The sequence below is a fragment of the Dipteris shenzhenensis genome, chromosome 1, assembly GCF_047967505.1.
Source record: "Dipteris shenzhenensis isolate YYH24624 ecotype China chromosome 1, Dip_SZ_1.0, whole genome shotgun sequence".
Lineage (NCBI taxonomy): Eukaryota > Viridiplantae > Streptophyta > Polypodiopsida > Gleicheniales > Dipteridaceae > Dipteris > Dipteris shenzhenensis.
In genome coordinates this window covers 6,701,825-6,831,856 of record NC_141596.1, presented here as the reverse complement: position 1 = coordinate 6,831,856, position 130,032 = coordinate 6,701,825, and the positions used below count along the sequence as shown (strand labels likewise).

Below are 130,032 nucleotides of genomic sequence, written 5' to 3'. Positions count from 1 at the left end.
AAAAGGAGTGTGGCATGTAAACATTTTATGGGTGATGTTGTAAGCCCACACGGCTTCAGTGACCTTTTGATCTCACTGGCTCCTATTCCTTGTGGCCATTTTCCCCATGGATTTACATAGGAGGCCGTTGGTCCGCTCCGTTTGTCCCATGGATGCTGGATACTAGATGCTAGAAGTGCGATAATCAATACCCATGCAATCCATGAGCAACTCCACTTGAGACTCAGATATCCGAGACCCTGTCCTGCACCATTTGGAACTGTAATGGCACCTTATAATCAGAACCAGGGAACTTCTCGGAATCCTATACAGGCCATGACATAGTCTTCTATACACACATCAGAGTCTAGAGCGCCCTCTCCCAATAGTCAACGGATATACATGGGAGTCTACCTACAGAGATGAGACGAGGGGTACAGGAGGAGTTTCAGGTTAAATGCAGATCCACACTCCGAGGGATCATTTTAGTAGAGCAGAGAGATACACATTCTAGGTTTCTTTGGATCCGGATATGACACATGGACAGCCAGGATCTGTTTGTCGCAGTTTGCTACTTTCCCACGGAGACCTCCCACTTTGCCAGAGATATTCGAGGTGATGATGAGACATCCCCATTTGCCGCCCTTTATCAGTCCATCATTGACTTTTCTAGCCACGGAGAAGTCCTTCTCGTGGGGGACTTCAATGCGAGGACAAGGGCCCGTCAGGTACCACTTCTTGATTTCAGAGATGATTCCACTGTACTGGCAGATGTTGACCGTGAGAAGGCAGGTATGCTACGGGTTTCGGCTGACAGGCGAGGTCCACTCTCATCCTATGGGCAGGCCTTATTAGACCTAGGCAGAATACATGATCTCATTATCTATAATGGTCTTGACAGATGGCCTGCTTCAGGTGGTTTCACATGCTTTCCACATGGGGGGGGCTCCAGTGTTGTTGATTACATCATGGGATCCCCTGTCTTCACATCTCGCATTACTAACTTCACTGTAGCACCTCTCCCCCCAGGGGCTGATCATACATACCTTTTCTTTCGCATCTCCACCTCCCTTTGCATAGCACCTTCCACCCCACTCAGTGCTTACTCCACCTACCACGATATACGCTTTGATCGGGAGCACTCACCTTCTTACTCTGGCCGTCTGTACATACTCCTCGCTTATATTGACTTCATACCACTTTTAGAGGATCGTGCTGCCCTTGTCACCCGCTCACTACACGAGACTACCATTCACGCTTTTCCCCACACCACCCGCTCCACCCGCCCACCACCCCCTGGAACCGTACCCTGTAATAGTTGGTACGATGATGAGTGTAAGGCCTTACGCCGTCAACTCAGATTCAAAACCAAAAACAGTCTTCCGAGCGCACCAGATGCGCTACATGAATACCGTAGACTGGTACGAAGGAAGAAACTAGACTTTATTCGTCGAAACGAGGAGGGGCTAGTGAACATTTTATTTAGTAACAACTCTAAGGACTTCTGGCGGAGATTTCTAGGACGGTCCCCTTCGCCACTCACTAACACCCAGATCTGGTTTGATTATGCATGCACACTTAATGACATCCCAAATCAGCCAGTCCGTAGTCTCTCACACATGCCTCATCCCACATCCTGCACCCTCTTCACTAGAGGAGGGATAAAGGATGCTGTAATGAAACTTCATAATGGCCGAGCGAAGGATCATGAGGGACTATGCACTGAGTTCATTGCATATGGGATTAACCTCCTAGCCCCGATCTTAGCAAAGCTTTTTAATGAAGCAGTTTGTTTGGGATTTCCACACACTTGGACCATTAACACTATCTCACCCACCCACAAGGCAGGGGATCCCATGAGCCCGGAGAACTACAGGACCATTATGATTGGACATGTCATGTCCAAGATTTATGCATCAGTACTTGACTTCGAGGTTAGCAGACTTGCAGAGTGTCAAGGACTCAGAGCAGCAGGACAGGCCGGATTTCGGCGCGATCATGGAACCATGCACCACATTCTGACGCTCAGATGTATCATCAAGGAGGCGAGGTCACGGAAGCAGAGGGTTTATTGTTGCTTTGTGGATTTTCACAAGGCATTTGCCATGGTCCCGAGAGCCCACCTCATACTGCGCCTACAAGACTTGGGTTATGACCAGGAGATCATTTGGGCTGTCATGGCACTTTACGAGAGAGTTTCTGGCAGAGTTCGGGTAGGATCCGGGTGGACAGACAAGATCATGAGTACCATCGGGGTCAAACAAGGGTGTCCTTTGTCGCCTACCTTGTTTGGCCTCTACATTGACGAGCTTGAGACAGTGATGCAGACATAGGGGGGTGTAGGTTGCTCCTTGCGGACACGCTGATCCAGATTTTGCTCTATGCAGATGATGTGGCTCTCTTGTCTTCCTCAGCAGAGGGGCTTCAGAGACACCTAGACGCACTATAGTCCTTTTGTGAGTCTCATGATTTGAAGGTCAACTTCAGTAAAACCAAGGTCATGATCTTCAATACATCTCCAGCCATCATGCGTCAGGAGCAGTTCACATTTGCGGGGTCATTTGTTGAGATAGTTTCATCATACACTTATCTTGGGGTTATCTTCTCCGGACCGAGCTTCACTATGAGATCCGCGATGTAGGCACGCTTGAGTAGAGGGTATGCCTCATTGGCCAGGCTAGAGAGGTAGTGCTTCCGCTCACACTTTCAGGATCCATGCACCAAGGGGTTGCTTTTTGACTCCTTGGCTCGCCCAACAGGGATGTACGGCAGTCCTTGTTGGGGGCCAAACTTGTCGAATACAGAGTGGGCCCGTGTGGAGCGGCTACAGGTTCTCATGCTATCACGGATGATTCGTGGTAAGTCATCCGTTCCTCACCAGATCATTCAGGCTGAGTTTGGGTCACCCCCTTTACAGCTAGATGCTGCATTTCAAGTCATCACATATCTATACCGAGTTAGGAAATATGGGGATTATACCTCGGGGCGTAGCAGGCTACCATGGATAGCTCTATCCTCTTCTATGGCACTTGCAGCAGAAGGAGATTAGAGGTGCTGATATGCACGTACAGAGAGATGGTTTGAGCGACTGGGGCTCCACATGGATGGACTACCTCCCTTCCAGTATAGCATGGATGCTTCGTTCTCTCCCCTCTTGTCACACGAGGTCAACCAGGTTATCCGTGAGGATCTACTATAGCTACACACTTTTCGGACCTGGTTGGAACCGAGTGAACTCCCAGTGAAGCTTAGCTTCTACAGAGATCACTTCTTACATATCACAGTGGAGGGTTTCATTGACCCACCAGGATACACATAGATTCACCTACCCCACTCGATGAGGGTCTCTCTTGGGCAGTTCTGGGTCTCTTCACACAAACTTTGCATCGAGAGCGGCAGAGCAGAGCGACTACCCAGGGAGCAACACATATGCACACTATGTGACATACAGGAGTTTGAGACAGAGGAGCATTTCATCTTCAGGTGTCCTATGTACTATGAGATCCGAGGACGTTTCCACTGCCTCTTTAGAGATAGTTATGGGATTTTAGCCCATTTCCTCTCCTACCCAGACCAGCGGTGTTTGGCAGGTTTCATTCATGAGGCACTTAGACACCGCAAGAGGATACTCCGAGCATGGAGACAAGAGCAGCCTTCTTCCTCGGTTGATCCCTCTCAGAGCTCTATCACAGAGTTCTTTCAGCTAGATCACATGGCCTCGACATGACCGTGACCCGAAGCCTGCCGTGACCCGACAGCTCAGACAGAGGGTCGACACACAGATCACACTTGGAGACATCCCCTCCTTGTTTAGAGTTGGAGCCTGACCGACTGGGGTCACAGTAGCCCTGGTTAGACGCAGAGCTACGACTAGGAGACGTAGCAAATTTATTGATCATATTCCTTGTCATGGCTAGCCTTCTCCTTTAGTGCTAGCCTTTATCATTGCTGAGGTCTGCCCTTCACCTTTGAGAAAACTCAGTACGAAGATTTTGTATAAATGGATGCTCGAGTATGTGTGGGTGTGTGGATTTGTATGTGTGAGAGCATATGTTTATACTATGGTCTACACCCACTATGGGGCACTGATGACGTCAGTAGGGATGTCATGGTAGCTAGTCCCTGCTATGCATGATAGAGTTTATGGTTTTCAACCTTATGAGTGACTATCATGAGATTGAAATTGCACTATATTGTGTTTTTAGAGGATAAGTTTGAGCATGTTCCTGGATTTAGCTAGATATATATATATATTCCTTGTCATGTGATGAGCTTAACTCACAAAGTGTACTCTCTCTACTTCTATTGGATGCAAGAACCATGGAACCTCAATGAGAAATGTGGCAAGGTGCTGAAATTTAATGTGTTACTATCTGTGGTTCAAAGGTGTATCAAAAACTAGCCAAATGAATCCCTCTTAGCAAGCTTTTGAGTAAATTGATGCTTTGTTATCGATAAGTGGATCTTGCAAGGTCAAAGGACAATGAATGTGTTAAGTGGATCTTGCTAGGTCAAAGGCCAATGAATGTGCTACAATATCAAGAACAAGTTGATGGGTTATGGGAGGATAAAGGTGGCTGCAAAATCAAGAATCTACAAAAAAAGGGGAGAACTTTTTCAATGCATACAGGCCTATCTCTCCTTCCTCTTCTAGGCAGTTTCTTCCCTCTCCATGAGCTCTACCTTGCCAAACTCCCCAAAATTAATAACTTTCGTTCTTTTGCTCCAATACGGTAGATCGGTTGGTCGCTTCCCCAAAGAACACTCTGCACCTTTCTGACTCAGCAAACTCTTTATTCCTATTTAGCTTGAACCACCCTCTAGAAACGAAATGTGTCATTTTTGTAAAGCATTACCACTTGCTCTTCTTCTCTAAGAGAAAAATATTCATGAAAGTAAAATGACATGTGTATTTATATCACACACTAGTTATATTTTGTGAAAAAACTTGCGAATTTATCTAAAAATCTCATTGAAGGTTTTTGAATTTTTGGGGAGGAAGTTTTCACTTGAAACTTGGCTCACCCTCCTCAGGATTGACCTAGGATGACTCTTCTCCTTTTGAAAAAGGAGGAATGCAACAAATCTCCTCTACGTGAACACACTCGAGGCTTAATTTGGGATCACCATTTCCCCTTTGAAAAAGGAGGAATTCTAGAAATCCCCTTGAGCCATTTCCTTCTTGGATTTTTTCCCCTTTAGTTCCCCTTTTAGTAGAACTAGCAAGCTTCTAAAATGTTATTTTGCATGCCCAATAATCCCAATTCCCTCCTTGCCGCCTTGCACCTCCTCTCGCCCTTCTGCCCTCCTACCATTTTTGCCTCCCCCCCACCTTCTTCTTCTCCTCTTGCGAGGGGAAATGCTCACGGAAACTATAAATCCTTGAAAAACACAGCAACACTCTTCGAAAATACGCAGAGACTCTCAAAACTCATGATTAGAAGAGACAGAACAACCTTGCTGAGTACAATCTCCCCCCATAGGTGTGGTGCTCTCCTTCCACCTCCTATGTATTTATGTATATTCCCCAAAAGCTTCCGAGCAAAAATCATACAAAAAACCTCTATGCTTTCCTCCATACCCGATTTTACAAAAAGCCCATCCACCCTTTAGAATAGCTGGCTTTTTCTAAAAAATAAAGCTTTTTCTAACTTTAGTTTATACACTTAGCCAAGCCACTAATAATCCAAAGTTCAAATATGTACATAAGCTTTTGTAATATCAAAAATTAGGCATAAGCCTTATTCATCCCCACATCACTAGAGTTGCACCTACGTGCCCAAAATATGGCGGATCATGCTTGCCAAATGCCATCGCCTGATCAATTACTCTTCCCTTGAATTCACACGATCAATAGTAATGAAATATTTCAAACATAAGATAACCTTGAAATTAATCACCACAATCAATCAACCTTTTAGTATTATAGCAATGCGAAATCAATAAATCACATATGAATGGTGCACACATGCGACACATACCACATCTCATGGTGCACCTGATGCTACACATGAATAAAATCGTACGGATGGTGCACACATGCTACACATACCGTCATCGTGTAAGTTGTGCACACAATGCTACATACTCATACAGCCGTGGCCATATATCCAGCCATGTAGGAGCACACATCCATCACTACGGAATAGCAAGCACACATGCATCAACTGCATGACAAAAATGTTGAATCTCACTAAACTAAATATTGAAGGATTAAATTAATGGGATAATTCCAATTCTCATAACACCTCTTCTCCCGCCTCGCCTGCCCTCCTTCCTCTTCTTCATTCCTTCCTCCTTCTCCTCCCCCTTGCTCCCTCCTTCCTCTCCTCCCCTCTACTTTCCTTGCCGCCCTTTCCTTCTCTCTCCTTTGCTTCTCTGCCTTGCCGTCCTCCTTTCTTTTCCTTTTTCATTTGCCCCCTGTAGTGGAAGCATTTGTGTTTGTTACGATGAAAGAAAATCTTCACGGTGACCTTTGGTCTAGTCAGTGGCGCTCAATGGCAGCACCCTTGACTCCCACAGCCGTTAAGGTTCTTCTTTCCCTAGCTGACAAGCAACAGGTACAACAGGCAGTTCAATCTCTCTAGGACAAGGTGCTTGTGGGCAGAATTGTGGGCCTCACACCTACACGGAGACAGATGCGAGAGTGGATCCAAGCGAGCTTGACATTAGAGGGCGACCACATCCAGGGGGTCACCATCTATTGATGAGGCATTTTCCTCATCCAACTGAGCTCCCCTAACACCGCCTCTACACTTGTGGAGCAGAGCCCCATACTCCTTGGCCCGCACCTTGTCTACCTCTTTCCTTGGTATCATGGGTTCACAATGGAGGACATGGATACGCACTCCGTGTTCCATGTTTTCAGGTTACACTCCACTTCCCAGGGCTCCCCAAGGAGTATTGAGCCATCCTTCCTTTCATCGATCTGGCATTTGGCATAGTGCTTGAGTCCCTGCTAGAGACCCCGACCGCCTTCGTTCTAGTAGATGATGAAGTCCCTAGGATCAGACTGGTGGTGGAGAGCCTAGAGTTTTGATCCTTCTCGAGACCCTAGAAGGGGGCACACTTTGTTAGAGGGTGGACATCTCCGAGTTACCAGGCCAGTGTCTTTGATGCAGACAAATGGATCACCTCGCCAGAGATTGCCCCCATGGCCTCCCTCATGCATCTCCCCCCCTCCTCCACAAAGTAGGCAGAATCAGCAGGCCCGAGTTTAGCGCCCTCTCAGGCAGGAGTAGCAGGAGTCTCAAACCCCATGGGTTACCCCCTTGGAAGGGAACTGGACACAGTTTAAAAAAAAAGAAACCAAGCAAGTAGGCCCGCAAACATCGCAAACAGATGGCCAACCGCAGGGAGAGGGATAGGGTTGACTGAGAGGCCTCGAAAGAGGAACAGCAGGAGCCACCTCCCCCAGTACTAGGGGCCACCAGTCGATCCTCTAGCTTTAGAAGTTCAGCCTCCACACCCACCCTTGCAACAACAGAGAGCCCCAGGAGCTCCGGATGCGGTGATGGTAGAAGCTGCGGATGCTAGCCCGACAAGGGCCGTGGAGGAGCCAATCCAGAGCCTTGGCGAGCCTGATCAGTAGGGGGGGCCTGAGGTCGTCCTTTTCCCTCCTCCCCCCCCCCCCCAAAACCCCTCCCCCTCCTCCTCTTCACTTCCCCCTCCCTCTCCAGGGTTCCCCCCGCCCCCTCCCTCCCCTTAGCCCCCCCTTCTATGGTCACTCTCACCACCCGCCACCTGCCCTCTATCCCCCATGTGCCTACCTCTCCCTCTCCCGCCGCCCCCCTCTCCTCTTCAGTAGCAATTTCTTATGCTTCAACACCCCTACCATCAGGCAAGGGAATGGTGACGCCCCCTTCTGCTTCATCATCGCAGCAACAAGTCCGCTCAGAGAGGGATCCTTAGGGATGAGGCTCGTCCTCCCAGCCAGCAGCTCCCAAGCTGTTTGATGCTATTTTGGGTAATCAGATTATGCTCATGATGGACGAGTGGATGGGATCACAGGGACTAGATCTTTGATATGCCCATGGCGCGGAGGTGAACTTTCAGTTGAGCTTCATGTGCGAGGAGCTGGTGTATGATTTGGTGACAGGAGTTATCAGATTGCCGATGGAGGCAAAGGTGGAGCAGGCACACTTCTAGCCCCTCCAGACGTGCACGGAGTTCTTTGGGGTGGAAGCCTCCTTCATGATGAAGTGGGCACGAAAGATCGGTATTGAGCGAGTATCCACGCTAGTACGATGCCGCACAGACACTAACTACTTGCCCTCCAAACCCCCGACAAAATCACACAAGACAGTCTTTCTAGGACAGGCACCCACTCACAGGAGAGTGTTGTTCTCGACTCCCCTGTCCTCATGAGCTGGACCATAGTGAGTTGGAATGTACACGAGCTCCACAATCGTGTTCGTAGCTAGCCCCAGTACTTGATGCTCCGGTAGGAGTTGCAGAGGGCGAGCAATGGACATCCTTATGATTTAGGAGCACATGTTGTCAGCAGCAAACATTAGGCGATGCCATCATCTTCTCCCATGGAGAGGTCCAGAGGAGTGGTCTCCTGTAGTAGGACGGAGCGGAGGGGTCTGCATCTCAATCTCACAGACTTTGGCTTCAGAGGTCTACAATTAGGGCAAGCTTTGGGCAGTTTGGATGGGAGTTCGGACGGGATAGTCTAGGATTGGAATCCTGAACGTGTATGCCCAGCGTGTAGACAGCACCGCCTAGCCTTTTGGAGGAGGCTGTCAGAGTGTCTTCTTCTGGATGTTGACTCTTGGATTGTTGGAGGGGACTTCAACAACCTTGAGTTTGGGTAAGATAAGTAGGGCGGCACCTCATTTTCTAAGATGCCAACAACAGAGCGTAGGACCTAGGAGCAGTTCATTTTCAATATCAGTGGCAGAGACCCGTGGAGAGAGCCAGAGTTCAGCAGGACTCCTGGTAGCCTTTTCTTCTCCTTTGGACAGAGGAGACACGATGGATTGCTCGAGAGATTAGACCGCTTTTATGTTGGGGACTGGGCATTACACAGAGGTGGATCTACTGAAATTTTGGCACATACCATGATGTTCGACCACTCTCCAGTGGTACTCAATTGGATCAGCCTCGTTGAGGTCTCCCCCAGAAGAGGGTCCACATTCCAAAGGACCTCTTGCAGGATGAGGAGATTCAGAGGTTATGGTAGAGATCTAGGAGCACTCAGAAATGGCACCGAGTGAGGGCTGGCCTACGTGGGTGGCCAATGCGATTTGGAGGAGCAGTGTGGAGTTGCAGGCTCACGCCCTTAGGCAGAGGAGGATGCTTCAAGAGCACGAGCGGGCTTTGAGGAGAGACCTTGCCTCCATCGAGAGGCTCAGGGAATAGGACCCAGTTTCTCAGTGGCTTAGTGACAGATTGGAGAGCGCTTGTCTCGAGCTTCAGGACACGGAGCTATGGCAGACTGAGTTCTCCTACCATTCCTCTAGGGCCCGATGGGTACAGCAAGGCAATAGGATGATGAAGGAGTTCTTTCACACCACTAGGCCCCGATCGATCGGCACACAGCTACAGCGTCTCTGGAACTCGCAGGGCATCATGCACACTGACCCACAAGAGATTCTTGACATGACCATCGGATTTTATAGCTAGCTCTTTCAGACAGAGAGGATGACCCCAGCTGGTCTTGTGGCCCGAGAGCTAGTTTGGGATCACATTCCGACAATAGTCTCATGGGACTTATGCAGCAGACTTGAGGATCCTTTCACATATGAGGAGCTCTGGGAAGCCCTCAAGGCTCTCCCTACCTAAAAGTGCCCAGGGGAGGATGGCTTGACTCTGGCCTTCTTCCGAAATTTCTGGGAGATTATCTCCACCCTTTTCTGTTTAGCTTGCCAGGAGATTTTTGACATAGGCTTTCTCCCTTAGTCCTTATGTAGGGGGTGGATCTGTTTGATCCCAAAAGGGGGAGATAGGTTAGATATCTGATAGTGGAGGCCGATCACTCTGCTTTGATACTGCATACAAGATCCTCGCCAAGGTCTTGAGTTTGTGATTATGGCCTCATCTTATCGACATCATCCATGACACACAGACTAGGTTTGTCTAGGAGCGCAGCATCCTGGACAACATCTTCTCGTTCTAGGAGGCAGTGGATTGGTCCAAGAGGAGTCACAGCCACTGGCCATCCTTCTCTTGGACTTTGAGAAGGCCTACGACAGGGTGGAGTGGTCTTTCTTGGAGGGCACTATGAGGAGATTGGGTTTCTCAGACAGATGGGTCAGAGGAGTTTTAGCGCTATACAGGGAGCTCTAGTCAGATGATTATCAGAGGACACACAGGCGAGGCCTTTCCTTTCTCTTGCTCGGTCCACCAAGGCTACCCACTAGCTCCCTTCCTCTTCTTGTTTGTAGCGGAGGCTCTGGGCTACTATTTGAGATCATAGGTGGCGGGTCTCACAGGGTTGAGGCTTCCAATCAAGCAAGAGGAGAAGCTCCTTGACTCGGAGTTTGCAAATGACACGGCCTTGTATGTTGAGGGCACCACACTGAGTCTAGAGAGAGTCAGAGGCACCTTGGCTATCTATTGTGAGGCCTCAAGGGCACGAATCAACTAGACAGAATCCATCGGCTTCTTCACGGGCTTTGAGGAGACACAGGAGATCCGTAAGTGGGGAAGTGACTTTGGTTTCAGATGGATACCGCGGGGACCGCGGGGCCAGACAGTGAGATACCTCGACTGCCAAGTGGGTATTGACATCACAGCAGAGTAGCAGATTGCCCCGATCCTTGAGAGTATTCGATGCAAGCTTCTATATTAGAGCTCAGCCAAACTCTCCCTTGCAGGTTGCACCTTAGTGGCAAACCAAGTCGTTCTTGCCACTGCCTGATATATTGCCTCATGTTGGTGCTTTCACAGAGGATGCATTGGGCAGCTCCGACGGTTGGTACGGAACTTCCTCTGGGCAGGTTTAGACGGCACGAGGAACACTAGGGCATGAGTAGCTTGGCAGACGGTGATCATGCCACAAGCACTGGGAGGCTTGGGTATCATTGATCTGGAGATGCAGAGCAGGGCCCTTTTGGGCAAGTTGGTGGTTCGTGGCCTCACCCCAGGTGCCGAGCCTTGGAATCTCCTCTTACAGAGAGGGCTTCTGAGGAACACCCCATGCACTGGGGGACAGTGGCAGCCTTCACATAGATGGATCTTCTCAAAGGCCCCCTTTACAAGGAAGGGCTCCCCCCTAATGAGGAGTCTTCACAGGGTGTGGCAGAGACTAGCAAGGGGTCTCATCCATGCTCTACGCAGATGTAGAGAGGAGTTTGAGTGCCAGCCTCTTATGTGGCACCTAGATGTCAGAGATCAGGAGGGATGTATGCTTGGGTAGCGGACTCACATTGGTTGGGCACAGTGGGACAGTTGTCTAGCAGGGTCTTTTGGTCGCTGGAGCAAACTACCTATGGAGGCAGGCGAGGCTTAAAACCCTAGCGCATCTGAGAGAGACAGGGCAGCGGATGGACGAGATCACGACTTAGCCATTCTTGAGTCCTGGTGGGAAGGAATTCACATTTGGAGAGACAACAGATAATTGGGGCAGTTTTCTCATGCTGGTGTTCCCTTGAGGATTTTGATGTAGCACGGCATCATGCAACCCCAGCTTCTTTGTAGGACCTAGAGGCCTATTTGAGCCCCTCACTTGGAGTGACCCTGAGATGGATGGGAGTCTTGATGGGATACACTGGCAAATGATTAGAGTGGTAGGATGCTTGGAGAAGGAGTGGCACATTGATCCTCCCAGTATCTTAGATCAGGAGCCTCTAGATGGCGCCTCTGGCTATGGGAGGGTAGAGAGGTCCAGTGGGACCCGAGGGAGTGGTTTTGGCCCTCCAGGGGCGACCTATTTGAGATGATAGATGAGGTGCCTTTCTTTTCCTACACCACACGGATTGGCACGAGACTTCAGATGGACTCGTCGAGGTGGACTCCCTCAAGCGAGAGACACTGGGTGGCCCAGAGAGCGCCCCGAGATGTTCGCTCTAGGTTTTGGATGCGGTTGTGGTCCAGCTTGTGGTCAAGGAAGATTTCATACTTCTTCTAGTTGGAAGCCCACGGAGGTGTCTTGCCCATCGGCCCATGGTTGGAGCAGATGTGAGTGGAGGGGCAGTGCCATTACTGCTCAGATGTTGTCTTGGAGACTATCCCGCACTGCCTATGTAGTTGTCGTAGCGCAGTGAGGATCTGGATGAGAGCCCTCAGGATCATGACACATATGCAGAGTCTTCATAAAGACTACACCTGGGGGATGGTGGCTTTGTTGACAAAGGGAGGACATGCATTTTAGATTGATGAGATCTCCCCAGCCTACTGGATACAGGGTCAGAGCATTCAGAGGATTGCACTCCACGAGATAGTCCCCCCTGACACCCTAGCTCCTCCTCCTCCTAGGGAGGACAGTGCTTGGGACGTGGTAGCCAACATCACGGCTTGGAACATTTGGGTGGCTCGCTGCAGTCTTGTGATGGGAGAGCATCCGATTCCACCCTTGGCTTCCTTGGTTGCCATCTGGCAGGATATCATTTACACTCTTTGGTCCACTTGGGAACGTGGGACTCCAGGCTCCAGGGTGACTATTGAGAGGCGTGCTCGTTTCTACAAGGCTTGGCCTGCAGGTGTTTTCTATATCTTCACTCTGTGAGGGATTCATTGGCTATATAGTCCCTCTACTTGGCTGTTAGCCCCAGTTCCATAGATCCCCTAGGCAGTGAGTTGGGCTTCTCTGGAATAGGCAATTTTTCTTTCTTTCAGCCTTTTTCGGGTTTTTTCTTTGCAAAAAAAAAAAGAATTTGCATATGATGCTGCCAAACATTCAACAATAAGTTTTATTCCATTCATGATGATGTATGGATTTCATCCAATTGAAGTGGGACTTGAAAAAGAGAAGATTTCGGCAACTAAAGAATTTCTTGAAGATATGATCAAATTTAACTTAGCCTAGAACATCATTAAAAAATAGAGCAAGAACTTATGCAGATCCACGTTGTAGAAAGTTGGAATTTGAAGAAAAAGAGAAATTCTAACTTGCGGTGCTAGATACTTTTAAAATCCTAAAAATAGCTAAATGTCCAGAGTCCTCCTAGATATTATGGACCTTTCCTAATACTTAATAGAATTGGAGAAGTAGCTTACAAAGTAGATCCAGAAGGATGTAAAGTACATCAAGTTTTTCATGTATGTAGACTTAAAAGGAAATGAACAGATGATGACAATATCATAGCAAATGAAGTCCTAGTTGAACTCATTAAACCTACATCTTGCTACATGGACACCATAAAACCAACATAGACAAGAAAACAGAACAAGACATGCAATAATCAAGAATGTTTAGTTGATTGGAAAGATAGACCCGAAGAGAATTCAACATTGAAAACTTAATGGAATCTCCAAAGGAGGTTTTCCAAACTATTTATAGGGCCTCAACGCTATTTGCATAGATGAGGCATTAATATACAATGGCCTTTGTTGATACATTGTTATAGTGTAAAACAGCTAGGATACAAGGACAATCCTAGGCGTAGGCAAGAAGCTTAGGGTGCATTGATAAGGACCAAATAGGGCATGGAATTATTACATCCAAACTTTGGACACATGGTAATCAAGTAGGTCCCATGTGGCAACACTAGGTTCACAGGAGAATTCCACATAGTTCCAATAGGAGGTCACAAGTAAAGGTCCATAGGACCAATGAGGAAACATTCATGAGCAGATTGAAATTCATGGTTGCATGGTTTGTTGTAGCAGACACTATTTGTGGAGTTCTTCAACGATTACTAAGAAGGTTTTTGAAAAGGGATGTAACGGTCAAGTTATTTTCTAAGCTATATCACACTAGGATGGTTGAAAACCACTTTCAAGGCCAATGTGGGTTGCATGAATGGATGGTGATGCTCTATAGGCTAACATTGCATGTACAACTTTGAGTGCACTAAAGAACTATTTTGGGAGGATTCACAAGAAATTTAAAGAGTTTACTTCAAGGACATTAAAAGAAATAGCCAAAAATGGTGGCAACTACACAATAATAGGTTGAATGTAAATTTGAATTTTTTAAAGAGAAAGTGCTATAGATTGAAGTTCTTGTCAAGGATGGAACAAGCATGTAGTATAACGTGGGGTTATTGCATGGTATATTACCTATAGCTATTGAAAAATGAAAAAACTTTATGATATGGGTAATGTATATGCCATGTGTTTGTTTACCTCTTAAAGCTATGCACACATTAATAAGAAAAACCTTTTAGTAATTAATTGGAGGAAAACATGAGCATGTGTTTTAGCAAATAAGAAAAATGATGATGAAGAAAACTATATTGCTATTAGACCATCAAATTGACGTGATGTCTCTTAAATAGCAATTGAGGATTATGCCATAGTGAGAAGTATTGATAGCCTATTGGAGTGTGAGCTTGGATCATACAAAGCAAATGTATTATACTAATAGAGACAAGACAAACTATGGCCACGCATAATTGAACATCCATTTATATAAAGATCTTTGTACTTAGTTTCTATCAACACTCTGGAGGTGAAGGATAGACTCACCTATGACAAAGGCTAGCAATAAAGCAGAAAGGCTAATAAAAAAGTTGTCCACATTCTCTTCAATACTTGAGAAGACTATACCATTTCTTTTTAGTCTCTCCCAAATGAGCATTTCCAGGCAAAAAAGGCTTAGACAATCTAGTTGATAAGGCAACATACCATGTCAGATAGAAAGAATATAGTGCAACATCAACAAAGCCACAAGGTGCACAAAAACTTCCCAAGGTGAAAATCACATGTTTGCTATTACGAGGGAACATATATCTAGATGAATTGAGGAGCATGCCCAAACAAATCCTCTAAAATCACAATACAGTGTGCAACTTCTATCTCATGATAGTCACTCAAACAGTTGAAAACCATAAACTTTATCATGCATAGCAGGGACTACCTACTATGACATCCCCTCCGACATCATCATCACCCAACAATGGGTGTAGAACATAGTATAAACATATGCTTTCACACATACATATCCAATCACCATACATGAGCATCCATTTATACAAAGATCTTCACAATGAATTTTTGTCAACACACCGGAGGCTAAGGGCAAACTCAATAGGATAAAAGCTAGCCCTATCATCTCACAATCTTGACTCATTGCCCGCACAACAATCATTCCTCATATAACCTACCCCGACTATGCCATCTCAATGACAAGCTAGATGGAGGATACTTCAAACTCTTGAAATACTCAAAATATTCAAATATTCCTTCAAAGAAATAAGTATGTCTTCCTTAACTAATCATCAATGAATGTGATATAGTATCATTTCTTGCCAAGTAATTCAGTCTTTGCCCCAAATATATATGGGCATGAACAACTTGTAGGCCTTGGATTCTTTGTTGTAGCCCATGAAGATGCACTTTTGTCTCCTTGAATCTAACTTGGCCCTTGTATCACTATGGAGCATAGCAACAAACATATCATCCATGATAACATTTTTTGCTTATGCCATCCAACTTGCCTTTCCTAAAGCTACTTCATTGTGGACCCCTCTTTTACTTTGACAATTCCTAGAAGAGTTTTCCGTGTTTGCCACAATCAATTCATTTTTTTGACCAACCTACCACCATGATTTGATCTCTAACCTCTTTCACATTTGTGATGTAGTCTTACACCAAACGTCCCTCATCCATCTTCATGGTGTGAAGGTAGATCTTGAGGTCAAGTATTCAGCACCATTATTTAGCTTGAACATCTCCTTGAGCACCTTCCATTCCTCTACTAACATTGAACTAGCTATATGTGTGGAAGGACAACATCCACAATAGTATCAACAATGATCGCTAGGGCCTCTACATCCTACACTAACAAATCTTGTACTGCAACTGGATCTGCTATAGTGGTTACTGCTCTAGATCTATTTTACTGCCAATTATGATCACTATGGCCTCTGCATCCCACACTACCCGATGTTGCACTGCAATTGGATCTGCCGTAGTGATTATCGGAGTTGTTGCAGTAGCTCATTTTGAAAGTAATTTGCCAGACTCCTTTAACAACACAAGTGAATCCAAACCTTCATCTTCCATAGTAGGTATTTGGACTTATCGAACTTGCTAGTCTCCCGAAAGTTGGGGATGGGCATCTAGCTAGCCATTTTGTGGTAAACATTTTTTGAGTCAATAAACTTTAAAACTTAATTAAATACTAGGTTTTATCAACTCAAGGAACTCCTTCGTTCAGCATCAATGTGTAGACTTTGATGATATATTTTAGCAACTTGTCTTTGAGATATGTGTTGCAAGAAAGCTCTTATACCATGTTGATACAAATAAATCTCACCCGAATGATGAATGTAGCATAAAAATCATTATCACTTCAAGGGAGGACTCATAGGAAAAAATCTTATCGAGCCATAGTTCTATTTTGATCAATTATCAAATACAATAAAATCATTACACAATGCACACAAATTCCCAAATGTTGGTCATACCAAAAATGCTTCTTGATAATATATAGCTTTCAATCTTGTTTGATTAATGTGAAACTATTATAGTAGTACTTGGGTTGTGACAATGAAGAGATGGTATGGATCTTGCATACCTCGACTGAGGGCTTCAATGGGATCCTTATTCTCACTTGTCTTGTAGCTCACAATTGTCCAATTTTTCCTTAGAAATGCAGGTATTTTGACTCATTCATAGCATAGGACTCGCTAAGCTTCCTTTGCTACTGACTCCCTAAGTGGCTTCACTTAACAAAATCCTGGAAACAAGAAAGAAAATACCGCAACCTCTATTGTCATGTTGGGGAATGATGCCACCCTCTCTGATAGCATTTTTGTGGCTTGTAGTTGCATTGATCCAAACTCGTGCATGTCCTTGGTTTGAAAAGCTTAACAGTTTGCCAGTTTTGCCATGTTCTACGGTAACGATAGTTCCGGCTGTGATTCCGCTATTGACATCGGCTCAAATGGCATTGGCTCTTTGTGTATTTGTAAGATACTTACAATAGTTTTGGGAGGCAAGATGTGCATGCCTATCACAACATCTGGTTGCTTAGCCATTGTTCTATTTTCTTCTTTGTGTTATGGGTTTTGTAACAAGTAGCCTTTTTAATAGTTGTTGTTACTGGAAGCATTTGCAAACATTATGTGCAGTCTCTTCACGCCGGTTCTAACTTCTCTGATTATTATCAATGGACCTTGTATGATTGGCTTCTTAAACAATAATCATCTCTCAAGAATTTTTTTTCCCATGGTCAACAATAATCGACTCAATCTTATGGCTAAAGAGTTTTTATGGCTTGCCCCAAGGTTTTCCTCAAACACAGAGATGCTTGTCCATTTAGGATTTTCTAAATCCATTTCTAGTAGCTTTTGCCAAGAGCATGTGTGATGAACATACTCTCTTAGGAAACCACACTTTCGTTTATGGCAACTAGACTGGACAAAGCTTGAAGCTAGCTCTAATACCAAATGAAACATCCCCAAACTAGGTCTAGTAAACATCAGACCCTAATAGGGTAAAATTTCAAGCTAGAGTCCTAACAGGCACAGGACGTACCCACTTACAACCCCTAAGGGTTGGAGCAAATAGCTCACCTCCCAGCCATAGGCTCAATATGTCGAGCCACCCTCGAGCCAGAGGTCTCACCATAGAGAGCTAGCTAGCCTCAAAGTCCAAACATGCTCCTAAGCAACAAGTTTACGTCTAGAGGAGCACACTCCTTGGGGACCCCTACTAATGAGCCTTGGCCTACCCTTATAGATAAGCCTCTGATTATCTTTAGCAGTACCTTTACTTTAGCATGCATGCCCTAAAGTAGCTTTACTTTAGTTTGTGGGCCATACCTTTTGTTGAGCTACTATCGTATTAGCAAGTAAGCTCTATTCACAGCATCTAGGACTCATCCTTGCTAGCTTTGGTCACAACCCTAGGTTATTCCCAACCCAGGGTTAGACCACCTCAGCTAGATATCAGCCTAGATCTCAGTTTGTCTGACCTTGGCTTTGGTTAAGCCTAGGACTTAGTTAGTCCAATCATGGACGCAACTCTTTGTGTCATGTGTGTTCTCTGTGTCTCTGGCTTGACAGGGTCACATCATCTCTCCTTGCTGATCCACGCTCCCCTCATGTCAACTAGCTTCTCCTTCACCCCACTGTGTCCTAGAGTTAACTCAAATGCATAGAAATATGTGACATATTGTTGTGCTTGGTCTACCTCAGCAGCTTGCGAGGAGGTCACCTCTTATTGCTATGTAATTTGTCTCAATAGTGTCTCTCTATGATGTCGCATCTCAATCAAATAGAGCCCAATGTAGACCTGGTCATAGAAGTGGATCAACCATGAGAGTGGACCAAAGTTGTATCCCTTTGGATCCAGGCAGTGGCCTCATCCCCAGATCTCATAGTAGGCTAGGCAGGCACGCAAGAAGTGCTCCTGCTTTGTGTCAACCTCCCCAAGCGTGCATAACCTATAGATCCATTGTTCTCTGAGTGTGCCTGTAGCTCTCCCTGCCTCAATCCTCAACTAATGGGATGAGATCTGCATCTGCCCAATGGCAATCCTCAAAGCATGTGAGACCCCTTTGTTCCTCTAGGTAACGGGGTCTGATGATGAGTCCACACATACTGCCTGTCTCGTAGACTTCCATTTTTTCCATATGGCATTCCAATAAAGGACAACCATGTGGCAATCACATGTGGACTCTACACTGAAGCATGTGGATTGCATGCAATGTCTATGTGACACCTCAGTGCTCTAATCAATCTCAAGAAGAATGTCAAGTCAAGCTTATTGCACTCCTCATTTGGGGATCCTGGATGAGGCATTGAGCTTTATTCTGGCAAGGCCTTATTTACGCAGGAGTTCAAAATGTGTTGTCTTAATTCCTCACCAAACCAACCATTCTAGAGGGTGTAGCCTACATGTACTCAGAGTTATCCAATGTATCAGTACTATAGCATGCATGAAGATCTCCTAGTCAAGCATCGCTTTCTTTATTCATGTCCCAATACTTTCATGGGATGAGATAAAGTAGGTTGAAGACAGGTGGGATCTGTAACCTCCTTGTGGTTATGCTTATGTTTCTGAGCCATATATCTATGGTACTTAGCTTAACTCATGTATGCTAGCAGGTGGTCTACATATGTCCTTCAAGAGATGCATTCGTCTCTCCCTTAGATAATAGTTTGTAGCCTTAAATGTTTTGTGCCAGCATTGAGCCCTTGAAGTCCTAGGGTTCTGACTTGCCATGCATCGTGACTCCATGACCTTAGTCCTAGGCAAGGTTCTCCATGCTTAATTGTGTGCAAGACTCTTACTACACTTCAACTCACTTTTTTTTGTGTGCAAGTGTGCACGTGTGTGTGCACGCATGCATGTGAACGTGTGTCTATGTACGCACGCAACTCACTTTTGTTTGTGTGTGCATGCGTGCACGTGTGTGTGTGTGCATGCGTGCACGTGTGTGTGTGTTCACACATGCATGTGAATGTGTGTCTGTGTATGCACGTGCGTGCATGCGTGCATGTGCGTATGTGTGTGTAGACCTCGAAGCGATGCGGTAATTTCATTGATCCCTCGCTAGTGTCAAAATTTTATGTGGTGAAGGAGGTTTGCCTCTAGCTCACCTAAGAAATTATGACCCTTCAGTGGCTCGTGACTCATCACCATGAATACGTACATGGCTCCTTACTACCATGAATGCATGCAAGTTAACCTATTTTTTAAATCCAATTCAAAAGTCATGCCTTCTAGAACAAAATTAAGGATCCTATGCATCCATTCAACCTCTCAATGGATGCACCATTTGTTTGATAAGCCTATTTGGTGAATATGTAAAAATGATGACATGGAAATTGTTTCTATTTGATGTCGATTCATATCCTGTTCACATCCGATGCATTGAATCAATGATGTCGCAAATATTGTTGATTGAATCAAGTTTGATGTCCATAAATCCTCTTTGCTCTAAAGGCCAAATTACCCATTCCTTAGATTTGTTAGAAAGTCCACGTATGAATCATCACTTGCCTCTTCTTTCTTCTCATTTGGGGACTCACATATGGGACAATTATCTCTAACAACAAGATAGCAAGATTTGGAACAATAACGAACGCAATGCACAAAAGCATAGAAAATGTTTTCTTTGGTCTGACCATGGCATAAAATCTCTAGTCAATTAGATGACTAAAAGAGACATGGAGTAGTCTTAAACAAAACCTCTAGCCAGTCAGATGACAAAAAGAGACATGGAGTTAGTCTTCAACAAGTTTGGTCACATAGTTTGAGGATTATAGAATACAAACAAGACCATCTGCAATGGTGTCGAAATACAGAGAAGGTTTAAACTTTCTTTATTAATACTATTCAGAGAACTTTGATAGCTTCTAATCAGAATCAAGATGCTTAGCTAAGCACAAAAGATTTGCACACCTTGATTTTAAAATCGTGGTTTCACTCAAGCAGACAAACATGGTTCAGCGCCTTCCACTTGCCTATTTTCGTAAGTATGTTTTTGAATCATGTTGCATGGGAAAGCAACATCGTCTACCTTTTTCCACCATGATTTAGGAGCACTACCATACTCCTAATCATACATTCAAAATTTCAGGACTATGCACCTCTAATTTATCATTAAACAAAGCTTGTATGGCATCATCTTCATTGATGGCTTACTCCAAAAGATTGGATGTACTTTCTAAAGAAAAATCAAATGCTATTGATGTACTAGAATATTGACTTTAGATCAAAGTACTCAATTGTGCGATACTAGAGGAAAGACCTTGTGATCTTTGATACTTATTCTTGTAAAGATATGTACCAAGTATTTGATGACGACTTCTACTTTTTAAGAATGGACTAGATGTCTCAACCTTGTTGAGGTTGCATTGACATTTGTATTCTTCACAATAAAACTTTCAAGCCACTACTAGAAAACCTACAACCAATGTGCTTTCATTGGGTAATGATTAAACCCCTACTTATAACTGAGTCCTAGATTCCTTCCTCTTTATAAAAACTTGACGTTTCATAGTTTTGTGAATTAGAAAAACGGCTATGTATGTCTACATCTGAGAACTTATTAGATTACAAAACTCTTTTGGTGACCCACTTCACAGATTACATATTTTAGGCGTATTCCCTACAATTTCATCAATTTTCATATCAACTGGTTTATCCTAATGACTATGTCACCCCACATTCCTTTCAAAACTCCATTATACATAATCAAGTCTTTTATTATCAAGTTGTCTTTAATAAATATTGGCCTTGGAATTTTGTATGCCTTCCCATGCTAGTAGTATCACCAAGCCAAGTCTCACTTAATGATGCACTTCCTTTTGTCGTTATTTCTGTTATAATATGGCTTTTGTTGAAATTCCAATAAATAAATTCGTGTAAGAAATTCTTCCATTTTTTATTAATAATGAATCCCAAACGTTTCATCAATAAGTGCAACTAATACTGTTGAAAGAGCATCCTTGGGTTGATCCTATTGTACCTAAATAGACTATGGTACATGCATTCCAAACGTTAACCTATGACTATTGTGTGTGCATTTTAACTTGATCCTAAAATTGTTACAAAAGCTATTTTTCTAGCCAAAAAAAAACCTTGTGTCACGATTGAGATAGGATATTGGGATTTATCCTTAAACATCAAAATCAAACAACACCTAGGCAAGCAGGTATTCCATTTGCAAAGTGTACCAATAGAAGCTACTCATAAATCCAAAGATTGATAATCATGAAATAACCCCTTGTATGTATGTATGCATGTGTATGTACGTGTGTGTGTGCACACGCGCTCGTGCATGAGTGACGCATATTGTGTCCAAATTATAAGTATTCCCCTACAAGTCATTCAACTTGCCAATCTCCAACTTACTTCCATCTTATTTTCATCTCATCCTTGGATTCATGTTCACCCTTGAATTCATTTCATTGTCTCCAACTTTGTTTCTACATTCAAATGCACTCCGATCCCACTCTTGCAACCCCTTTAGTTCACCCTCTCCAACTCAAGTCCTTTCCTTCATGCTTATTGTTATTGGTCCTTTTTTGTAACCCTCTCAAGACTCGTTCATTTCTCCAAAGCACTTGTGTCCAATATTACCTCCACTTTCTTCACGATCTCCATTGCCTAGTTTACTAAGCTCTACATGTTCACAATCTCCATTGCCTAGTTTACTAAGCTCTACATGTTGTGAGTTAAGCCTCGATACATCAACTCTTAGAAGAAGTGAGATCAATTATGTGGTAAGGCCACAAGGCTACCAAGCTAGTGGTTTCAAAAATCAATGGAGAAAGCATGACCCAAAGCTTACAAAAGGACACAAAACAACTAGTGAGGCAAGGCAAAACAATGTCCACCGCTTGAAATTTTAAAGAACCATACAAATGTGAGGGGGAGCTAAACATGAGAAGAATATGAAACAACCTAAAAGATGCAAACGAGTCAAGGACAAAGCTACCGAGATTAGAGTGCACTCCTTGGATATTAACTTCAAATCAATGATAGAGCACACATGACAAGAGATGAGGATTCTACAAAACACGATAAATGAAGTAACAAGAATTGCAGCAGACTCAGAACACAGAGGTTCATGCAAAGGCTACTACAGGAAGGAGATGAGAGAGAGAAAGAGAGAGAGAGAGACACACACACAACACCCCCCCATGGCATTCTTCCTCCCCCATTCACCTTCCCTACATTGTTATCAGAGCTCTGACCTGAGCAAGCACTCAACAGCCCAGAGCCAGGCTCCCCTGCACAAGATCTGCAGGCCAACGCTCAATGATGGTGTAGCCAAATGTTGTACTAGGACTCGAAGGTGCAGAGCGTCTGAGTGTATGCAACCTGCAAACCACATCTCGACTGCAAACATGCAAAACGAGCTACCAGCCAGCCGCGCCAGATTGTAGTTGAAAAGGTCCTATCTGCTCGACGCTGGTCGCTGCAACATAAACAACTCTCCGTCGTCCACTTGCACTGCGAATCCGCCATTTCCCTTCTCTGTCGCAAGACAGATCCGAGATTGCACAGATAGAGCTAAACGAAGGCCAGAAATATGTCATAACCTGCTCGCCATCGACGCCAAACTGTAGCAATTCAACGCCTCATCCTGGCCATGGTTTTGCGTGGCCATTACCTTCCAGCCGCAGAGGCAGAGCCGACGAACCGCCATATCCGCCCAGCGCCTGTTGCAAAACCTTAGGCTTAGTTATCCCGGGGTTAGGTTGGCTGGTTAGTTATAGTCTAGGTTAGGTTAGTCAAACTCGGGGTTAGCAATTAGTTAGGCTGTCGGTTAGGTTTGGTTAATCTAACTAGGGTTAGGTTAAGACATGGTCTAACCGTCCTAATAAGTCACTGTCCTCCCCCCCAAAAAAAAAAGAGTTGTGGTCTAACCGTCCTAATAAGTCACTGTCCTCCCCCCCAAAAAAAAAAGAATTGTTCCAGTTTTTTTTTGCCAGGCTATTCCTCCACCCCGCCATTTTCCAGCCATAATTGGCTCTATTTCTGCTCCTCTTCACCTCTAGTTTCCAGATTCTTGCACGTAGTGCAGCCTTTCAGAAGTGTGACTGTTAGGATGGCTCCGAGACATGCAGCTTATGCTAACAAGATGATTCATGAGGGTGACAAGGCTGCTCAGCAAGAGCAAGTGCCAGTTACTGAGGGTACTAGAGGGCTACTCGTCCTACTTCCCCTACCGCCATGGATGCATAGTTTTTGGATGCCCTTGCTTCTGCTCTAGGGTGCTTCCCGCCAAATGGGACAACAGCTCGACCAGCAGCTTACCACAGCCATGGCTATGCAAGATACCGCTCTTGCCCAGATGGGACAGCAAATTGGTCAGCAGATCACATCTACCATTGCTATGTAGGATAAGGGTAAGCAGCCCACCATGGGGATCAATTAGACAACCATGAGTTTTAGGCCTATAGCACCCCTTTTTGGGACCCTTGCACGCACCCCAACATGGGGATTATATTGATTTGGATGATGCCTTTTCTGTAGCGCTGATCACTTTCTTGACGGATGACAAGCCACCTTTCAGAGCTCTGGTCGGGATGAGGGACATGTCTGTGTAGTTTTCTACTTGAGTTGCCTTTTTCTTAGTATGTGAGTCTTAAGCGTGAGAATGCCCGATATTCTGGTGGATAAAACAAGAACTATGCAGCCAAGGACGTGAAGGATAAGCTCTCAGTGCACAAGTTTAAGTGGGACACTCACTCTCCTAATGAGTTGTAAGAGTGGCTCACGAAGCTGGAAGACTATTTCCGCTTCTACCCCAAGACTGATGAGGAGTGCATCATTTTTGTAAGTATGCATATGAGGGATTATGTGCATGAGGGACTCACCTCACAAACCCACCACTGGGCAAGAATTCAAGGAGCTCATGGTCGCTACTTTTTGTATCTCCACTGAATTTTGTATCTCTGTCACTGACAATTTCCTAAGGGAGCCATTATGCTTAAAACCATGCTTGATAAATTGCCAAGCAACCTGTGATGCTGAATACGGAGTCTTAGTGGGTATGAAATGAGCATGTTTTGTCATTCTATCCACCACCACATAAATGCTATCCCATCCCCTCTCTGTAGAAGGCAACCCTGTGATGAAATCCATAGCTATGTGAGTCCATTTGCCTTCTAGAATAGAAAATGGTTATAAGAGACTTGCGGGTAGCTGGCTGTCCACCTTATTCTATTGGCAAGGCAAGCATTCAGTGACATTTAACCACATCCTGCCACATGCCATCCCAAATAAAGCTCTGTTTGATCTTTTCACATGTCTTAGTGATACCCGCATGTCCTATCGTAGGAGATGAGCACATTTCCTGCAAAACCAGCAGTCTATACTTTGAATCTAGCACAAGATAAGTTATGTCCTTGCAGTACAACAGTCCATCATTATGCAGGTTTGTTCAGCATGTCCTTGGCTTGAAGGCTTCTATAACTCCAAAAATATGGGAGCTACCTTTGAATTATGCATATATTCTTCCTGAATCCCATGAATCCACTCATGATAGATGGCGGAAACGGCAGAAAATTGCAAGCCCACATTCTCGACAGCATCGGCAACCACATTTCTTTCCTCTTCCTGTACTGCAACCAACCACCACCTCTGCTTCATGGACAAATTGCGCAGCGTAAGAAAGTAGTGTCCTATGATACCGAGACCATGTGCTGCGACATAAGAATATCATATCAAGTGGCAGGGACTCCCTGAGGATGAAAATTCATGGCAGCCAGAAAGCATTGTCCAAGACTACCCCTATCTCCTACCGGGCTGATTAGTAGTTGCTGTTTCCTGCACCTCTTTGGACAGCCAAGATGTAAAATTTTGAGGGCAAAGTTCTATGGGAAGGGATGATGTAATGAAGGTGGAAAAATAGCGGAAATTAGGTGGAAAATTGGAGGGAAAAAGAGGGGAAATTAATGGGAAGATAAAGGGAAAGAGGGGGACTATATACGTCAACCCCTAATCATTTGTATGGTACGTTATCTGATCCTCTTGCGTTCTTGCTAATTCCTGCTCCTTGTCTCCTTCACTACCTCCCCTCTACCCTTTCAGCCCTCTCTCTTTCCACTTCCGCCTATTCTCTTTCTCCCTCACCCCTCCGTGGCATTCTTCCCCCCCACCCATTCACCTTCCCTATAGACAACGCATTGGAAATGTTGAAGCAAAGCGCAAACTTGTGTACCAATTCGGACACTCAATATGTAGAACAGTCGTTTTTTTTAACATACAAAAAACGACTGTTCAACAAAGACAATTTAAGTCAAAATTACAATGAGCAAACCAGAAGAGGAGAGAGAACTTTCAGTTCTACTTTGTTTGTATATAACTCATGTTAGAAGTGCAACTCGAAGTTGAGACCCACCTCACTCCAGCAAACCGTATATAGATATGAAATTTTCAAAATGAGAGAAGGTAATACTACAGCCCAAAGTTGATGCTTCACTTATTTTTCAAAACCACAAAACAAATATCCCTGTCAAGAAAAGAAATGTACCCATGGGAACGTGGATACACCTTTTGATAAATCTATGTAGGTGGGGATGTGGCGATATGAGAGTCATACTTATTACATGTTTGTATTTGCTAGCAAAACCACCCTGTTTGTAAGCTTCATTGCTGACAAGGCAGCAACGATGCAGCTGCTTGACGCTTCCAAAACCGTCATATTTATGATGCACCTGGCAAATGGGCTAACTAACGGAACAAAAAACTCCTAAATTGTACCAATCATCACGAAATCGCAATGACTTTAAATGATGTTTTATAGATGTACAAGTTCTGCAGCAAACACCACAATGGTATACTGTATGAAAAAATTACATTCTTTGGGATTGGGCTAGGCCACCCAATGTCCAGATGAAAAGAAAAGAGCAGACTTTGTGGAATTCGTGCAATTTCATGGATAAGACATTTCAATAAATGGATTAATTTTAGAAAAACCAAAGACATGTAATAGAAAATCCCTCGTGCATCCCAGAGCCAAGTATGGCATCTGAATGTCAAAAGGTGGGCCATAAAGCTATTGTCACCCAAACGAAAGATATCATTGCTTGGTGATGTCTTTTACCCCTGGCTTTCCAAGACAACTATGGTACAAATTCCAGAATGGCCTATATAGTTTATAAGAAAGGTAAGCATAACTCATAGAGCGATACCACAGATACCTTACACTCTTCCAAGAAATTCCCCGAAGCCAGCATTTCATTACAAATGAAATCTTCATCACTTACTGTAAGTTTGGATTGTTTGTTCTGAATCTCCACACTGAAGGCCAAGACTTCGGATGCAAGTTTGCCAAAGTAGAATACATAACATGCACTCTGTTCAGGTGCTCCATTTAAAATCTGCCACTATCCTCAGGAAAGCTGATGACTTGTCATGTCTTGCAAGTTCCATGCCATATTGAAAACATGATGACTTGAAAATGAAGTTAACAATTCAGCAAATCCGCCATTTCGATTTTATGAAAAGAGTCATGTTTTTGTTAACCTAGTCCTGTTCCTCTTCCCCATCAACACTGAAGTCTGGCTCCTCAGGCTTTGGGACTTTCACGAACTGGTCCTCTGAAGCAATATTGTTTACCTCCCTGAGTTTGTGAACTCCTCGCACGGCACTTTTTGCAAAACGAGAGGCAAGAATAGTAGTTCCTAGACTCGTATTTGTATCCTGATTTGTGCTAGCCATAACGTCTAGATCACCAGTTTCCATGTTGTAAAGTTTTGCAAGAGCCACTCTCTTTTTGTAACGATGCCATGCAGTCTGTATAAAACAAGCTGCCCATGTTCGCCATTGGTGAGAATAGAACCTAAAGGTGTGCTGTAGCTTCTTGCTATGAAGGCGCCGAAACTGCAGTGCCACAAATTTTAAGTCTTCTGCTGTCAATGCAAACACCTCGACTTCCCCTAATGCTTGTACAGTACGGGTAGAGGACGGCAAGTTGACACTGGGCTTTGGATTTAATACCCATGTGAGCAGCTCTTCCCCACAAAAGTGACCTGGTCCAAGACTGCTTTGATTGAAAAACCCTGTAAGGCCCCCATTGGTGGTTACACTGTCAAGAACACCTCTGATTATGAAAAGCATCTCATTAACAGGGTCCCCTTCCCTCATTATTACAGTATCCTTTGTGCAAAGAACAGGCTTTAGCCTTTCACAGATGGCATCAAGTAGCCTATCATCCATTTCATTGAATAGTGGAACCTGCATATATAAATCACAAAGCATCCAAGTAAGAACAATGTTCTGCAAATTGCTCCGTAGAATGGCATATTGCTTCTATTTATATAAAAGACACTGGTCATTGTGTCTGCCGTTGTAGTGCAGGAAACCACAGACAATAGACACCATTGATGTATACACACCAATCTAAATTGAGTAGAAGAGAAATGTATATACAGCACACTCTCAAAAAAGTTGTTTTCTATTTTTAAAGAGAACCTGTAAAACAAGATCCAAGCATAAATGCCGCTTTATGTCTCGACGCAGGTCAGGGGGCAAGCTCTGGAATAGAGCCTCTTCATCAACTCCTCGTGTGGCAACCCACTTGTACTGGTTGTATCGACGAACTCGTTCACGTAATTCTTGTGGCAACTGCCGGTGCCGCATCCATTCCTCTGTGTCACCCTGCGCTACCCTCCATTCCTCTAATCGAACCCCTAAAGATTGAAGGTATGTCTGCACATAAGATTTTCAAGGGCAAAAAATCAATCAAGATTCCCTTGCCAACCCAAGTCCAACAACATTAGTTTCCCCCCACTCCCATGCAATCAGTAGCAAGTAAACAAGCACATGATCAAGAACATTATGAAATTTAGAACCTTGTAGATCCAGGATCTAGCATACCTGCATGTTACCGATGAGGAGAGCAAAAAGTACCAGACCAATAATGGCAATTAAAATAGCAAATATTATCTCTCCAACAAATGTGCTTGTAGACAGGTTTTGCCCTAAAGAGCTGCAGAAACACCCAGCTAAAGAAACTAGTCATTTAGATCCTTCAAAACCCACAGGCAGACCGAGAGTTATTCCCAAATGAGCATTATAAACATCAATATGAACAACATTGTGTACAGTCAGTTGCCAAAGACCAGCAATAGGGCTTCAAACTATAAACTTTGGCATGCATAACATGACTATATGCCATACTCTAACCGTTTATGTTTGTATCCCAAAAGAACAGGGCAGCTCAAATGCATGTAGATACATCCACCGTAGCATAACCATTCATACCCAAATCAACAAGCTGTCTGGCAGAACTTAGCCATGACAAAGCAGAAATATCGAATTCAAATTGTCCATGTATCATCTATAAGTGAAAATTGCAGCATGCATATCCTAACCAGATGCATCCAGCAACATCTCCAAATTCATCATGTAAGAGTACAAAGTAAAAGTACAGTTGTATATGTAAAAAAAGGGGGGGAAAGTACAGTTGTAAATGTCATACACAGCAATCCTCATCATGCTAGTAAGTGCAGAGTATCATAAAACATGCTGTCACACAAGTACTTGGTATACACGAGCATACATTCCACTAAGTTTCTGTGGAGGCTCAAGGTGAAAGGGAGACTCAAACTATGATAAAGGTCAGCATTTGGAAAGACTAAACAAGGCAAAGGGCCTCCCAATTATTAAGGGACTAGCCCATCTGAATTCTGATGTATTTTGTAATCCAAGAACAAGGGAAGAAATGGATACTATTCTTGATCCTTGTTCATTTCAAGCAAGCTTCCAGAAAACAGGTGTTGCTTACCTTAACTGTTGCAGCCCCCACCACAAACAATAGAAGTACTTGTTTGTAAAGTTGGCAGAGACTATGTCATAGCTAAATGCATTGAGATAAATCCCAAGGTTGAAAGATGGGCTGCTTCCCGAGCTTCCCGGCATGCACTGATTAAAGACCCCAGTATTATTCTGCCATTCCTGCCATTCTGCCGTCCCCTGTAGTACACTGCCGCAATAAAGATAAGCATGTTTACATCCGTGTTCCTTTTTACAATTCTCCCGCAAACAGGTGTCCATGCGTTCAATTGCTAATAGATACCAACAGGCTCCAATAAACTGCCCATGGTAAAAAGATAAAGCATATTTAGAGTGAAGTTCAAATGAACATCTTCAAACTACATGTGCATTGTGCATGTATATGTGCATCCAATTCAGGCTTTGAGCTACAATATAGTGTACTCTCTCTTGCCCTTGTTAGCAATAGTAAATCTACATATCATTTCAGAAACCATATAGTAAAAAGCTGACCTAAACATCGCCTACCTTCAATATACCTACAAATTTCAAAAGTACTTAAATATCCATGGTAGTAGTATGACTGCAAAAGATGCACAATGCTACAAACTTCAAAGCATGCCCAATTATAGCTAAATTTACGGAATTGACAAATTTTGGAGTTTACGCTAGACAATTTAATTTTTTAACACAAAAATAGAGTTACTCACAGTCATGACCAAGCCATCCCAACTTTCTAGCAATGAGCACAAAATCAGTAAAGCTCGAGCCTCATCATCAAAGTTTACTCTTACATACCTTAGTTGGCTTGTATTCATATTGAACTAATTCAAATGATCACCTACAGACCCACCTTCTGACATCTTCACATTGAATCATTGTATCCAACGTGCTCATCAAGTCCTTTTTTGTCTTCTGATCAAAGAGGTTGAAAGCCACTGACGCTGCCAAGCACAGTCGTATCGTTCCTAGTGTCTTTCTGTTAAAAACCTCCCAATTTTAAGTAGACATAGTCACAAACTTCTTTGCTATCCGGCCTAGTGGCAAGAAGAAGAGCTTCTAGTATAGATAATCCTAAATCTGTATCTTCCAATGATGTTGGTAGTTCTTGTAGGCCATCCTCTGGTGGTTCTAGTGATGCCCTATAGGCCATGGTATGTGCCTTGTAGGCATAAATAAAGACACTTGTAGTGTTAGTGTCTTTTAGGCCACATAGGACACTTAGTCCTACGTGACACCTAGGACACTTAGTCTTAGGTCTAGGTACTTGTACCTTGTACTCCTTTGTTTTTTATTATCTAATCCAAGTTTAACGTGACGGCTAAGGCTTGTGCTACATTTTGCTATCTGTACTCTCTCTCTCTCAAGCGATCCTACGATGGTATCAGAGCTGGTTTTGACTGGTCTTCCTACCCCCGAACTCCCTGCATCACCTTATGTACGGACTTTCACACAAGCCCGTACTGCGCCGTACATCTTCCGTACAAGCGTACGGAAGGTCTCGTACAGTCCGTACGTACTTGCGTCATACATCCTGTTTGAGTTTCGTACAACGTACCTGAGCAACTGAACAGAGATGAACCTGCATCGCCGTACTCGTCAATACGTTTTCGTATAGGTATCGCACCTGCATTCGTACAGATTTGTACCCACCATCGTACTTGTGCAGTACAGCTCCGTACCTGAGTAGGTGTACAACTCCGTACTTGCCCTGCATACTTGTTCGTACTGCAAGCCATACATCGTGGGAACGTACTGTTCCGTACAATTTTCGTACCAACGTACCATTGTACATGTACCAGCTCCGTACTTCAACCGTACATCGTATAGTACACTTGATTTGTACTTGATCCGTACAGTTACTGTACACTGTACTTGAGATGTCCGTACAGCTAGTACATCTTTCAAGGTCCCCGTACAGGTGGTTGCACGTGCAAGGTTACATTCTGGACATTGGTATTTTTTGGGGCTTTCAGTTCATTTCAGCTTCTTTGGTTGCAAATTCCTACAAGAACATTGGGGCTTTGGGATTTGGTCTGCAATCTCTTGTTGTTTGCAGTACATTGGGTCAGATTGCAGGACATTGAATCAGATTTGCATACATTGGGTCACATTTGCAAAAATTTCAGCAAAATTTGGGGCTTTTCTGCATTTGCCCTTTTTTTGGCCTGTTTGCCCTCAATAAACTTGGGGCTTTTGCCAGATTTGCTGTTTTTGCAGTGAACATTACCTACTACAGTCACATTTGGGTCAGATCTGCATTTTCCCTTTGATTTGGGTCGAAAATTTGCAGATATTTGCTGTCATTTTTGGACAGCCAGCTTTTTGCAGTGATAGCCTTGAGGCTTTTGGGTTTTCAGGTCTTTTTCAGGGTATCACATTTGCTATGGCTGGGAGCAATCAAGATTTATTTGGAGTTCTTCGTGAAGATGATAAGTTGGATGGCACCAACTATCCGATGTGGTCTTATCTCATGAAACATATTCTTGTTGCAAAGCATTTGTGGAATATTGTTTCTGGGGCTGATCTGAGGCCAGCCAATGCTACAGTGGTTGCCTCTACTGCTGGTCCTTCTGCAGGGGGTACTACTCCTGATGCCTCTTCCTCTAGCACTCCTGCTGCTGCTCTTCCAACTCAAGAACAGTCAAGATGGGATGCAAGAGATGCAAATGCACATTCATGCATTGCTTTATCATGCAAGAGAATCATTATTCTACACATCCGGTCTTGCAGGACAAGAAAATAAAGATCTAGTGTCTGCACTTCAGCAGCACGATATGCCCAGTTATATGGGCTGGGTAGGGCTGCATGAAGGGCCAAGCCATGTGGGCTGGGTGGGCCAGAAGAGGGCAGGCCTGAGGCTAAAAAAGGCCCACAAAGGGACTCCAATGGAGGGGTCAAGGGGCTACATATAGGCCAAGCAAGTCGGCCAATTAGGACTGGTTGGCAGCAGCAGGTCAGCCCTTAACCAAGGACTAGTCAACCATCTAGAAGGAGAGGGGGACAGACCAGCCCATCCCTTATATAACGTAGCATGGGGCTGAGCTGGAAAAGGCAGAATATAGCAGCAGCACGCAGGTGCCAGACATAGCAGCAGTGTACTGTAGGTGTAAGGTACACAGGAAGCTGCCTTTTGTTTCACATTTGTCCAATATGCAGCAATATATTTAAATGGTATTTTGGCCGTCTACATTGCTAAACATACTCCTGCAGATGGTCCATTTGACCAAGGCCTGCCCTTCCTTCACCGGATGTTCCCATACAAGAAAGGGAGAGAGTCGACCTCTTCAACTAACCTCTGACACTCCCCAACCTCCTACATGACCAAGACAAGGCATTTCCAAACCCATTAACTGCCCCACCATGCAGCGTTTGAATCCAAGCTCGAGAAAGAAGAAAAGCAGGTACATGGCAAAACGAATGGAAGGAGCAGAGCCTCAAGCCGTCCGAATGTGAAGGAAGCAATGGATATGGACCCCCCAATGGATCCAAATTAGTGGTAAGGTGCAGCAGAGTTGTTGAAGAGTTGTGCTTCACAGTCAGCCCCACCCATGAAGGAGCACTCTTGAGCCAATGCAGACACTTGGACTAATAGAATGTTGGGATTAGATTGGTCACTGTCCCACTTGTGAGCCCCCAAATGAGGAGGAGAAAGAGGCAACAGACCTACAATAGGCTTTGGCTTGCTGCCCACTTGGCAGCCCATGTGGCAGCCCCATGCTTTTCTTCTCTCTCTGGTCCACCCCCTCGATGCACACCTCATTTGGGGGCCCACAAGTGGGGGGTAACCATGCATTTTCCAACACCCCATCTCAACCGGCCCACATTGGCCCAACAACAACATGTCAATGACGATACTCCAATAGCTCCCGTGTCGTAGCCCTTTGGAAAGGCCCGATATCAGAATAGTCCTTCTCTGGCTTTTCAACCAGTGGCTCCTGCTTCGCCAGGTTCAGTTCCGCTTTCGCAGACTAGTCCGGTACATAAGTCCAATCTTTGGCAACACCTGATGGCACTACCACCTTCAATCACAAACCTGCCTTTGAGCTCTAACTCTGCTGGGTACCATCCTTCACATGCCCCTCTCATGATGGGTGAACAGCCTAAAGTCCTCCAAGCACCAAGCTCTCACGGTCTGTTTCAAACCGTCTTCCATTTGGCTAGGTCTACAATCAAATACAATACCCAAGACATCATATCCCAAGCACAAATCCAGTTTACCTGGACCATCAAGCTCCAACTATGGTTCTTTATTGTCCCCCTCTAAGTCACAGTCATCGTCTGACTCTGAGTCTTCAGGTCCTATCGAAGAATCCCCCTCTGCTTTAGTAACACCAGCCAAGTACTCAAATGATTCCAAGCACTCATCACTGTCCATCACCTTCACAAAGAATCCTGACTTCTCTTCTGATCATTCCTCAATGTCTGACATCTTGATAGTAACACCAGGGTCCATTTACCTAATCTCAGCAGCACACGGAGTGGCCAAGAAAAGTTATATCACCACGTAAGCTGACTCCTCTGACTCTGAGCTAGCACCCTTCTTCTTCAGATCAGCCTTCTCCTTTTTGCAATATTTCACAAAATGTCATCGCTCATTGCAATAGAAGCACTTTCTTGTTGTCTTCATCTAAATAGTCCGCTCCATCGTCAGTTTTGGGCTTCCCTTTGCCAGACTTACTCTTGCCCTTGCCTTTGCTCTTGCCCTTGCCTTTGCTCTTGAGCTATCAAGGCCTTGTCATCCTTGTTCGTACCATCGTACTTCTTTTCTCGAGCTTCTTGCTACAGCAATAGTGGAATCAGCTCCTCGACAGTCACCAGCACCGCCCTATGCCCTGCAGCCATCGTAGTCACAAAACTACGGTAGCCCCGGGGAAGCATTCCCAACAATAGCCTTGCCATCCTGGATGAACTCGTCCTTTGACCAACTGCCGCCAGTTGATCCCGCACCACCTTCATCTTGGTGATGTTTCCTGTATCGATTCCCGTTCATCCAATACTCATGCTGAATAGCGCTCCATCTTGAGGTCCAAGATTCTCGCATCATGGTCGAGCTCATATATATTTCTCAAAGTCGTTCAGGCCTCGTAAGAAATGTTTGCCATCTAAATATGCGGTAGCACCGCATCCACCGCTGTACCCATGGTGATAGCCAAGGCTTTCGCATCTCGGATATGCCATGCTCTCACTGAGACAGGATCTGTAAGCATTGTCACCACCACCGAGGTTGATGTGGCTAGAGTAGTTACGGTGGCCCAAGGTATCAACTCCATCCCCATTGCAATCCCCCACGACTCCCTCAACACCAAGTGGCTCCGGACCTTCATCTTCCACAAGGGGTAGTTGGTCCCGTCGAGCTTGCCTCTCTCACCAAAGTTTGGGATCTGGTATCTATTGGCCATGATAATGAACAGAAATAGAAAAGGGTTTTAGAGTGTCATACACCTATCTGAACCTAAGCCTCCCTCCTGGGTACAATCCTTCAGACTCCCAAAGCTAATTCCTCTAAGCATGAATCAAGGTTGTCCTTCAGCAAGGTCCTTGCCTTCAAGCTCCACTTCCTGAGAACTTCTGCCAGGGCTCTGATACCATCTTAGAAAAGTGAACTGAAACCGGACCAAAAACCCTAAAATGAAAATCTGTATTCAGCTTTGAAACCCTAAAAAGAATCACTGCTTGTAGAAACCCAGCCTGGATCTTCAATTCACAGCAGATGCTCACCAAGACAGATTTCGAATTTCAAAGATAACAAGGAAAAACAGCATCTAATAGCTTCATCTAACAAGGAGCAGCAGCAAATTTCTTCTAGGGAACAAAATAAACTGAGAGAGGGAGAGAAAGAACAGAGATTGCTACTTCCACGCAATATTTTTGCAATATTTCACAAGAACTTCGATGATAGAGACTGAAAACACAAACTGAAATCTGAAAATCAGAATTACAGCACTTATCTCAAAGATTCTTCGCGATAGAACAGAGGGAGAGGAGGAGACGCAGCACGCACAACACTAGGACCTAGAAGCAAGGGCTGGAACCCCCCCCCCGAAGGACTTTATTGCAATAGAAATTACTTTGTACAACTGGCTCTGAAAACAGCATGAAGCTGAGTACAACTCTTGAATGAATCTGAAAGGCATGGGACCTTTCTTTTATAGACTAGGCCTAGCAAAAAGCTAGGGCCTGCTTTCTAAAAGTTTTTTTTACAAAAAAAAACCAAGCTTTTTAGGCTTTCTTTTTAAATATGGTGCTTTTAGTGCCTTTTTTAATCTTGTGGTCCCTCCTTTTAAAGAGGCGCCCCCTGGTTCATGCTTTTAGGCCTAGTGGGAAAGTACCGAAGGGAAAGGGAAGGAAGGGAGAGGATTCGTAATCGAAGGGGGGAAGTGGGAGAAGAGGGGAGGGGTGCCATTCTCAATCATTTCAATATTCTTGGTCCAAATTCCTTGGAATGACAAAGCTCGACATCTCTATTTCTACGAAAATCCAAGAGACGTAGAGTGACAAGGGTAGACTCATGGCAGGCCCAATCGGTGGTCTCACAAATAGTAAAGATATTGTCTACGATGCTTAGTTCTTGGATAAATCGGCCGTGTTCATAAATAATATTAGGGAAATCTTGGCTGAGATCTTATAGGCTATACTTGAGGGTGATTGCTTGCCACTGTTTCATGTTGGCTCTTTGCCCTCTGGAAATGAGTGTCACACACCTACACATTTTTCCATGGACATTATTACTACATTTTCTACCTTTCAATTGATGTTTACTTATTTCTTGTTATTGACTACACGTGTGAAGGTTTTGTGTGAGTTATTTCTTACACTTCCACCAGACATAGTCTACAAGCCAAAATCACTCCCCTGGGTCCCACTGAAGGTCACACAAGGGTCTACCCTCACAAATCCAAAGGCGCCAAACCACTCCCTCTAGAGTCGATAAGATGATGGAGGGATCGATGTACCAAGTCCTGCCCAAGTGACCCACAATCCAAACCCTCTGCCACTCCAGGTCCTCCAAAACCACCTCTGTCTCATCCTCCAACTTTGACTCGTCTTGCAATGAGCCTCCTGGTCCCACCCGATAGAAACGAGACTGGGGGGAACCAAGAGACTCCTGAAAAAAGCGGATCCGGGGCGGTACCCCTGTCCTAACCAGCAATGGGGGGTCCAAGGGCTTCGTAGTCCCTCCCACCAACAGTCTGGGATCACCTCCTCAATCTCTTGCATCTTGATAGCTACTCTTCGGAGGTCAGAGAGGGCCTGTCTGCGGGCCTCTATCTCTCTAGGAAGTAATCTCCATGTCCCAAAGGATCTGGCCAATCCCTTGTCCCACTGTGCCCATCCAATACGAGTCTGTTGTCCCAGCATGCGCCCCTCTAGGTCGTTGACATCTGGGTGCCAGATGAGAGATTGTCTCTCAAACTCCTCTCTGCAAGACCAGCCTAGCCCATATGAGTCATCCTGCCAATCTCTACCACACTCTGTAGAGGCTCCGCATCAACGGAGAGCCCCTCACTGTCAGCGGAGCCTCGGAGAAGATTCACCTGTAGGATTGCTACCACTGCCCCCAGTGCGAGGTGTGTTCCTAAGAAGCCCCTGCTGGAGTAGGAGCTTCCAGGGTTCCGCATCCAAAGTAAGGCCTCTCACAACCTGCTTGCCCAAGAGGGTTCTGCTCTGCATCTCTAGGTTAATAATGCCAAGTCCCTGCGTCTATGGCAAGATCACTGTCTGCCAGGCCATCTTGGCTCTAGTGTTGCATGTGCCATCCGATACCAACCAGAGGAAGTTTCGTACTAGGCGCTGTAGCTGCCCCATGCAAACCTGATGAAAACACCAACACGATGCGATGTATCAGGCTATGGCTAAGAGTACCTAGTTCACCACTAGTGCACGGCCCGCAAGTGAGTTTTTGGTAGAGCTCCAGTATAAGAGCTTCTGCTGACACTCTCTAGGACCGGGCTGAACTGCTGCTCTGCCAAAATGTCAATGCCTACCTGGAAGCCCAAGTAATGCACCATCTCTCCTCTCGGGATCCAACGAAAGCCAAAATCAGATCCCCAATCTTGAACCTCCTGGGTGTCCTCCGAGCCTATGAAGAAACCAACGGATTTGGTCCAATTTATGCGAGCGTGTCAATCAGATCTTAGAGAAGATTAGAGAAAAGTGTATGGTCTTCCTAGCATTTCTGCACCAATAAGGTCTCTCAAGGCCTTCAACTTCTCATGTATGTCAATGAAGCCTCTTATTTGCTCATCACAAACTCTTAGATTATCGAGGGGATGTGGGCCTCTCATGTTGGAACGCTATGTCAATCAAATCTTAGAAGTGCCTAGAGAAGACTGCAGAAAGTGTATGGTCTTCCTAGCATTTCTACACCAATAAGGTCTCTCAAGGCCTTCCGCATCTCATTGTATGTCAATGGAACCTCTTATTTTCTCAAAGATTCTCGAAGGGGTGTGGGCCTCTCATGTGCAACTATTACCTTGGGAGTGGATTCTTTTGCTTGGAACAATAGGCTATAGAAGGAGGTGATCACCTGCATGATCTCTTGGGGATCCGAATGTATATGATTCTCCTTTTATTGCAAAGGCATTTGAGTTGCATCTTTGCTGACCTATGACCAGTGGTCTAGTAAAAGTGATGAGTCATCCTATCTCCTTGAGATACTGCCCTAGATCCAGACAAACGGTAAGAATACTTTACCTGCCTAGTTTTGACTGTCACAACTTAACACCTTGGTGCACTTGTAGTGGTTTACCAGCAAAGGGGATCCATATTGTTGCTCTTAGGTGAGATCATATTGCAATGATGGCTCTTCTCTCCCAAAGAGGATGCCACGCCAACTAGGTGCGTGTTCTTGAATTGTTGTGTTTTCCTCAAGATAGTCTTCAATCATTTAACTAGCAGAGAGAGAGGGGGGGGGGGACGAACCACAGCGGGGGGAGGGGGGGATTTCCTCTAAATGCAAAATTTGTGCGGTGACATGCCAAACCTCCTCCTTTTGTTGACGTTAGGAATCCTCAAGCCACATTGTGTTAGGCTCTGGGGTGCTTGCTTCAAACATAGGACTATGGGGGACTGGTTTGACATTGTCCCAATGTGCCAAGTTGCATATGGGCCCCCCTCTCTGCATAGCCCAATTCCCAATGTAGAATTGGTCCAGTCTCTACAAAAGGCCGTCATGTCTATGTTGCCAAAGGAAAGCTTAGGCTTCTATGCAAAGGTGAGAACTCTCGTTCCCGGTAAGGATCTATGCCTTTGATAGAGAAGATAGGTTAGGATGTGGGTACACAGGAAAAGAAGAGTCCAAACAGGGCCAAGAACGAAGTAGATGTTAGAAATTACCCAACATAGGGTATGCACAGAGGAAGACTGATAGTAAATGCCCACGAGCTCACACAGTGTGGTGTGGGGTGAGGAATCACAAACTTCTTAAACTTATGTGCATAGATGTGGAAGCCAGTAAATACACAATTCTCAGAGACAAATATAGAGGCAACACTTTATATTTCCGTCCCTCCACAAAGTAGGACAGGATACAATACCAAAAGGTTCTCCTACTAGATGTCAAGCACTTCTAGATCTCTGAGCCCGCGTGCTCCACCTCGAGCATATGTAGACTCTCTGTCTAGATCCCTTCCACCTTGCTGTACGGAAGCCAGCCTAGGTGGGCTGCCACTCTAGCTCAATCTGCAGCTTCTCCTAGGTCACCTTGTCTGAGAGGGAAGGAAACAGAGATAAGAGCAAAGGGGAAGAGAGTGAGAGAGAGTGAGAGACTCAAATGTGCGGGTGTGAAGTGATGAGCCACACCACAAACTCATTAGTTTTATTAGGATTAGGTTTTACCCTATGATTGAGTCATAGATGTCCTATCTTTAATAAAGGGGTGGCAATGTGCCTTTACCCCAACAACCTCCCACCTAAAGGCCAATGTGCCTAAAGGGAAGAAAAGAATAAAAATTACAGCAATATACAGTTACTGTATACAAGACCATAAAATAAGAATGGTCTTATCCTAATCCCATGATGTGGCGGCAATGTGCAAACCGCTCTGTAGGCAAGCTCTTAGTGAGCAAATCTGCAGGATTATCATCAGTGTGCACTTTCACAAGCTCGAGTCGCTTGTCTTCCAGTACCTCCCTGATGAAATGATATTTCACATCAATGTGCTTGGTCTTTTGATGAAAAACCGGATTCTTTGCCAACATGATAGCACTCTGACTATCACAATGCAAAACTGGCATATCTCCTGTAATGCCCAAATCTCCCACCAGCCGAGTAAGCCATATTGCTTCCTTGCAAGCCTCAGTGGCTGCAACATATTCAGCTTCAGTGGTTGACAGTGCAATGCATTTCTGCAACCGAGACACCCATGATATAGCACCTCCTGCAAATGTGAAAATATAACCGGTAGTAGACTTCCGGTTATCTGCATTCCCTGCATAGTCTGAATCTGTAAAACCATGCACCAATGCATCTTGCCTACCATAGCATATGCACAAGTCTTTGGTACCCTTGAGATACCTCAAGACACCTTTCACTACTTCCCAGTGTCTCTTGCCTGGATTTGCCATATACCTGCTGATGACTCCCACCGCAAAAGCAATATCCGGACGAGTGGCAACCATGGCATACATCAAAGAACCAACTGCAGATGCATACGGAATCTTGGCCATTTCAGCCTTATCATCATCTGATCTGGGGCTGTCCTTACTGCCGAGTTTTAAATGTGGGGGCAACGGGGTACTAATAGACTTCCCCCCCTCCATTTTAAACCTCTGCAGTACTTTGTCAATGTACTCCTTTTGTGACAGAAACAAAGGTCCCTTGGACCTGTCACGAGTAATCCGCATGCCAAGAATATGATTTGCATCACCCAAGTCTTTCATGTCAAAAGACTTATGCAGTTGTTTCTTCAAAGCACTAATCTCATGCTGAGATTTACTGGCAATAAGCATGTCATCCACATATAGAATGAGTAGCATCAAACTGCCATCCTTTGCCCGTTTGGTGTACAAGCAATGATCGGTCTCACACCTATGATACCCTTGGGACTGCATGAAGGCATCAAACTTCTTGTACCATTCTCTTGGCGCCTGCTTGAGTCCATACAAGCTCCTCTTGAGCTTACACACAAGCTGCTCTTTCCCTTTAACAGCATATCCCTCTGGCTGACTCATATAGAACTCATCATGGAGATCTCCGTGAAGAAAAGCTGTCTTCACATCCATCTGACATAAATCCATGTCGTCATGAGCAACAAGAGCTAACACTGCTCTCAAAGTAGTCATCTTGACTACAGGGGAAAAGATCTCATCAAAGTCAATGCCCTTCTCCTGCTTAAATCCCTTGGCAACCAATCTGGCCTTATACCTCGGTAAAGCATTTGAATCCACTTTGACTTTGTAAACCCACTTGCATGGCAAAACCTTTCTGCCTGCAGGTAGCTGCACCAAGTCCCATGTATCATTTTCAAGTAGGGAGTCCATTTCTGACTGCATGGCTTTCTCCCACTTCTTTTTCTCTGTTCTTCCCATAGCTTCCTTGAAGCTGGAAGGCTCACCACAATCTGTCAGCATGATAAAATCAGCCACATTATTGGCTCCTGGAACAAACCTGGCAGGAGGCCGTTGTACACGGGTGCTCCTCCTAACAAAATGTTCCGGATTAGGCTGCTGTCCAGCCTGTTCGTCATGCATGACGGGTGGCTGTCCCACCATATCTGGCTGTTCTACAGCCCCATCTGCTGGCATATCCAGTGGTGCATCATTGGCAAAATTATCTGGCTGATTTTCAGCCTGTATACCCTCTTGAACAGGGTTATCTGCAGCAGCCTGCTGCTGCATATAAATGGGCATTCTTTGCTGTCCAACATCATCATAAATAACCCTCCTGTATTCCACAGGTTGCACGGGTTCCTTGTGTACACTATCCTCTTTAAAGATGACATCATTGCTGCGTATAATCTTCCGTTTAGCGGGATCCCATAACCTGTACCCCATTTCACCTTCGTCACCATAACCCATAAAGATGCATCTGATAGACTTTGGATCCAGTCTGGTGCGCAGTTCTTTGCGTACATGAGCAAAGCACTCGCAGCCAAATACACGTAAGTGCTTATATGAAGGTGGCTTGCCAGACCACACCTCCTCTGGCACTTTCAACTCCAAAGCCTTGTTTGGCGACCTGTTAATAATGTGAACTGCTGTTTGCACGGCTTCTGCCCAAAAGCCATGGGGTAATGCAGCATAAGACAACATACATCGAACCTTCTCCTGAATAGTTCGATTCATCCGCTCACTTGCACCATTTTGAGATGCATTATGAGGGGCTGTGAGTTCCTGTTTGATGCCCTTAGCTTCGCAAAACTGCACAAAAGCATGTGACACATACTCACCCCCATTATCGGATCTGAGGCATTTCAGCCTACGACCTGTCCGATTCTCAACCTGAGCGACAAACTTCTTGAAAGCATCTAAGGCATCGCCCTTATGCTTCAAGAAATAGACCCACACTTTGCGTGTGGCATCATCAATGAAAGTAATAAAATATTTTGCACCCCCTAGTGATAACTGTGGCATCTCACACAAATCAGTGTGCACTAGATCAAGCGGTGCTCTATTCTGGGGAGTTCTCCTCTTATGAGGAGTCACAGAATGCTTGCCAAATATGCAATGATCACAAGTAGGCAAATCTGAAAAAGAAAGAGACGGCAGATAACCCAAACGTGACAGTTCTTGCATTCCTTTAACAGACATGTGTCCCAACCGGCTATGCCACAATGAAACCTTTGGCAGCTCGGTTATGGCAACAACATGATTACCCACACTGGAAACATAAAGAGGATACAAGGTATCACTCTTAAAACCCTCAGCCACTACAGCCTGGCCATCAGTAATCACCCATTTGGAATCCCCAAATGTGGTGTGGTAACCACTGTCATCCAATAAGCCAGTGCTAGTCAGATTTTTCTTGATTTGCGGCACATGGCGGACACCATCAAGCATAAATATGCGTCCATCTTGCCAATCCCTGCAATCTGACATGCATAGTTGTTCCCAAGATGAACAACTCCATAAGTACCTGTGTAGGAAGTAAACCACTCCCTATGAGGAGTAACATGAAAAGAAGCACCTGAGTCCAAGAGCCAGGTGTGCATGTCATGGCCATCAATAACCAAAGCATGTGCTATTACAGCAGAAGAGCATAAAACATCATGTATGTCACTGTCACTGTCCTCTGCTGCAACATTCACTGCATCCAAGTCATCTGCCTTGGCCTTGCCTTTGCCTTTGCTTCCATTGCCTGCATCCTTTGTTTCAGCCTTCTTGGCTTTCTGATCCCGTATGAACTTGAAGCACTTAGACTTCACATGTCCCTTCTTGCCACAATAAAAGCATTCAATATCCTTTTTACCACGGGACTGACTGCGGGATTTGGACTTACCAGCAGATCTGCCCTTCTGCTGAGTCCTGCCTCTATCCTGTACCTACAAGGCATTTGAAGACTTGCTGCTCGCATTATTCTTCCTGCTCATCTCCTCCATAAGGAGAGAGCTCTCTACATCAGCATACATAAGAGTGACATTCGAATTTGACAGGGTGGTCTTGAAAGTGTCCCAACTCTCAGGGAGGGTACACAACAAGAAAGTAGCCTTGAACTCCTCATCAAGGTTCAATCCCTGTGCAATAAGCTGTGTAAAGATGGCATTGAACTCACTCAAGTGTGAGGTCATAGCTGTACCTTCCTTCATGCGAAGATCCAGCTTCTTCAACCAATAAACCTTACTGGCTGAGCTCTTTTGGGCATACAACTCTTCTAGCCTCTGCCATAGGCCATAAGAGGTCTTTTCAGCCTGAACACATTGAACACAAGAGTATCAGAAATAGTGAGCATGATAGCTGCTCTTGTGGACAAATCAAGCTCTTCCCAGTCATCATTTGTCATGTCAGATGGCTTGACACCCTTCACCCTTATGGGCTTAGAAATCTTCTTTAACAGAAGTACATTCAAACATTGTTCTGCCCATAATGCATAATTGTGTGCCCCTTCCAATTTCTTTATGTTCAGAATTGATGATTCACTTCCCCCTGATGCCATATCAGATAAGGAAAGTACCTGACTCCCTGTAAGTCAAGAAAGACTGAATAAAATTCTGATTTCTCAGAAAAAACCTGCTCTATCAAGAGCCAGGAGCACTCACAATAGTGCTGTTTTTTACTATCAGAAAATCTGCAGCAAAACAGAAAATTCCCCCCAGTTACTGTACCTTCTGACACACTGTACCGTGCTCAAATAGGCATAAAAACAGTAATTTCAGAATGCTGCAGCTGCTCCACAAGTGCTTTAACAGTGCATAATCAGCTGACAAAGCACAAACACTGCTGTCCTGATCACTTCTCCCACCTCAGATGAGGTATTGCACTGATTTAATATGCATAAACCACTTGGCATACACCAAAAAAAATCTGACACTTCAGCCTGTCACAAAACCTGCAACAGAAAATGGGATAAATCCCAAGCAATCACCCTTCTGCCAAGGGGATAAAATGCATCTGAAGATCTCTGTCGGTAACCCAAGTGCTCTCAAACAAAATCTGGGCAAAAGCCCCTTGATCTGACACCTGAACCAAGTGAAGAACACCTCAACACTGAGGTAGCATGCAATGTGAAAATCTCTCTGACAAAATCAACCAACAGTGTAATGCATATACTGCCCTGTGTAGAAATGACATACACAGATCCCAACGTACAAACACTCAATGAGGAACCTTTTGAGCACTGTCAACGATGGACAGTTAGGGACCGAGTAAACTCGATGCGCCCTGGCCAAGCGTGGCTCAATTGAAGTTCTCTGAGTGTTGCACAAGAAATGTGACCTGCATGAAAATGTCACCTCCACACTGCGGAAATCGAGGCAAATGTGTGCTCTCTGGCACTACACTACCTCAAGGCATACAAAGCATCAACTGCCAGGCAAAAGCCCTATGATTTGCTCACCCGAAAACTGAGATTCAAGCCCAGTAAAAGCATAAAAGTCCTCTGCAAAATCAAGGCATTTCCTTCACGAAAACAGATAACTGTGCAATCAACCACACACTGTGGTTCTCTTCACCTCAAGCACGAGGTAAATGAAGGTACTTGCTGTACTTTCAAGAAAACACAGTTTTGAGAACTGAAAGATGATCCTGAATGAAGAGCAGAGAGCTCTTTCTCCTTCTTTTTCTTCCAAAAAAAATTCTGTGCCTGCTATACTTCCTGTACCTGCGCAGTCCTGCTGTACTTCCTGTACCTGCGTACGTGTGCAGGGTACGGAATCCCAGAAGAGAGAAAAGAAAAAAAAATTTTCGAAAGTTCTTCCCTGATGCAGCTCCTTGTAGGTACGGCAGTACGGACGACCATACGTCCGTACTGTTTTGTACGGCGCGCGAAAAGGCCTGCACCCACGCGTGCGCCTGCACGATGCGCTGCCGCTGCAGCCCGCACTGCCTCTGAGCTCACGCTGCCGGTGTCCACACGTGCGCGCCGCCTTGCTGCTCGCAGATCTGCTGCAGCCCGCGGGGCTGTACGGGCGACTCCTGTCCGTACGGATGTACGGACGACGTACGTCCGTACACCTGCGCGCCGCCTCTGCTGTCCCGCTGGCCCGCGATGCGCCCTCACTGCCCCGCTGCAGCCCGTGCTGCCTGCGCAATGCCAAGCTCCGCCACGCTGCCTGAAGGCACGAGTCCCGAGGGGGTAGAGGAAGAGGCAGGCCGGGGTAGAGAGGAAGTAAGGCTCTGATACCAGTTGAGAGGGAAGGAAACAGAGATAAGAGCAAAGGGGAAGAGAGTGAGAGAGAGTGAGAGACTCAAATGTACGGGTGTGAAGTGATGAGCCACACCACAAACTCATTAGTTTTATTAGGATTAGGTTTTACCCTATGACTGTCTTAAGACAGTCATAGATGTCCTATCTTTAATAAAGGGGTGGCAATGTGCCTTTACCCCAACACTTGTCCTCCTGAATGTAGGCCTAAGGCTCCCCCTTTGCTGCTCCTGTCTGCTGTCCTGAGGGCTGCTCCAAGTGATGATCACAACACCTTGCTGCCCTAGAAGACAGCCAAGGTCCAGCCTCTAGGGAACTCAGTCTGCAGCACACCTTCCACTCTCCTTCACCCCCAATGTGAGGCCCAAGGGAGTGGCTTCTGGCTGCTCCTGTCTGCTCCTGATCTTGCTGGATAGTTGGATATGAAATGAGGCCCAGGGCCTCTAGGCCCCCTTGAACCAACCGACCAGCCAGCCCTAAATGGGCCAACTGGCTGGTCTGTTTGGGCCGACCAGTCTGCCCCCCCCCCCCCCCAAGTCTGTAAAACCGACCTGGTTGGGGCTTTTCTTCAGACCCTATATAAGGGCCCTAGCCAGGCCCTTTTAGGCTGCTGCTAGGCTGCCCTTTTGTTGCTGCTGGAGACCCTCTTGCAGGGTTCATACCTGCCCACAGACCCCCGCCATGCAGCCGTACATGCAGCCGTACTGCAGCCGTACAGGTCCGCGCACCCTGCTGATGTCATTGTGCCTCCAACGATCTGCACAATCTTGTACAGCCACGCGTCATCACCCGGACTTAGAGATGCTGCCATCCCGTACTGTTCCTTCAGGGATCCTCCTCTATTGGCAGTGAGGTGCTGCCCATGTGGCAGCCCCCTCCCTCTCTCTTCTGCCCTAGGTCTCCCTCCCCCATGCTCTCCTCATATGGGGGCTTACAGATGGGGAGGTGACCATTCCAACAGTAGAGGTACACCACGTGGATGCCGCGGCCAAACTACATGGTTAAACTAACCAGCTTGTCTTCTCGAAGAGACAAATCCTCCCACACCTCTGAGGTTACGTCGAGCAACAAGTGTTGCTGACATCTTTAATGGATTTTTCTATCCAAGAAAGGTTGTCTTGTCACCATATGCAAGCAGGCAGCAATAATTGGCATATAAAACAGAATTATTTCATCAAGCAATCAAGCTGTAACATCCCCTAGCTAACCAACTTGGCCTTGACAACATCTAAGTGACCCCGAAAGTACCGAAAAACAATTGTAATGCAGGTATTGACCTAATAGAACAGCGAATGTACAAAATAATCAAATTTCCATTTTTTAATTCATGCGAGTGAAGGGATAAAAAATCACAGATGGTGTATGTCCAAGCATACTCACATGGCTGGCAAGCATGTACAAAACCAAATTGTATGCAGCTCCAGCCCATGCTGTTTCTGTAACTACACCAGCTGTCTTCACAATCTGTGATGTTAACGGAAAGATCAAAAATAACCTTGGAAGGTATTGAAGAAAAACTACGAATCGCAGGGCATTTTTGGTCTGATACACACGTATTCCTTTTGAAGCTGGCACAATTATCCAAATAACCACCTACGAAAGGCAACAACCCATAAGTAGCATCTTTTACACTCACAATAAAAACTTGCAATCAGAACTTGCACATTTACATGAGAAAATCAACTGGGAAATCGTATTTTATACAAGCCTGAAGGTAAGAAATGTCAAGGAAAATCAGTCTGCAAATCAACCTTAACAAAGTTCTATGTGGCAACCGGAACAAGATTGAGACCATCTGTCATTTCCCTCCTAGCCTTGTTATGCATTTGTAATTTGGGAATGTAACTCAAGGTCGTAAGACATTTAATACACGACACATTAGACACACTTCAAACACGGGTGTCTAAAGTGCCTTTAAGATAACATACTTAATACACAATTGATTGGTGTGCCAGGTCACTATATGGACCGCAATCAAGAGTTAGAAAGTCAACACCACTACAGTGGGGGGCAGCTCGAGGATGTTTGCATCAAGATTGCTCAGGATCACTGGTGGGTACGTGACAAAAGGTAGTGGTGCCATGTGGTGCTACCAAAGATGGGTTTGTGTACCAGGATGGTTCTTTTATGCAGGACTGGACGTGGACGAGCAGGAACCACTGGTTGAAAGACCAAGTGACGACAATGACCTTGTATTGTTCCATAAGGCTTCTTCATGGGAGCTAATGGAGTATCTGCAGCGGAGAGTTGGAATCAACTCACGATGCGTCAGTGAGAGGGGTGTTGGGAGTATAGATGGTCACCTCCTCAGTTGTGAGCCTCCACATGAGGAGGGCATGGGGAAGGTGGACCAGGGTAGGTTAGGGGCCAAAATGGACTGCCATGTGGGCAGCAAGCAATCAAAGAGCAAAACAGGAAATGGGGCTGCCACAGGGGCAGCACATAGGCTGCCATGTGGGCAGTGCAACAAGACGATTACCCGACAGGTTGGAGCCTCCTTGGTGTACAAGAATTGTACGGAACAGCCCGTGGCATGTACGGCACTTTGGAGCAGAATTGAAATCCTGGAGCAAGTCGTCTAGATCCCGAGACCCTGCAGCAACAATACTGACAGTTGTGCATGTTGTACGGACAGGTCCAAGTGGCTGTGGGGATCTTCACAGGGCAAAGCAGCCTAGGCTAGTGGCTGGCTAATCAACAGACCCAAGTCGGGCCTGACCAGGCGGCTATTTTGGTTCTCTTTGGGCCTATAAAAGGGAACCCTCCAAGGCTCATTGTTCACCCATTTGTGAGCAGCAAGGGAAGAGGCTGAGTATGTTATACAAAAGAGTCCACAATGTCTTCACGATTGACTGTCCTCAAGAATAGCAATGAAGACGGGATCAAGGGGCCTTATGAAGGGCTGTCCAGGAGGATCAGCCAGAAGGTGTGATTGGGCGGCATGTTTACGAGGCCAACTCAAGCTCTAGGAGAGCACGCAGGCCAAGTGTTTTGGAAGTGCCACGAATACATGACCTCACAGTACCCCCTCCCCCACTCAAAGCTGACCACTCATTTCTAGCCTTTAGCATCTCTGCTACTATGCCAGCCACAGATAGAGCTCCTACCATGATTAATGAGGGGCTAATGGCCCTTGATACACGCATAAGACACGTGGCTTTGAATGGGTGAATCCCATAAGTACTACGGTGAATTGAAGATCCTAGAATATAAGGAGGAATTAGGAGACCCTCCCCATATCCCAGCCGGCTCTTTTTGGGAGTGGGGAGGCATAGCATGGCTAGGAGGCGAGGGTGTGGGACCCCTCGTACTCGGCGCTCCCTGTGACACATGGCAGCTATGCGACGGCTACCTACAATCGAGCTAGAGCCACTGCTTCCGACGGCATTGAATTTGGACATGAGACACTTATTCTATTAATAAAAATGTACATGCACCTGTCTAAGTCCTAGGGGCAATAGGAAGGGAAGGGTGCATTAAGATGCATTGAATGGTAGATGCATGGGTCATAGGTTAAGGGTAGGTGTAAATGGGAAGATGGAACTTGAGTGATCTCAAGGGACATTAATGAAAGGGTATCACCCTTCGTTGTGAATCTCACGTAGCATTCTCTATTCACCTTGCATTCATCCGCCATCTCTCATACATTTTGCATGTAGGTCGAAATAGAAACAAGTACTCTCACAAGGGCGCTCTTCCCCATTGGAGGACCGATTGGCATTCAAATTTTGCATGCATTGCACCCATTTGCATTCACGAGAAGTTTGGTTCTTCACATTTGGTATCAGAGCAGCGACAATCCACGAAAGGGCCAGCAGGAGAAGAGGAAGAGTGCAGCGAGACAGTGTTGAAAAATAGAAGGGAATGAATCACTCAAACCTCCAGCCAAGATCTCTCCTGCTCTTCTTGACACTCAACTCAGATAACTGATCACAGATGCAATAAACACGCACTCAGAGATAACTTAGACAGAGAGAGAGAATATATTCATCCACTGGATGGTGGGCAGAAAACTGGCTCCAGGGGAGCAATACAAAACTCAGCCAAGTGCTGAGGAGAACTGAAGGAACTCTCTCTGTCACAAGAGACCAGCTCTAAGTGCACAGCACAGCCTATGACTGAGGCTTTCTGTCCTGCACTAGATGCTGGATTGGAGGCAAGTGTGGACCTTTTATAGGCACTGCCCAGGCCTTCTGGACTGGCCGACCAGCAGGGTCGGTCCCCTGACTGGTGGCTGACCAGAATGTTCTGGAAATCCAACCAGGGTCGGCCCTGGTCGGTGGCCCTGGTTGGGCCCACTGGCCCTGCCACAGGCCCCTATAAAAGGGTGCCCTGTGCAGCCAGTCCATGAGACTGTTGATGCTTCCAGGGAGGCACAGGGCCCCCCCTTAATTTTCTGCTGTTTGCAGACAGCAACCAGCCCGTGTGCTGGTTGCCTATGATGTCTGTCTGGGTCTCTCTTTCCCATCCCTCCTATCTCTCACTGCCCCTTGTCCCCTCAAAACGAGGGCTCACAGGTGGGCACAGTGAGTCTCTAACAGACAGAGGGCGAAAGCATGCAAAACAAAGACACGGACCGCAAGCGCAGCATGGAAGAAGGGTCCGTACTAGCAAGCCACGTGTAAGAATGCTTGCGCAAGAGAAGGCGTGCGCACGCAAAAGACAGGCTACCGGACGGAAGAGGTGCAACGCTCTGAAGATGCCGCACGATGATACGCTAAGAGACGCAACGCTTTGAAGATGCCGAACGATGAGGGCACGCTTTGACCACGGCCGGCACAACAATCATGAGACCCTGAAGGCTGAAGGCTGACAACAAATTCCGACGGAAGGGTGGCAACAAACTCCGGCAGAAGCAAAATGTGATGCAAGGCTACCTGCAGATTGTCCTCTTGTATGCAACCTTTGAATTCTGGAGTCTCTGAGGTAAGGGCTTTCTCTGATTTTTTGAATCTTTGGACGGGGAACGGGGCGTTCTAACGGGATGACCCGCCCCTTCCTAACGGGGTGACCCCCCCCCCCCCCGGGCATGCGAATAGACCCTTAAAACCCTTAAACCGTGGGGAAAAGAGACCCACCCCCCCCCCCCGTTCTCCCCCACGGAAAGTCGGATCGAAACAAGATTTTAAGGGGGTGATCCACCCATCAAGTTCCCCCTATAACATTATCTAGAGCGCCAATCCGCTCAAAACAAGTAGCCCAAACGGAGTAAAGTACTTGACTTTTGCTGTAAAATAAACCCCTCTTCTGAAATTACAGCAAGTCATTTTTTCTCTTGTATTACTAAAAGGAAAGAATGGAAGGAGAAGGGATACTTGAAATGAACTTGTCCTTTTTCCTCCACTACCAGAAGGAGATAGGGAGAGAACACTGATAGAATCTCTATTCTCTAACACACACTCAGATCACGGGCGATGGCATCTGTTATTTCCTCCCAGCCTTCTCTCGTAGATCGCACGTTTTTCAATTCATACGTCCTTTTTCTTCCTCATGCATATCCACGAGACCCTCATTTCCCTAGATGGTTCCCCTTGCCAAATGTCATCACTTTAGCCTTTCCACTTGGTGCACCATTTACCCCTCTCTTGGGGCACATTTAAAACCACTTGCCCCTTGGCATTATTGCACATTTAGGTGCACCTAGGCCTTAGCACTCAGAACCACCTAGTCAATGCCATTTCACCCTCACCTAGGACCTTGGCAGTTACTTCTCTTGACCGTTTCATTTACGCACATTAACTATTACAAAAGTTGGTCATCTAAGAGAAAATGCCCACCGATCTTTCCAAGGTCATGCTATCTCGGCTAGAGCATAACATTCCTTCCCTCTTCAAGCATCAGCGTCCTCGATGATGAAATCTGGGAACATTCTCCGTAACTGGTATACGGATTCCCAGGTAGCTTCTGATAGAGGCTGACCATGCCCTCCGCCTCTTCAGTAAAACTCATTCTATAGGGAGGCCTATTTACAGGTTCTACCCCCGGGATCAGTTCAATCTTATGCTGAACTTTCCGCTCTGGAGGTAACCCATAAGGTAGTTCATCCCTAAAACAGTCAGAGAACTCCTCTGTTATAAGATTAGCCAGCTTGGCCATCTCACCACTTTGCGTAACATCAGTGCTAGCCGAAGAATCATCAACCGGTTCTACCGATGCTGTGCAAAGGAATAAAAACTCTACTTGAGCTTTTCGGATTTCCATCACGGAAACCAACGGTCCCTGAGGTATATCTTTTTCACCTCGCAAGACATAAAGCACATCATTCATCTTGAATTGATATACGTGCTTTTTCCAATCAATGGCTGGATTCTTCTTAGAATGCCATGCCATACCCAGGGCTATATCTGCATGAGCAAGCTTGGTCATTTCAAAATCAAGCTTCTCAGCATAGTCCTGAATACGAAGTTCCAACTGGGTAACCCTTTGGTCCCATACTTCAGTTGAACTTCCATCTGCCATCCTGACTGTATACGCATAGTCAGATGGACTTGTCTTTAATTTCAGCCTCTTCACGAGCTTGGAGTTAATCACATTGTGAGTTGACGCCGAGTCAAACAACACAATGCCATCATGATTGGCCACTTGCCCTTTCATTTTAATTCTCCGTATCATTAAAGGCTGTATACCCCGTTGCTGCAGGCTTAGATAGGATGTTATCAGGTGCACTCGTCACTAGCTTAGCAACAGACACACATAACAAACAAGGTACTAACCTCTGAGAAGGTCCCGCCAATTGCATCTGCATATGTTCCGCATTGGGACTCTCCTGCATTTCCACGTCGCATTCAGATATCATCATATTAGCCGTGCGACGGTCTTTATTCAGTGGACAATCCTTCCACTGATGTCGCTGAAGGCAGCCGAAGCACAATCCTTCCTTTCTAGCTTTCTCTTTTTGTTCAGGGGTCAACAAGGACTTTGACCAAGCCCGCGCTGCCATTGGAGTTAATTTCCTTTTCACCCCAACGGTGGTACTTGTTTTTACTGGTCCCTCAACCGGCTTCACCTGCTTGGTTTGGCCACTTGGCTGCGAGATACTTGTCTTTGAAGTCCATTTCCTCTGAAATCCCCCTTTTTTCTTGTACTCATACTGAGTCCCTACCTGCACAAATCCACCAGATCTGCCTCTGGCATCCTCATAGTTCAGGGCTACTGCAATAGATTCATCTAATGTAGTCACATAGTTAGCCTGAACTTCCATTTTAATCTTGTCGTTCAGTCCATAGATATAGTCTTTTAACTGAACCGACATAGGGAGAGGGTCTGTTATTTTCATGACACATTCCCTGAATTTGTCAGTGTACTCTGCCACCGACAGGCTCCTCTGACGAAGATTTCTATAAGCATCCCAAGCTCGGGATTCTTCATCAGGTGGGAGAAAGTGCTTCTTAAATTCAGCTTTAAACCCTTCCCAGGTGGTAGGAGCAACTTGATCCTTCTGTTGCTTTATCCACCATCTATCCGCTGCCTCAATAAACAGGTGAGTGGCCTCACGGATTTTCTTTAGATCAGATCTGATTTCACAAATGGCGAAGGCTTCTTCCCACTTGTGTAACCAAACCTCGATCACATCAAACTGCGCTCGGTCATCCGACCAGCGTACTTCTCCGGTCTATAATTAGCGATATTAGGCACTTTGACCCTCGCGCGCTCTGATGAATGTATACTGGGCTCTGGCTCTGCTGGAGCTTTGCCCTTATCAATTCTAGACGGTCTAGCCGACAAGGCTTGCACCATCTCCCTGATCTCATTCTGACCAGCGTTCACTTGAAGCTGCTGGTTCATAATCTGCTGTAAAGCATCTTCTAATATCGAAATCCTACCGATCAAAGTAGGTGCTGTGTGATGTGACATTTGTTGTGTAGACCGTGCTCTAGACTCACTAGGATTCACCCTCGAAATATGTCCTTCTGCCTCCATAGCTTAAAAAGGGAAAATGGGTTTTTTTTTTTTTTTCAGTCTTTTCTAGAACCCAAATAAAATATATATACACCTCTTTTCTATTTTGCTTTCCTGTTTTTCTTTCTCCTGCACACTAAACTCCCAAATATATAATACTCTGAACATTCCTTTTACGGTGCAAGAATAACAGGACCATATATAAAACTGTAAAAGCTGTATCAAAAGAAGGTGCTCCCTGATTTTCTCCTCGAAATGTCGATTGATCCCCCTTGTCGTATTTATCTCTGGTTCGCTTTTTTTTATATATCCCGAGTTCAACGATCGGGTTTTAAGCATCATGGGCTAACCACGATCTTTTCCCTCCACCTGAAAGTAGTACCCAGACCTAGGCACGTGCGTGGAATTTACAGGCACAATGTTCGTAGCAGCGTCCACAGCCAACTGCGCTCAGAGTTATCTGGTAGATCACACGGCCAGCATCGACGTCTACGTCCTGACCCTTCGCATTCGTCACGTCAACTGTGACCCCCACGCCTTCGCCCCGTTCCGCCTCCTATAATCTCCACGCAGTCGCCCGTCGATATTCCACCAAGGAGCTCATTGCTGACTAACCGAGTTCCCGTAACTCGTTGACGGGCCACGTTCTGATGGAGGAAGGCCTGCAGCAAAGGTGCGTCAATCCTACGCCACGCCGTCACAGCCGAACGTCCACATAAGACGACCGTCGATGCTTGCTCGAAATCTTGCACCACCAAAGGTCCCCCGTCACGGACAGCCCGCGTTACCTCTGCTCCCAGCCTACAATCGTCTTCTGCATGGTCTTCGTGGAGCACGTCGACGAGCAGCCGCTGAACTTTCCCCGCCTGCTGTCCGTCACAGCGTAACGAGCCTCCTTCCCTTACCTTCACCTCTGATACCAATTGATAGAATCTCTATTCTCTAACACACACTCAAATCACGGGAGATGGCATCTGTTATTTCCTCCCAGCCTTCTCTCGTAGATCGCACGTTTTTCAATTCATACATCCTTTTTCTTCCTCATGCATATCCACGAGACCCTCATTTCCCTAGATGGTTCCCCTTGCCAAATGTCATCACTTTAGCCTTTCCACTTGGTGCACCATTTACCCCTCTCTTGGGGCACATTTAAAACCACTTGCCCTTGGCATTATTGCACATTTAGGTGCACCTAGGCCTTAGCACTCAGAACCACCTAGTCAATGCCATTTCACCCTCACCTAGGACCTTGGCAGTTACTTCTCTTGACCGTTTCATTTACACACATTAACTATTACAAAAGTTGGTCATCTAAGAGAAAATGCCCACCGATCTTTCCGAGGTCATGCTATCTCGGCTAGAGCATAACAAACACCATCACCTCCTCTTGAAGAGGATAATGCAAATGAGAGTTACACACATATTGAGTATGATAACCCACGTATAGAATTACCTTCATGTTAAAAATGACCCAACAGAGGGTACGCACAGTGGAAGACTTATAGTAATGCCCAGGAGCTCACACAGTGTGGTGTGGGGTGTGTGGAATCACAAACTTCTTAACTTAATGTGCATAATATAGATGTGCAGACTCATCAATAGACAATGAACCAGCCAGATAGAGAAACCACCAAAATATATATTTCCGTCCAAAACTATGGACACAATACAAAAGAGATAGATCTAGAGTCCCACCAATGGTGTGGTCCTCTGATCTTACCACAAGGTCCTCCTCCTATCTGTTGGATATCTCTAGACTCGAGCCCGCGTGCTCCACCTCGAGCTTCTGTAGACTTTCCGTCCAGTTTGTTCTTCTCCACCTTACTGCCTGTGAATCAGCCTAGGTGGGCAGCCCCTGCCAAGCTTTGTCTGCAGCACACAGGTCCCTGTTCCACTGCTCCAACCGGCTTGTGAATGGCTGCTCCAGAAGGTATGATGATCACAACACCTTGCTGCCCTAGAAGACAGCCAAGGTCCCAGCCCTTAGGGAACTCAGTCTGCAGCACTCCTTCAACTCTCCTTTACCTCCAAGATGAGGCCAAAGGGAATGCCTTCAGGCTGCTCCACTTTCTGCTGGATGTTGGATAAATAATGGGGCATGAAGCCCCTCCTTTTATAGGCCTAGGGGCCTGTCAAAAACCCGACCAGTCTGTCCCAATCTGGGCCAACTGGACAGACCAGGTTGGCTGGCCCAACCGACCTGGTTGGCTCAGCCCAACCAGCCCTTGTAAGGGCTCACAAAACTAGGGTCCTTTGGCCCACACTTCTAGGGCTTTTGGCCCTCCAATCAAGGCAGGGACCCAGCCTATATAAGGCATGCCACTGCCCACTGGTAGCCCCATTTGCTGCTCTACCAGGCCCCATGCAGTCCCGTACACCTGCGCTCCTGACCTGCCATGTCAGTGCCTGTTTACCCTGTTCTCCTGATCTGCCACGTGTGCGCCTCAGCTCTGTACTATTCCGTACTGTTGCTGATGTCATCCGTGGTCTCTTCTCTTGGGTCCCTACTGCTGTCCTCTGCTCCGCCTTATGCTCCTGCAGATCAGCCAGGTACCCGCCTCTCTTCTTTTGGGGCACATCCTGGCCTAGGTCTCCCTCCCCCACGCTCTCCTCATTTGGGGGCTTACAGATGGGGAGGTGACCTTTCCAACATCCCCTCTCACCGACACATCTCGGCCCAATGCCAACACGTCGATGAAGATGCTCCAGTAACTCCCTAGTCGTAGTCCTCTGGAACCTTTCAGTGTCGAAATCTTTTCCTGGCTTTTCATCCAGTGGCTCCTGCTCCACCAGGTTCGGTTCTGCTTCCGCACACCATCCTAGTACACAGGTCCATCTTTGGTAGCACCTCTTGGTACCACCTCCTTCAGTCACGTTCCCGCCTCTGAACTCGAGCAATCCAGCCGTCACGATCTTCCAGTCATCCCCCTCATAATGAGTGAACAACCTGGAGTCTTCCAGGCACCATGCTTTGAGGGTTTGTTTCACCCCATCCTTCCTTTGGCAAGGTCTGCGACAAAAGTACATCTCCAGATAACCTGGACTGCGAACTTTAAACGCACCTGACTGAACTTGAGTCACCCTCCTTCTCGCAAGGGCACAATCCTCCAGTCATGGAAGTCCATTCCCAAGAGCTTCTGAATCAGGGTCGTCCTTCAGCAAGGTCCCTGCCTTCATGCTCCCACACCTGTGAGCCTCCTACTTGGGCTCTGATACCAAGTTAAAAATGACCCAACAGAGGGTACGCACAACGGAAGACTTATAGTAATGCTCAGGAGCTCAAACCGTGTGGTGTGGGGTGTGTGGAATCACAAACTTCTTAACTTAATGTGCATAATATAGATGTGCAGACAGCCAAGGTCCCAACCCTTAGGGAACTCAGTCTGCAGCACTCCTTCAACTCTCCTTTACCTCCAAGATGAGGCCAAAGGGAATGCCTTCAGGCTGCTCCACTTTCTGCTGGATGTTGGATAAATAATGGGGCATGAAGCCCCTCCTTTTATAGGCCTAGGGGCCTGTCAAAAACCCGACCAGTCTGTCCCAATCTGGGCCGATTGGACAGACCAGGTTGGCTGGCCCAACCGACCTGGTTGGCTCAGCCCAACCAGCCCTTTAAGGGCTCACAAAACTAGGGCCCTTTGGCCCACACTTCTAGCGCTTTTGGCCCTCCAATCAAGGCAGGGGCCCAGCCTATATAAGGCATGCCACTGCCCACTGGCAGCCCCATTTGCTGCTCTACCAGGCCCCATGCAGTCCCGTACACCTGCGCTCCTGACTTGCCATGTCAACGCCTGTTTACCCTATTCTCCTGATCTGCCACGTGTGCGTCTCAGCTCTATACTATTCCGTACTGTTGCTGACGTCATCCGTGGTCTCTTCTCTTGGGTCCCTACTGCTATCCTCTGCTCCGCCTTATGCTCCTGCAGATCAGCCAAGTACCCGCCTCTCTTCTTTTGGGGCACATCATGCCCTAGGTCTCCCTCCCCCACGCTCTCCTCATTTGGGGGCTTACACCTTTCCAACACTTCATCTCTCCTTCAAGAATCTCTTGATATAGGGAGTTTCCCTTCAGAAATGAAGGGAGAAACGAGTCCATCCAAGAGCAAGGCGCTGAGTTTACGCCTTTAACCCAAAATCCCGTACACATGGATTATAATCCAAGTGCAAGAGGGAGAGAGGAGTCCCCCATTGATAAGCTAGTTACTTAGCTTAGCCATATGATTGAACAGTCCATTATGAAAAAATTTGGGACTAAGAGAGTGCTGAATTTTAGGGATGACGATTTAAGTAGCCCCTCGAAGAGAGCCAAATTCAACCTCGAGAGAGAATAGAGTTCCCAAAGTATGATGGAGCAAGAGAGGCGGATAAAATCCTCAATTGGATTCACCATTTTGAGGTATATTTTGCCCATCAAGTTAAGACCGACCACGAGAAGCTTGCTCTGGCCACACTGCATCTACAGAAGGATGCTTTGATGTGGTGGTTCTTATTACAAACCGGAGAAGAGCCTATTTTTCAATGGTCCAAATTTGTAGAGCAGCTTAAGGCCACTTTCATGCCTCCGAGGCATGAAGAAGAATTGACCTTCCGCTCGGAAAGGTTTAGGCAATTGAATAATGAGAGTAACGCTGAATTTACAGCTAGGTCCTGGAAACTCTCTTTAGAGTTACCTGAGAAGAGCAAGGATGATAGAAGGAAGAAGTATTTAGCAGCCCTAACCCTGAACGTGAGATATGAGGTTGAAATGTTCAACCCAACTACCTTGAAAGACCTCACTAAATTGGCTGAGATTGCTGAGAGGAAATTGAATCCTCGTAAACCCTTCAACAAAGGAGAGGAAAAAGCTATTGTACAAAATGTTAACAGCCAATCATGTCGTGGATGGATACCATTTCCTTCCATGATGACTAACGATTAGAAGAAAAAGCTAATTAAGGAGAGTAAATGTTTCGGATGTAAGAAACATAAGCCAGGGCATCCATGGCATAAATGTCCTACTCTATTAGCCAAAATTGCCAAAACGAATACTGTAAAGGGAAAGGCAAAGCATCCAAGCAAGAGGGTGAGGCTTCTACCTCCTCATCCCAAGGCTCTACTGTGAACATAGAACCAAGAGTAAATGCTATCCATTCAGCCAACACTGGTCTATGGATGTGTGAACTGAATAGAGAGTAGGCATATTCATTGTAGAGTATGGACAGAGAATAAATATTTTTCTCCTCCGTGTAGAGCGTCTGATAGGATGAATAGGGCTGAAATAGACGAGTTGGAAAAAGAGATTGAAGGTCTATAGTTTCTATAGACTAAGTAGTTCTCCATCGCAAAATCAACTATGGCCAAGGTCTACCTAGTTCAATAAGACATTTGGGTGAGAGAACATCTTTTAATACTGACCAGCTTGTTGAGAATATGTTTCAGCTTATTGAGCAGGTTACTATAAAGAGATTTCAGCAGCTTCGTATTCAGAAGAGGATTCTGAGCATGAAGAGATATTGAAGAGGCATTGCAGTGGTACTTCTGCATATTGAATATTCAGCATCAAGAGGAACCCGAACTTGAAGATGAGATTTAAGTTCTGATTCAGTTGAGATCGTGTACTACCAAGAGAAGACTATTTGCAGATTATGAAGAGGAGATGCAAATGCAGAAGTAAAAGAGAAGTGTACGCAAGAGAAAGAGACAAGAGAGGATCCAGAAGAGGACTTTTGTCCATTCAAGCAGGAGAGAGTCATGACAAGAGAAATCACTAATCCGTGATCAGTAGACATTAAAACATTATTATTTATTATATGCCAATGGTGTAACATATATATGTATTTATGATGGACACCCACCAATTTGTTATGGTGGTGGATCATCTCAGTAGATAGGACTAGTCAAGTTGGAGCCACTGCTTCAGACGGCATCAAATTTGGACATGAGACTTTTATTTATTAAATAAAAAGTGCACACACATGTGTAGGTCCTAGGGACAATAGGAAGGGAAGGGTGCATTAAGGTGCATTGAATGGTAGATGCATGGGTCATAGGTTAAGGGTAGGTGTAAATGGGAAGATGGAACTTGAGTGATCTCAAGGGACATTAATGAAAGGGTATCACCCTTCATTGTGAATCTCACGTAGCATTCTCTATTCACCTTGCATTCATCCGCCATCTCTCACACACTTTGCATGTAGGTCGAAATAGAAACAAGTACTCTCACGAGGGCGCTCTTCCCCATTGGAGGGCTAATTGGCATTCAAATTCTGCATGCATTGCACCCATTTGCATTCACGAGAAGTTTGGTTGTTTACAGCCCTAGCCCTAGTTCTAGCACAAATGTTCAACCATGCTATATGCCATGGCTTCACATGATTGGCCACACACTGGCTAAGATTTATGGATCAGTACTAGAGAGGGAGATCAGTAGTCATACAGAGGCACGGGGACAGCGGGCACTAGGACAGGCAAAATTCAGGAGACAGCACTCTACTCTAGATCAAATCTTCACTCCGAGGTCTATCATTGAGGAGGGGAGGTCCATACACCAGAAAGTCTACACATACTTCGTAGACTTTCGGAAGGCCTTTGACACGGTCCCACAATCCCGCATGATCAAAGGGACAGCACTCTACTCTAGATCAAATCTTCACTCTGAGGTCTATCATTGAGGAGGGGAGGTCCATACGCCAAAAAGTCTATCCATACTTCGTAGACTTTCGGAAGGCCTTTGACACGGTCCCACGATCCCGCATGATCAAAGAGACTACAAGAGATGCAGATTCTTGAGACATTGATTTGGGGTGTGATGAGCCTATATGAGTTAGTCAGTGGCAAGGTTCGTGCCCCGGGTGGTCTCTCAGTTTGGGTCGATAGCACGATTGGGGTGAAACAGGGCTGCCCCCTCTCACCAACTCTCTTTAGACTTTACATCGATGAGATCACGTCCTTCATAGATCACCTAGGAGGCGAGGATCTCTACTGGCTAACGTCATGATACAGATATTACTATACACTGATGAAATAGTCCTTATATCATCTTCGGCAGAAGGACTACAGCGACATCTGGAGGCCCTAGAGGTGTTCTGCAAAGAGAGAGACCTGACAGTCAACCTTGGGAAGACCAAGATTATGATCTTCAACACCTCACGTGCAATGACCCGCTGACTCAAATTCACCTATCGTGACGAGCCAGTGGAGATAGTGTAGTCTTACACATATTTGGCAGCAGTCTTCATAGGATCCCTTTTCACTATGACCCACGCAGCCTAAGCATGACTCACACATGGGCGGAGTGCCTTAGCTTGGCTAGAGCGACAATGTTTCCAGGCACACTTCAAGATCCACCGATGAAGGGTTGCCTCTGTGATACGCTAGTGTGGCCGACTGTCATGTATGCAGCAGCCTTTTGGAGATGCGATATCCCGAAGACACACTAGATAAAATTTGAGCGGCTACAAGTGGTTATGGGGTCCAAGATGATTCGGTGTAAGCCCTCAATTCTACACGAGATAGTACAGACAGAGTTCACCATGACACCTCTCTAGATTGATGCCATCTTTCAAACAGTGACATTCATATACAGAGTCTGGGACTTACCTCATTGGAGACTTCCTAGGCTGGCCATGGAGTCATCTAGACGACTAGCGGAGGGCGGGGCAGATACATGGTATGCACGTATATCCACATGGCTTGCCAGGCACGGTATCCAAATGGCTAGACTCCCCCCCTTTCAGTACAACATGGATGTGCCTCCTGAGTTGATCCCACGAGATGAGATCAACCGTATCATACGGTTAGATCTCCTCTAGCTCCATACATCTTGGACTTGGGAAGTGGACCCCCCAAGATCTAGTTTTACCATGACCATTTCTTGAGAGTGTCGAGGAGGGATTCATCATCAGACCCCAATAACTCGAGGACAGAGGTGTCTCACATGCGCTTAGAGCTAGGCAGGCTTGATTCTCGGGCTGAGTGGCAAGGGTACGAACCAGTTAGAGATCTTCGCTATTTTTGGCGCTTGGGGCCCGAGTCTATAAAAGGGGCCCAGAGGTTCAGTTCTCAGAGAGCCGATGGGAGCAAGTTTCGTTCCCAAGTGCTAGGTCTGATCCTGGATTGAGTCACGGACGCGCGCCTGCATCATAGCGTAGCCCAAGGCCCAACAGCAGATCCTAGGCTTCACAACGCCACCTGGTGGTATGGGACACCAGGCTGGTTAGATCTGGTTGGGAGTTCGTGCCAGTAGCTCAACTCGTGGCTCGGAGGGGACATCTCCTGATTCGGGATCACATCCCGTAGATGTCATGGTTGGGTGGTGAGCAGCCTGCTCAGTTTCCTCACGTTGTGTATGTTCTTGTGTTTTGCTTGCAGATCAGAGGTTTCAGGAGTGCTGGGACATGTCAGTTGGTATCAGAGCGAACTCCTGAGGTAGGAACTTCTGTTGCGAAAATTTGGACGATTCTTACTCCAGGTATGCCCTAATTTCGAAATTCGTGCTACAAGTGTTTGTTTGGTTCATCGGGTTTTGGGAAGTGGTTAAGATCTAGGGAACGAAGAAAGGAGAGAGAGAGAGTGCAAGGTGATTTCGTTGCAAGAAGTGACAGGTTGAGAGAGAGGGAGAGAGGTGTAGTTAGAAGGAAGTAGTGGGGTCCAGGTAGAGGCGTCAGAAGGGAGTCAGGAGAGAGCGTAGAGTTGAGGCGAACCAAAGGGGGATCCCACATGTCGGCTGGCTGCTCAGGCGTTGTGATGGCAGGTAGAAGGGGAGCGCAGGAAGGTGCGAAACAGGATAGGGACAGATCGCAATTTGGATCAGCTGCTTTTCGGGGGTGGCCTGGGGGCTTAAAAAAGCGCTACCCCTCCGTTTTTTGGAGGGTGAGCTTTTGGAAAAGCAGGGCTTTACTAAAAGCCTGCTCTCCCGCTATAAGTTCGGCCAAATTGCCTTCTCCCATAGCCTGCAGATTGCGCAGAATTCCAGCCCCTCTACACCTTCACGCCTGGGAGCCAGAACATTGGTACGGCCTGCTACAGCACGTACGGACAGCCAGGAGCGAGTTCCAGGTTCCAAAATCTGAACTGAATCGTTCAGCTCAGCTCAGCCCGCTTACCTTCTCCATCGACCAGCTTTCCCTTCTTCCATCGCCTCCTTCTTGGCCAACTTCCACTTCATTTCTACCTCCTAGCTCCAAGGCCACCTGCTCGTTTCTCTTCTCTAGCCTATTTTCTTTCCAGATCAGATTTCAGTCATGGCTGATTCTGTAAACCCTGAGCTTGCGATGGGTGACGAGGATTTGAACTACCATGCGGAGGATGACCAGGGTCTCTACGATGATCTGATTACGAAGAAAGCCTTCAGTGAATTCACCACTGCTCTTGATGGAAAGTTTGAGTAAGTTAACACGAATCAAACAGGGTTGATGCAGCAACTCCAAGGGATTCAGACTACACCCACACTTTTGACTAGCACTGTTCAGGCGCTCACGCATGTGGATGCCATGGCTTCAGTGTTAGGTCTGAACATCACTCCAGATCCTTTTCCCGAAGACCAAAAGTCTCGTACCAAGGAGGTTGTGGACATTTGGTTGCACAAATGGCAAGTACACTTCCAGTTTCACCCTTATCCAGATGACAAGAAAATACAGCTTGCAGCCGGGTTTATGTCTGGAAAGGCTTTATTGTGGTGGAAGGAACTCCAACCCAAGCCTGCAACATGGAACGAATTCGAAGGGGTCTTCAGGAAAGAGTTCCTAAAGGAGCAAGATTACGATATCGTAGGCAAGCTCAAAGCCCTCGATATGTCCAAGCTGAATTTGACTTTTGAGGTTTATCTTAAGAGGTTTCGGGATTTGCATACCAGAGCTACAAAGATGGATCCAGTCATCTTGTTAGGTTTCTTTGTGGATGGTTTGCCTGACTCCTATAAGTTACAGATCAAGAACAACAAGTGTACCACGTTGCAAGAGACCATGAATTACGCACGTATTTATGATGATACCATGGCCAGTGCAAAGGGAACCACAGTTGCTGACACGGGTGGGAAGAACAAGCGGAAGTTCTTCCAGTCTACCATTGGTACCAGGGAGACGAAGTCTATAGACAACGCCTCCAAGAAACATTTGACTCAGGCAAAGAATGGTCGTGCCCATTTCCTTCGTACCTTGAAGCTAAAGAAGGAAGGACGTTGCTTCTTCTGCGAGGAGCGGGGCCACACTAAGAATGATTGTCCTAAGCGCAAGAACCAGAAGCAAGCGCCGGGACCGAAGCTCCAGGCGGGTCCGGGTACCAAAGCCAAGGGAGCTAATCAAGTTTCGATGACAGGTATTTCTATAAATGTCATTACCTGCCCACTTTCTTGTAATTGCACTTTTAATACTTCGTTATTTGGTTCCCATGATCTTTTCCGAGTTTATGAAGAAGTTAGGGACCAAAGAGTTCACATTCTCTTTGACCCGGGCAGCTCTCACAACTTTGTTAATTACAAACTTGTGCAGAAGATGGGGCTGTCCACGATACCTAGCGATCACACCTATGAGGTGCAACTTCCAGCTGGGAAGCAGTTTTGGGATCGCAAGATTGAAGCCCTTTCTATCCGGATTCAAGAATACACAGCGGCTCTTACGTGCTATGTCATGCACTTGGAGCATGTGGACTTGTTAATCGGAATAGAGTGGTTTAAAACCCATGATATTCGGATTGGATGAAAGGAACATACTCTTTCTTTTTTCGAAAAGGACATCCAATTTTGTATTCAATGTGATAACATTCCCTCTTCTCAGGGACCTATTGTATCTGCGATGCAACTTCGGAATATATTAAACACTTCTCATTATGATGTCTATCAGTGTGTTTTGATTCCGCTTTCTTCATTTGTTGTCTCTGTAAATAACAAGAATGATTTAAGTGTGTTTGAACACCGTGAATTGAGAACGTTGTTAGATGATTTCCTCGATGTATTCCCTGCTCAACTGCCGGAAGGTTTACCTCCAGAACGGGCTGTAGATCATCGCATAGACTTAGTACCTGGGGCTCAACCTATTAGTGTTCCACCTTATAGGATGAGCCAGCTTGAGGAGGATGAGTTAGCTTCACAGCTACAGGATTACTTGAATATGAGCTATATTCCCCCAAGTAAATCACCTTGGGGAGCACCTGTCCTCTTAAGAAAGAAGAAAGATTATACATGGAGAATGTGTATAGATTATAAACGATTGAATAAAGTGACAATTAAGAATCGATACCCTCTACCTCGTTCCGATGATCTAATAGACCGTTTGGCCGGAGCGAAGTATTTCACTAAGATTGATTTGCGTACGGGTTATCACCAAATCCGTATCTATGCTAAACACATAGATAGAACCGCATTCCGAACTAGGTATGGCCACTATGAGTTTCTTGTATTACCTTTTGGTTTGACCAATGCTCCTGCCACCTTCCAGCAAATGATGAACGATTTGTTCCGAGATTTTCTGGGCAAATTCGTTGTAGTGTTCTTAGATGACATCTTGGTATATAGCCGAACGCTAGAGGATCACATAGGACACCTCCGGATTGTCTTAGTTATTCTAAGACAGCATAAGCTCTATGCCAAGATGAGTAAATGTGACTTCTTTATGAAGGAGATCATTTATTTAGGACACAAGATTTCTTCTGAAGCTATTAGCATTGATCTGGATCGTATCCAGGAGGTTTTAGAATGGCCTATCCCTCAGACTGTGAAACAACTTCGTTCTTTCCTAGGATTTACGGTATTTCTACGGAAGTCTGTGCGTGATTATTCACACATCACGGCACCCCTGACAAACATATTGAAAGCTCGTGGACGCAGGTCTACCCAACCGATCTCTTGGAATGATGCATTGAACAAGGCTTTTGAAACCTTGAAGTTTTCTATCAAGGAAGCACCCGTTCTTGCATTACCCGATCCTACCCAGCCTTATGTTCTAGAGGCCGATGCGAGTGATTTTGCGATTGGGGCAGCTTTATTCCAAGAGGGCAGACCTGTAGCTTTTGAGAGTAAGAAGCTAGACGACACACAATATCGTTGGCCCACACTGGAAAAAGAGCTCTATGCAGTAGTGTATGCCCTGAAGGTTTGGAGACACTACTTGTATGGTTCGAAGTTTCTTGTATTGACCGATCATCAGTCAATCAAGTATGTGTGATGGGTCTGACTTGAGGGGACGGAAAGCTAGATGGGCAGAATTAATGCAAGATTTTGATTTTGAAATACGTTATCGCAAGGGTTCGTTGAATAGTGTGACGGATGCCTTAAGTCGAGTCAAATTTGTAAATGCTATGTCATTTATGGAAATATCCTCAAACCTATTTCAATCCTTGAGAGGGCTTTGCGCAACTGATACTCATTTCAGTTCTTATTGGCAGAGAGTCTAGGACGTGCCAGATGTTCTGGAACTTCAATCCAAGATTCTCTGGGAGTGTCATGATGCTCCTAGTGCTGGAAATCCGGGTATACATCGGACTCTGTCTCTTGTGAAGCATACCTTTTATTGGCCTAAAATGCGTGCATTTATTGAAAACTATGTGGTAGGTTGCCGGGTTTGTCAGGTTACTAAGGCAGAACGCCTTAGAAGCACGGGTTTATTACAGCCATTGCAGATTCCAAGTAAAGTATTTCCATGGATTTTATTACTGGTTTGCCTCGAACGCGCAAGGGTCATGACTCCATTTGGGTCATAGTCGACCGTCTAGCAAAAATGGCTAGATTCTTACCTACTAGAACAACTATTTCAGCTGTTCAGTTGGCTCACAAGTTTGTGGACCACTTGTTTAAACTGTATGGTTTGCCCTCTGACATAGTCAGTGACAGGGACTCAAAGTTTACAAGTAACTTTTGGACACTTGTTTTTGAGAAGTTAGAAACTACTCTCAGTATGAGTTCCTCAGATCATGCACAATCCGATGGCAGTACAGAGAAGGTTAACCAATTGGTTGAAGATATGCTTCAGGCATATGTTTCTAAGAGACAGTATTCATGGGAAGATTATCTACCTATGATAGAATTTGCTTATAACAGTGCAAAGCATTCGAGTACTGGGTACAGTCCTTTTATGCTTATGTACGGGTTTCAACCTAAGTCACTAGTTATGGTTGGGTTAAAAGGAATCCAAAATGATGCTGCAAAGACCTTCTTGCTAGACATGCAGGAAATGTTGCAGTTTGCCAAGGAGTCTATTAGAAGTGCCCAAGATCGGCACAGATTTTATGCTAATAGACATCATTCACCTAGAGAGTTCTCTGAAGGAACGATGGTATATTTGAGAATTCCCAAGGAATCCAAGAGCCTAAGTACTGGTTTGGTTCCGAAGTTAACCCCCAGATACTGTGGTCCGTTCAAGGTCATTAAAAGAATTGGACCAGTTGCATATTGACTAGAATTGCCTCCTGATGTTAAAGTACATCCAGTCTTTCATGTCAGTAGACTGAAAGAAGTTTTGGGTGGGGATGATCAACTTGTTTCTCCTCAAGAAATAATAGAAGTTACAGATTTGACTTTTATTCCACACGAACCTGAGTGTATTCTTGCATTTCGTGAAAGACAAATTCGTAATAGAACTATCACGGAATACAAGATCAAGTGGAAGGATCGTGTTGAGGAGGATGCAACATGGGAGACATTACAAAACCTCCAGAGGACATTCTCGGGTTTTTTACCGAACTCGGGAGTGAGTTCTTACAGGAGGGAAAGTATGTCATGTGCACAGATTGGTATCCGACGTCTACTGGGTACACAAGACTAGCTCAAGTAGCCTAGGGAGGCTTAGAGCTAGGCAGGCTTGATTCTCAGGTTGAGTAGCAAGGGTACGAAAAAGTTAGAGGTCTTCGCTATTTTTGGCGCTTGGGGCCCGAGTCTATAAAAGGGGCCCACAGGTTCAGTTCTCAGAGAGCCGATGGGAGCAAGTTTCGTTCCCAAGTGCTAGGTCTGATCCTGGATTGAGTCGCGGACGCGCGCCTGCATCATAGCGTAGCCCAAGGCCCATCAGCAAATCCCAAGCTTCACAGCGCCACCTGGTGGTATGGGACACCAGGCTGGTTAGAATCTGGTTGGGAGTTCGTGCCAGTAGCTCAACTCGTGGCTCATAAGGGACATCTCCTGATTCGGGATCACATCCCGTAGATGTCATGGTTGGGTGGTGAGCAGGCTGCTCAGTTTCCTCACGTTGTGTGTGTTCTTGTGTTGTGCTTGCAGATCAGAGGTTTCAGGAGTGCTGGGACGTGTCACAACGGGGTAGAGGAGGAGGAGCTAGCTGATATGAGGGCAGCTTGGATCAGCCGAGAGAGCCGACACGCTGCCACCAATAGAGGGACGTAGAGACCATGCGCAAGACAGAGAGTGCCCACAGCACACTCTATTGAGGTCTACGACCTATCACAGCTTTCCTTAGGGGGGATCCACAAAGACGAGGGATCACTCTAGACATAGCCCAGAGAGTTCAGAGATCGAGGAGACCGCGTCCCCCGCCACAACGCGATACATCTCGACAGACGCAAATACGAGATATTTTCACAGCTTACCAGAGAGCCATCACTGTACCGGGCTTCGGTTTTTGAGTCCCAATTCTATGACTGACTTGATTCAGTTTGTAATTGATTGACTATGATCACTTTGTTTTTGCTAGGATAGATTAATACTCAGCAAGGGCCCTTGGCACGCCCTTTGCTTCAGCCCCACTTAGGCTTGTATGGGTCTATTTTTGTACGCACTTTGTCCCATAGGCCCGCGAGGCCTTCCACGGACGTTAATACATCTTTCTTTCTTTTCTTTCTATTGTGCAATGTCCATTTACTTGCTGCGCATCTATGAATAGTACACATTAAGGAAAGAAGTTTGAGATTGAAATACACCACTATGTGAATTATGGGGCTCCATAACCATAGCTTTGGGGTTCCATATAACCTTTGTTTGGTTGTCTAACACGAATGTCATTAAAAAATTTGCACACTTCAGAATGTCATTGGAAGTAAGAAGCCCATAAGCCATAGCTCCCTAACAATGGAGAATATCTGGAAACCAGACACACCACATCTATAATATGAAAGACCAAGAGAGACATTGTTTAGAAAGCTTCGCTAGTTTACAAACCAGAGGAATATACCTGTGGAATAGGCAGCACTGCAATAAGGTCCAGCCAAAAGTCTCTCATCAAGTAACGTTTTGCAATCAATTTAGGATTAACAACCAGCACTCCTCTGCCAAACACTCGGGACGATGGAGCCACATAGGCAGTTCGAAACTGAAGGGCCATATGAAATAGATAAAATGTATCTGTTATAGTGCGAAGAATAGTTACAACCACCTCCAAAGGCCTCTGTATTTTAATGCATTCAGCACCACTTAATTCAGCACCGCTCATTGCAGGTAAGAAAAAGAATAGAGGGTCCACAAATAAGGCCACCAAACATGACAGAAGAAATATTTTGTTCCATTGCTGCACAAAATTACTGTTGGGATCCAATATCTTCATCTTTGAGGCCTTGTAGTCCTCAGGAAAAACCTTGGATACTCCACTGCGTAGAGATTTCCCAATACTTCGGAGACCCCCGGAACCCCTTTTGATGGAATCTGACAACAAGTATGTCTTTTCAAAAGCACGTGAAATGTAACGCTCCTTGTGTGCAATGGTTGCATCATGATCTGCAGTTTTCAGCTCCTCTTTATACCTGGGAAGAAAACAGACGAGGCATTATAATTCAGTGGTCTGTAGATTCAACACGTTACACATAACACAAGAAAGGCAAAAGGTCAATGCATAAACTAGCCCTTGCAGATTAATCACGCCATCAGGATGACACAATCTAAGTTGAGTGTCACCACAATGTAAATATCCTAAGTCAAAGTACAGTTGACCATTTAAATATCTTATCATAATTAAAGAGTTTTCATATGTGTTAATTAATGGTCAAAGAATTGACTACGGTCAAAGATACTTGACTCTGGTCAAGTAAGCCTGACTTCGGTTGGGGAGACTTGGTTTATTACCAAGAGGGTTAACTACAGTTAACCAGAGAACCACAGTGCTAACTACGGTCAAAGAGTGTTGACTTCGGTCAATGAGACTTGGCATGCGCCAAGAGGATTAACTACGGTTAACCAAGATGTGCCAACTTCGGTTGAAAAGTTGTGCCAACTTCGGTTGGAGAGACTTGATTATAATTAAGGCGCCTCGACCCTTGGTCAAAGCCCCTTAATTATAATCAAGAGTGTTGACTCCCGTCAACCAGAGAATAAATATATTTACATATTTTTTTGTTATATGTGCATGTGTTCAGTGGGGATGCCCACCGTGACTAGAATTAGTCCACAGTGTATTATTTACATGCAAAGCGCTAACAATTAATGGGTGCCATGGTGGTGCGCCTTAATTAATTGTTGCAGGCACTAAGAAGGGTTATTTTCCCAAGCGCTATGGAGCCTAACAAGCATCTAGGAGGCGGTTCGCGTGACCAAGTGTTTCGAAGACTCCAGAGTTGCCCTTAGTGGCATGTAATGGGATTTAGTCTAGATTTTAGACAAGTGGCATGTTGCCAATTTGAGATGAGCTTGAAGCTCTTATAATATGTTTTTTTCACGTTGGATTTTGTATCAGACAACTCCATGCTGCTCTCTTTGTAACAGATTCTCTTAGCCTTCAGGGGGGTCCAGCCCGACGATTTGTCCTGAGCCCTAGTATGTTTGCATAGAGAGAGAGAGAGAGAGAGAGAGAGAGAGAGAGAGAGAGAGAGAGCAAATGAGATAGCGTTTGCAGAAATTTTATCTATGGGATTTTAGCAGAGCAGACGATTCCATTGAGACCATTACATGCGCACGTGCATGCGTGCGTGTGTGCATGTGCATGTGTATGTGTATGCATGTGTATACAAAATATAAAAGAGCACATGCCTATGCATTCCTTTTCCCCCAATCCATCCCTTGACACCTTTGAAGGACCAAACTCCACCCAACCCAAGAGAGGGCATATGGATAACTCCAATCCCTTCTGGTATGCAGATGGATTAGACCCATGAAGGGCCCTCCAGGTCAGCACAGAGGTGGATCCCGGTGCCACCGATCCATTACAGCCGACCATATATGTGGTTCGTATGCCGCCCATATCACCGATGGTAAAAAACAGCCATAATATCTAGCACAAGCAGCCTCATCTTCCGATGTAAACAGCTCCGATCAAGATATAACCCTTTAACACACACACACATGCACATGCACTCAAACCTTTTGAGGAACCGGTGATTGCATCTATAGCCTTCTAGAGGCTATGCAAACATTTATGCAGTATCGGTAGTAGTAGAACCAGACCTTTTCCAATCGACATGCATCTTGACAATTCTTTTTATTTGGGGGAAAAAGAGGCGGGGGGGATTTGAGCTTAGAATGCTAGCAAGCAGAAGTTGTAGCCTGAAAGACCAAAAACAAGCAAAAAGCAAAGAAACTAAATGGCACATAGCCCAAAAAGCCCCAAGATATCCCAAGAAAGTGTTGCCACTTAGCCCTAGTATGGCCTTCTAGGGTAGTCAGGCCTAGTTAGGACATTTACTCCACTTGAGACACTGGTCCTAGTTCAATTAGGACACTTAGTCCTAAGTTGAGTTTGGGCCATAGATGGGCTACCATTCGTACTTTCATTTGCAAGTACACTTCAGTTCCTTTGGCTTGTTGTGTCCTCCCTCCATTCCAGCTTGCTTCCATTGCTCCCCGCATCCAACAGTGGTATCAGTGTAGGATCTCTTGCTCCTACTTGCCTCCTCCCATGCTCATTGCTCAGCCCAGGTTCCTCTCAAGGAAACAAACAATATAGGTGAAGACGGAAGCCAACCCGATGTGCGATGAAGGGTGGGAGTGGCAATATACTAGCGCCTGGGTTTTGGATGGCATGTACATGTCACACATGCATGCATGCTTTGTTGGTCTTGCATGCAATTGCATGGCAGTGAAACGAGACATGTGGAGTGCATGCATTAGTGCTTTTGAGCTGCATACGTGTTTTAAAGCTTACTTTAGTAACTCAGAGTTTGTGTGCTTAGTGTGTACACTCATGCATGGGCTAGAAAGCCATCATGTGAAAAGGCTGGTGTGCATGTAGCTTTGTTGTTCATGTAGCACCTTTCTTAAAAAGTGCACGAGGCATGCATGGTGCATGGTGCATGTTTTGTTTACTTTGCTAAGGTATTAAGAGTGGGAAAGTACTAAAAGCATGCTTTACGTTTTACACGGGCTTTAATTTCTAGCCCAACGTTTTAACTTCCACTTTGGGCTCTTATAAACATGCAAAGATGGTCATTGCATGAGTAGAGTCATTGCTTACATGATGCATTTCAGTGCATGCCAAGTGTGCCATCAAGAATTGGAAAAGGTCTACGTGTAGGTGGAGTCCTTGTGCAACCAATTTATGCTGGTTGTTTGGCCAATTTAGACCGAAATTCGCCCATTTCCAGCAGTTTCTCACAGCCACTTGTGCACTTCTAATATCAGCAACTCGTGACCTTTCGTCCACACTCCAAAGTATCCTCGCCTTCAGCCTAGCTTGCAATGCTGTGAGCCTTGATAGCTTCAGTGCTCCACTTTGCTTCATCTCTTAATCCAAATCTCCCTGTCTCTCCTTTGTTTCTTTTCTATCTCATGCTTCAACCTTGTGCTAGTCTTTTGTTGCGATCTCTATAGCCTTGTCTTCCGATGCCTCGCAAGTTGCCTATGGAGGGCAGCATGTTGAAGCAGCCCCTCCACAACCACCATTGCTTGAGCCTTCCATGACTTAGATCATGCCCTAGATTACATACATGAATCAAATTGTGGTGTATTTGTGGCAGCAGCAACAACAGCTTCAGCATTTAACTGTAGTCTAGGTCTAGGGCAAGCAAAGAAAGTTAAAGAATGCAAGGAATGGAGGCAAAAACGAGCTGCTGTACTGAATTGCCGGAAAACTGAGTGAAAGTACAAGAGAAACTCAATATAACAAAACCCTACAGTAGGATGCCGTAACTGGCCTAAGTGTTCTAACTTGTACATCTCCTAAATGTACCAACTGACCTAACTGCCTATAACTAGGCCTACAAGACACATACCAAGGAATGAGTGGCACTTATGGATAGCCCATAGAATGGCCTACAAACCCCCCTCTATGGAATGGACTGAAGTATCCTCCGCACCTCAGAATACCTAAATATCTAATGTCATGGTTGCACCATGTTCATACTGTAGGGATATCGCAACCTATGACTATACAGAGCGTAACAGATCAAGTCACAAATGGTACTAAGTTTAAAGCTTGCCGGAAAGCTTCATACTTAGGTCGAGGAAGAGCCTTCGTAAAAAGATATGCCAAGTTGTCTTCAGTGGGAACATAAGACAACTGAATATCACCTGCTGATAATCTCTCTCTGACATAGTGATAGTGAACCTCAATATGCTTTGTGCGGGCATGGAAAACTGGATTCCATGCAACAGCCAAAGCAATCTGACTATCAGTGAAGAGGACGGTGGGAGCAGTTTGACATGCATGAAGATCTACACGTAACTTCCGGAGCCAAACACACTCCACTGTAGCTGTAAAAGCTGCTATGTACTCACCCTCATAGCTAGACGTAGCAAGTGTGGTCTGCTTCTTGCTGAACCAAGAGATGCATGAAGTACCAAGCATGAAACAGTTGCCACTATGTGACACACAGGTGTCCGAACAACCAGCCCAATCACTATCAGTGAATCCATGCATAAAAAGTGAAGAATCGGCCTCATTAAAGAAGGCCCACATGCTGAGTGCCTTTGAGGTACCTAAAGACACGCTTCACGGCTTGCCAATGGTGCGTAGAGGGGCTGTGCATATATCCGTTCAACTGTGAGACATAATATTGAAGATTGGGTCTGGTATGGCATAAATAAATCAAACAACCAACTGCCTGGTGATAGATGGTGACATCACATGTACCACTGCCATCCTCAAATGAGAAGTGAAAACCAGGCTCTAATGTGTGGATACTGGCTTGCAATCCTCAAACTGAAAACACTGTCCAATATACTTGGATTGTGACATAAAAATGCCCCCATCACTACCACTGAAACCAGCCTCAACAACGTAAAGGGTGGTAGGATCCACGTAAATACAGCATATACAGTAAATAGACAAACAAATTTGCAACACACCACAAATCACAAGGGAGCTAGAGCGCTCCTACTCAGAAACAAAGACACCCATTGGCCCCAAATGCTGGCGCCCCTTGCGCTATTTATTTAACATTCATTTGAAGCCAAGAGGCTGATTACAAAGGTCTCTCGGAAGCTGCTCCACAGGCAAACCAACGCCCTCAGACTTCCCGTCCAGCCCACCTTGTAATTCCCTGCTCAACTTCAAACGGTGAACGGCATCCAATCCCTAGGCAATCTTGTATCCTTAGCCAACCAAAGCATGCAATAGAGACCCCAATAGCATCCACTGTTTGAACGACTCCTGCAATCGCACATCCAAGTGCCCAACCAGCCAACACGACTGAACAACTGCAAGACAAAGCCCTCAATAGCTGAACTCTGGTGCAATCAAACAACCAAACTCTTCCCAGCAGGTTGCCTCGATCTATAGTCTCCCTGGCCATAGTTTTTTCCATACGTTACCATACGCATACGTCATACGAGTACGGAAGTATGATTGGAGTATGGTTCAGCCCTTGGGGCTGAAACATACGTGACCCTAGTTTTATCCAAAAAATTTCAGAAAAATATAGATTGATCATTGATCATTGTACACATTAAATTGACACACAGGTATTAAACTGAAACTTGAAACTTGTATAATTGTATTAATTTTAAAGTCGTCAATCATGAGTCATGAGTCATGAGTCGTGAATCGTGATTCTTCATTCATGAAAGACTCCAGCCTCCAGAGACCGTAGTCATCTGGATTCTAGATTTTGATACATCATAGATGGAATCATAGATCATAGATCAATAATCAATACTACACCAAATTTCAAAAGGTCCAAAACATCATGATCAAACTTCAAAGGAAGTAGGTACACCGTATTAGTAACTACACCAAAACATGAAAGGAAAAACATCATAAAGAAAAGGCTGCCAGTGTGCCACAGCCTCAAGCTGCATCTTCATTCTCATCCTCTTGCTCATCCTCATCCTCATCATCATCTGCATCAATGCCTGCACCCTCCTCATCCTCCTCCTCCTCCTCATCACTATCATCCTCATCTGCCTCGCCATGGAACTCCAAAAGACTAGAGCTGCTTGAAGCTGCAGCAGCATCCATCGTTCCTGTAAGTGTAACAATAGGGGCTGCAATGTCTTCTCCCTCTGTATCTGCTTGCCTCGCTAGCAGCCTATCATCATCCTTCTCCTTGTTGATCATTTCTAAGGTCACTTCTATCTTCTCAAATCCCCTTTCCTTGATTTTGGAAATGAGACGCAAATTAGTATGGATGTATACTAATTTCTCGGTATTCTTTGGAAGCAGCCTATTCCTTCTTTTAGTATGGATAAGAGAGAATGTGCTCCAATTCCTCTCACAAGGAGAAGCACATGTGCCTTGCGAGAGCACTCGAAGAGCTAACCGCTGTAAATTTGGTGTGTGAGCCCCAAATGTCTCCCACCATTTCACCCCTTGGTGCATTCTCTTTTCATCCTTTGCAATCGCACGAGCAAATGTGCCTGACATGGATTTGTAAATATCCAACTCATCACATAAGGTGCCTTGGCTGTCAACATCATACTTGGTGTACCGCTCTATGGCATCCATCCACCCATCGTGCATCTCCTTGTCACTATCTGGATTTTTCTCTCTCCAAATAGGATGGAGAACAAACGCTGCCGCATGCAATGGAGAATGCATCATATTCCACCTGTCAACACATAAGGCTCTAACATCAGCCAGCTTTGAGGATTCAATCCCATCAATAGTTGCCATCTTCTCGACCATCCGATCAGTGAGTTCATATACAAGTCCCATGGTAGCGCCTTCCCTATCAGCCAGGCGAAGGATCTTCAAAATAGGTGCACAAAGCTTCACAATGAGTCTTGCATCTTGCCAAAATGAAGCACCCAATATAATAGAAGACACCTGTTGTGCTTTCACAGTGCGTGACACCTTCTTCTTGCAATACTCATCACTGACAACCATGCGACGCAATCCATTGTATACCCTCTCATCCAACAAGTTTGCTAACATGATAAACATGTAAGCAAACCGTGTTTGTGCTGGCTTCACCAATTCCTTCTTGCTGAATTTTCTATACATTGCTAACACGGTGTGTTTCCGGGTAACAAATGTCACAATCATGTTAGCATGTACCAACACTGGCTTTACCCATGGAAGCTTTCCAATGTCCTCAAACAAGAGGTCAAGGCAATGGCATGTGCATCTAGTATAGAAAATGTGAGGCCACTCTTCCTCCACCAATTCTCCTGCCCGCACACAGTTAGATGCATTGTCCATACACACCTGCACCACATTTTCAGCCCCAACATCAAGAATGGCATCTTTCAGTATCCCAAAGATGTACTCCCCTGACTTATACTGCCCACTTGTGTCCACGGACTTCAAGAAGGCTGAACCATATATGCATGAGACCATAATATTGATTATAGGCCGGCGTCGAGTGTCAGACCAACCATCACAAGTTATGGTGCAGCCATATTTTTTCCACTTATCCCGAAACTGTAGCATCTCTTGATCTATGCATACTACTTCATTAGTTAGCTCCGTTGTGCGCAAAACATTGTAGGATGGAGGCTTGAAGGTAGGCCCAACTTGGCCAATGGCACGAACCATCTCCAAAAAATAAGAGCTCCTCACCTTCCAATGAGGAATATCCTCTGCAAAGAAAAAACGACGGAGAGCAATGTATGCATCCTTCCGTGCTTGTGACTCCCATGCCTTTTCCAAGGTTCCCTTTGACGTCTTCAACTTCTTTTGCTTTGGCTCATATGCACTGCCAGATGCATTTCCACTTGCAGTACCACTCACTGAGGCATCTCCCAAATCAGCCACATCTTCAACAAGCTGTTTTGCAGCAGTTTTTAGGGGCACCTTTGCCTGCAATCTTCGACAAGTATCTTTCACATTTTCAGGAGGAGCAGTACACTTGTCAACCCCCAAGCCTGTGAGCCCAAGAAAATGTGCCCTTATACGGGTCGGTCCTCCATCCCATGAATGAGGGCAATATTTACATTTACAAGTGAATTGGCCCTTCCCCAAAGGCTTCAAGGCCTCTACAAATTCCCATTCTGGTCCTTTTTGTCTTCCCATTTGTAGATTTGCAAGCTGCAAATTTGCAAAAGAGGGCAAATAAGGCAATGGGCATTGGGCAAAGGAACAATTTCCAAAGAGGGCTTGAAGTCCTTGCAGGCTGCCCTGTTAGATGGCATCAACTAAAGAGAGAGCACTTGCTGCAAAACAGGAAAAAAAAGCAGCCATTGCATTTACCTTGACACTTGGAGCAGGTAGAGTGTAGAGGCAAGCTGCGGGCTGCAACTGTACGGTGACCACTCACCTCCAAAGCAAGTATAAGAGGGCAAAGGGCTGTCTAAATAGAGGGCAGCAAGGTGCTGAAGAAGAGGGCAAACTGAAGAACTTAGAACTTAGAAGAGTGAAGGGCTGAGGGGACTCTGGAGTCGGGACTGAAGAAGAGGGCAGCACTGAGCAAGGTGCAGAAGAAGCTTAGAAGAGGGCAAAGGGCTGCAGCCTGCCTAAATAGAAGCAAACGTCAGCCTAAATAGGCTCTTGAGGCAGCAATGGTCGGTGTGCAGCGGCCAGCCTGCAAGCAGAGCGTCGGTCGACGGTGAACAGTACGGAAGCCTTCGCAAGGATGTCGTACGGAATCCGGATTCGAATTTCGAACATCGCAGCCCAGCAACAATATAAGGTACGCATCCCGATTTTTTAACCCCCAAAAAAAGTCACGTACGGACGTCCGTACGTACGGCCGTACGGAATCCGTACGAAAAAACTGACCGTACGCGTACAGTTGCAATCATGTCCCTGGCCACTGTCCAACAGCATAAATCAACCCTTCTTCGCAAGGAAAGAAACCCAAACGCAATAACTAGCCAGCAACCAACCTGGGAACGGCAAAAGCAGGCAAAGACAAGCCTTCTTCTACCTGGAATCCTCAGAAGAAAGGTCACCCTGGCTAGAAAACCAAGATCATGCGGAGATAAGCTGATTCTGCTCCAGCACAGCCCCAAGAGCAGCTGAGAAGCGAACACCCACGCCTGGAAAGTTACCAAAACCAGTCACAAGCTCCAAAAAATCAGGTCGAAATCTCCTGCAAAGCCTGAAAGCTTGAAAAAGCAAGTCGCAGTTCACCCGGAGCAGCCTGGTCAAGTCCAGAACTCTTGAAACAGCCCTAGAACCAATCGCGCACCTGGAACAGCCCAAAAGCAAATCGCAAACTGGAACAGCCACCCTGCCAGAAATCGCCACCTGCAACAGGCTCCTGGATCAATTGTGATTTGCTCTGGCAGGCCCTGGATCACTTGGAACTGGCCCGTGGGTAAAAACGAATTTCCCTAGCAAGCCTTGGATCACCTGAAACTGGCTCCTAGGTAAAAACGAATTCCCCTAGCAAGCTCTGGATCACCTGAAACTGGCTCCTAGGTAAAAACGAATTTCCCTGGCGAGCTCTGGAACACCTAAAACTGATAATCTGAAGCAGTGTTTTTTAATTGCACCACTCTTTTGGCCCCCCTGTTACACACTTTGGCCCTAGGAATTAATTGCATGGCCAGACCCTCGCGCCCAAGAGGCTCAAGGCAGTCATGCGCAAATTACGGGAGTCGCAAATCAAAAGTCCCAAAATTTCACATCCTCCTGACATCACTGCTAGCAAATTGAATGCCCAGATAGTAATGTAAAAGACCAAGATCAAACATAGCAAATGTCTTCTATAAGTCAAGCTTAAAAGCTGCAATTTGCTCAGAATGTGTCCCAATCACAAGCATGTCATCCACATAGAGTACTAAAATCAGTAAATCTGTCCCACTCTTGCGGATGTAAAGGGTAGCTTCAGTAGGGCTGTTCTGAAAGCCAAGACTAAGCAAATGAACATGTATCCTGGTATACCAAGCCCGGGGTGCTTGCTTCAATCCATATAGGGCTTTCTTTAAGCGGCATACCTTCCTTTCAGAACCTTCAACCTCAAAGCCAGGAGGTTGGAAAACATAGACTCCTTCCTGCAAATGCCCATGAAGAAAAGCTGTCTTAATATCAAGCTGATGTACCTCCCAATGAAAAGGAGCAGCAAAGGCAATAAAAATCCCTGATAGTAGTGATTCTGGAAGTGGGGGCAAAAGTCTTCTCAAAGTCAATGCCCTGCTGCTAGGCATAGCCCTTAGCAACAAGATAGGCTTTGTAATGGTCCATTGAACCCTCAGCTTTCCGTTTAATCTTATAAACCCACTTAGTTCCAATGGCATTGTTGCCTGGAGGCATGTCACATAGCTCCCAAGTGTTATTCTGATAGATAAACTCCAATTCAGCTTTCCATTTAATCTTATAAACCCACTTAGTTCCAATGGCATTGTTGCCTGGAGGCATGTCACATAGCTCCCAAGTGTTATTCTGATAGATAAACTCCAATTCAGCTTACATAGCCTTCAACCAACATTCATTCTAAAAGGCATTCTTATGGCATAGTGGTTCTTCATTGCATGTTGTAGCAACCAAATTAGCATGCTCTTTCCAGACATCTACTCTAGTATGGGCTAGCAAAGGAGTAGCTGTCTTTTAAAGTGTCAAGGAGCCAACGGGGGACCTTTTTGGGCTCCTGTATTTCAGCTCGCTCCTGGTCAAGAGCCCTATGCACAATATCCTGATCATATCAGGCTGTAAATCATGCTGAATTTCAGGCTGCGCATGTCGCTGCAAATGACCAATAGAAGAAGGAGCAACCTCAGATGTGACATCATCATGAGAGTCTGACGGAAACAAAGGCATCAAGCTGTCGAAGAGATTTGGGGCATCAACAATGGGCTGTTTTTGACAGTCCAGCAAAGGCAGAGTGGAAGATTCATCAAACACAACATCCCTACTGACAAAAACCTTGCCAGTGCGGGGCTGATAGAGCTTGTAGCCCTTGCTCTCGGAGCTATACCCAATAAAAATGCATTTGACAGCTTTATCATCCAACTTTGTGCGTGTCTGCGAAGGCACATGTGCATATGCCAAGCATCCAATCCTGAGCTTATGACCTGTCCATGCCTCATAAGGTGTAATGGTCTTCAATGCCTTGGTGGAACATCTGGTCAAAATGTAATTTGCACACATAACGGCATCCAACCACAACTTGTTAGGCAAATGCTTGCCTTTCAACATACACCTGGCCATCTCCATGATTGATCTATTCTTTCTCTCAGCCACAGGATTCTGTTGAGGAGTGTAAGGCACAGTGCATTGATGATGTATGCCAAAAAAATCAGCAAATTCCTTTGACATATACTCTCCCCCCCTATTTGTATTAATGTGGGCTATTTTCAGCCTGCTTTCATTTTCTACCGAGGCAATAAAATGTTTAAAGCATGCAAAAACCATAGATTTAGATTTCAAGGCAAAATTTGAGCTGCAACCCGCATGGGACCACAAACATCACTATGAACCAAATAGAGCTTATGAGATACGCCAACTCTACCATCCTTGGGAAATACAGAATGGTACATTTTACCAAGCAAGCAAGCTTGCATTTTAGCAAGATCAACAACCATACCTGTTAGAAACTCGCTGTGCCCACCTGTGAACCCCCGATTTGAGGGGACAAGGGGCAATGAGAGGTAGGAGGGCTGGGAAAGAGAGAGACTCAGGCTGACATCATAGGCAACCAGCACACGGGCTGGTTGCTGCCTGCAACAGCAGAGAAACACGGGGCCTTGGGCCTCACTTGGAGGCGCCTGCAGGTGCATAGACTGGCTGCACAGGGCACCCTTAAATAGGGGCCTGTGGTAGGCCAAGTCGGCCCAACCAGGGCCACCGACCAGGGCCAACCCTGGTCGGATTTCCAGGGCCATCTGGTCGGCCACCAGACAAGGTACCGACCCTGCTGGTCGGTCAACCCAAAGGGCCTGGGCAGTGCCTATAAAAGGCCCACTTCTTCAGTCATTCCAGCATCCAATGCAAGACTGAAAGCCTCCTTCCAAGGCTGTGCTGTGCACTCAGAGCTGGTTCAGTTTGTGAGAGAGAGTTCCATCAGTTTTCCCCAGCACTTCGCTGAGTTTTGTATTGCTCCCTTGGAGCCAATTTATGCATCTGAGTTGAGTGTGTGGAAGAGTTGGAGAGATCTTGGGTGAAGGTTTGAGTGATTCATTCCCTCCTATTCTCTAACATGGTATCAGAGCCATAGGCTCTCAACTTTTCTTCATCAAAGCACTCTCTAAAGGAAGGAGTCCCTTGGCAGAAAGGCGATTCTGTTTTCAGCTCAGGCTAGCACGGGAGATCAGTACATCTTTGTTGCTTCAGTTTTTCAGTTTGCTATTCACCGACATGGATCAGCGTTCAGAAGCCTCTACATCCATTGCTCATCCTTCCTCCTTCTCCAGTCATCTTCCTTCTTCATTTATTCCCAATTTTGGTGAAGCTGGAAAGCTCGATGGGACGAACTATCCAATCTGGAAAGTCAAGATCCTATGCCATCTGTTGGCACGGAAGCTGTGGAAGATAGTGATTGGGACCGAGGAGAAGCCAGAGGACATTGTGGACAAAAGAGGTGAAGTTCTAGTTGAAGCAGATGCGGATGAACTCAGTGCATGGGAGGAGAGGGATGCTCAAGCCTTAGCAATGCTTATTGGCACGACAGCAGATGCTGTGATTCCTCATATCTAGTTGACAGAGACGTCTTCAGAGGCGTGGGCCATACTGAAGGAGCTGTATGAAACCGATAATACAGCCCGTATCATTACTCTTCAGCATCAGCTTTATAATCTTGATATGAATGAGGGTGATAGTGTGCATGATCATCTGACAAAGGTGAAAGTCGTGCGGGACCAGCTCGCAGTGGTTGGTCAAAAGGTGGACACGAGTCAATTGGCGTTGCTCACACTCCACAAGTTGCCACGGAGTTTCAAAAGTTTTGTGACTACGATCACTGCGGGTCAACGGACTAAGCCAATCACCTTTGAGGAGCTTGGCCCACTCCTGCTTCAGGAGGAGGCTCGAGAGAAACTCTTTACGCAAACCGACGAGAAGGCATTAGTGGCCAAAGACAAGCCTGGAAAAGGCAAGCCAAAGGAGTCCAAGAAGTCACAAGACGCTGACCGCAAGAAGAAAATGAAGTGCTATTACTGTGAAAAGCTTGGCCACTCCACCAAAGAATGCCGAAAGAAGAAGGCAGATCAGAAGCGGAAGAGAGAAGCCAAGAACAAAGAAGAGCCTAAGAATGATTCTGCCAATGTGACGACTGGACAGTTGTTTTTAATCAGTGAACATTGTTCAGCATATTCAGTCAGTGAAGGTAAAGAGGGTTGGTATGTTGACAGCGGTGCTTCCAAGCACATGTCCAACAGAAGGACTTGGTTCAAAACCATGGAAAGTATACACCCGGATTCCAAAGTTTCTGTCGGGGATAGCCGGACGTGTCCAGTGAAGGGCATCGGTAGCATTCCTTTCATTACAACCACGGGTGAGGAGAAGAATATCTCTGAAGTACTTTATGTACCCAACCTTTGCAAGAATTTACTGTCTGTAAGTCAGATGGACAAAAACAACATGGCAGTTCTCTTTCAAGATGGCAAGGTCACCGTGACATCCAAAGCAAATGGACAGATGGTGGCTCAAGGAGTTGAAGAGAACGGACTGTACCGTCTCAGTGCAATGTTGGTTCATGAAGACAACAGAAAGTCCAAACTTGGCATGAGCGCTTCGGTCATGTCAGCTATGGAATCTTGGCTGAAATGTCAAAGTCAAAGATGGTGGATGGACTTCCACCAATTACAGGCAAGGATGATGTCTGTAGGGCTTGTCTAGAAGGCAAGCAGCACAGGGATAAGTTCCCACAAGAGGCCTCGTTTCGGGCCAGCAAACCACTTGAGTTAGTTCATGCCGACATTTGTGGCCCAAAGTCTACAGCATCGTGGGCAGGATCCAGGTACTCACTTCTCTTTGTGGATGATTTCAGTAGAATGACCTAGGTATATTGTTTGGCTAAAAAGTCTCAGGCTTTCGAGAAGTTCAAGGACTGGAAGACCAGAGTTGAAAAGGAGACAGGGGAGGATTCAAGACATTCCGCACAGACAGGGGGGGAGAATTCACCTCAAATGAGTTCAACACATTTTGTCGCATGCATGGGGTCAAGCGACAACTCACCACAGCACATACTTCTCAGCAAAACGAGGTAGCAGAGAGGAAGCATAGAACCACCACAGAGACAGGGCTTGCTATGCTCCGAGGGAGAAACCTTTCTAAAGCCTATTGGAGTGAAGCTATCAATACAACCGTACACATTCTCAACAGAACCAAGACGAAGGCCGTCAAGGACAAGACTCCATATGAGGCATTTTATGGTAAGAAGCCCTCTATCACTCATCTTCCCATTTTTGGTTCTAACGCATGGGTGCATGTGCACAAGGAAGACAGGACCAAGCTCGATTCCTGAAGCAGAAAATGTATCTTTGTTGGGTATAGCGAAGAATCCAAGGCCTATCGACTCTTCGACCCAGTAAAGAAGCGGATCCTTATCAGTCGAGATGTTATCTTCGAGAAAAAGGAACCTGAACCCCAGGAGGAGCCTCAGATTGAGAGGAGGAGATTATTCAATCCCCGAACCCATCCCGCCCCAGGTTGACCATCCAAGAGGTGGCAAAATCAGAAGCTGATGTTCCACAAGATACTCAGGAAGAACAGGATGTTCCAGAAGAAGTTGCAGTTCCTCCTCCCACTGAGAAGCAGAAGAGGTTGCCCCAATGGTACCTAAGGACATTGGAAGCGTCTCGGGTCACCGAATTACCTGAGAGTAGCAGTTCCGGATTGCGTCGGTCCCAACATCTTCAAAAGACCCCATCTGTGAATTTTGCGTTGGTGGCTCAGATTGACGAGCCAAGGACCTTCGAGGAGGCAAAGGACAATCCAAAATGGCAGGCTGCCATGCAGGCAGAGACTTAGTGGCCAGGCCCCCGCGATGGAAAGTCATCGGCACTAAGTGGGTACACAAACTTAAATACAAATCAGACGGCAGCTGGGATAAGTATACCAAGGCTACTAAGGCTTCTAAGGAATAATGACCCGTTTCACTAAAAGAGCAATCAAGGCATGTGCTTTAGCATCAAGTCAATCCCACTAAATCTGCTCCTGAGTAGGAGGCAAGGTACCTGCAGTGGAAGATGCAGCTGCACCAGAAGTAGCATTAGACCCATCACCAGATGAGTCTGAGGCGGTTGCAATTGTACCAGAGGCATTGCCAGAAGCAGCATTACGAGTCTGCCTGACCTCAGTGCCTGAAAAAATATTCCACGAATTCTTGGCAACCAAAACATGCCCCATCGCATAGGCCCACATGGGGTAATTTGTGCCATCAAGCTTGTCCTCAGTCCCAAGCATCCCAAACAAATCATCCTTGCTACCAGCCATAATGCTGAAATTCAAGGCTCCCATTCCTGAGCCTCCAGGCATTCGTTCTACCAATGGCCTTCGCCCAAACAAAGCAGACAGGTTTTTGGGTGATTCTGGCAAAAGCACCAACTGGCAATGCAAATGAGAGGAGGGCAACCTCTCAAAACCCAAAGGCAAATTTCTGCTCAAGCTTCAAAGCTTTTTCACTGCAAATGCTTGGCTGTCTCAAGGTGTACCTGCTGTAAAAAATTCCCAAAAGGCAACACAAGGCCTTTCCACAATGCGAATGAAGTAAAGAAAGGAATGTCTTGCAGGAATTGGAAAGAACCAATACAACAGGGGCTTACCCAATGATGTAGCAGAAAAATACAGCAGGGAAAATGCTCCTGAAAGGAGGGTTGGAAGGGGCTGCAGGGCTGCTGCAGACACGCCTGCCCTGACCCTGATCCATGGAGTTACTGCTGCTAAGGGCTAGAGGACTAGAAGACTAGGATGAAGAATGAGGCCAAGGGACTGGCCTTATATAGGCTTTTAGGGCAGATTGACTGACCTGGTCGGCTGGTCAACTGTCACGGGCATCCTCAGCCCGTGGCATGCTGGACTACCACGTGGGATTGCTCAGTCAACACGCAGCAGCCACATCAACCGGCTGCCACGTGGACAGCCACCCAAGCAACAGCCAGATCAGCAAACCGTACAGCAGGCACATCAGCAGGGTGCCACGTCAATGATGACATCAACAAAGGTCGGCTACCACGTCAACAGCAGCAGGTCGGTGAACAAGAGCAGTCTGGTGGGTGGGCAGACATATGCCTGGTCGGTCAGTTTGAGGCCCAATGGGGGCCATAAAAGCAGCCCCCTTGGCCTTCATTTCTCATCCACTCCTTAGGCTTCAAGCCTTCAGAGCAGTAGAGCCAGGCTTCCCCGCAGCAGACTAGCAGGGTGCCTCAACCTCTCGAGGGATCTATTGAGGATTCACCTCTCTAGTTTGCTTAGTCTTTCCAGTTTGCAGTTGAGGGTTTCAGCCCCTCCATACACTTGTATTCAGCCCTCTGTTTTTGTTTTTTTTTTTGGGGCGGGGGGGGGCAGATATTAGCCCTTTGGGCATTCATACATTTCAGTTATATATTCCTCTTCGGAGGTCCAGTACATTTCTCTCCCTCTAATTCTCTCAATCACATCCACAGCATCACTTTGTGTATTGAGTGCATCATCTTGCAGTTGAAGTTAGTATTGAGCAGGAGAGAGAGTGAGGATAGTCTATCTCCCACTACATCAACGCTGACCGTTGACTAGGTCGGTCAAAAGTCAACGCGTTGAATTTTTAACCAAAAACTGAAACCCATGTTGTCTAACATGCGCTATCTTCTGAGGCTTCCTAGCAGTATTTGATGGTGTAGGAAGCATGCCACAGGCTGTGGATGCCCGTGACCAATAAATGATGAGCAATATATTTTGTCCATATCTGAAAAAGCTTATCATCGTGTTTTGTTTTGTTTTCAAGAAAAGTACTTCATTAAGTATGAATAAAAACCGCAGAGCAAGCTCAAGTGCGGGTGTACATGTTGAGATATCGAGCTCCACTCATGATATGCCAGGGTGACCGTTGTGCATTTATGTCACCGACTTGTTAGCTACAGATGCGGTTGGTACACCGCCCATGAATAATAGCTGAATGACAGCTATCTTTATGTACTCTAGTTAGTGGCTCAGTTAGTATGCCACCTAGGTTAGTTGAGTTTGGTTTGAGACCCACATATAGGGTTCATCTATTCCTTTTTGTAAAAGAGAGAGTTTTTTGGCTTTCACAACTAAGAAGAGGAAAACTGTTTTCAGCCCCCACCTTTGTGTGTATTCCCCCATTGTGTATGTGAGAAAGCTGAAAGTGAGACTCCTTACCTCTCTCCCACTCTCTTCACATGGTATCAGAGCTCGGTTCATGGTAAGGAGCTCAAGGAAGCAAACCAAGTCCGCAGTGTCTTGGTAAGAGGATCAGAGTTGCTTTCCTTTCTCGAGTTTGGGAGCAAATCTCTGCAGGTAGCATAGCCGAAAAGTGCAAGAGTGCACTGTCTCATATTGAGACGCCCTTTGCGGTGCAACGAGAGGGTAGTATATGCTACGGGTAAGGACGAAGCCCTAGATGACATTATTTTTCTGATTTGAGGCCCTTTTGGTGGCGGAAGTTTTTTCGTAAGCACTCAAAAAAGTGACCTGTTTTGGTTGTGCAACCATTGTTCTGCAGGTCGGTGAAAAGCTGCCGCAGAAATTGCATCGTGTGCCTATGCGCAGAGATATTAGGAGTGACAATATCATTCTTATAGCCTGATGATGCAAAATCGTCACTAGGAAGTGACTGTGTGGTCAAATATCACTTTCGTCAATTTTGCAGATTTGCCTCGTGAGGCAGAAGTTGTGTTTTTTTGCAGTGATAGAATATTTTGCAATGTCCTGTAATGGCGTCTGACTCTCTTTCACAGATTGTCACTGAAAAGCTTAACAAGAACAACTTCCAAGCATGGAGGTTTAGAATGACAAATTTCCTTATGGGAAAAGGCTATTGGGAGTTCATTACAAGAAATGAAGAAGAACCAGTTCTTCCTAATGTTCCCAATCAACAGGAAATGCAGGCATTTAAAGGCTGACATGAGAGAGTCAGAAAAGTTATGTACTAGCTGTCTATCAATATCTCAGATTCTATGATTGTGCATATTCAGGATGCAAGCATGCCAAAGGAGACGTGGGATACTTTGGCAAAAATGTACAGCACAAATACGCAAGCCAGGAAAATGCAGCTCAAGCAGGAGTTGCACAATGTGCAGAGAGAAAATATGAGCATCAATGACTACCACATGAAGGTGAAGAAGATTGCAGATGCACTTGCTTCCATTGGGTCGCCAATGGAAGATGATGATTTAGTTTCTGTGACCTTAAATGGTCTAGGAAAGGATTATGCACAGTTCCGGACATCCATTGCCGTCCATGAAAAATTTTCTGATTTTGAGGAGTTGATTGCTCTCCTAATTTCTGAAGAGCAGAGAAATGGTGATGCATCTTCTTCAGGAGGAACTTCAAAAGAAACTGCCTTCTACTCAAATGCTGGAAGAGGTAGAGGCAGAGGTAGAGCAGGCCGATCTAGAGGCTGTGACAGAAATCACAATATGCAGCAAATTCAAGAAAACCAGTATACACTTGGCAAATAACCCAATCTATCATGCTAGAACAAAGCACATTGAGGTGCATTACCACTATGTGCGGGAGAAGGTTCTAGTAGGTTTTATTGATCGAGTTTATGTCAGCACAGAGGATCAGGTAGCTGACATATTCACGAAGGCATTGGGCACAAAGAAGCTGCGCAAGTCTAGGAGTGTTGAGATATCGAGCTCCACTCGTGATATGCCAGAGTGACCATTGTGCATTTATGTCACCGACTTGTTAGCTACAAATGCGGTTGGTACACCGCCCCTGAATAATAGCTGGATGACAGCTATCTTTATGTACTCTAGTTAGTAGCTCAGTTAGTATGCCACTTAGGTTAGTTGAGTTTGGCTTGAGACCCACATATAAGGTTCATCTATTCCTTTTTGTAAGGGAGAGTTTTTTTCCTTTCACAACTAAGAAGAGGAAAACTGTTTTCAGCCTCCACCTTTGTGTGTATGTGAGAAAGCTAAAAGTGAGACTCCTTACCTCTCTCTCACTCTCTTCACAGTACATCATGTCAAGCATGAGGAAAAAAAAAAACAGCTCAGAATGAGCAAACAAAAATCCCAGATGGCGGCTGAAAATGCCACCTCATCCCTGAAGGAGTGTCAAAGAAGAAAGGATGACTTGATTGTATACAACCGTAGCTTTATCAGGAGTTCAACCTATAACTTTAAGCTGACACCAACACAAGTCAAATATCCTATGCATTGAAAGAAGCTATTTGCATCACTGTATGGCTCCAAGTTTGTGGTGTGTGTGTAGACAACACATCACTCAAGTATGTCTGTAATACTTTAGATTGGTGTGGCTGTAAGGCTAATCGCTTTGAGTTTATACATGAAGAGGAACCATTAATGTGGTGACTGAGACATTAAGTTGCATGGCTTGATGCTCTACATGAGTTCACTAAGATCTGGATCTTTCGATGCCTTAAAGGCCAATATGATTACTTCAGCAATATTTGCCAGGAGGTCTAGGTAAGCAATAAGGTGGTTTAACTTTAAGGAGAGAAATCCAAGATCATTATTCCATTTGAAACGGCCTCTTGTTCCGAAAGGATACATTTTGCATACCAAACACCCACGAAGCAATTTAAAATTCCTATTTCGAGTTTTTTTTTTGGCAAGAATCCTATTTCAAGTGTGTTGACACCCCTTCGTGCTAGACATCTTGGTATGAAACGTACATTGTCTTTGGCCTAAGATGCAGATTGATATCGAACGTTACTAGTAATGTCAAGTCCATAGGCGGAACTCTTCAGACAAGGTGGCTTGCTGCATCCATTGGAAATCCCATATAAGAAATGAGAAAGCATTTCCATGGATTATTTGGTTGGATTGCCACAAGCCAACCGTGGATGTGATGCCATATGGGTGGTTATGGATAGAACGATCAAGATGGCCAGGTTTAATCCAACAAAGACTACAATATCTGCTCCACAACTGACACACACGTTTGTGGAAAGGTTAATTAGTGTCTATGGGTTCCAGCTGATGGGCTCCAAACTACATTGATGGAGTCAAGATCTAGTAACATAATGCACCTCCTATGGCTGCTCCAAGTGCTTCTCCAGGCTGCTGACCAGATGAAGGAACTACTAGGAGACATGTGGAGGGAGCCCCCTTACATACGCAGCACCCCAATGAGCTCACATTGGTGCACTATGCTGACCTTCTGAAGGGGCTCTCCCCTCATGGATGATGGACCAACCTGTTTGATATGACTGCCCCACGATATGAGGAGGCAAAGGAGGGTAAAGGTGCTGCAGGCGTCATGCTGAGACTGCCTGCACACGCTACAGGTTGCACAGAGCACTGAGCAGCATTATTGTGCGGGGCGACGGGCTGCTCGAGGCACCCTGACAAGTGAAGGTACGGAAGTCGGCAGATCTCAGTTATTTGCCAGTCCAGTCGGCCACCTGGCTTGTACAGACTCTGTAGAATTTTCCAGCCGGCCCTATGCTGGGTCATTTGACTGGCGGCCATCTCTGGCTGTGCCCGCGGTGGAGGAATACACTGAGGTTATTTGGCATTTTGCTACAGCGAGCATTCTCTGATGACACAACCGGCCGACCTCCCTGCTAGAATCTCCAACAGGGATTGATTTTTCAAGATACATCCGAGCAAGCGAGTTTGTTGTTTTAAAAACAACTGATCTTAGCACCGAAGGGAAAGCAGTTCAGACATTTCCAATCTCCTAAAACGGTCACATGTGGTGATGAGGGCTGACTCTGCAATGGTCTCAACTCGTAAAGGTGAGAATTCGACATTGGAAGATTGGTGCCATCATTCTAAACTCCGAAGACTCGTTGACATTGCCCCAAACCACCACTGTGCAGCAAGCCTTCGATGCGTACGATTCAACAAATTGAGAGGCGCAGAGCTAGTGAGTCCTCGGAGCAGAGATGCGCTTCTTGAGGCAAAACGTTGACGTGGGACGGGGTTGGATTGTGTGAGGAAAGGGCGGGGGGGGGGGGGCGAATACCTGACGTATTTTCTGTTGAAGCGGTCCATGGGGGAAGTCTCGAAGGAGGTAATCGAGAGAGGACGCATGGGGGAGCTAGGAAGGAAAGAAGGAGATGGGTAAGGGAGGTGCAATTGCCATAGCTGCTGCCGCTGCTCGTGCTTGGGCTTCTGTTTGCGCAGAGGATACTACTAGCATGCCTTGAAGATGAAGACGATGGACCTGGTTGGGTGTGAAGGAGCCCTCCATTCCGTCAACCGGGTCGTCCTCACACGCACTGCACATCCAGTCTTACTAAGGGCGCGTTCACCCCGGTCGCGTCATGTTCAGACCACCTGGAGGACTAAGGGTCCACTTTCAGTCAGATGGCGTGCATCGAGTCCCTCTAGTGGATTGGATTCACGGGTTGAAAAGTGTAGCTTTCCCTCAAATGGGCGACCTCTGATGTTCGGGTGCAATCCCTTTAGTGGATTGGATTCGCGGGTTGAAAAGTGTAGCTGTCCGTCAAATGGGCGAACTCTTGATGTCGGACAATCGTTTTGCAAAACCCAGTCTGAGTCCTCTATTTTCGTTCCTCCAGCTGCGAGGACGCACGTTCCCACCGGACTCTTAGCATGTTCAGGTGGGTGGTTTGAACCTCTGTTACCTCGTCCACCTTGAAATCTCTCTCTCTCTCTCTCTCTCTCTCTCTCTCTCTCTCTCTCTCTCTCTCTCTCCCCCTCCAAGGATCAATTGACCACTTGGGCCTAAGCCTGTTCACGCATGAGGAATGGTTTGCAGACCACCCTGTCCCTGACAAGGCTAACCCTACTCCAGAGTAGAGACCGGAGTCCTCCAAAACCGCTAAAATATGGCATCCAACTTGGTTTGCAGCCTATCCCCTTCGTGTGAACAGGCTCTAAGTCTAACTTTTAGTTTTTGATTTGTATCTCATGGACTCGTTTCAACCTCCTTAGATTCTCTCTCTCTCTCTCTCTCTCTCTCTCTCTCTCTCTCTCTCTCTCTCTCTCACACACACACACACACACAATGTTCACCACACAAGAACCATTATACCAGCAAGAGACGAAATTATGGCGAAATCCAACATAAGGGAAATGATTACCTAAGGAGCTTTATGGAATAAAGGTTCATGGACAACATCTCTCCAATACAAAATAATGAACCCCCCATCAAGTCATATATGAGAAAGGATTAAATAGAGGATTACATTTCCAACAACAAGAGGATTGAAGTCACATGTAAGCAATCTTCAATCTACTATTTGGTGGCCTATATCGTTTTGACCTCGTTTGATTTTAGCCTAGCTTTCATACACATCCAAATCACAGTTAAGGCTATATGAAAATAACCCTTCAATGTGTTTTGCTACTTTTGTGCATCTCCTAATCTATGAATTTAATAGTGCAAATTGAACACATGTTCAAATAGGCCTCTGAAATCTAAGACACACCATAACATTTCAGCAAGTCCAAATTAAGCACATGTCAAGGTAACTAAGGTCTTATAAGCCAATACCATCATACCACTACAACGAGGACCTCAATAATTGCTGCATCAAGAGGAGCTTTGTAGAAGCTACATAATCACAAATATGAACCCAGAAGTACCCAATGGAAAGCACTTTCTTTTTACATATATTTCCTTACTATACAACCTAAAGGCGATGTTGAGAATCCAATAGCAACAAAGGCACAAGTTGATTAGAACAAGAACAACAAATATACAATGCATCTAACCAAGCAAAATGTGCATGAAATTATGTTGGGAAAATTGAAAGGAGGAAACTTGAAAAGAAACCTAGGACATGTTGACATCAATATATGATGCCAATAATACTTTAAGACCACTAACACTAACAAACGTAATAAAAAATTACAAATGAATGCGACTAGCCATCCCTTTATGCGAAGGGGTAAAAGGCATTCATAACACTCAACTGACCACAATCTAGCATGAAGAGCTTACATAGTTGATTGTTAAGTAGTGATTATGTCCAAAGTATTGACACTTGATGGTCAACATTGTTGATTGAGAACACCACCAATAAGAAATTGAAGCTAGAAAAAGTTTTCGAAATGGATAGAGGCTAGTAGAGGAGAGTGTGATCCAAATGGCAAGCAATATGGCACAAAAGTGACAATTCAAATCTATGTGATACTTGAATAACAATTCAAAATGCCCACCTCAAGGTAATCACTCTTTGAAAACCCATACAATATGTACGAGCAAGCATGCATTTAAGATACTCCTATGTTAAGATCTGTATTTTTATGTAATCATATACTCCTTTCCATGTCTCCATGTTTATCCCTTTCCATGTCCCATGTTTGGATGCTACACTTTTTTCTTCTTCTTTTTTTTAACAGTTAAATGCCGATTGCCATACATTTTGACAATAAGAATGTATGGCAATCGGCATTTAGTTGGATGCTACACTTACGGGTGACGGGATGCTACACTTACGAGAGAATTGATTATTAGGGGTGACTGGATGCCACACTTAAAGTTCCCTCTACATGTTTACGTTAAATTTTTATATCATTTCATGTATGTAAACCAAGGTTGCTATGTTATATGTTTATAAAGGTGACTGCCCTAAGATGCTAGCATTGAAAGATATATGATCAAAGTCAAAGGTCAATAATTCAATGCCATCACAAGAAGATAGATGACCATTAAAAAAAAGAATGCCATCAAAAGAAAAGACTAGACAATTTGAATGGCTATAGCAACAACAACAATCTAAATATTGTTGACTAGGACTATATAATCAATACCTATGATGTTGATCATGCTAATGACATGACAATCAAGAAAAAGCAAATCATCCAACAAAATGTTCATTTCAATTGAGATCTTTTCCAAGAAGAAGATACAACAAGTACATTGTTTAGAAAATCCATACGAGAGTAATATATTTGATTATCGCAACTACATGGTACCTTCCCACCATAAAGAATGGCATTGGATTTCATCCCCTCTTCCTTTAGACACTACATATGCTTATTGCTTTTGCAAACATCCTCTATTTTTAACTAAACATGCAAATCCAAAATAAGGAAAAACAAGTGCATGCAAGCGCCCACATATACACACATACAGAGAGAAATCTCTCTCTCTCTCTCTCTCTCTCTCTCTCTCTCTCTCTCTCTCACTCGCCCTACTTTGGCTTTGCTGGAAACTGCCTTTTGGTTCGAGTTTTCTAAGAGCAGCCCGTGGGCTTTTGGTGACATTCAATAGCCACTTGTGCCTTACATTGTGACTTGATACATGTCCTTCAAATGTGGAGCTCTTTTTAGGTGGTATGAAAGGTGCCTCAGCTTGGTGGTGTAGCTCTATCTGGTGGCGTAGTAGAACTCTTTAGCCTTTACAAACCCCTAAGTCCAAGAGCCCTTTCTCTTGCCTTAGCTTGAGCCTGGTCTCTTTTCTCCCTTCCTTTTTCCCTTTTCCTCTTCTTCCTTTCCCCTCTTCCTTTAGACACTACATATGCTTATTGCTTTCAAACATTCCCTATTTTTAGCTAAACATGCAAATCCAAAATAAGGAAGAACAAGTGCACACAAGCGCTCAGATATACACACACACAGAGCAAAATCTCTCTCTCTCTCTCTCTCTCTCTCTCTCTCTCTCTCTCTCTCTCTCTCTTTCCCTACTTTGGCTTTGCTAGAAACTGCCTTTTGTTTTGAGTTTTCTAAGAGCATCCCGTGGGCTTTTGGTGGCATTCAATAGCCACTTGTGCATTACATTGTGACTTGGTACCTGTCCTTCAAATGTGGAGCTCTGTTTAGGTGGTATGAAGGGTTCCTCAGCTTGGTGGTGTAGCTCTGTTTGGTGGCATAGCATAACTCTTTAGCCTTTAGCAACTGCCCCTCATTCCCTTCCCCCAAATCAAAGTAGGCTCATCACTTCTCCCTCCCCTATGCTCCCTTTGGACCCAGCCTTGATTCCTTACCCTCGGGTAAGGTCAAGGCCGAGGGCCCTCTCCCCCAACCCCTTCTTTGCTCCAATAGCCTTCTTCCTCTCCCCTTGCAAGACACGACCTCTTCTCAGGTACCAGGGGAAGGCGTTTCATCCTTCAAGCTATCCGCTCTGTAGTTACATGCTGAGGCTAGGGCCGTGGAGCTACCTTGAGATTCTAGACTTGTAGCTCATGCCTCTAGAGATGACAGTTTTGACTTTGCAACCCCAAAAAGGGTGATTGACTAGTGTGGTGGGATCCTGCATGCATCCTTTTCAGGTTCATCAGTTTGCCTCCACAGGTGTAGAGAAGTGGACTCCAACAATGTTCAATGCCATGATGGAGGACCAATTAATTGGATGATGGATGAGTGGATGGGCCTGCAAGAGCTGGATCTATAGCTTGCTTATGGGGCTTTTGCTCATTTCCAGCTTAGTTTTCCCCTAGAGGGGTAGGGCTCAGGTCCTACCACCTTAGGTGGTGCTTACACACCTGCATTATTGGACGCTTTAGTGGTGTACTTAGCTACTTGGGGTAGACATCTCCTCCATGCTGCACCAGGCATAGAAGGTTGGCATTGAGTCTTGCAACCTTGGTAAATTGGCACACAAACACAAATTACTCTCCTTCCAAACCCCATTTGAAGTCACAGAGGCTACCATCCATAGGCACCACATTATTTGAAATTTGGTAGGAGTTGCAGAGAGCATTGGTAGGATGGGATGGTAGATTTTCTCTTGATTTAGGATCACTACTTTTCAGTATAGCAGACTTTGGACTTCCCCACCACCTCCTTCCTCGGAGGTGTCCAAAGGTTTGGTCCCCAACAATATGTCATAGTGGAGAAGTTCGCATCTCACTCTCCTAGATAATATCCCTTGAGGTCTTTCAGTAGGGCAAGCTCATCATAGGTTGTGTAGTTTGGATGGGTCTTTGCATTGGTGAATCAAGGATCAAGATTCTGAACGTATATACACCTGTTGGTAGACAACACCGCCTTGCTTTTTGGAGGTGGTTGACAGAGAACCTACCAGATGTTGAATCCTGGATTGTTGGATGTGACTTCAACAACCTAGAGGTTCCAGATGACAAGCAGGGAGGAGCCTCTTTTGCAGAGATGGCAACAGCACCTGGGAGCAGTTCATTTTTTGTGGTTAGTGGTAGAGATCCCTGGAGGGAGGTGAGGAGGCAGAGTTTGCTAGGCTCCCCAACAACCTTCACTTTTCCTTTGGTCAGTAGAGATATGATGGCCTATTGGAATGCCTCTATAAATTTTATGTTGGGGAGTGGGTGCTTGCACATGGGCATTTTGGTAGGTACCACGACGTCAAATCATTCCCCGCCTCAAAAAGGGGATCTGTATCCTAGATGATCTCTTGCAACAAGAGGCAGAGATGCATTAGGTGAAGCCAGGATATGGAGGTAGCTAGTGGGGGGGCCAATGAGGGTTGGGTGACGGGTTGCAAATGCAATCCAGCAGAGAGCAGTCAGAAGTTGCAGTCTAGGTTCTTTGTTGGAGACATACTCTTGAGCAGCAGTGGGAGAGAGCACCTCTTGGATAAGAGTCCCCCCACTTTTTAGAGGGACCTCTTGGGTCTCTACATAAAGTGGGGGAACCTCATGCGTGCCCCTAGAAAGTGGGGGAACCTCATGAGTTCCTCCACAAAGTGGGGGGATCGCAAAAAGTCTAGGCTTTTACTATTTCTCTCTCTAGATCCTGATTTTGCAAGTATAATTTTCCCAGAGAGGATTTTGGCTATCCTGATCCTTTCAGATTCATCATACCATCTTTCAAGCTCAAGATATTACAGGAAGATTTTTGGCACTACTCTACACATACAATGATCTCATCTTCATTGCTCTAGACTGCACTTCTGACCCTATAGTTGTCACAGATTGAACATCGTTTCTTGATTTTGGGTGAAAGGGAGCTTTACAACATGTTGCGTGGTGATTTATTTCATGGAGTTGATGGTATCGAGGATTTTGTGGAGTAAGTTTGTTTTTGGAGTTTCGTGTTTTGGTTTTCTTTATGTTTTTCTAGTATTTTGCTCATGTTTTTGTGTTTGTGTACATGTTTAATCAAGCGATTGTCCAAGAACTACCATGTAGATATGTAGCATTTCTTGAAGGAGGATATGCATCCTCCTATGCGGGTTCATGAACCTCATGTGGTATTAACGTATGATCAACTCAAAAAGCATCTTCTTGATGATTCCGGTGGGTGGAATAGTTAGATGCGCATGTTTATGTAGGTTATTGACAATCCCAAGAGCATGGTAAGATTTGAGGTTTTTTGTTTATTTGAGATTATGTTTGCTTGTTTGCTTTGTTGTACTAATGTTTGTGGCTTTATTTTGCAATTTTGGTACAATCAGGATCGTGTGAGTTTGAAGGGTCTCACTAAGTTTGTTTGAACTATGATGGAGTCTATTGGCTTTTTTGCAAACATCAGTGACTGAAGTCTACTAGCTATACTTGCTACTACAAGGTTAGGTTTGTGTGGGGTGCCTAATGATGTTGATATGAAGGTTACTGGTCATAAGAGGGTTGATAGTTTAGTGAACTATGATAGGAGTGAGAGTGTGAGGGTGGATACTGCTTTGGAGTTAGTTGCTAACCTTTATGATGAGGATGGATGCTTGCAAAATTGTGAGTAGGTTTTGAAAAACAATTTGGGAGTTTATTATAGGAAAGTTGATGGTGTCGGTAAGAGGATGTTCGTTCTTGTATCTAGTGGTGGAGATTCTGCAGGTGTTGCTGTTTCTGGTGCATTTGGGTCTTCCTATTCCTATTTATGGTGGTGGTGTTGATGATCCTATTGGTGTTTCATCTCATTTTGGTGGTGTTGGAAAGTCTTATCTGGCTGCTATTGATCATGGTAGTGCTGTTGTTTGTGCCGATGTTTCAATTACTGTAACTATTGTTACTACTTCTGGTTTTTTTCGTGATGGTGGTTCTAGGATTGGTGGTCATTTACCGGTTGATACTAATGGTGGTCGTCATACTAGTAGCATTGTTGCTAGAGGTTGGAATTTGTATGACCCTATGGAGGATCATGTGTTTGTCAAGATGAGTGATGTTTCATAGATGGAAGAATTGTACCGGGTTGTTAATGGCAAGGCTAGTGGTTTGTCAATGGTTTTAGGTAGAAGTTTCAAGACTTGTGTTTTTACCTTTAATTTTGGTGGTGGTGGTTATGCGAAGGAGTAATATAGATAAGCTTATGGAGAATTGTTTTCAATTTTGAATGTATGGAGAAGAAGCTATAGTGGTAGTCAAAACTTGATGTATGCGCTTATGTCGCAAAGTTTTGGATATTATGTTTTTGATTAATAAAATGTAGTCATGTTTGTTGTCTATTGACTGAAATGGTTAATTTGAAATTTTAATTTACTTGTTTAATTTTATTACACTTAATGTGATTGTTTTAAAATATTGATTACAGTTAGGTGTCGTGATTTTGTAAGTTGCATTGTTTTTTCTATGTACGTGTAGGCTGGTGGTTAAATGAGTTTTCCAGTGGGGTCTCACTGGATATATAGGTAGTCATTTTTTGGGTTTTAGATGGTCTACATTGGATGATTGAGGTTGAATCTCAACCAACTGGCGACCTTGACGGTCAAGTGGTCTATGCACGTGAGGCCAACAAGGGGGTAGTGCAAAAAGTGAGGTAGAGTTTCCAATGAGACAGAAATGCTAATGATAGTCTTATAGCTTTAGACAAGGGCAACAATAGTTCCTATATGCAAAAAGCATGCTCAACAATTGTGGTCTACATTGGACAATTGAGATTGAATCTCGACCGACTGGTGACCTTGATGATCAAAGTGGTCTATGCACATGAGGCCAACATAGGAGTAGTGCAAAAAGCTAGGTAGGGTTTCCAATCAGACAAATTGGCTAATGGCAGTCTGTTAGCTTGAACTGGGTGTTGCAAAGTGCAAATGTAACAAGAGCTAGACAAGGGCAGAAATAATTCTTATATGCAAAAAGCATGCTCAACGATTGCAATGGAGATTGAGGCAGCTACTAACAATGCTAAGCATAGATATTTGGTAGGTCCTTTGGGGCTCGTGTAGCTAGAAGTTGAGGAGGCCAATGATTGGACTATTGGATCTTGAGACAATTAAAATTGAGGTACATCAGGGTCTAAGAAATCTCTCAAGGCTTCAAATATCAAGTCACTATACTCAGAGTGCACAAGGGGATCCTCCACATAAGGTCTCTATGTGGGGGTTAAAGGTCACTGTGCCTTTACCCCAGTTATGTACAATACTCAAACACATATATAAATGAATGAAAAAGAAGATTAGGGTGGTTCTGCACCCACCAAAACTTGTGGCTCTCTGTCTCTGTCTCTGTCTCTGTCTCTCTCCCTCTTCCACTCTTGCATTCGTTGAGAGCACTCTCAACTGGTATCAGAGCTTGAGTGATCTAGCTGAGCATGTGTGAATGCTTGGAAGCTCAGCAACTCTGTGGGAGGAAGGAGAAGCTTTGTGGGAAGCTTTGTGGGTGACTTTACTTGCATTTGAGTGTGCAGAGACCTTGGAGGAACCTTTGGAAAAGTCACTTTGGCTTTGCGAAGTGGTTTTGAGAGCATGTTAAGTGTTTTCAAAGAAAAAGTCGTTTTTTGAGCTTTTCCCTGTTCCGTTCGATGACAGAGACTCTGTATTGACTTGTAGAGGCAACTATTGTTTGCTTTTGGTGTCCACTTCACTTCAGGAGCTTGGAAACACCTTTCTTCTTGAATCTGGGATCATTTCATTGGATTTCTGACTCACTGTGTCAGTTTCTGCGTTTTTTGCTCGGGTGTTGGAACTCAAGTTTGGAGCAACCATTTGCAGATCTATCAGTTCCGATGGACTCAGGAGGTCCTAAAACTTCTATGTTGCTCATCATTCGCACTCCGGTGGAGTTTACAAACAACTCTGTTTCCAAAAACGTTTTTCAGTTCGTGTGTTGGACCCAGTGATTGAGACCACGGTTTCCAAAACCGTCTGTCCCATTGCGTTCCGGACGCCCAAAAACCCCTACCTGTCAGTTCTTGCGCGATTCGGTGGAGAATTTTCAGAGTTATAGATCTCTGTGTATTCGATTTCGTCTCTCTATTTTGCATTTTTCATTCTAAGGTTTTGAAACCTTAGATTTATACCACATGGCAGTGGATAAGTGTTGACTCCCATTTCTCACTCATCGGTTGGGATTTTGGAGTTCTGGCAGAAGAGAGATATTTGCAGATTTTCTTGCTGAGTTTGATTATGCAATGGCGCCCATGTTTTTAGGCATCTCAGGTTCTATTTTCAGTAGCGCTCCTTACCGTGGGACTATGAGTTCGTGAGCATACCTTATGCAGATCACTCTGGTTGCAGGTGCGCTCATTCGTGGTATGCAATGGGTTGCAGTGGATGATTTATAGGCCATTTGGATGCATTACGGTCCTTATTGGATGCACTGATAGGCCCAAATTGCCTTGTGGGATGCTATTTTTATGGACGCTTTGCACATGGATGCTATTTTATGCTGAGGGACAGCTTTGACACATTGCAAGTGATGCACTGATAGTGCTATGCTCTCTTGGATGAGATATTATTGATGCATATGCTAGTGGACGGTGTTTATGCTTGAGTCATTTGGCACTTATTGGCATTTTCTTTTGGGCCAGATTTGCTCATATGGATGCATAGTATATGCACATGAGTCAGATGCATCTTTTGATGCTTTGAGCTTTGAGTTTTGGTAATATTTCACTCTATTGTGGCATACACATTTGGGTGCACCTGGTATTTGGTGTGATTCTCTCTTGCAGGCACTAGCATTTGGGATTTTGTTTCATTTGCATCATGGCGTCCTCTTCCACGTCTGAAAAGGAGTTTTTCAACATTAAAAAGTTTGATGGGACAAACTTTTCTTTGTATTTCTCTTATGTTCATTGCCATCCTCATGGGATACCTTCCGTACAGCTATCAATAACTCTGCACCTAGTGGAGTACTGAAATTTGATGATGTTGTGGGTAGCTTGTTGGCTGAGGAGATTAGACGGAAGTCTATGGAAGGCAACAAGCAGGATGCAGCCTTAAATGTGCAAAGGGGTAGATCACAGTTCAGGGGGAAGTCCCAAGAAAGAGGGAAGTCTCGTAGCAAATCTAGGGTACGGAACATTGAGTGTTACCATTGTGGCAAGAAGGGCCATATGAAAAAGGATTGCTACAAGCTGAAAAGAGAGAAAAAGGATAAGAAAAAGAATGCAAATTGGGGTGCAAATCAAAAGGAAGAGAGTCCAAGGGAGGACAAAGGAAAAGTGAAGATCAAAGAGATCAATGCAGTCACACATGATAGTGACAATGACGTTCTCTTCATGTCCAGTTTATCTGCAGAGTTGCTTACCACTTCAGATGATGCATATTCCCAGGATTGGATTTTGGATTCTGGTGCTTCATTCCATGTTACTCCCCATAGGGAATGGTTCTCCACTTATGACAGTGGAAAGATAGGTTGTGTGCATCTTGGAAATGACTATGCATGTGACATAGTGGGAGCAGGTGACATAAAGTTTTCTTTTGCAAATGGGTCTGCATTTATTTTAAAACATGTGAGACATGTGCCTAAGCTGACCAAGAGTCTTATTTCAGTGGGTCAGCTAGATGATGCTGGTTTTCACACCACTTTTGGCTTTCAGAGTTGGAAAATTCAGAAGGGCTCTATGCTTTTGGCCAGGGGTGCCAAGTGTGGGACTTTGTATCCCTTACATGTATCAGGGGTATTTGATCATGTTGTTGCAATAACCGAGCAGCCAAGCACTTCTTTGTGGCATTGCAGGTTGGGGCACATGAGCCAGAATGGAATGAAACTCTTATGCCGTTTGGGTTATGTACCGCATTTGAGTTTCTCTGATTTTGAATTTTGTGAGCATTGTCTCTATGGGAAGCAGACTAAATCAGCCCATAAAAGAAGGGGAAAGAAAGAGTTTGAAATGCTTGATTTGGTGCATTCAGACGTATGTGGTCCCATGCCTACACGGCCATTAGGCGGGGCTGAATACTATGTGACATTCATTGATGATGCAACTAGGAAAGTGTGGGCTTATGCTATAGCTCAGAAGAGTGATGTGTTCCAGGTATTTCAGAAATGGCTGGCCTTGGTTGAGAATCAGTCAGGTAGAACGCTTAAATGCCTACGGACTGACAATGGTGGAGAGTGTCTCTCTCATGACTTTCAGCATTTCTGTGATACACGTGGGATTAAGAGGGAGCTCACATCCCCTCGTACTCCAGAGCAAAATCCAGTTGCAGAAAAGATGAACCATACCATTCAAGAAAGGTTGCAATGCATGCTTTCCAATGCAAGTCTTTCTGGTGGTTTTTGGGCTGAGGCAATGAAGACTGCAGTGCATGTGATCAATAGATCACCTAGTAAGAGTTTGGATGGTGGTATTCCTGAAGAGGCATGTAGTGGCAAGAAGCCCTCTTACTCTCAGTTGCGCATATTTGGGTGTGAGGCATATGCACATGTGCCAAAAGAGCTTCGAAAGAAGCTTCTAGGAAATGCATCTTTCTAGGTTATGGTGAAAGTGGAGAGATGGGCTATCGTCTCTGGGATCCAGAAGCAAAGAAGATCATACGCAGCCATGATGTGGTCTTCAATGAGAAGAAGATGCATAAGGCACCCATGAGGGATGTGGAAATGAGGAGAATCACTTTCCAGGATGTGAATCCACCTACATATGTTGATAGACAGCAAGCTGTCCATGCACCAAATGTGCAAGAAATGGTACCACCAAGTACTCCCATAGGTATACAATCAAGGGTAGATGATGGATCATCTATTGGTGGAAATGATGAGCCAAATGTGGCTGATATGCAGGTGGGACAGCAAGCTGAAATGCCCTTGAGAAGATCATCTAGAGTGTCTAGACTGCCTGATAGGTTTGTTCCAGGGGTAGACTATGTGATGCTTACTGATTGCAGGGAGCTTTCTTGCTACAGAGAGGCTATGATGCATGAGGATCAACGCAAGTGGAAGTATGCTATGCAATCAGAGATGAGTTCACTTATGAAAAATAAGACTTGGGACTTGGTTTCTTTGCCACATGGAAAGAAAGCATTGCCATGTAAATGGGTCTACAAAATGAAGGTCACAGGTGATGATGTGCCTAGGTACAAAGGCCCGTTTGGTTGCTAAAGGGTTCAAGCAAGAGAAGGGTGTGGACTTTGATGAGATATTCTCTCCAGTTGTGAAGATGACCACACTTAGATGCATGCTTAGACTAGTGGCAGTAGAGGATATGGAGCTTATGCAGATGGATGTCAAGACAGCTTTCTTGCATGGGGATTTACATGAGGAAATTTACATGGTGCAGCCGGAAGGCTTTGAAGAAAAGAGCAAAGAGCATTTAGTTTGCAAGCTGAAGAAGAGTCTCTATGGTCTTAAGCAAGTGCCTAGAGAATGGTATCAGAAGTTTGATGCTTTCATTCGGTCCCAGGGTTTTAGAAGGAGTGAAATTGATCACTGCCTCTACACTAAAAGGGCTAAGGATAATAGCCTGATAATCCTGGCACTATATGTGGATGATATGCTATTGGCTAGCAAGAATACTTATGAACTAGATGCATTAAAGGCCAAGTTGCATGAGGCCTTTGATATGAAGGATTTGGGACTTGCAGGTCATATTCTTGGTATGTGCATCACGCGTGATCGGAGTAGGAAACTCCTTTGGCTTTCACAAAAAGAGTATGTTACAAAAGTATTGCAGCGTTTCAATATGGAGGGGGGGAAGGCAGTGAGTACTCCATTGCCTCCATATGTGAAACTGAGTCATACAGATAGTCCCAAATTAGATGAGGAAAGGGCCATGATGGCCAAGGTTCCTTATGCATCAGCAGTTGGGAGTCTTATGTATGCTATGATAGCTACCAGACATTGCATTTGCAGTGGGAGTTGTTAGCCGATATATGGCTAATCCAGGAAAGAGGCATTGGGAGGCAGTTAAGTGCATCATGAGGTACATGAAGGGTACCAAGGAGATGTGCATCTGCTTTGGTAGAGGAGACATGCGTGTACTTGGGTACACAGATTCAAACTATGCAGGGCATGTGGATAGTAGGAGATTCACTTCTGGTTATGTGTTCGCCTTTGCAGGTGGTGCAGTGTCGTGGATGTCTCGCGCACAGAAGTGCGTTGCTTTGTCTATTACAGAGGCTGAGTATGTTGCAGCCATAGAGGGTTGCAAGGAGGCTATATGGCTTGATCAACTAGTGGGATATTTGGGGATTCATATAGGTGTACCGACATTGCATAGTGATTCCATGAGTGCTATTCAGCTAGCACGGAATCCGGTCTTTCATGCAAAGACCAAACACATTGAGGTCAGGTACCATTTCATCAGGGAGGTACTTGACGACAAGCGCATAGAGCTTGTCAAGGTTCATATAGATGATAACCCTGCAGATATGCTGACGAAGAGTCTACCTAGTCAGCGGTTTGAGTATTGTCGTGTATTGATGGGCATTGGATAGTATGCTCACTGGTTGTTCTCCCTTAAAGGCACATTGTCCTTTAAGTGGGAGGTTGTGGGGGTTAAAGGTCACTGTGCCTTTACCCCAGTTATGTACAATACTTAAACACATATATAAATGAATGAAAAAGAAGATTAGGGTGGTTCTGCACCCACCAAAACTTGTGGCTCTCTGTCTCTGTCTCTCTCTCTCTCCCTCTTCCACTCTTGCTTCCGTTGAGAGCACTCTCACTCTATAAAATAATGAAAAAGAAAGTCTCTCCTCATCTATTTAGCTAGAATGTCTAAAAGAAGTATAGGAACACAAGAAGTTGGATGCTTCAAAATGTGATATCTTTACCTAGGAAGCTCAGATCAAAAGCATGAGTATAGATCCCACCCTAGACTACAAGATGCACACACAAAATACTACAAGAGATCCAAGTACAAAAAACCATGGGCTTTTTTTAGTAGGGGAGTGAGGAGGAAACATGATCTATAGCTATACACTAAATGTATGAAAAACATATATACATCTTTACCCCTAAATGTTAGGATTAAGGTTAGGGTTAGGGATAGTCCCTTTCCTTTATAGTCCTTTTTACAATAGTGCAATTTGCACTATTCTTAACAAGATTCACACAAATTCATTACTTGTATTCGAGGGTTCAGAACTAATGGTTCGAATTTGGTTCTATGGTCTAGATTTGCATTAGTCCAGATCCACTGTCTAGCATCCAAATCACCCAAGAAGAGTACACAATAGGAAAGAATACATAGCTAAAAACTAATATATATATTGGTTATAGGAGAGAGTACTCGTCAAATTAAAAAGTAGAGTTTTCTATATGTATACCTTTCATGCAATCTGGTTAAAATAGCCTAAGTAATATCTATATCTATATTGTTTGTAGGAGATAGTACTCTCCAAATTTTAAAAATAGAGTTTTCTATATGTATACCTTTCATGCAATCTGGTTAGAATAGCCTAAGTAAATAATTTCTAAGATAACTTATTTTATTTTAACTATTTTTTGTAACTAACAGTAAATAAAAGTGTAGTTATTTATTTCATACACTTATTAATGGTCATCAGTACAAATGGCTAACTTAGTGAGGCTTACCATTACTGAAACGTCCAATAAGCCATAGGGGAACCATTCTAACCATGTAACAAACATGGTGAGAGATGCAAGAACACCATAATAGGAAAGATCCCAAAAACTACAACGTGTAGAATTTGAATTGAAAGAATGGAGTTGGGGGGGAGGGTAATAAGAAGGAAAGATAAGGGAATGGAACATGGGAAATGAAAGGAAAGGGATAATCCTAGAGAAAAGGTATAATCCCAAGGAAATTTTCACAAAGATAGTTAAAATTATATAAGGATTCTTACCTATTGTGAGACCCAAGGGAGTCATCACAATAAAGATCATACATTGAACCCTTCTTGGGAAGAACCTTTAAATCCTAGATTTAAAAAGATGAAGGTAAAGGTGGAACATCTCAGTATCTCACTAAAGCAACATTGAATGGGTTACGAGTGGGTTGTCTCCATAGTAATATCACCAAAAGGGAACACACAGGCTGGGGCAAGAGTAGGCCATCTTCATAACTATTCTCCCAAATGCATCACTAAATGAAAGCATAAATCGTATCTTTTGAAAGAAGAAGCAATGTAAAGATATAGGCCTTGGTACTAAGTGATGACAAATTATCAAAAGGAGTGTACATTATAATCATTGCCATTAATTATTCTCAATCAAGGGAGTACCCAAGATGGATGCAAGCAATAAAAGATAACACAAGGCAAGAAAGAGGGAGAATATGAACCTGAAGCTTGTATTCCAAACTTGTGCATACAACAATGAAGATGAAAGAGTATTAGTAGTAGTAGTTTTATGGAGCTAGGATTGGATGGAGGACGGTGATAGTGACGGTGATGGCAACTTGCATCCCTCGCATTTAGGCTCCCTCCACTCCCTCTCAAGCCTGTGTATGGTTCCTTCCCTGCGTCATTCTTGTCTCGCTCAACTCACACTTCGCCAAATATGACACTCATTGAGAATCCCTCATTCTGCATGCAAGATTGCCTCCTTTGGAGTCACCTCCTCCTCATGCATGTGAGGGTTGCATCCTTCGCAAGATGCATAGATTTTCTTTTAAGAAGGATGGTACAATAAGAGCTACTCCTAAATTAGAGCTCATATGCAGTGATGTCTACGGTCCCTTGAGGACACCTGCTTTTGGTGGTTATCTCTATTATGTTACATTCATAGATGATTTCACCAAGTATCCTTGGGTCTATGGTCTTAAGGCAAAATTAGAAGTGTTTATGCATTACATACACTTTTTGGCTATGGTTGAAAATGAGACAAGACTCAAGGTGGACACTTCGCACAGATAGAGGAGGGGAGTATATGTCTCATGAGTTTGAGGCATTTTTGAAGGAGAAAGGCATCATGCATCAGCTTACAGTGAGGCTTACACCTTAGTAAAATGGCAAAGCCGAGCACAAGAATCACACTCTTATGGAGATGGATAGATGCATGCTTACTAGTAAGAAGTTGCCTCATAGGTTTTGGCTCGAAGGCCTCATGTGTGCAAATTATGTTTTGAATCGAGCTCCCACAAAGGCTTTGAAGACAATCACTCCCTATGAGGCATGGCATGGGTGAAAGCCTTCAGTGGATCACTTTAGAGTTTTCGGTTGTGTTGCATATGCCCATGTGCCTGTGGAGTTTTGACATGTGATAGTGGCTATGCCCCTCACCCTCTTTTGGAAGAGACTACTTTGACCCTGACTTCACAAACCTTGCGGCATTTTCGCCGCTAGTAGACAACTTGACTGTGCTCTCCCAGATGAATGTCGAAGATGGATACAGAGATACTTGGACCTCTCCTGTTGGCTCCTGAGAAGGAACCCAAAGAGAAACTAGTGAATGAGGAAACTCCTATGCCATTGCCGATTATGGAGGTACATTTATGGAGGTAGCAGACTTGGAAGGGCCACAGATCGTGGTTTTTCCAACATCGGAGCAACATCTCCTAGCTGCATTGGACAAGCTTCAACACCCGATGCCTCATATGTGGGCTTCTTCTCTTTCCCCTTCAGAGAAAGAAAAAACCTTTTGGCAGCTCTTGGACAAGAGGGCATACAAGAAAAGAGGAACACGACCAAACTGCAACTGAGAAGCTGACCCAAGAGGAAGGCCAGTTGACCAATAAGATCTCGACAAAGGTGACACCTCCACCTCCAATGGAATAGAAGCAGGAAATAGATAAGCAGTGGATGCCAGAAAATTGATTCTAAAGGTTGCACCCTATCAAGTCATTGTAGGACAACTGTACAAGATGGGCAAGGAACAGGTTTTAAGAAGATGTGTAATGCCTCATGAGATCATGCCAATCCTGAGTGAAGTCCATGAAGGCATTGCAGGAAGACACTTCGAAGGGGAAGCCAGAGTAAGAAAAGTCCTCCTCGCAAGCTACTGGTAGCCATTACTTTGGGCAGATGCCTATGAATATGTCAAAGGTTGTAATGTATGCCAATGGACCACTAAACCCCAACATAAAGTCTTCAATCCACTAACAACAGTTGTTGCACAAAAACCATTTGAAAAATGGGGGATTGACTTGGGTCGCATCCATCCAATAGTAAAGGGAACATAGGCACGCTACATCATTGTCGCCATTGATTACTTTACCAAATGGCCTGAAGCTAAAGTAGTCAAAATGGTAGATGCTAGAAGCAGCACAAGTTTCTTATATGAGAATGTGATCATCTGTTCCAGATGCCCCATTGTTCTAGATGCCCCATTGAAATTGTGTCGGATAGAGGCACACATTTTGTCAATGTGTTTGGCTTTATGGTAATCCATAGAAAAAGCACACCCTACTACCCCCAAGGGAATGGACAGGTCAAATCCACCAACAAAATATTATGCATTATCATCAGGTAGGAGAACCACAATGTTCTGATTGGACAGAGAAACTAAATGCAGCCTTATGGTGGGCATACCGAACCACACTCAAGGTTAGTACAGGGAATACACCTTTTCAATTGGTGTATGGCCTTGAAGCTGTGGTCCCACTAGAATTTGTAATACCAAGCCTATGCATAGTAGTACAGGAACACATGGGAGATCATGACCCCTTGAAAGAAAGACTCTATCGATTTGAGAAGCATACAGAGACCAAATTAGTTACCTACCATGCCATGACAACAAAAAAACGCAGAAGAAAGGCATGGTTTGACAGAAATCTTAAAGCCAAAGGCATCAAGGAAGGTGACCTAGTCTTGTTATACAATGCCAAAGTACACAAGGGAAAACTCAAGTATCTACGTCAAGGACCCTATCGAGTAAGAAAGATGAATCCCATCGGAGCTGTGCTGCTAGAAACATTGGATGGAGTCCAATTCAACACAACCATAAATGGGAGTCAATTGAAGCGTGACTCCTTCAACACGCAAGCCATCCCTGATGATTTGGGAAACCCAAGTCTTCCTTAGTTAGGATTAGATTGTATCATGAGCACTCACTTGCATATGTACATCTTTGCACATATAAGTAGCATCAATTGATTTCAACCTAAGGCTCAGAAGTGATGCTTGAGTCCTAGCTGCCCTATGAAATCTCAACAACAACAAAAAATCATATAGTTAGTCCCTACCTAGTTACTAGGTCACGTGCATTCGCTTAGACACATAGTCGATTGCATGAATAATTATGCCACACAAGGCATTTGTAAAAATAAGATCCCTCACAAACACACACAAATGTCATACCTACATGCCAACTAATCTAATGATCAATGGTACACCATATGTACATGGATGCACATTCAGAAACATGCCACCACTAAAGAGGATGTGAAGAAAGAGTCCACCACCTCAATCACAGGACCCCCTCCACAGGTCGCAGCCATCTACCTCCTCTCAACCATGGTCACCATAGGCACTTGTGGTTCAAAGTGATAGCTTTAAGGAGGATTCTATGCATGACATGGAAACCCAAGAAGAACAAATGCCACCCAAGTCACCAACAACCTACACAGCCATTGACGGGGCCCAGTCATTGGAACTTGTGTGGCCACCTACATCAACTTATGCTCTTTCCAATGTAACAACATCTCTCTTAGAGCAAAGGGGTATGGGAAGTTTGTATGAGAGCCTCAAATACTTGGAGGGCAGTCCTACAATGACCACATACATCAGGAACTTTCTCCATTCTTACCACTCCAACAATGCACAGGTTGGCAAGTACGGCACCATCACTATACATCAGAGCCCACTCAACATTATCCTCAATAGTATAGTCATTCAAAGGGCCTTCTCACTCCCAACACAAGGTGCCAAATACCCTACAAGGCCTACCGATGCTAAATTTCTCAAAGTACAGCCTCTCCTCGCCAAGGGTACAATGTTCCATAGGGATGGGATATTACTTCGCACCATCATTAACCCTCGCCTCAAGGAAGCATCACAATTCCTATCCACAACCCTGGGGGTTAAGTGCGGCAAGAATCGATCCCTTCCATGCCACACATTTGTTTTGCTGAGTAGGAAACTAAAGCAAGATTGGATCCAATACTTAGTCATCTTCTTCACAAAAAAACTGAATGGTTCATTAGGCCAAAAATGTAAAATTCCCCACTTATTGGCTTTAATCATAAAAAAAGAGCTATATGAATGAGACATGACTCTGCCCCAGTCACCAAAACCTAGTGAGGAGTTGGACATTCCCTTCTCACCAGCATGGGAGCCCTCGCCAACTTCTCCTACTATCACATTAGCAGATGCGGATACCTTAGAAGAAATGCCTATTCTGGAGGTTGAAATTGAGGAATTGCCCCATGAGATGCTATAGCTCGGTGCACAACTGCAACCAATATATCTCCAACAATAGTAGTAGTAGCCAAAGCCTGAGGCAAGATTGGCATTAGATCTTGAGGCAAGATTAGCACTAGAGCCTGAGGCTACATTGGCACCAGCATTGCTCATCGATGCCATGCCGGTCCATGAGCCACAAGGGGAGCTAGTGCTAGATCAACAGTATGACTACTATACCCAAGTGATTGTAATACCATTGGAACAACCCCCAACAAGTACTATAGAATCATCAGGATGGCTACATGGGCACCAATTGTATCAGCAGTATCGCCAATCCTCATCACCGTCTGTCATTCTCCATCATCAAGCTAGCTAAATGATCCAAAAGTCCAAACTATTCACTAGCTTGGCCAAGGAGGGACATGCACAAGAATTGGACAGATAGATTACCATAGCAATCGAAGACCAATTCTAGGAAATTGCCAGAGAGGTCAAGGCACTTCGAGCACAAATAGATGAGATGGAGGTTGAAGAAGTGTGCATGAACCAAGCTCTCCAAGCTCAAGAGAAGGTAGTGAGGGATGTGATCTCCAACCTCCACCAAAGCCAAATATAGCTGACAGCAGTAGTACAAGCAACAAAAATCCTTAAGACCTATTATAACTCCTTAACCTCTGCACATGCTCAGCAGACGGAGGCACTGACACAAGCTCGACTCACTCTAATGCACAAAGAAGAAGATGATTTATAGGCCATTTGGATCCACTGATAGGCCCAAATTGCCTTGTGGGATGCTATTTTTATGGATGCTTTGCACATGGATGCTATTTTATGCTGAGGGATAGCTTTGACACATTGCAGGTGATGCACTGATAGTGCTATGCTCTCTTGGATGAGATATTATTAATGCATATGCCAGTGGACGGTGTTTATGCCTGAGTCATTTGGCACTTATTGGCATTTTGGATTGCCATTGCAACTGGCATTTTCTTTTGGGCCAGATTTGCTCATATGGATGCATAGTACATGCACATGAGTCAGATGCTTTGAGACATGAGTTTTGGTGATATTTCACTCTATTGTAGCATACACATTTGGGTGCACCTGGTAATTTGGTGTGGTTCTCTCTTGTAAGCACTAGCATTTGGGATTTTTGCTTCATTTGCATCATGGCATCCTCTTCCATGTCTAAAAAGGAGTTTTTTAGCATTAATGGGACAAACTTTTCTTTGTGGAAAGAACAAATAAGGGATGCGCTTATTCAAAAGAAGCAGATTAAACCCTTGGCAAGGATTGAAGCTAAGCCTACAAATATGTCTGAGGATGATTGGAATGAGTTCGATGCATTAGCAAAATCTACTATTAGACTTCATCTTGCAGAGTCAGTTTATTTCACAGTAGTAAATGAGTAGACTATGGAAGATTTGTGGAAGAAACTGTGTGCCACTTATGAAAAGGAAACTGCCTCTAATAAAGTTTACCTCATGAGAGGTTGTTTGAGTTGCAGATGAAGGAAGGGGTCTCCATTGCTTCTCACTTGAATGAATTCAATATTATTTTCAACCAGCTTCAGGCTCAGAAGATGAATTTTGATGCAGAGACTAAGGCCATATTTCTCTTATGTTCATTGCCATCCTCATGGGATACCTTACGTACAGCTATCAATAACTCTGCACCTAGTGGAGTACTGAAATTTGATGGTGTTGTGGGTAGCTTGTTGGCCGAGAGATTAGACGGAAGTCTATGGACGGCAACAAGCAGGATGCAACCTTAAATGTGCAAAGGGGCAGATCACAGTTCAGAGGGAAGTCCCAAGAAAGACCTCTGTGCTTAGAGGATGGCAAGGAGACCTCTTTGTAGGCCCAATATATATTTGGTACGGGCATTTTTAGTGCATGAATGTCCTATGTCACCAACAAGATGAGCATGTATGATCTAGTTGTTAGATATCCCAAACATGACAGAATTTGACCGCACCCAAAATTATTTAGCTGGTTCACATTAGCCCGGTCTTGGGGCTTTACACCCCACTTTGGGGTCAGTGTTGGCCTAGGTCTGGTCAGCTAGTATAACCTTCATTGCAATGGATTCATGGAAACAGTCCTTTAAGCTCAAGAAGGTGTAGTATATTCACACCTGAAGTTACGAACAGGTTGATTCACTAAGAAGGTTGGGACACCAAAGGTCAAATGCAAATGCGTTGGCCTAGCAATTCAAAAGCAAAAATACCCCATCAATGTGGTTACATTAATTCGATTCTTGGTCCCTTTGTTTACAGAAAAGGAATACCAGTTGAATTGAGTGGTTAGGAAAAACAAAAATGCTTGCTTGCCTCTAAAAAAACAATTAGACGTGTTACATAGCATGGAAAGGCTCGAGTAAAATTAAGCTCAGGGATTGCTCTTGCGGTCTCCTAGTAACTAGCACCCTCCCCGTACAACTGATCTCTCAAAGATGAGTATGCGCTGAAATCAATTTCTTTTGCCCTATCCAAAGCTGGGACTTGAACTTCACCATCTTGCTTTTGCTGTTTTCTAAGTACATGGAATAAGATATCTATCCAGCCATGTGGGGTTGGCAGGAAATTTAGACCTTTGCTGTTCCCGCTGTAAAACCCGGATCCTCACATCTGTATTTTCCATCTGGACCAATACCAAAACCCTTTGGGTCTGCAAAAACATTCTCCAAAAGTTGACTCCTAGGAGGAAGGGGACTTGCATCAGCAAATTCTACCGCCTCTTCCACAATCTCATCAATTTTCTTATGAATGGCCTTCAAATCATCCTCACTGGCAAGCGTGTTCTCTAAAAGATACTTCTTCAGTGCTACGATGGGATCCCTTGCCGCATAGTGGGCTTTCTCAGCTGCACAAAAAATCAAAACATAGACCAATATGACAGATGTGAGTTATATAGCCACTGCTACGTTCAGTTGCCAGCAAGGCTCTGGAAACCAGCAACTCATCAGGACGGCAGTCACAGAATTTAACCAGAAGAAAGAAAAAGAAAAGTTCGGGGAATCACTAAAGAAGACCATCAACCAAATAAAAGATAGATAAAATAATTTTCAAAGCAGAATGGCATCGCACTTACCAGGCCTACGAAGCTCATCTGGATCAGCAAGAGAATGCCCCCTAAAACGGTAGGTCTCACATTCCACAAGCGTGGGTCCATCCCCTCGCCTTGCTCGAAGAATAGCTTCTTGGGCTACCTCTCTCACCTTCAACACGTCCATTCCGTCCACATGAATTCCGGGCATTCCAAAAGCAGGTCCTTTCTTCCATATCTCTGGCACAGAAGTGGCTCTAATATGCGACATACCAATGGCCCAAAGATTATTTTCCACAACAAAAATAATTGGTAACTTCCACAGAGCAGCCATATTCAAGCACTCGAAGAATTGGCCATTATTGCAGGTTCCATCTCCAAAGAAAGCCACAGTAACACCATCAGCCTTTTCGATTTTTAGCACCTCTCTTTCATATTTAGAACTGAAAGCAGCTCCTGTGGCAACAGGGATTCCCTCTCCAATAAAGGCAAAGCCACCAAGAACCCTATGTTCTTTCGAGAACATGTGCATAGATCCACCCTGACCACGGCAACATCCAGTAGCTTTCCCAAAGAGTTCACTCATCACTGCTCGAGCAGAAACCCCTTTGCTTAGAGCATGAACATGGTCTCTATATGTACTACAGATATAATCCGTGTCTTTAAGAGCTTTGATAAAGCCAGTGGACACAGCTTCTTGCCCATTGTACAGATGTACGAATCCAAACATTTTCCCTCGGTAGTACATCTGTGCACACATGTCCTCAAAAGTTCTTCCTAGCACCATGTCCTCATATAAAACAAGTCCTTCCTCCCTCGTGATCAGCTAAACAGAAACAATACAGAATCATTACATTGAGCACAGCACGGCGAGCAATAACAGGTAGCTGCTATGAAGAAAATCCCGAGATCCAAAGTAAATAAAACTTGAGAACGTGAATAATGGACTGATTAATGCTGAAATTCGACTCGCTGTTACGGAAAATCCAACACCTCGTCTAAGTAAAGGAAATAGACACATAAGAGAGGTTGGAGCACATTTAAAACACATGAACATGAAGGATCGAAGGCCCAAAACACAGGAAATTCTATAATTCGATGGACCCAAAGCAGCCAGTAAGGCGTTGCCAACTACGTAGTCTCAAACCTTGGCTGAGGACACACAGACGAGCTCTCATATAATTGAATGTTAGAAAGCAAAGTTTGAAGCACGATAACTGAAGAGCAAATTTCGAACTTGCATCTTTAGCCAGAAGACAAGATTGCCTTCCAGGGGAAGAAAGAAGAAAGCAAAGATCTTACCAGATCTTGTTTGGTTTTGGGTTTCTCGGTTACGAGCTTGGAGGCGGCAGCAAACGCAAAGCCAGCAGGATTGGTGGCAGCAGGAGGAGGAACACAGAGAGATGGAGAGGTGCCACGCAAGGAGACGCCCGAGAAGGAGGATCTTTTAAGGGAAGGGACGAGAGGGGAGGAGGAGGAGGAATGGGGGGATGGCGAGAGGAGGGAGAAAGAAACGGAGGGGCAATGGGCGATTGAAGCCATGAGGGGAGGAGGGCAAAAGGGGAAAGAGGGGAAGAGCTAAGGGGGGAGATGAATGTGCAAAGGAGGAGGCATGCAGAATGGAGAGGAAGACGAATAATATATGAAGCAGATGGAAATGGCAAGGGGAGGGGCTCCGCTGGGCAATGGCGGAGTTCCCATGCATGCGTGGCTTGTCCGATTCATCTCTCGAGGGTTTTTTGACTTTGCCGATTCATACGATGCTCCTTGTGTTGTTGCTGCTGCCGCCGCTTCCTTCCCCACACACACACACCCCTCCCAATTCCAATTCACGTCGCCCTTCTCCCCCTCGGCACACCACACACATATTTGGTGTCTTCATATGCTCCCACATCGTGATTTCCTCCCAACTCCGGCCTCTTTCACCACAACCCGTCAACGGAATTCCAAGTTGGTGAACCACCTCTTATAACGTACTTGCTTTTTGCTTCGCCATCGTCACATGTTAGGTATATATTTGTTGCACGATTGATTCTTTCTTTAAGAACACATTTATTATATATTACCCATGGGAAAAAAAAACTAGACTCTTTTTTTACAAAGTGAAGAGCTTAGAGCCCCACCACATGCATCGCCGTTTCGGAGGTTCGAGGAGGTAAAGTGGGCAAAATTCAAGCCATATGCTAAGGCAGGGCAATCAGATGAATCCGATAGTGTCAAAGCAGCTGAATCCGCTATGAATGGCAACCTCTCTTACTGAATGGAGATTGAATGCCTTGAACTCCACCCCATTGCAAAATGGAGGCATGGAGGTGGAACAAAAAGCCCCCACTGTCGCACCTCCTAAGCCTCCATTGCCTTGCCTAGCATGCTGCAACTTGTAGATTGCATGGACTAGTGTGCCCTATAGTTGGAGCCTATACTTTGCCCACATCCGTCTGCTTAGCATGTGGCCACATTGCTGAACTTTTGGTTGAAATCTGCACATGGAGGACATCAGAGGTCCAGATCTTTTTTGGGCAGTTCAAGAGGTTTCACGGCTCCATGTGGCCACGCTCTTAAGAAATGCTGCCTCATCCCACTCTTGGACTCTTGGAGACAAGTGGCAAGTTGGAGAAGAGCTTAGGAAATGCTGCCTCATGCCACAACTATCACTACCTCTTGGATTACCACCCTTGGACACTTGACTTTTACGACCACCCTTCAACTCTTAAACTACTGTGGGCTCTTGAACTACCACCCTTGAACTACCACAAGTTGTTGGACTACCACCCTTGGACTCTTAGGCTACCAAAGGATCTTCAACTACCACCCTTGAACTCTTAGACAACCACATGCTCTTGGACTATGCCACGTGTAACCCTTGGACGCTTGGACTATCCATAGCTCTTGGATTATCACTACCTCTTGAACTCTTAGATTGCCTCTCTTAGACTCTTAGCACACAAAAAAAGCGCACATGCTGTGGTAAGAGTTTGTAGGACCTATCAAAGGTGGGTCATGCAAACTTGTTTGTAACTGAGAGCAACTCTACATTTCATTTACTATTTGTCACAATCCTTAACTAGATCCGGGAAGGTAGCTATATTGACGGAGAATACATTTATTTGAACTTCATAATTTCAGCATATAACTACACATTTTGATTCTAGAAAATTTGAATTTTGCACATAGCACTTTGCATTCTGCATATAGCAAATTTACATTATGCACATAGTATTTTGCATTTAGCACGTAACCACATATTTGTGGGGGGAAGAGTTGGCACACTTTCTCTCCAAAATTCACAAGACCAAGGAGTGCACCATTTCTTATGGTTCATTTCATTTGCATTTAGCACAAAGCAATTTGAATTTGGAACATAGGACTTTGCATTTGGCTTATAGTACTTTGCACTTTAGCACACAACCACACATTTTGTGTGGGGTGAGAGTTGGGCATATTTCCTCTCCAAAAATTATAAGACCAAGGAACGTGCCCTTCCTTGGGTTCAACCTAATTTGTAATTAGCACAAAACAATTTGAAATTTGCACATAGTAATTTAAATTTGGCACATAGCACTTTGCATTTAGCTTGTAGTACTTTGCATTTAGCACATAACCACACAATTGTGTGGGGGGAGGGTTGGCACAATTCCTCTCCTAAAATTATAAGACCAAGGAACGTGCCCTTCCTTGGGTTTCATATAGATTTGCACTTAGCACATAGCAATTATATCATATAGCAATTTGAATTTGGCACATAGCACTTTGTAGTTGGTAATTAGCATAGAGAATTTGCATTTGCATTCAATAAATAGCACTTTGCATTCATAGTATGTGCGATTGGCTAATCTCCTCAATTAAAAGAAAAACCAATAAGAAGAAAACTTTACCTTTGAGAAATTGAGAATGATGGGAAGATGAGGATCACAATTTATACTGTAGCAATGAGCAATTAGTAAGAACTAATGGTTCCTCAGCCTTGTGGTCCCTTCATGTAATGTTGTTGCAAGTTGCGCTACATTTTACAAGTCCTTCATCTTGATCCCTTGCTCATAAAAGGATTGCAATGCATCCTAGATGCATTTTAGTTGAGAACCACTCTTCATGAAACCGATTAAAGAGGAGATGGGGAGAAATCGAGGGGGCAAAGTATGCAATGCACTAAAGTAGCCATTTCAATAGTAAACTATATAATAAGGAGCCATTGTATGATTCTATGTGTGCGCACACTCGTGCATGCATTCGTGTGTGTGCATGTGCATGCAAGTGTGTGTGTGTGCATGTGTGTGTGTGTGTGTGTGTAAAGTATACTTACCATAAGCTAACAAGGTGGTCTATGTGTGCGCACGCACATGCGTGTGCGTGCGTGTGTGCATGCATGTGTGTGTGTGTGTGTGTGTTTAAGATTTAGGCTCCCACTGTATGCCGCAGAAAGGACTAAGTAATGTAATCGAGCCCCTTTAAGTAAATGGCGACTCTATAAAGTTAGTTGTAACTACATATATGCATAGAATTTATGCATGATACTAATGCTTGCATGGCATAAGTGATAGAGATAGTGCAACAAATACATGCTTCCTAATCACCTCAAAGGAGCTCGACTATATGTATGAGGTAATAAAAAACGTTTTCCTCCCATAGAGTATCTTGTAGAGGTTGCGCCAGATCCCAACTAGCAAAGACAATCATATAGATACATTAATTGGCCGTTTTTCACGTAGATGCGTCATATTTTTATATTCTTGGCGAATCTATGCTTCATGCTAGGCTTATGACAGTCAGTCTATATGCAATATGAGCCTGTATGGGCAGTCTTACTTAAGATGGGACTCACGATCAGCTCATGTGTGTATATGTTGAGGTCCTCAAGTAGTTGCATAATTAGTGCAAACAATAGGCATTGCATTTCATGCTATCAAAGCTAATGCAAGCAAATTCTTACATCTAATGGATGTGTTGCCGTGGGTTTTTCTCAGCCAATCGATGATGCTACCACCAATTCACCAAAGCTGCCTACCTTGAATGTTCTTCAAGGCTAATGGAGTTTGCAACCAATATGCATAGCCTGAGTGGAGTCTTACGGCCAACCAAAAGAGATCCCACGATAGTCCAGAGAACTCTTGAAGGTGTAGCATCAATACGTGAGGCCACAAGTGAATGGCGATGCAAATATAGATAGTGAGCACTGCATCACGTATGTGAGCCTCAAAATCACTCCTACATAGCTTACAACCAGGAAGAGAAGGAGCCATTGACTCAACCCATATGGATTTGCTTCCTCCGCTTCTAGATACTCTAAACTTCGAGTAGAATCCATAGAGGATCCTTCCCTGCTCGGAACATCCTCATTGCTTTCACCATCTTGTTGTTGTTGTTGGGTGTCAGTTTGACTCAAGGCTTCAAACCAGGCTCTTGCCCTAGTAAAATAAGTGTGACCTCTTTGGGTAGGAGTCTCCTATTCTCATGTGTCCGACATTTGCCACTCGATCCTCCATGAAGGTAATGATCACAAACTTCAATCAGAACTTTGGTCTTCTTTACGTGCTATCTTTCACATTGCTTGCTTGTCGATTGTTTCGTACTTTATGACCATCGGCTTCTTGCTTTCGATCATCTTCTTCTAGAATAGGAATAACTTCTTCCTTCTTCAATCACACCCAGCCGTCTTTCTTACATCATCATTCTCCTTTGACAATTGAATCAAGATCTTCACCAACACTTGATTCGCACTTTCCGCTTAACCATTCCCTTGTGGGATGCAAGCCTTCATTTGCTTCATCTTGGTCTCTTGCTTCATCAAATTGCTATCACTTTCCTCCATGTCTCTTGTGCCTTCTAACATGGCATTAAGCTTCCTTAATTCCTTCCATCTGATAAGCTCTTTTGAATTCATTATAGCAAAAGATTACAGTAGAACTGATAGACACAATGTCATTGCAATATGATTCATTTCAGAGTTCTGTTCTATTCACAAGACTCTCTAGCATGAGTCTAGTAGTTACATGCATATAACTGAATAACTACTTTAGGGCGTTGACCATGACAATCAACCCCCCTAGGTATTATTTAGTACTAGAGTTAACTATAGGTGCCTAGTTAACCGCTAACATTGTGACTACGGATCATGTACATGCTTACCCTACAAAATCCTTCTTTGCTTAGATACTTGCATGTTGCTTGGTCTCGTGCATCTCATAATCTACCTCCTGTAATGCCTCGAGATACCTATGTAGTACACAAGGTGACTGCACCACTCCCTAGTAGCATGGTAGAATTGCGTGCTCCAAGTAACTAGGTAATATCATGGGATTCATGAGTCTGAATGAAGGCATGCTGTAGTTGATAGCACGTGATTTCCTTTCTTCTATTGATCAGGGATCCCCTTATGCATTGTCATACTTCTAGCTAGAGTATTGCATGACTAGGGCACGGAGATGATGACAATTAGAACTAAAGTCACCAAGATAAAGAACCCACCATCCCAAGCCGAGTTCCTAGAGGCTATCGACTCTAGGAGTTGGACACCACAATCAATTTACCCAAGATGTGGAGTCCTCTACCTAGAGCACTTTATGGAGGATAGAGAAGGCAACAGGGAGGTTGTAGAAACCCCACCACCATAAAACAACTTGGAGCACAGATGCTAGTCCCTGAGCCCTATATAAGAACTTAACTTGGGAATCAAGGCTATGCCTAGTCAAGATTATTATGAGATACTATATGGAATGTAGAGTAAGAAAATGTTGCAAACCACTTTTGTTATATGTTTGAAGAGATCAAGCATATAATCATTACTTAGTTGTGAAGAGCTTTGTCTTGCTAATGAATGTGAGGAGGTTTGTCATTTTTGCTAGAATAATGTTTTCTTGATGAATATTTTGATTATGAGATAGCATGAAACTTTAATATTTATGGATATCTTTTGGCTAGTTCTACTTGATGTGGTAGAATGTTTGAAGTCGAGGTGTACAAAGTATTTAGTAGTTGGTTCTCCTTGTTGTAATGTTGTTGTGTCTATTACTTGCCAACGATCCAAAAGGCTAGTTTTACTTGGTACGAGGGCATCTAAATTTGTTGGCATGTGCGGTCTTTATTGCTCTTTAGTCTCAATTATTGTAGATAGGACTTTGGAGATGTAATGGCTTGGTCTACTTATTTAAATTATGCTATTTAGCACTTCAGCATTGCATAGCAAGAGGCTCGAAATAAAATGCCCGAACTTACCTATGTGCCCCGTCGCCCGACCCGCAGCTTCAGTCCCCGCCTCCTCTTCCTCAGTCTTCTCTTCCTCCCTCTCAGCCCCAAGTGAGGGAGGGGGAAATACAAGTGAGGGGAAGAGACAAGAGAGGGGAAAAGATCAGAGGTAAAAGACATGGAAAAGAGGGGATGAAAGAGGAAAAAGAGAGGTGGAAAGAGAGAAAAAAGAGGGGGAAAGACAAGACAGGGAGGAGAGAAAAGAGGGGGAGAGAGAGAAAAGAGAGGGGCCCAAGAGAGAAAAGAGGATAAAAAACAAGAGAGGAGAGAGAGAGAGAGAGGGGGGGGGCAGGTAGAGAGAGAGAAGGGGGATCTTGCTGGAGAGCCTGACAGAAAGAGAGAGACTGAGAGAGTGGCAGATAGGGAGAGAGAGAGATCAAGTAGATCTTGCTGCAAGCTTGGGGCGAGAGAGAGAGAGAGAGAGAGAGAGAGAGAGAGAGGCATGATCGACCATGCAAAGCATATCCGATGGTGGCAATACTTTGTGCGTACCTCAACCTAGTTGAAACAGACTTGTGTGAAAAGTAGAGCCCCTATCCGATAAGTACTTGTTTAATTAACACACTTAGGACCGTGTTTTTTCATGGTTGTGCATGTAACTAAGGCAAAGTAGTTACCATGTGGCCAACTACAAGGGGCCAACTACCGTGGCCTACGCTATTAGAGTAGCAATTACCATGTGGCCAATGAATAGCTCTTGCACAAAACTCCCAATGAGTCTTTAGAGGCCTAGATCAAAAAAATCAGAACCAAAGTTCTTAATTGGGAAGGTAGAGACAATCTTATCATAACAAGGTAGGCTAGTCCAAGAACCTACCCGAGCACCCTGATCCTTCTCTGCAAACTAGTTAACACATTGAATCCAAGGGGCTCAGGATTCAAACATATTCGGCATCCATTTCCTCAACATGGCTACATTTCGAATCTACACATTAGGCAATATAATGAATACCTCTCCTTCCTCATCTGCCCACCATATAAACTTTTGAAGCATTCTTTCCACCTCCATCTAGTGCAATTTAAAAAAATACCAGATAGATGAAACATAAACCGTGGCCATCGAAAATGACTCCGACGCAATATAATGAATACCTCTCCTTCCTCATCTGCCCACCATATAAACTTTTGAAGCATTCTTTCCACCTCCATCTAGTGCAATTTAAAAAATTCAAGATAGATGAAACATAAACCGTGGTCGTCGAGAATGCTACCACGTCATCACCAAATAGTTGAGCACATAGTTGCTCACATGAGAGAAGCCTCAAACCCACAATCTAAACCCTCTGCAACATCCTTTTCCAACAAGGATAAATGCAGAACTATACATAAGGAAAAAAGGCACCCTTGTCGACTCGACCTCCTAAGCTCATATCTTCCCCCCCCGCTGATTTTAGCATAAGATTGCCAAAGTATTTCCAAATAGTCTCTCCACCATCGTTCCATATGCCCAACTGCCTTAACACTTGGCAAATATAGTCCCATCAAATTTGGTCATAGGCTTTGTCCAAATCAAAGCCAAACAACAGACATCTTTGACCAAAGGCACATGCATAATCAAGACCTGTACATTCAAAATATTCTCAAAGTTGACTCTTCTAGTTTGTTCTCTATTTACCACACCCATGCATTCCTCTTTGATCCTAAGCATTGAGACCTTAGCAATCAATTTATGTCAAGTGTTTAACGTTGTAATCAGATGCCAATGATTGACTTTCATATGATTTTGTCATTTTGGAAAGAGCTTCACAAGTCTAATGTTGACTCCTTCAGATAGATACCCCTTGGCCATTGCATCACTAGCCATGGCCACCGGATCTTCTTTTAGTAAGTCCTAAAAGGCAACATAAAACTTCTTGATTAGACCATCAAGCCCTAGGGACTTTTTCATGTCAAGTGCTTGCCTTAGCTCCTACTCATAGAAGGGTTGAGCAGCCAACCTTGCCATTTGGGCAACAGAAACTGTAACATCAGTAGGATCTAGTAGAGCATGCACCATCTCCATGGAGCAACCATCGGCCACTGCTGATCCCCATGATAAAGACAATGCCGATGGGATTATAAGCAAGGCAACACCACAAAACCAGAAGGACTTTCCCACTAGCTCATTCCTAACTTATTCCGATACACATAGGAATACAAACTAGTAGGAAGGTAGATCATATACTCAAAAGCCAGGAACTCCTCCAACTCCTTTGAGGTAGGCAGTCTCCCAATGAAGAAAAGGTAGACAACACCATGATGAAGCTTCTCTAGCTCCAGTTTTACTTGTTCAATGGAAATCTTGCATCATGCATGCACAAATTTTTTCCTAGCTTCATGTTGGCCTTTCCCCTCCAACTCTTGGTCGATCCTCTGCACATCGGCTGGCACCATCCTTTGAGCTTCTTCTGTAGAGATCTTAGAGAAACTACAACCAAAGCACCTCAGCATCATTTCGGCATATGAGGCTGGGCCAACTTGTTTCTTAGCTTCTTCCTCAAACACACCAATGGTGACTTCCATATCCTTAGCCTTTGCACTCACATCCTAAGGATCAATCAATCGGCACATGCGGGCATGGAGTGGGTGAGGGTTCTGACTTCCATATCCTTAGCCTTCCTAATGAGCAATCAATTGACACGTGCACGCATGGAGGGTTCACCACCCGAAGCTTGCATGCACCAGGGTGCTCATGAGTTCTCTTCAAACGTCCTAAAAGAGTAAACTAGATTGGCAGTAGGTAGATAGTAGTGAGGCATAATCGTAAGCACTGTGCATTGTGCTTTTTTTTTTTGGTTGCGTTTTTTGTTTTATTGTTAAATGAGACTGTCGTAGAAATGAACACTAATTTCTTTTGTAGTTTTCTAAACTTTAATGTAGTTAACTCATAATTGAATGATCCTAAAATAGCCAAAAGTGTTCATGTTGTTGGTTAGACACTATTAAATGATATTGAGAAATGAACACTGTTTTCTTGAAGGACAAATCTGTTTTTTGAAAGGAGCACCGATTTATTGAAGATTAATGTAGGTAAATCATAACAGAATTAGTCAAAAGTAGCCGAAAGTGATGATATCGGCTCAATGTTTTTGTACATGATTCGAAACAGAGTATGTGATGCATCCTCAACCTTGTCAATTAATTCCTTGTCTGGCTTCCTTTCCAAGAGAGTCTTAATGGTTCCATCAGCTACTGCTAGAACTTATTTTGGTCCAAAGTGTGCTTGGATCCTTTGTTAACTTATCAACGGTTTAACTTAGATCCATTTCTGGACACATGCTTTGTGTATAAGAAGCACTCACTCTGAGGAGGAGGTTGATGCCAAGAAAACCGAGATTAAGAAGACCCAGGCAGCTCTGAAGATCGATGAATTGTAGGAAGGTTCAAAGAAGTGCATGGAGGATGGTCGAGGTGTTGAACATGGCATTCATGGAAGAGAAAAGAATTGACATTAAAAGCCAATGTCCATGGGATTATAAGCAAGGCAACACCACATAACCAGAAGGACTTTCCCACCATCTCATTCCTAACCTATTCCAACATACATAGGAAAACAAACCAGTAGGAAGGTAGATCATATACTCAAAAGCCAAGAGCTCCTCCAATTCCTTTGAGGTAGGCACTCTCCCAGTGAAGAAAATGTAGACATCACCATGATGAAGCTTCTGTAGCTTCGGTTTTACCCGTTCAATGGAAATCTTGCATCATGCATGCATAATTTTTTTCCTAGCTTCGTGTTGGCCTTTCCCCTCCGACTCTTGATCGATCCTCTACACACCAGCTCACACCATTCTCTAAGCTTCTTCTACGGAGACCTTAGAGAAACCACAACCAAAGTGCCTGGGCATCGTTTCGGCGTATGAGGCTGGGCCAACTTGTTTCTCAGCTTCTTCCTCAAACACACCAATGGTGACTTCCATATCCTTAGCCTTTGCACTCACATCCTAATAAGCAATCGATCGGCATGTGCGGCCATGGAGTGGGTGAGGGTTCTGACTTCCATACCCTTAGCCTTCCCAATGAGCAATCAATCAGCACGTGCGCGCATGGAGTGGGTGAGGGTTCAGCGCCTAAAGCTCATGCACCAGGGTGCTCACGAGTTCTCTCCAAACGTCTTGAAAGGTCAAAAGTACCCGAAAGTGATGATATCGGCTCAATGCTTTTGTACATGATTCAAAACGGAGTAACAAAAATATAGGCTAGATTCGAGCCCCCAAAAAAATGCAATTAAATAAGTCTCCTCCGCTTTAACCCAAGACTTCCTGGGTTTCCTTTTATGTTATTGTAACCCCTCGAGATTAATGTTGTTCCTAGGTGTAGAATGTGCTGGCGCTCCAAGATATTTGCCTCCTTTTTGCTTCCAGTCGACACTAGTATGTGCATCTTGAAGTGGCTTTCAAAGGGGCGTACTTGTGTAGATCATTGAGCATTTTAGTTGGTGGGTTCGTCCTATGCTATTGTAGTCGCTTTACGATGTCTATAGTTTGACCAATGTATTTCTTTCCATTGTCAAGACAAGTAATGCAATAGATAAAATTCATTACCAAAGTCTCCTTTTTAGTTTTGCCACGTTGGTTTGTCTCTACAAGGTTTGTGGATACAGTGGAGAAAAGTGTTAGTTTAATTTCATGGTGCTCTCAAAGCAAGATAGTAGAAAATTATGTAAACTCTACTTTACCTTTAGCTTTCATCTTTGTTGGTGCCGAGAAGATAGTTTCTACCTTCCTGTAATGTTCTTCAGCGAATTTTAGGTCCACCTTGTATGTCACTTTTTCAATAGTTACTGGCAACCACAGACCTGCCTCCATATCGTATATGTCTCTGAATTGCTGAAGTATGTTATCCGCTTCTTGTTTGTCTAATTGGGTGAGCCCTTTGATGTCGACATTGAATGCAAAGTATAGGATTGTCATGCAGTACGTGGATATTCCTTCGCCATATTTATCAAGGAGTGTTTGCGCCATCGAACGAGTCAATTGTTCGTTGACTAATTTGTTTCCATCTGAGAGTTTCTGTATGATGTGCTTAATTAGCCCATCTACGACGGTGTTGGACCCTTTTGGTTTGTCTACCAAGATTACTCTTGTCATTAGTGGATGATATTCTTCATGAGAATTGAATCTGTAGATGTATTCTGCTGGTAGTACTCCGACTACATTAGCTCTTTGCATTTGTCCTATTTGTGAGTGCATAGAATAGTCGTCTCTGCGTTGATGAATGTTGCTGCTTCCTCTTTTGTGATCATGAGGCCACTGAGGTATTGTTTGATCTGCTCTTCTGTTGGTGATGTGCAAATGATGTTTAAGAATGTATTGAAATCTGGATCTTCTAGGTGCCATATGGAGGCGTACATGTAGTGAAATCTTCCCATTCTCCATAAGGGCGAATTATTGATGTGGCATTTTTGGCAATAGTCCTTTGCAACAACTCTACATACTAATGGTAGTTGTTGCATGTCACCGAAAAGAATTACCTTCTTGGATTGGAATGGGTCTAGCGTACTGTTGTTGCAAACCTCACATAGTTGTCAAACCACCAGGTTCATCATTTGGGATGTCATCATAGATATCTCATCTTCGATGATGATTGTGTCTGCTGCAAGTAAAGTAATGTAGCATTCATCTGAATTGGCAAGTGCGCTACGAAACATATCATTCTTCTTTGGAAGGGCGAATTGATGATGGCAGGTGGCTCAAGTGTAGTGTTGCAACACCAGTTATTGCTGACAGAACTATGGATTTTTTGTGTAGAATGTGATTGTATGTAATGTACTTGATCATGAATGTCTTACCTGAGCTTGGTATTCTACAAACAATGTGTAGCCCGCCTTTTGTCTCGAAGATGTTTTTGTAGATAGCACTTTGGTCTTCTGTAAGCGTACTATTTTCCATGCCTTTAATTTCATCTAGTAGTTGCAGAATCTTGATTCGGCTCCTCTCGATTGTGTTGTCGCTTCCATCCTCACAAATGGTTAGAGAAGTATCATCCATGGCTTGCAGAGGACTCTTTTGCAAGATCATGTTGGTTATTTGTTGTCTTGTCTCATCAACAAGCATATGAATCTTATAGTAATTCGAGACGAGTGTATCGATGTCTTGCTCTGTCTGGATAATCCCACGCATGTGACATTCCAAAAAGTACGACCTTGTTTGATTGGATGTCGAGAGCAATTCGTTCTCATTCCTGAAGGGGACCTTCTTTAGCATTGCATGGGTTCTCTCGTGCCTTCGTTCCTTTTGGCGCATGAACGATTTCAAATACTGCGGAAGTGTGAGGTGCTCTAGTATGGCCAGACGTGCACAGTAAGTGTCAATTGGATGCATTGTTGCGACACAATAGTTTTGCAAAGCCTCGTTTGGTGACGTTGGTTTTGATAAGACGTATGATGAGATCATCTTTAGCTTCAATGGATCTAGTGTCTCAAGACCCAGTCGCTTGTGGTCCTCGGCATTTAGGTTTAGTCTTCCTATTGGTTTTGTTTTCATAGCATACTTTAGCAGCAGATAGTACTATTTGTGATTCTTTGAATATTCATATTTCCTTGCCATAATAACAGGACTGTAGCATGATATGGTACAACATTTTGGTGCTTTTGATTGGGAGGAAATACAACCATCGATGTGTCTTTGGATCTATTTTGATGGCTTTGTGTCTGGATGGTAATCAAATCGAAAGCCATACTTGCATTTGCCTAAAATTTGCAGATCACGCTTGCAAGAATTGCTGCAATTATGGATCTGCTTTCTTTGCACCAACCTACGTAGTTTCATCTTTGAAGAAGCATGTGAAAGCTGTGGAACCCGGTCTTCTTCATATGGAACGTGGGGATCTTTTTCATAAATCACTTGCTCGACATCATCATGATGGAGCCATAGCATACTGTGCGTATGAAGTGATCCATGATTTTGCATTTCATACCTAATCAAGTAATGATTGACTCTTCCCAACAAGCGGTTGTTGCTAAAAATATATTGGTGCAAGAACTATTGCAACCTGAGGTGGAAAATCATGGCACACTCGACAAGGCAATCTTGCCAAGCGAACTGTGGGTTGTATTGCTTTACGAGTTGCTCGAGATCGTGAAACTCTAGCCATCGTGTGTCTGTAACCTCAATAGCTGTTAATGGCAAGAATATACATGGTAGACCCCACTTATCCACCATTGCCATTAGATCCTTTAGGTTTCTTCTATGCTAGGAGGGAGAGTCTGGGATTGTTGCTGGGATCTCGAATTTGATTATGTCCCTTACCAACTCCTCAGTGGTCGTTCACGGCACTTTGATCGATGTCTCTTTGAAGGATAGCTGTTTGTGTCTCGTTTGCTATCGCAAATGCTTGACGGAGTTGATACATTAGCAAAAGATATGGCCTGTACAATGTGAATAGCGAGAAGAATGGAGACACCCTCATTTTTAAATAGTCATGGAAGAAAAGACGACCATCATGCCAACCATGCCCAAAAGGGGAAAGAAATGGACAGAGGGCACTCTCGATCGTCAGTTCCTCACCTTCTATCATGTCGTTTCTTGTGGCGACTGCCGCTTGCTCCCTTGACTTTTCTTTTGTACGTACGACGATCGACCCAACATCTCTAGTTGCCGGCCTAGAGAACTGTGACTTATTGTGAACTTGGTCAATGCATTCCAATATAGACGAGTAGTTCCTTTCATGTGCAGCACCCATCGCCTCAAATGGAGAATCGGGAGAGTGTTTTTCTAGTATTGTTGCGATAGCGTCTGACGAGACAACACTGATCCCTAGTCTTGGATGAGGTCTTTCGAGCATTGTCTTGTATTGCTTTAACAACGGGTTGGAGGCGAGATTTAAAGAGAGTATGTCTATAGTGGCCGTCAAGAAATCTTCGGTGTTTTGCTGGAGTCATGCCAGTTCGTCTAAAGTGCCTCAAAACTCCTTTTACATTATCCACTAAGTCTGTCTTAAACCCAGCTTAACTCGCTCCTTGGGAGGGTTTAGGGAGAAGGGGAGCTCTCCCACTCACGAAACCACACCACGATGAGGGAGCGAGCTCTCCTCCACCTCCCTCGCCATACCCATCTCCATCGCCTTTCCCCCTGCCTTTTCCCGGCATCATCTTCCCGCTTCTTCGCAGTTGGCTCACTCTCATCTGCCTGCAGCACGCCCACTAGCAGCCGCAGCCCAAACAGAAGCATTGAAGCTTCTCACGTTGTCTTCATCTCTGCCCACCTCCTAAATGTAACCCTCTCTTTCCCCCCTCCTCTTCTTCTGCCCTTCCATCAGCTGCTCTCTTCACCCGGTGACCCCATTGTCTCAAGTAGGTGCAAAGCAAACACAAGCATTCATCCAAGCAGCAGATTCAGCAGCTGCTTTGGAAGCACTGAGACATGTCATAGAATCGGAACTGGGCATTTTTATACTTCATACTTTGCTCGTCTCTTTGTCTGTCGATTCTCATCGTCATCGGCGCCCACAGCTACAAGCAACACTAGCAACGCTTGCAACAGTGGCATTGAAGGCTTAGGTGGCTTTAGAAGATTTAGAGATGGTGAAAACAAAGCCTCTTTAACAGCTCAACTTCCTAAGCCTCGCCTTCCTCCAATTGTGCAGCATGCTTGCTCCATCCTGGGCCATCGCTGTACATCCATCTCTGTTGAAGATGCTCTTTGTCAAGCGAACTTGCCACCCCTTACATCTCAGCAGCTTTCCCTGCTCCTCCAACAACAATCTGAGGCCAAACTCGCGCTTCGCATATTTGTTTGGGCCATCCAGCAAAACCCTTCCTTAAACCCTGACAAATCTGTTATCAATACCATCTCCAACTTTTGGCCCCATGAGCACAAAAGAATTAAGACTGTGCTCTCCTATCTGCATCAGTATCGTCGGCCAAATTTTATAATGACTCCTCGTAAGCTAACTGTTCTGATCCGTGGCTATGGTTGGGCTGGGATGGTGGAGGCTATTGTTGATCTTCTGAATCAATCACGAATTCTGTTTGGTTTCAACCCAGATGTTTACCATTTTAATTGTGCCCTCGATGCTGCTCTAAAAGAAAATTGTGTAGATAGTTCCTTGGAACTCTTCCATAGAATGCACGAAGAGGCAGGTTGCCTTCCTAATTTAGTTACATTTAACACTCTGATAACAGGGTTTTTAAGTGTAGGAAAAGCAAAGGAAGCGCTTGCATTCTTCCATGACATGGTTGGCCGTGAGCTTGCTCCCGATGTAGTCACGTATAGTGCTCTCATCGATGGATTATCTAAATCAGGCGACCTGGATCAGGCCCGCGGACTATTTGAGGAAATGCGATGCAAAGGCGTCAGCCCGGACTTGATAACCTACAATGCAGTTATCAATGCATTTTGCCGCAAAGGCCACATTCAGGGATCTAGAAAATTATGGAACGAAATGAAAGAAAGAAGAATATTTCCAAACGTTGTAACGTACAATACTTTGCTGCATGGCTTGTGCATTGCAGACATGGTGGATGAGGCACTTCAAATTTTCGGAGAAATGACAGGGGATGGTTGTATTCCTAACGTCGTCACTTACAGCACAGTTGTTAGTGGGCTTAGCAGGGCACGAAGATTTCCAGAGGCTCTTAGTCTCTTGGATGCTGTGATAGACAAGGGGGAATGTACACTGAATTCGTTTTTGTTCAATTCTATGATTGACAGCCTTTGCAAGTTTGGGAAAGTTTGTGATGCACACAAGCTTCTTAAAAAAATGTCAAAGTTTTGCATCCCAAGTGTTCATACTTACAGCATTTTAACAAATGCAATGTGTAAGGCTGGCAATTGGACCGAAGCTGAACAAATCTTGAAGGAAATGATGCAAAGAGGATGTGCTCCTAACTGTCTAACGTACAGTTCATGGATCCTTGGTTGTTGTAAAGCAGAGAAGTTTGACATGCTTAACAAGTTCATGTCAGAAAGTGAGAAAAAAGGCTTCGTCCCAGATACTGTTTCGTATAATATGTTGATTGATGTCCTCTGTAAAGCTGGACAAATGGCAGAAGCTAAAAGTATAGTTGAAGAAATGAAGAAAAATGATTGTAACCCTACTGTGGTGACTTTTAATACAATGATCAATGGCTATTCAAAAGCAGACAAGCTTGAAGAAGCTATTCTACTTCTAGATCAAATAGCAACCATAGGCTTGAAGCCTGTTGTCAACTCTTTCAATCCCATAATAGAGGGTTATTGCAAGGCTGGCAACGTGGAAAAGGCTCTTGAGTTGGTTGATGAAATGGATGGCAAATGGTGCCGTCCTGATTTGAGCACTTACTTCATTGTTATTCGTGCTCTTTGTAGCTCAGAAAAACTGTCAGAAGCTTTGGATCTGCTTGGCAAAATGAAAGGGAGGGGTTTAATTCCTGAGATCAGGTTCTATAGGGTACTGTACCTTAACCTCAAGAAAGCAGGACAGACACAAGCTGCATCTGAACTGCTGAAGGAAATGGCAATGGGAGATTGTGGCAATCATATTCAGTCAGTTGAGCATGGAGATGCATAAAATCAGATGGCTCACTTCCTCGTCAGTGGGTATAAGACAAAAATGTTGCTCTCAATTGAAAGGATAACGCTACAACAGTAATGTGATTAAAACTTGGTATGTCTCCTGCTTCCACACTAATTCTCCTCCTGCCAAAAGGAAAATGGTGAGATCATTGTAATTTTTCTTGTTGGGTTTTTGTTCATAGTAGCTTTGTCCACAGTCGAATGTTGCTTAAATTTATATTTAAAAGCTAAATGCCATTGTACTTATGAGACTATGCCACCGTCTGACTGTATTGAAAGTCCCATGAGCTCTTTATTGGGTTCATAACCTCGAAGTGCCTTAACTACTCTGCAGTTAAGAAAAGCATGCATGAACAGGCTTATATTCCAACTGCTACGGATAAGGGGAACCCCCACAACGTTGGTCACCAGAGGTCAATAAATTTTATTAATGTTGGGGGCATAATTCGAAGTGTCTTGACTCTTCATTCAGTTAATGAAGGGGCATAAATGAAAAATTAGGTTCCCGTTTGTAGATCATGCCTCATCCTCTACTGCAGATTCATTTTCTCCCTCCCACACAAAAGGTGGTGGACTAGAGAAAGCATATTTGATACATTCTTTGGCCATCTGATGCAGTATCATACATTTTTAAAAATGATATATGAGCAATAAGCACTTTTTTTTTCTCTTTCAAGTCACATTGCATACTTTCCAAGATGCTTGTGGACATGACTCCAGGTGTCCTGCTGTGCCCTCAATCCTCAACATTTGGCTCATATTAGGGACCCATGATGAGCCTACATGCTACATGCCGACTGGCTGCTTTACTGCTGCTCCCTGTTGCTT

At 44.7% G+C, this 130,032-nt stretch overlaps 4 protein-coding genes across 7 annotated transcripts; 1 reads left to right on the top strand and 3 right to left on the bottom strand.

The window, feature by feature from the left end:
* Nucleotides 1-26,780: 26,780 nt before the first annotated feature.
* Nucleotides 26,781-89,437, bottom strand: LOC147905306 (protein CNGC15b-like). Of its 4 annotated transcripts, none has more exons than XM_087399022.1 (7): nt 89,178-89,437; nt 68,067-68,631; nt 46,459-46,671; nt 29,291-29,598; nt 28,381-28,492; nt 27,976-28,212; nt 26,781-27,738 (listed from the first exon to the last, which is right to left on the bottom strand). In XM_087399022.1, exons 1-7 carry the CDS (start codon nt 89,243-89,245, stop codon nt 27,028-27,030), a joined length of 2,214 nt encoding a protein of 737 aa, XP_087255148.1. In that variant the 5' UTR covers nt 89,246-89,437; the 3' UTR covers nt 26,781-27,027. The 4 variants fall into 4 exon arrangements, with proteins under 4 accessions (XP_087255148.1, XP_087255224.1, XP_087255290.1 ...); XM_087399098.1 differs by having other exon boundaries at nt 29,291-29,478; XM_087399164.1 differs by having other exon boundaries at nt 46,459-46,542.
* On the bottom strand, nt 74,027-76,223 carry LOC147905307 (uncharacterized). Its single transcript, XM_087379422.1, has one exon. It carries the CDS (start codon nt 76,206-76,208, stop codon nt 74,043-74,045), a length of 2,166 nt encoding a protein of 721 aa, XP_087235548.1. The 5' UTR covers nt 76,209-76,223; the 3' UTR covers nt 74,027-74,042.
* Nucleotides 89,438-110,665: 21,228 nt separating the features above from the next.
* On the bottom strand, nt 110,666-113,214 carry LOC147905305 (pyruvate dehydrogenase E1 component subunit alpha-3, chloroplastic-like). The gene is made up of 3 exons (XM_087398910.1): nt 112,793-113,214; nt 111,536-112,316; nt 110,666-111,307 (listed from the first exon to the last, which is right to left on the bottom strand). Exons 1-3 carry the CDS (start codon nt 113,030-113,032, stop codon nt 111,030-111,032), a joined length of 1,299 nt encoding a protein of 432 aa, XP_087255036.1. The 5' UTR covers nt 113,033-113,214; the 3' UTR covers nt 110,666-111,029.
* A 13,502-nt stretch (nt 113,215-126,716) lies between these two features.
* LOC147905304 (uncharacterized) lies at nt 126,717-129,298 on the top strand. The gene has a single exon (XM_087398811.1). The coding sequence runs from the start codon at nt 126,722-126,724 to the stop codon at nt 129,197-129,199; it is 2,478 nt and encodes an 825-aa protein (XP_087254937.1). The 5' UTR covers nt 126,717-126,721; the 3' UTR covers nt 129,200-129,298.
* The last annotated feature ends 734 nt before the right edge of the window (nt 129,299-130,032 follow it).

Bases quoted from the DNA above. Each gene is read 5' to 3' on its own strand.
- LOC147905307 (XM_087379422.1), bottom strand. From the start codon at position 76,208: ATGGGAAGACAAAAAGGACCAGAATGGGAATTTGTAGAGGCCTTGAAG.
- LOC147905306 (XM_087399022.1), bottom strand. From the start codon at position 89,245: ATGCGTCCTCTCTCGATTACCTCCTTCGAGACTTCCCCCATGGACCGC. The intron at 46,672-68,066 runs GTATATTCCTCT...TGCCTTTCGTAG, and splicing joins CAGTGCTGCCTATTCCACAG to GTGGTTATTTGGATAATTGT. The intron at 28,493-29,290 runs GTAAGCAACACC...GTGTTTCTGCAG, and splicing joins TGGGGGCTGCAACAGTTAAG to CTCTTTAGGGCAAAACCTGT.
- LOC147905305 (XM_087398910.1), bottom strand. From the start codon at position 113,032: ATGGCTTCAATCGCCCATTGCCCCTCCGTTTCTTTCTCCCTCCTCTCG. The intron at 112,317-112,792 runs GTAAGATCTTTG...GTTTCTGTTTAG, and splicing joins CCAAAACCAAACAAGATCTG to CTGATCACGAGGGAGGAAGG. The intron at 111,308-111,535 runs GTAAGTGCGATG...TTTTTTGTGCAG, and splicing joins AGATGAGCTTCGTAGGCCTG to CTGAGAAAGCCCACTATGCG.
- LOC147905304 (XM_087398811.1), top strand. From the start codon at position 126,722: ATGAGGGAGCGAGCTCTCCTCCACCTCCCTCGCCATACCCATCTCCAT.